This window comes from Hetaerina americana, unplaced genomic scaffold (genome assembly GCF_022747635.1).
Source record: "Hetaerina americana unplaced genomic scaffold, ioHetAmer1.1.p SCAF_7, whole genome shotgun sequence".
Taxonomy (NCBI): domain Eukaryota; kingdom Metazoa; phylum Arthropoda; class Insecta; order Odonata; family Calopterygidae; genus Hetaerina; species Hetaerina americana.
This window is the reverse complement of record NW_027287316.1, coordinates 71,005,818-71,117,399: the sequence shown is the minus strand read 5'-3', so window position 1 is coordinate 71,117,399 and position 111,582 is coordinate 71,005,818. Positions and strand designations below refer to the sequence as shown.

Genomic DNA, 111,582 nt, shown 5'->3' with positions numbered 1-111,582 from the left:
AAGTCCTATGTCATTATTTGTTTGCTAGTGGGTGGGGGGTGAGGCTCTTAAAATATCTCCTTAGTACTAATCCTGCATGTGTAAATACTTTCCAATAACAGTGAATTCTTAGCCTTTTTGGTTATTATGCTCATCAAAAGTTATGCAAAAGGACCTAAATAATACTGCTAAAAAATCTGCTTTTTGTAAGTAATTTAAAGGAAGTTAGTACCTACTTAATTATGATCTAGATTAATCAAGTGTTGGTCCCAAAGACTTGGTTAATCTAGAATTTCTCAATTGGCAAATGTTCCTTATCAGTACTTATTATTATTTGTAAATAGTTATTTTAATTGCCTTTAGTTATTGATTATTAATTTTTTAAAGCATTTCAGTGAATATCAACTCAATTTTATGATTGTGGATCAATATTAACTTTTGTTGATCCATCACAATGGTTGAAATGGCAATATGTGCCAAAAAAGTATATTTTTGTTGATTGAACTGGGCCTTAGAAATGAATTAAAATCATCTGCCTCTAAATTCATCAGTGTAAAAATTACTTAAAAATTTATTTAGACAAAAATGATTTATGATAAAATGTTTTATTGATGCGTGCAAAAATACAAATGATGAGAAAAAATGTAAATTGTACAAAATCAGGAGAAATGACAGCATGTTATAAGATTGAAGACCGATAGTCTGAACATAAGCAAATGAGTAACAAGAGTAATAGTTGTAATGTCCAATGAGGACTGCACTTTTGTAAGCTAGAAGAGGAGGATAAACTCTTCCTTTCAGGTACCATGTCAGGTTCTTTTGACAAATTTTTCAGTTTTTCAGCATACTTTGTGGTTGCATGATGCTTCTCATGAATAGGAAATACTTCTACTTCACTGGGTTCCCAGTTTCCACATTTGGGGAAATTTGGAGGAACCGGAACGAAATCACTGTGCTCACCAACTTTAAAGATTAAAGCCATTCCGAGCTCCACATGGAAACCAAGGTGACAGTGAAACAGCCAGTAACCTGAAATGGTCAAATGACATTGTCAGTGTGTCCTTTTTTTGTAATTGGTTTAGTTATATTGAGTGTTGAAAGATATGACAAGGGATCATTGAGCATCTTCCTGAATTTCTTACACAAATTTCCAATCAGGGAGCATAAATTGTGCTGCTGTTGTTAGTTTATATTACTGTATTTGGTGAGGGGTATGTCACAAGTGCATAATAATCATTTGTAAAATTATATATAAGTAATCATCACAGTGGCTCTATTAAACAAAAAAATTAAAAATCATGTCACAATGCATCAGAAGCAGTTGGGGTAGGTTTTGGTTGGACAGACTACTAACCCCTGCTACACCTATAAGACACATATAAAAAAAACAATGCATTACCCTAACCTAAAGTTAACCCTTTGTCGATTCCAGATTACATCCTGCCTCCCTTTATTCCATGGAACCATCATAGTCATCTTTTTTACATCTTAATATCCCTGCTTAACATTCTTCATTGTCTTACAGTCTTCAACAATGCATCATTTGCCAATCAAAATGCCCTGCATCCACTTTTCTTGCCACCTTTGAATTTCTCCCAGCAGAGCTCCCTCCTCCTCCATACCTAGGACTGGATTATTTGTTTTCCTTTCTGTCCATTTTAATTTTCCTTCTCCACACTCACATCTCAAAAGCCTCCAATGTATATCCACATCCTTCCATGAATAAGTTTTCATGCCATAAAAAACTACTCTACAAGTGTATCAAAGTGTTCTTTTCCTTTCTTCCTCAATCAAAGTTCCTGTCATTAATGTCCTCCTATATAAAAGCCTTTCAAAATCTTTCATTTAAGTTTGCTATTGCTGTGACCATACTCAACCAAAACACTTCATAAATAGATACTTTTCTAGATGATCTATTTATACCCTTCAATTTTAATGCTTTGATGTAGCTTCCTATTTCTTGAGAACCTCATCAACCGTTTTGTTCATGTGGATCATTTTGCAGGCTTTCACAGCCACTTTTAAACTCTGCCCTTGTCAGAGTATTCAGTATTTTTTTATTACTCTCTGGCACTACTTCCTTTTCATCACAGTTGAAGAGCTTCTACATTCCATTTTCTCGTCCTGCTTCACTTAGTATTTATACATTACACTTCTATGAGCAATATATAATGATCTGAAACTACATCTGCTCCCAGAAAACCCCAAATTTATTTCACTGTTCCAAAGCATACTAAATTGCTATATATAATTTAACAAGCACCTAAATGACAAATTCCAAAGAAACTGCGGGAGATGCCGCAACAGTAACTTTAACGGAGTCATCCGCTAATGTGCATTTCAATGCAACAATTTCAGAGCGTAAAAATCATTCGCCTTGACTGGGACTCGAACCCAGATCCCTCAATATCCGGTCGCAAAACACCATAAGTGTTTAAAGTTGGCTTTAACCTCGTGGACTGTGGTGCATCGCGCACGACTACGAATGCATGTGACATTGTATGTACGGTATTTCGTCATAACATCTAGTTCCTTTAAAAGCCCCAAAATTTCAGAGTTTAAGAGGACGCCTCGGTAGCTTAAGTGGCTAAAGCACTCGACCGGATATTGAGGGATCTGGGTTCGAGTCCCAGTCAAGGCGAATGATTTTTACGCTCTGAAATTGTTGCATTGAAGTACCTAAATGTAAAAAAATATCTATATTTTGACATTTCACGTAATCGGGGATTAGAATGATGTGGCTAATGTATTGGCTTCCCACCTCAAAGGTCTGGTTCAAATCCTGTTGGGGGCAGGATTTTTCAGTTGTTCCTAACTTCAGGTGCTGTGTGTAGAGCACTCTGTCAGATGTGATATTAAACTGTTGACCCCTTCACACCTATCATTATGAGTATTCTAATGCTGACAATGGTTTCTCTCCACCCTTCTTCCATTCCATGAATATCGTATCATCCCCAAATTACCCACCTAACCTAATTGGCACAAATGGCCGCAGCTGTCGGTCACCTTACCTATTAACTAACTTCATATTGTCTGAAGTGAAAGGTCTAGTGGGACTCTAACAGAGGAATATTAATAGGATGGTACTGCTCCCTCTAATTTGGCTTGTACAAAATGTATAAAATAAATTTTCTTCTATGAAGTTACATTATTTCTAGCTTACTGCTTTGTTTTTTAGAATGAAAAATTGTAGATTTAAAACCAAGCTCTTTGCTGGGACATAGTTTAGATTCCAAATGATAGCATGATGAATTAAAGACACTCTTAAACTCTGCTGGATATATAATCACTAGCGAAAATTCTTCTAGAAAGATGGGGAAAAGTTTCAGAACTTGTCTTGTACCAACTCATCAGCAGGTTGTGCTGAATGATTGTATTTCAGCAATTTAACCATTGAAATTGCTGTGAACCCTCAACTTACTAATTTACCATTTAAAATAATGTAAAAAATCTTCATTCTGTTTGCTCACATTCATATTGAATATTAAATTCTAAATTGTTGAAATAAAAAACAAAGCCATAGATTTTATTTAATGTGTGATAAATAGGTATTCTGACAAGTTCCATCTAATCATTGACAACCTATAATGATTTATGAAAGGCTATTAGCGGGTCAGATTTCTTTTTCAAAGTGTGGTTGAAGAAAACTGATGACACTGCAGCAATTAACACATTTTCACAATTGTTGTTAAATTAATTGAAATAACTTGGCCATAAATTCCATGGTATATAGTGTCTTACTATCAGTCAGGAAACATAGTTCTGCTTATGTACCTAATTCCACAAAACACGACACTCCAGAATGTTAATACATTTTAAACATGTGATGATGAGTAAAAAGTAAAAGAAAAATTCTGGGGCCCTCTTTTCAGTGGGCAAAAGTTCAACTTGTGTAACAAAATTTCATAATTACCTAAATAACAATAATTATTTATTTAGCTGGCTGCTTGCTGATATCAGACGTGCATGAACTCTTGTGTCCTGCTATAGATCGTTAAGGTCTAAGAAAACTCCCCACTCAAAATCATTTATACATTGCCAACAAACCATTATCTTTTCCCGCTAGCTTTTCTCAGAGTGATGAGAAATAGAAGGGTGGTGAGTCAGAGTTGGGGGATTTGGTAACAACATAGATGCCAAAATGAGCACATTAAGCAGAAAGTTTTATGTAAATTTTCAAGATATGAAAGAAAATGGGGAAAAAGATATTCGTAAAAATTGACATAATTTCACCACATTCAACATTTTTTTGTAACAGTTTCAGTGCTCTCCTTGCGAAAGTGGATTTCAGGCAAATTTTTTTAGTCAGATTTTTAAATTAAAAATGAACTTTCACATGTTGATTTTATTTTTTGCACAAACTGTGAAGGTATGAGAGGTGAAGTCTTCAGTTGCAGCTAAGAATATTTACTATGGAACTTCATGGTCTTCGGAGTTCTTTTTGTGTTTCAAATAATTGTTTATTGTTGTTATGGCTAAATTTTTGGCAAGCCTTTTCTCCAAAACATTTGTCCTTCATGAACATTTGTTTCATGGGCTAAACTGTTCTAATGATAATATGCTTAGCATATACTCACCTGGGTTTGTTGCATGAAAACGGACAACAGTGTACCCACCATCAGGCACTGTCACAGTATCTTTCAGTGCTGGCTTAGAGGGCATTGTGCGACGTGAAATATAACCCAAAGAGTCGAGGGCCTTGATGGTTTCAATAGTGACAGCTTGGCTAACTCTCCCCATTCCAAGTACCCTGAAAGCATGTCCATGGAGGTGGAAGGGGTGGTTTGCATCATATGCAACACCTGAAAAGTTAAAATTCAGAACTTTGATTATTGATGGATCCATAGGAGCTGAATCTACTTCAAATTGAATATTCAGTAAATTGAACACATTATTCAATTATCAATGTCATTCTATATTTCTTAGTGCCATTGATCAGGGCAAAAACCACTAGGTACCCCAGCCTGGCATCACAAAAGCCAGTTGTGACTCTATCTTAAATTGGGACTTGCTGTGCAGCAGGGTCACTCGAAAGGGTGCTGCTATCACAGAATCGGTTCCATTTTTTAAATATGGGAATAAACCAGAATAGACTTTTTATCTCCATTTCCAGTCTAATCTTCCACCTTTTGACAAGTGTAATGTTAATAATGCCCATATATGCATAATAATAGCACGCATATACCAAGTATGAAGCACTTTTGTCAGCTTTGATTTAATTCGGGGTACACAATTTTAGATACTGTATGGGCTGATGGAAACTGGTCATTGATTGATCCAGGACAACATCCATCTAATAGAGCTTATGATAATAGTGATCTTGTCAGCTGAAAAGAAAAAATGTGTAATAGCCATATTTTTCTTCAATGCCCTTCTTATTTTGAAATGGTTCCATATTCTTCCTGTGGTTACTCAAGGGTGCTACTTTAATAATATTGTACTATTCTGCCTCATGTGTTTCTGAGCTTTATCCGCTCATTTCTTACTGCATTGCTCCTGGACTCCAATAGATTCTAATATAGCTCTGTCAGGTATTCCAGCAGAAAAATGTACTCAAAAGAATAGTAGTGGGAATTACCTTCATCAATGAGAATAAGCTCCACAACTGCTCCAAGTGGTACTCTCAGTAGGTGAGTGCAGTGGCAGAAATCCTTAGAAGAACAAAGTTTTCCTTCAGCAGCTAATGATGTCTGATTGCAGAATTCTGGATAATCTATCCCATCGACTTCTAGGAGATTTCTTTGAGTCAAAATTGGGAAATTAGGAATCTTCAATGATATATGATTCAATTGGGGTGTTTGTAGACGCTGCCTGTCATCTAAAACTGTTGATTAAAGAGAATGCATGTGATGGTACACAATTAAGAACAAATGGTAATTTGAACTAATGTAATGTGATAGCCTATTGTTAATATTTTGGCCTTTGCTGTTTTTGACTTTTAATCCAATGATTTCCTCCAAAGACTCCAAAAACATGATCAACTAAACTGCATAGCTCTTTAAACATTGTTTTTTCTTTACAAATTCATATTACTGGAGAATAGGCAATTAAAAAGTGGTATTTGTGAATCTAAGCCTTTTAAGTCCTGATGGTTTTAAGTAAAAGGCAGAAAAGGAATATACTCATTATAGCTGGCAATTATAAAAATAATATATGCATAAGCTAAGTTTTAGGGCCAATATATATTTATTGTCTTATATACTACCTTGATCAAAAAGTTCCCGGAATAACCACCGTGTGGCGCTCCCATCGTTCCGATTTGAGTTCTGTTTTTTTTGTTAAATTGGTACATCTGTTGTTGATATTCCCTTTAAATCTTAGTGTCATAACTTGACATTTGCAAAAGTTACGTAGCCAAGAGTACATCTATCTCTGTGTGTGTTGGCGATTTTTTACAATTGCAGAAATGGATTTAAATTTGCAACAACGAACTTGTATTAAATTTTGCGTAAAAAACGGATTTAGTGGCGCACGGACGTTGGAAATGTTGGAAAAGTGTTTCGGCAACGATTCTCTAAAAAAAACGGTCGTTTACCAGTGGCACGAGCGGTTCAGAAGTGGTCGTGAGTCAATCGAAGATGATGAACGCAGTGGCAGACCATCGACATCGAAAGTCGGTGAAAAAATTGATAAAGTAAAAGAAATGTTGGTCAATAACCGCAAATTAACCATCAGAGAAATAGCGGAGGACTTGAACATTGCCTATGGATCCGCCCAAGACATTGTGGTTAATGATTTGGGTTTCCGTCGTGTAGCAGCAAAGTTGGTGCCAAAAGACCTCAATTTCATGCAAAAAAGAGACCGTGTTGACGTCGCAAAAGACATGATTTGCGAGGCTGAATCCGATCCCACATTCATCAAAAGGATCATTACTGGAGACGAGACGTGGGTTTATGAGTACGACACGCAATCCAGACATCAGGCAAGTGAATGGCGTTCACCAAATGAGCCGAGACCAAAAAAACCACGTCGTTTTCAGTCAAAAAAGAAGGCAATGCTGACGGTTTTCATGGATTACAACGGTGTAGTGCATCATGAATTTTTGCCAGAAGGCCAGACAGTAAACAAAGAGTATTATTTGGGCGTTATGAGACGTTTGCGTGAAGCAATTCGCCGAAAGAGACCAGAAATGTGGGCAGAAAACTCGTGGATTTTGCACCATGATAACGCACCGTCGCACAGTGCTATCATTATTCGTAATTTTTTGACGAAAAATGCAACAAATACCATCCAACAGCCACCGAATTCACCTGATTTGGCTCCCTGTGACTTCTTTCTGTTCAATCGAGTTAAAAAACCATTACGGGGAACGCGTTTTAGCAGCCGAGAGGAAGTAATGGAAAAATCGCAGGAAGCACTGATGGACATACCGAAAACCGAATATAAAAAATGTTTCGAGGATTGGATCAAGCGCTGGCATAAGTGTGTTGCAGTCGATGGGGATTACTTTGAAGGGGACAATATAGATTTAGATGAATAAACTTGTATTTTTAATTTTCTGAATAAATTCCGGGAAATTTTTGATCAAGGTAGTAGCTTCAAGTAAATTTATCACACTTGGCTGTTGATTACAGTTAATAATTAATTCCAAAGAAACTGCGGGAGATGCCGCAACAGTAACTTTTAACGGAGTCAACCGCTAATGTGCATTTCAATGCCACAATTTCAGAGTGTAAAAATCATTCTCCTTGACTGGGAATGTGAGCTGGCCTCTTTTACTATTAAGAGAAAAATTCTGCTGCAAATACCATTCGTGGTATAATTAACTGGAAATTGTAGCCATAGCATTTATGAGAGACCATGAAATGAATGTTGAAAGCCTTGAAGTCACATATCAATGTTAATTTTTACAACCTAATCAAATGATAGACGCCTGATGGATAGGAAAGAATTCATCATCCAAGTCTTCAATGTCCATTTATGACAAGTAATTATAGTTATTTTATTAAAATGATAAGATACTGTTGCATTATGAAAATTTAGAAGTTGTCTATCTGCTCTGAACATTTGAATCTGTGACATTGATTTGTTGGCTTTCCGGCAAGTGAGAATGTCATGGTGTAGTAGTTCAGGGGCTGGGACCTCTGACCCTCTGAAAGGATCTCAGAGTGGACACTTCACTAGCATCCGAAAGGGTAGTATGAGCTGAACTTAAAACTGTGGGTATGCTGGGGATAAACTTCCAGTTCAGTGGTACTGATTTTTTGATCTTCATTCAATAAGTACAAAAATTTGGGATAAATAATTCAAACTAATTCATGCCAGCCTTATCAAATAAAAGCCATTTATTCTGGATATTAGAGGCATGCAAACTGCAAATATGTAATTCATTAGTGGTAAATTTAAATTTATGACCATTTTTGGTTGAACTGATTGAATTGACTGGATTAAGAAAATGATTGAGAAGAAACAAATAATTTACTTGAAGACACCCACAGGAGACCTCTCTAAATGTCACTGATGATGACAAAATAGCTTAAAGCTTACATATAATTATCAGAATGTAGCATTTCTTGTGAATGTGTATGTTTGGATTGAGAATGAATATCTACATCAATTTACCCTATACTGTATAATGAAGGAATTCTGTCTAAGAAAGTGGGAAAAGTCTCCTTTACCTTCATTATAGCCATACATTTGTGAGATATGATAAATGGGGTTGTCTTTGGCATAAAAATCATATCCAAGGTAGAAAGTCATGTCAGCTTTTGGCTTTAACAATGGATCATCATTTTTTGGCTTGGCCATTCCAACAGCTTCCAGTTCTGCAACACTGACTGAATCATTTGCCCCTGCACCAACATTGAGAGCGTTTAGAGTCTGCAAAAGAAAAAAAACCATGATTTAAATAAAAAGTTTTGCTGTGGATTACTTAATCAGTAACACATAGAGGCACCATACCATTCCTTGTCGGTCAGCTGCTTCATAACTAAGTTCACCCATAGGGTCATCATTTTTCAGCAGTTTTATATCTACAAATTCATTCCTTTCTGGCTTTTCCTCATATTCAATGATGGCTACCTGAAAAAAAGTATTAATGAAACTTAAATTAATAGGACAGAAGTGAAATGAGAATATTAAGAATAAGACCAAAAAGATAAAGCATTTATTTTCAATTTTGATAGATTAAATATTGCATTGTTTTGAAAATGGACCTTTTATTCACATTTTAGTTTACAATGCTCTGCCATTTCTAATGGAGTTTTGGGAGTGACACTCCACGCAATGACTATTTAACAATTTTGTAATGAGAGCTGTAGGGAAACTTCTGTGAGCTTTTCACAAAATAATAGGGATCAAATTATTTGATAATGGAAGAACAAAATTCCTATAACCTCATTATTGGTCACTATAGGAGGTTAGCCTATACAACAGTGCAACAATACAACATTTACTTGCTTCAGCTAACATAACACAACCTGACACCAAACACTACAATAATCCTCTCTTCAGTACTGCATACTTCCTTCCTCCCTTCATTCCGTCCAACATGCCTAGCCTCCTTATACCCCTTCCTCACCTGCCTAATATTTTCTCCTCTATTACCAGCATTTATATAGAATTGGTTTGTCAAATATTCAACCACTTTTTTTAGTTTTATTCAGTCCAGTGGCTAGAGAACTGGGCTACTGACCAGATGATCCAGGTTTGAATCGAGGGGATGCCTCCAGGCACCCAAGTCATTTGATTTTTTGGGTACCAGATATTCTTTAGAAACCGCAGGCAGCTCAAGGAAAGGAACAGTTCCCCTAACCCTGATTTGTGACTCATATGCTGTTGGGTTTTGTTATAGTTGAGCTCTACCATCACCATCGAACCAACCTTTGGATTGCTTACTCTAGTTGGTGCTTTACTCTGTCACTTCTTTCATTTCATGAAATTTTGTTTTCTGCAGTAAACTGCATTATATGCTAGTTAAGCTGCTGCAACAGTAATATCTCTCTTTTGATTTTCTCAGATTTTTATAACTGAAAAAGTGTTTGGAAGAAGAGAGAAATGTATTTTAATTGTTTGCTTGCAAGAGGATGAATTGAAAGAATGCTAGTTTTAGGTTTTCTATTTGTACCTATCGTAATATCTTACATGAAACCATCAGAATGAGTGCAAGTCCTATCATGAAGAGAAAAAATGCTTTTATGGCATTATTTGTATCATGAATTCTCTGGTAAATCATGTAACTAACAGAGTTAAAAATTTTATTGAATGCTTTTGGCATTTGTAAATGAATGCAGTCAGATAGCTCTGCTTGGTATTACTGTTAAACACCTCCCATGAGTCTTTATTCTACAAAATCTTTTGCAGATATCCAAATATGAAAGAATATTACCTGATGGGCTTTGGTGAATCTTTCATCACAGTCCATTAGGCCACGGAAACGAGCCCAGAACCTTTTAGCACCTCTTTTCTTCTCTTTGATTCCCATTTCCTCACTCTCCCATTCTGGCACTAGGATGAAGTCAAATCTCTCTCCAGCATATGATACAAGAGAATCAACTGGAAAGATGAATGGGAGGACATAATTAACATTTGATAGTAAATTAAATCAACCAATCAATTTATTTTTCGTCCAAGGATTTGTTGCACAAATAGAGGACACATCAAAGAAAATATACAGCTGCAAATTATGATTGCTGATATTCATCGACAATGTAGAACATATGCTGTAACAGATATTGGCAAAGTTTTTTTATAATCTATTTCTATAATATTTGGTGTACACAAATTTAATACATTAATTATCATGTATGAAATTTTTGAAAATTAATATGGTAGGGTGAAATTGTAAATGGGAAATCCCCACCCCATTTCTGTGTCATTAATCATCACAGGTATAGGCAGAACATAGGTATACCACCAAGCAATCCCCTTTCAAGGTGAATTTCCAAGTGGTATGAGCAAATGCACATGCTTATAGTCTAATTATGCTGCACAAGTAAACTCGCCATGCTTGAAACAGTCATAATTTTAAGGATAGAGCTATTATTTTCTGCATTAGGAAAAATAAATTATTTAATACTATGATAATCTGCAACAGAATAATGATAACACACAGTAGTTAATGTGATAAATACACAAAATATCTCATGGTGAAAGTTAATATGTACTCAATTTTAATGATGAATTTCCAAATACTTGTGCATAAAATAATTTATGCAATTATTGATAACACACCCTTTCTACATTGAGCAAAATTGCTTCGGGAATGGACAGTTTTTGGCAAAAATGATAAAACTTTAAAATTGACATTCACATGAAAAAATAAAATTGATAACAATTTCAACTAAGATGAATTTCAACTAAAATGAATACTGCTGACTTTGGTGGATTAACTTTTGTTGGTTGAGCTATGCTCCAAATGCCAACAAAATGATGTTTGCTTCTCATCATTTTTACAATGGAAAACTCATTGTTTTACCTTAAGGAATGGTTGTTAGAAGAATCCTCAATAGTCACTTGTCTAAAGAGACACTGGATGGTTTTAAACTTCACTCAGTGGCCTGGATCAATATAATAGAAGAATAGTCTGTGCTTGTGTTGATAAAAAGGATTTTTTTCACTCCATAGGTACCACAACTTGTATTCATCATGCATTCCTTGATGTGCATGTGTCCATTTTGTTTAGGGTACCTACCATTTGACTGGGGCTATAGATTTAGTTTCATGAGGAGTTGAATTAAAATTAGTTGAACTGTACCATTCATTAAGATTGGAGTAATCCTGTACATATACCAGCTGAGTTATCCTAGATTAAAAAATGACCTCAATAACAGTGCCCCTGCCATCATTGTTACATAATACCAAAATAGTTATGGGAACAACTTACCCTTGACTGGTTTTACATCTCCACCATCACTGCTTATGACTAAAAGTGTGTGATTATCCACGGAAAGTTGCACTGGGCAATTTAGAAAACCAGCATTGATTAACCTGAAACGATGCCTGATTCCCTGAAAAGCAATGTCAAGAGTAAATTACCATGCAAATGTACTTTCAATATGACATAAAGAAATGCAGCTTTTAATGAAGTAACTGGTACTTAATGAGGAAAGAGTAATGTTAGATTTAGGACTCATCAAGCTAGTAAGAAAAAATAATAAAAAGTCAACATTACCTTCTTCAATAATGTGTAGTTAAAGAAACAATGTACTGATACTTTGGGAATAGTAATAATAATTATAAAAAATCATTAATGGGGCATGATTGAGACTAGATAGTACCGTGACCCTTCTCCACCTTCTCCCAGTCTTACTCCACCTAACCCCCTGCACTTATCAGAATTATGAGAGAAACTGTCTCATACTTCTATAAAAACAGCAACAAAAGCCTGATTAAAATGACAAAATTGTCATATAAGGTAAAAATAAATGTAATGCATACGTACTTAATAACTTGACATGAAAACATTTTCAGTTGTGATGACCGTTATATGTAAACTTGTGTTGCCTGAACTGGACAATTCAAAATGAGCAGCTGACAAACTGCCCATCCAAAGCAGAAAGGAAAGCAAACTTTAGGAGATTCATCAATACCACTACCTAATAGCAACTGGAAGGGTGAGGTTTTGAAATGGCTAACAATTTCCCCTCCCCCTCCAAAGGAAAGAACTCCATTCTACCAAGAGCAAGGTTCTAGTAGAGTAAGTCTAGAGAAAAGGTGTTACCACTTTGGAGTGGAAAATAAAATAATAACCAGATGAGGAATATGCTTCCTGAAACTAGAGATTGAACTTTTGGAAGAATAAAGGGAAGGAGAAACTAAAATGAAATTAAAATGAGGCAGCAATATAGCGATGAATAAGTAGTACTATCAGCATGTTTTGAGGTAATGGATGCCATTAAAAACCTTAAATAAAATAAGGGCCTTGACCAGACAGCTTGCTGGTGGACTTAGTAAAATAAGAATGAAAGACAATTGAACAATGTATGTATAAGCTTATCACAGCATGTGGGGGGAAGGAAGAGCTTTCTGAAGCCTGGAAATCTGAGATTAACTGCCATATGCACAAGAAAAATGTCTCATTAACGTGAAGAAACCATCCAGGGGTCACTCTGCTGTGTGTGGTATACAAATTATTCACTGAAATACTTGCTGGAAGACTGATATGCAGTGGAAGAGATCCAGGTTGACAGGGAGACTACTGTGATTTTAGGAGGAATGTGAACAATTGGCTGTAATGGCCCTTAGTATTGTCAAAGTGTAGCGGTAAGGTAGGAGAAATATATATAATCATGTGGCATGTAAGTTCATGCAATTTTACCAACTGTGAGCTGAATTACTTAAAATCATATAAATTGTGAAGCCACATATGCAACATGACAGTGGTGAGTACATATACATGTACAAACAGAGTTCATTAATTATAAGACAGTAAAAAAATATGTATATTATCACTATACAGCCACAATCGTTTACTGTCATGTAATATCAGGTAAAGTCACTGGGGAGCTGAACTCCCATGGGACGAAAATTTTCAAACAAGGCATGCATTTGTAACTTGTTTTCAATCATAGAGTAAGTCAAGGACCTCCTCACAGAGGACATCATACTGTAAATTTATCGAAACATAAACCAGTCATAAAATGAGCACCCATTGTACATTTATAAATTATTTTTCTGTGTATAAGTATATAGATGGATAGCTACTTGTTTGACACATACCCTCTGAACCTTGAAGACTGACACTGGAGTGTAAGTGGTATTTGGCAGTTGGTTCCTCACCCCTGCATCAACAGGGTACGGTAGAAATGAAGGTCCACTTCTCCTCCCACTAGTGCGTCCGGAGACTGGAAATGGTCGAAAACGTCCTTTTCCATTCACTAATATGTTGGGTGGTTTATTGTCTCCATCACCGTGGTGATGTGACACAAAGGTAACCAACCCTAATTGGTGCCCCCAATCAGTTACCTGAAAAATATTTTTATTTAAAATGTGCACAGAGGAATTTAATTTAGATTTTAGCATATAAAGAAGCTTTAACTATTTATGCAATTTTTACTTGACATGACAATGACCTAATGTGTATTTGAATTTGTTGGCCACAATTCGATATGGACAAACTCTATAATTGCATGAAAATTGCATTAGCTAAATTATAGAATTTAAATGCTAACATTAGAAAGTAGAGGTGATGACACCCATGAAAGAAAACTGGTACCAAATAGGGTGAAACTCGATTTCGAAGGCACCATTACTTGATGCATAATAGAGGCAAGTGTAAAAATGGGTTAAACATTTAGAAAAAATAACATTGGATATATGTATTTGCTAAAAAATAAAAGCTTATAGCAAATGAATGTTTTAGTATAATAATATAAAGATACAAATTGATAAATAAAAAAGTGTTTTAGGTCAATAATTAAAAACAGACTTGACTTTTCTTTTTTTTCGGTAACTTTCAATACATTTCCTTTGTTCCCTATTGTTTTAAAAATTGCATGAATAAAAAAACGTTTTTTTCATAAAATCATTTTGTATCATTGCTGAGGAATATGATTGGTTTTTCAAACTCAGTTATCCAATAGGTTGGTAGGTTCTGTTTGAAATGACTTTCTCTGAGATTATTAGGTATTTTAACAGATTCTGGAGTATAAATTCTGGTTGACATATTGAGGGTTAGTAATGCTTAACAGGATAGAAATAATTATGAAATTATAGGATGATCAACTGATCACGAAAGGTTTTGAATTGAAGATCATAGCCAGAATGATGCTTAGTCAGAACTCATATGATCATATGAAATACATGTGTTAAGCAAGACCAAAAAAGTAATTCTTAATATGAAGTGAATTTATGTAGCTACCAACCCACATATTAGTTTTAAGTATATTCTGATGAAAGTAGCGGATCTCCTTGATAGTAAAATACTTTATGTTAAACTGAACTGAATTCACAAATGGGTAAGAAAACGAAGAAGGGCTGATTTACATTTAACTTGTGAAGTAGAAATATTTTTATAACCTGCATGATTAAAGAAAAATATGAAGAAAGGAAGAAAGTTATGAGTCACCTGTATAATGTGTTCCTCCAAATCAGTGTCATATAGCTCAGCATGGGGATCATACTCTTTCGGGGTGCGAATAATGAGGGCACCATAACTGCCATCTCCTCTCTGTAGCCCTGGGAATTGAATTGACAGCAAATGAAAACAATGAGTCATGCAAAGCAACCTTATCTTACAAATAACATTCTGTTTGATACAGTGTTTTAGAAACAGGTGATGGTACAGATGGATTAAATTTGCCTGCATCTCCTTGGCAGATGCTGGGATGGGGTCAAGACAGTAAAACAGTAAAGCCGTTCAAGATTACAATGACATTAATTGACATTTCTAGTGGGCATTTAAAAATGTGAAATTTCAAAAATGTATCATATTGAATTTTACTACAAGAATATATGTATCAAAAGCCTGAAAAATGAAATATATTATTTAATTCATTAGCCATTTTTATGAAAACAGTTACTGGAATAATCAATCAAGCTTAATTTCTTTTTTATCTAGTGACACCTCTTTTAATCTATGTATTTCTTGCTCTCTGGGAGCTGAAGTGCTTAATTTCTCATAGAATTCATGCCCAAGGAAGGGTATAGAACCTTTGAGTGACCTCTGGTCACCCAACTTTCTATTGCAATCAGTGTTTCTTGTACAGATATCAAAATGACAGGTCCAAAAAACAAATGTAATAGCCAATTTTACTTGTTTTCCACTTTCCTGTGCCCTTTTACCACTTTGGGCCATGACTGGTGGAGAGGGGTCAGACATTTCTTCCACTTCACTATTTATTACAAGATATGGAGTCATTGCCTTGTATGCATCTCCAGGTCACATTCAGAATACCAATGCAATGGATGCAAGTTTTTGGCCATTAGGAATCCCACTTAACAAAAATTTAATCTAATATTTTTTGGACAACTGTCGCAAGGGGCGTTCCTTATGGTGCGACACAAAGGGTATCGGGGAAAGTCAGAATAACTACACCGAGTCTTACCCAAACAATCGTTTATTATACAACATACAGTTATAATGCACCAATCACAAAGGTATACGCAACTTATGGATGGCTAGACCCTCAGTAAACCAACGCGCGTCCGTCGGGAAGGAAGGGAGTATGGCAGGGCGGACGCGGTCATGACAAGCATAACCTAGGCAGAGCCCTCGTCCGAAGTTGAGTCAGAAATAGGACACGCTGTCGCAACAAGTGCAACATAGCCGAAGCATCGTGCTCTACCGGTCACCGCCAGATAACCAACTGACTGCTTTTCGCCCCGCGATCAGGGCTTTTATACCCAATTTAGGAGCATTGTCGTTGGTCACGTGGGAGTTTCGGGGGAACCAGGGGAGGAATACCATTGTTGTTGATCGCTTGGAAACATTGTCGTTGGTCACGTGGGAGTTTTGGGGAAAACCAGGGAGGGAATACCATGCTGCACACCTGCAACACTGCATCGTTGATTGCTTGGGGTGGGTATTCGGAGGAGCCAGGAAGGGAGAACCATGTCGCATACTTGTGACACAACTAAGTGATTCATTTATATCATTTATATTGAAAGTAAAAAAAATGGTACTAGAGAATACCTAAAATAGACTCCCTCTTATGCAGTCTCACTTTAATAGGCCAATGTTATAATCAGTCTAGGTTCCTCCAGAGAGGAATCATACATATTCTATGTCATTCATAAAAATAATGAGATTTAGATAATTTTCAATGAACAGCGTAATTAATTATCCTTCCTATTATAGTGATGAATATTACCGGATGATTTATCAGTTTATTCAATATGTAGTCCTGAAAAGGTATTTTGAATGTGTTTTCCAATTAACCAGTCATTCATTTATTGATCCAGTGGTCCAGGCCTGCAGTTGCTGGATATGAAAGTGTCTGCCCTTAATTTTTGCCAAAATCTATTCTGATTTAGCATAGGTTTTCAGTGCATCAAAAAATATGATTCTATGTTTGGCCACTCAGGAACTTTTTGTGGTTTTTATTATGGCCAGAGAGGCATGACTAGAAACCTTAATCACTTGAATAAATTCTCAATTCCTTCAAACATCAGTGGATCCTCATTTTGTGTGGATTATGAGTAGAAATCTGTATTAGTTTTCAAAGAAAAGGTTTTTTATTAAAGAATTATATCAAATCATTTAACTTTGTAAAGATGTGAAGAAAGTATTATAGAGGACCTTAATGTGGAACTAAATGCCCTATGGGCTGAAGCCTGAACTTTGAGCCAAGAAGATGAGTATAGAGTTGTGACTTCTGAATTGTGAGCATGGAGATGAATTGAAAAAAATACGTTAGAAGGAGGATGAGGAAGATCTAAAGTGTTTTTGAAATGGTGGGAGAAGATACCAAGTTCCTTGGTAAAATCCAGAGAAGTTGATGTAGAATGTGTCAGTGGGCTATCAAGGTCATAAAGAAGGCCAAATATTTGGTGTTTGGGAAATAGAATAGGCTATTTGGATAATATACAGGCAAGTGGAAGGTACGAAGAACAGAATAAGTTCCAAAGAAACTGCGGGAGATGCCGCAACAGTAACTTTTAACGGAGTCATCCGCTAATGTGCATTTCAATGCAACAATTTCAAAGTGTAAAAATCATTCGCCTTGACTGGGATTCGAACCCAGATCCCTCAATATCCGGTCGAGTGCTTTAGCCACTGTTGCTTTAGGACGCCTCGGTAGCTTAAGTGGCTAAAGCACTCGACCGGATATTGAGGGATCTGGGTTCGAATCCCAGTCAAGGCAAATGATTTTTACACTCTGAAATTGTTGCATTCAACAGAATAAGTAAATAATAGAGAGAAAAAAGAATGAAGTTCAGACATTATTTATTATATAATAACTGCTAAGGCTCAAGTTTAAGCTAATACTCATAAACTAAAGCATTTTTGGTTTTGCTCTCTTTAATACATAAAGTTATCTAATACAAGCAAAAGTGGTATTAATTCTGAGACAGTATTATAAGTTTTCATGTTTCCCACCAGTATGCAGGCAACTAAGCAAGGTGCCTACCCCAATGACAGAAAATATTTCTACACGGCTGGTTCATGTAGTAAAAGTATTAAAATTATAAAATTTCAGAGTTTCCAAAGGAAATTGCCACTGGATTGACAATACATAACACTAATGTATTAAAAATTAATAGTTTTGGTTATAGCTTCACAAGAGTACCATGTCCCAACTGGCAGAGGCTTTTACACCACATCCCAACATTGGATGGCCTTCATTGTGTTCAGAATTTGCACTTTCCTCGAGAGCATGTAATCCCAAATACCTAATCGTATGCTGAAATCATACCTTTAGCCACATTTTCTCAATGATTTGGTACAGTTCATCTCAACTTTTAAAGACAAGCTCACACTTTCATATCTGTTCTAATCTTGTGACACACCCCTCCTCATTAATAAATAGACAGGTGTCTTCAATTTGCATATGAGCTTCTTTTCACTACACATCACAGACTCCCTAGGGTCACAGATGTGCAATGATACAACGGTCAATGGGCCAGATCTGGCACACTTACCTGAATGAGAGTGCCAAAAGTGAGTACCGGGTGAAGATGCATTGAAATGGTACACAAAGGTTGACCCAGGTGTGATGGGACACTGTGTTATGAATGGGACGCCATCTAAGTGGGGCGTTCCCTTCTGGTGCAAGCCATGCCAATGGAGGCTTGCACCCTCTTCTGGCATTGCATTCTCAAAGGCCACCTCTATTTCATCACCCAAGCAAACCTATCATGGTAGGAAAAAAGAAATTAATAATACTGAGTTACTGTAAAGATATTGGCATGATACATGTATTTTAAAATATAAAAAAAACACAGTAATCAACCTGAGGGTCGGATTGGTAGGTGATGGTAAAGCTCACTCAATACTAAGCCTAACTGCATGAGAAAGGCTAAGTTAAATAACAAAATACGAGTTCATAAACTAGGGCAGGTGGAACAGTTTGCCAATCTAGGTAGTGTTTTGGACCAAAATTGTCGAAGTAGTAGGGACATAAGGAGAAGAATTGCATTATGTAAAGAAGCTTTCACCAGGGGGAGAAAATTGATGTCAGGGACGTTGAGTAAGAGTTTTAAGAAAAGGCTTGTTAAAACGTTGACATGGAGTGTAGTTATGTACTGCGTGGTAACATGATCATTAAAGCAGGATGATATGCATAGATTTGGAGGCTTTTGAAATGTGGGTTTAAAGTAGATGAAGTGAACAGAAAGGAAAACAAATGAGGAAACGCTAGATATGGTGTGGAAGGAGAGGGGATTGTTGGGAGAAATCCAAGGGATACGGGAAAGATGAATGAAAAGCATATAATTGGCAGCGCGATGTTTAAGACTGTGATAGAGGGGAGCCAGAAGATTTCATCAGATCATTGCTACTTCATATTCTAAAAAAGGAAAAGGCAGCCATGTGTGAGGACTACCAAAAAATAAGTTTCATTCCACACCCAGCTAAGGCTCACCAATAGGACGGCGGAGAGCAGAGAGATCATCCCCTGAGTTGTTATACTCAGGGGATGATCAATTTGGGTTCAGGTTGGGGGGAGGCACGTGTGTTGCCATGGCCGTAATGAGGTCACAAATTGAGATAAATATTGAATGAATTAATCAGGATGCATTTTCTGTCTCTTAAACTTCCAAAATGTGTTTGATAGAGTAAATTGGGTAGAATTGAGGAGGAGGAAATAGGGGTAGATAGGAGGGATAGGAGACTCATCCGCAACCTGTACATGTCTCAAACTGCTCGGGTGCTAGTGGTGAATGGAGAGTCAGGATGGGCAGTGTTAAGAAGAGAAGTAAGTCAGGGATATCCATTATCACCTGAGCTGTTCAACACATATCTGGATGAAATGGTTAAAGAGGAATAGGAAGAACTGGAGATTTGAATGAAAGTCAGTGGGGACGTCATAAAATCAGTAAGGTATGCGGATGACCAAACTTGAGTCTATCAGTCACCCAAGAGGTTGCAACCTCTGCTGAGTTAATTGGAAAGTCAGTGCTAAAGGTAAACAAAATAGGAGTTCACAAACTAGAGCAGGTGGAACAGTTTACCTATCTAGGTAATATTTTGGACCAAAATGGTCCAAATGGTTAGGACATTAGGAGAAGAATTACATTAGGCAAAGAGGCTTTCACGAGAAGGAAGGCATTGATGACAGGGATGTTGGGTAAGAATGTTTAGAAAAGGCTCGTTAAAATTTTGATATGGAGCATAGTTATGTATGACACAGAAACATGGTAATTGAAGTAGAATGACCACAATTTCACATGGCAATGGGCTGTTGAAGACTGTGATAGAGAGGAGAATGTTGGAAAAACGAGGAAGGGGCAGGAATAGGACAGGGATGTTGGACAGAATGAAGGTAGGGAGGAAGTGCAGAGAGCTGAAGAGGGGCTTGTTGTAGAGAAGGCTATTGTGTTGTGTTTTCTTGGGGAGACAAGATATTTTTTTGGTAGTTGTGTTAATCCAAAACCCACGCTAGCCGGTAGATTACCTATAATAATAGTTTTGATGGGTCCTCTTTATTTTAATATGTGTACATGTACCTTAGCGGTTTAATCATCTCGATACAAAAAAAACTTTTATTACATTAACATGTGAGCCGCCATAGGGATCATGGGGTAGGGCAATGTGGCGATGGACAAAACGCACCTGAATTGTCGGTCCTGGCATCGTCCTATTGACCACGACTATCGTCCTCTGCATGCCGTCGGCGGCGACGCAGTGGTCGAGGTAGCATTGAGAGATGTTGAGCGGGCACGCGAAGCACGCCTTGCTCATTGTCTCGTACCACTCCTGTACGAAGAAGTACCGACAGACCATCGGAGGCTCGCCGGCCACGCACTCCCGGTGACAGGGGTGGCGATGGAGCTCCGCCGAAGGGTCCCTCTCGGTGGTGGCCTCCGGGTGTGAGGGGGGGGCGCGGGTGCTGGCGGTTGACTCGGGGCGGGGCGGGATGCTGTAGAGGAGGTCATCCTTCGGTGGGTAATCCGTCGTCTTTCTGGAGACCTCTCCGTCGTCCTCGGTGTTAATTGAGTTGTCTGGCTGACGTGTGGGGTCCCGTCCGCCCTGGGGGTGGTGTATCGTATGGTACACGGAGGACAAGGGATCCGGGGCGTGTCCCAAGGAGAGGGAGAAGTTGAGGTAGAGAGAGGGATCGAGCAAGTTTCCCTGGCGACGTCTCGGCCTCCCATCGGGTCCCTGGTCCTCCCCAGCGTTGGCGAACTGCGGCGGCGACACTGCGTAGGGGAGGGAAGAAGAAGAGGCGGCGGGAGGTGAGGTTCTCGTGTGGGGAGGTGAGGTGGGTAAAGGGTTGTCCGATGTCCTCAGCGGGGGAGGAAGGGTGCCCAGAGTCGTCTCGATCACGGCAGTCGGGTCGACGTCCTCGATTAGAATGGACTCTTCGCTGCCTGAAAGAAATTTCATTGAGCCACATTAAAAAACCATTCTCTTAGAAAAATTCAAAGAACTATGAGAAATATTGTGACAGTTGCTTCAGCGGAGTCTTCCGCTGATGTATGCCAAAATGCGAGCATTTCACAGGGCACAAAAATATTCTCCTTTCCCGGGAACAGAGATATTTGAACCAGTTCATTTTCACCTTATCAGCAGGGTCTAGATTAAAATAAATCAGTGAAGGGAAGAGGAGCAGTCATGTCAGAAATCACCAATTTCTTACACTAAGCTGATAGGCGCTGGTTTAACAAACCTAGGCTAAATGTTTAGAATTCTGTCAGGGGCATGGATGATGCGTCTTTTTTTAATGAAATAGCCTAATTAAATATGGAATTTTTCAGCTACTGTAAGAATATGTGATTTGATGTGGAGGGCAAGGAGAAAGAATATAAGGCATATAATGCATGGAAGGTAATGTAAGGAAGACAAAAGGGAGTATTAGGTGTTTGGTAGGGGTATTTCGAAAAAACAGTAAATATAAATGGTGGGAAAATGGGGTTAACGGTAGGTGAAAAATGTACGCAGAAGGTAAATGTTGATTAGCAGTGCGAAGGAATAGTATGGCGGATGAAATGTTTGATGGATAGTGTGAGGAACTAAAGCCGTAAATATTGTCAGGTAAAGATTTGTAATACTATGCCAAAATATTGATCGTGTCTTTTACGATGTGAGGTAATTTTTAGGAATCATCCAACCTCCCTTTAATGGGTATTTATTTTTGGTGGTTTGAATTATAATCGAGGGAGAATTAATTACTCCCTCTAGATTGCTTTTACCCATGCCATAAACATTTCAATGCTATATCACAAACTGCCCTTTTGTTTTTAGCAGCCGTTCCAATGTCCAATGTTGCATTATTCCTCAGCTTGCAACAATTCCCTTTATGGAGGGGTTCTTATAATTCACAAACATTACTCAATTTTTCTCTTTACTGTCAAAATAATAATTACCAGCGATCTGCCTCCTGTTTCTCTAGATGAGTGCTAGTGATGCTACCCGAGAAATCCTCACTCATGCCCCGCTTACCATTCCAATATGATGGTTGTTCCGTTGGGATAGGGTCCACGACCAAAATCGCCTCCCCGAAAGTTTGCGCCCTCAGGCCAACAGCACAGCTGAGCAGGAGCACCAACGCCGTCCTCATAGGTGGCAACCGCACGCCACCGCTGGTGATTCGGAAGTGTTGGAGCCGGCAGACCATTGCACTGCGGGGACATGAGATAATAAAGTCGGAGAATGAATCACATGACACTGTCATCGTAAACAAAAAAAAAACATTTTATTGGCCCACATAAAATGCTCTGGTTTTAAGGCTTATGTATTTCAGCAATTGCCGTTGGAGGCTACCGTTTTTGAGATGTTTTGCAAAGCTTTCGATAGGTGGATGACTGAACTAGGCATGAAAGAACCACATACGAAAATGGCGCCAGTAATCCTATCGGAAAAATAGAAAATTATGACAACTGAACAGATGAAATTATCGAGATAAGAGACATTTTTTCCTCACTTCTGTGTGCGGAGACGTGTGTGCGAGATGGTTCATTTCACTATGCTGCTAATGGATTCGCGTGACGAGCAATAACTAAAAAAAAGGCAAAGAGGAATTATGCATCATAAAGCTTCCAAGAATGTCAATATCACGGTAATCCTCTTTCCTCAAAATCTCGCATTTCAAGTTTCTTAACGTTGTTGTCTAGGGGATAAAATTCCCGTTCGATTTCCGCTTATTCCACAATATTAGTCGTAATTTTCCTGGAATATTTAATACTTCTTTACGATACACATGATGCACAAAGTTCCTTGCTATGAATCTTATTCTCCCTGTATTCTGATTGCATTCGTGGATTTCGACCTGACATCGATTAAAATTAATCAGCTCTGTACACGTAAGCTTCCAATTTTCGTGTGAATTCCAAGTTTATACCAAGTCTGGACCCTTGAAGAGCTGGGGATGCATTACTCTCCACATTTCCCTGGAAACCTATTCCGCAAATAAAACCTTAAATTTTAAAATAAAACGCACATAGGTTCTTCTCCTTAACGTGTGTCATGTCACTCCCATTGTACTCGTACTAAAATTAATAGACACTAGGCACTTGGGGAAAAATCGTCTACGTGTAGTTCAGCGCTTTCCTTTCCTGCTCCGTACGCATAGAGAATATTTATTGGAATAGGGTTCTAAATCCATTTATAAGTTACAGAATATCTACAAATGCTAATGACCGCATACCATGATAATATGAGGGATATCCCTATGATACTCATAATAATAACTGGAGGAAAAGGAACACCCAAAGCATTCCGAAAAAATAGAAAAGTAAAAATCTGGACGAAAAATCAATAGATAAAGAAAATGTGAGCAGTATCTGATAACGGTAATTTCCTACACTTCAAGCAGCCCATAAATTTGATACTAGCTCATATTTTAGCGATTCTTAGATAATAGGCCGTGACGTAAGGTGTTTTGAAGACGTGAGGTTGTACGTTACATCTCTCAGCAGGAAATAAAACTGCGCACATTTTTTTCAATTATTTATCAATTTTTTTACCTGTTATAATTCATAAGTAACATAATACTGAATTCATAGTTCGCTAAAAAATAATTTTCCCAGGAATTTGATTCACTCTGTGATAATGAATTCTTAAACCTAGTTGAGCTTTGATATCGTCTAATCCCTTTTCTCAGCGTCTGAAAACAATGAGAAGAGTCGGAAATGATAATTTTATAATTGGAAAGAGAGCAACCGCTTGCAAAACTTGTCGTAATTATTCTTGCGCAATGAACGCGACTCGTTCTAAAGATGCATGTAGAGGTTGCGTCACTTTCTTTACAGTGCATACAGCCGGTGTGGTTGAAAAATACCCGGCAAAAACTCCATTGCTAACCAGCAAAGGGTTCCATTTTAGCCTTCGTTCAGTCCTTAACATTTTTTTTGCAAAATTTCGAGTGCTTTTTTTGTTTTCGAGAGCTGAAGCTTACAGGGATATAAGTGCTACATAAATAATTTTCAACTTTAATTTGAAAGATATTAAACAGTCCAAAAAAATCATCGAGTTCATTCTATACCGAAAAACTAACGGAAATCGTTTTGAGTGCTCATTAGGGAAATTTTGCATTTAACGGCAACTTTTTGGCATTTACCTCATAAAAAAGAAGTGAGAGATATATGGATTTGATTAATTTAAACGAAAAATCTGAAGCTATAGTTTATTATAATAATAATAATACTTTATTCATTTTAAAAATGGTACAACCATATTAAATGTCGTCAATCGTAATATTACTTAATATATAAACATAAGTTCTTAAATGTGATGAAGATTGTCACAAAAGAATTCATCCAATGAGTAAAGTGGGTGAGCAAGTAACCAGGTATACTATATACCCTATTCTTGAAACTCTGGATACCATCTGATTTCAACTGTTGACTGTTATAGTTTTTAAGTGTCAAAAACCAACTAGGGGTACTTGATAGTATTTGAATAGTAAACTAAGGCGTACATATAAAACTATAATTCATTTTTAATGAGTGAACAAATGCAGCGGTAACAAAAGTAAGTTGACTTGACGACAGGCAAAGCTTTAAGTTGGCATCTGCATAACGTATTTTTCTCAATTATGAGACTTATTAAAGAAATATCTTTATAAAATGCACTGAATGTACCGTTGGACTCATTTTGGCATGAGTTATTTGAGATTTAGGGATTTGACATAAAGTACAAACCAAATCATAATGATGTAAAACTGGTACATGTGAGCATCTTCGTTCCGTGGGTATCCATCGCAAGAAGTTACGGGTATGGTTTTCCAAAGATCGTCAATTTCAGTTCATTCGTTTGGAAATCTATGGGTGCGATTTTGAACTTAAGAGATCCGCTATCGTCAGCGATAATTTTCAGAGTCAATTCAGAATCTACCATCAGTTCGCAGACTACCCATAATACTACCTCAAAGTCTTGAATTCACTCATTTAATGGCACATACCAAGGATGTTAGCGATTTTATGAGACCCGCTGCTTATCGCATGTGGGAAGGGTTCATCACATTATTTCATATATTTGATACATTTATAACTGAAAAATAGCATTAGAGACGAACTTAATATCGGCCAGGCATTTATAAAGGGTAAAGTTTATGTAGGCCCTAGGCTGCTATACATTTTTTATGTAAAATTATATGTGAATAAATAGACATCAGGTCAATAGTGCAATGTTATATAAGTAAATTCAGTGATAAAATTAAGTTAAGAATCTTATTTTACTCGTAATGCATTTGGATGATAATTTGCAAATCACTTTTGTCACACTATTATTTTGTACCTAGTTAAAAGAGACATGATGGACCTTATTTTACAGAGATTTTCTGTCATCTTGCTTAATAACACAAATTCTTCTTCTACAAAAAATATTTGGAGCTATTCCAATATTTTTCGAAACAATACATTTTCTGTCACTGTGGGCTTTTACACTACAAGATTGACGTTTGCCCAGTTATTTGAAATAGAAAATATCCGTCAAATATATCGTAATCAACTCTGTCATTCTCTTGGTTTTGGGTCAAGTTTTTCCGTATTACAGAGTATTTCCGTATTCAAGTATTTCTGTTTTTCTGTATCACTCGCAGGAATATTAAAATTTCTTTGGCTTCTGAAATCATACTGATCATTAAAATTTAAAATTCTCTTTGGTCCATCCCTCTCCACTTCAGTAACCCATTTGAAACCCAGCTCCTCAATCTCGGTGTAAATTTCTTGAAAATGTAAGCGACGAATTAATCCAAAGAGAATTTGATGTCATGGAACGCCCATTTTCCATAGGTGTATTTAGTGGACACATTGTGATTCTCCTTTCATCAGCCGCAACTCTAGTGCATGATTTCACCAATACCCTGACCCAAGCTAGAGGAAGGACGACGGTATTAATTTTCATCGACCAAGCGTTCACCAATCTCGAACTCGGAGCTGGGCTCAGTGCAACTCACCCTTCTCATTGCATCCGTTCTGAGCGTCTTGTGGAAAATTACGCCACTGCATAGCCATAAAGGGCTATAACTAATCTCCTTTCACTTTTTCCACCCAAGAAAGCGGAGTTCCATTATATTCACCCATCATCTCGCGTCGAAATAGTTACATCTCGTGCGAGCGAGCCTTGGCTTGATTAGAGCGCCTTTTAACCAGTCCTTCGAGTGCATGACGAAGAGCCTTGGCTATCTACCCATCACCTCTTGAGAAGAATTGGGAATAATGATATGAGGTTAGATGACTTGTTTCACAATGAATCGACTCGATTCGAAGTGATTCTTACAAAGCACGAATGAAATTCACACTTGGAAGACTTCATGGTGGCAGTTCGCAGATCATATAAGCATCTTCATGTTTCCATCCTTATACTCTTTATTTAAAAGTACGCAAGTCAAGCAGTAATCCGCTGACTCACATATACACCTATCTAATCACACATTTCCCTATGAATTGAAAATGGAGGTCTCTTTGTTTCTTTTAAATTTTAATTACGATTGCCAAGATCTCAAGGCTGGGCCACGTAACCTTTTCTTTCTTAACACTCTTAATGCACCAGAAATTTAATTGAAAGTCGACCAGCAGCTAGGTGACCTCAGAATTATTGTTCTTGCGTGAAAGCCTGCATACATTTTGAATAGTGATTCGCCGAATAGCTAAGGGTAATTGGGCATTTAAGGTGCTTTAGATGAGGTCATGTTGTTCCATAAACTTCGATGATGGGAATTAATTGTATGATAGCACGGCAGTCTAGAAAGGACGTTCGACTTGAGTTTTTCGTAAAATGTATTGAACATCCCCGCTGTATTATTTTATTAAAACTCCCTGCCACACCGTCACCTAATCCAACATATGTAACACACTGTATAATATATCGTGGCGCATCCTGTCTTTTGGAACAACTTAAAAAAATCTACTAGGAAGTTCCATGTGTGCGATTTAATGCCCATCCCAACAGTCACTTAAAAAATCAGGACCATTTCATTTTTCGAAAATGTAACACACCGTAAAATTTGCCGTGGTGACAAATAGCTCGTTGATATCTCGCGTAAGATTCAAACATTTGTCCTAATTATCAGAAATGAGGCACATGAGCAATGACAAACCTCTCTACAATTATTAGGTTCACTCAAGGCACGTAGCATTTCATTAAAAAATAATTTAGCGCAGTAAATTCATGTAGTAGTGAATGGTACGCCATTTACATTCTGATTGGAATAAAAAATTTATAAAGCCAGAGTTAATAATGCATTTTTTTACGTTCATTAAAACCAAATATTCTGCAATACAAAGAACACTTGAATGATATCGATGATAATATTTGTTTGAATAATGTAGAAGGCATTTAAGATTTGCAACGTCATACCCTTCAAAGTTAAAATTGACAGAGATTCGAAAGATGGGGAGAATTGCAGTATTCTGCGAAAATTGTGCAAGGGTGATTAATATTATTATAAGAGACAATGGGATTTCATTAGACCAGTCCCTCTAATTCCTAAATGGCTGCAGGGAAATCAAAAATTCTTTCTCCCCGATTAGTTATTCACAGATTCTGCCGAGCAAAGTATTTATTTTCTTTTATTTAGCTTCCGTGGCAAATCAGATCAATTGACTGTTTTAGCCGTTACTCTGTGGAATTTTTCCATCATATAGAAAGAAAGAAAACACAGCAATTCCACATTTACACGTAAATGTGGAATTGCTGTGTTTTCTTTCTTTCTATATAAATCAGATCAACTTATATTCTCTTATCTAATATCCAATGACGACAAGACGTAAGGATAGTAAAAGATAGAAGCCCAAAGGCTTATCCTGTTACTTAGTTGAGGCAGTCTAAGAACAAATGAGTAGGGATTGCATCAATATTGTCCAAAAGATCACTTCCCTGCCGTAATTAACTGCATTAATTAACCGCCATCGCTCGAAAGAAAGTTTCTGACAACCAATCCGGGCCAACCTCCTTGTCGGAGGAGATGATTTTTTCCCGTTCACTTTACCCTACATGAAAGCTCTTTGATTTCCCAACTTTGCTGTGGTAGACGTCTTGATTTAGCAATCAAATAATGACAGTTGGACTACAAGTTGACTTACTAACTGACTAACGGTTTGTTACCACTGGTGTAAGTCCTGCGATTAAAAGTTTCCGAAATCTATACAAATCCACATTTTACAATAATCTAAAGTATCACAATTAGTCTTAGCGTACCCATTTTGGTTTTATTTCGTAAACTTTCTTTCATTTTTTATATCAAAATCACGTATTTCGTATCCCGGGATCCAAATTTTAAGCCCATAAACTGTAAAATGTGAATACATTTATACGCACGAAGACGCATGAGATCTAGTTCTAAAGTCAAAAGTGGGTAAAAATTAGCGACCTAAAACTCTTCAGCACTGAAAATATATCCTCCTCATTCTATATCAACGATCAACTTTCCTCTTCTAGGGCTCGAGGGACTATTGCACATACTGTGTTATTCCTAATTTGTTTGTTTAGAATTCTTTTCGATCCTTATTTTCAGATAAGATACTATCGAAGACACGAGCAAACGGCCGCAAATTCTGCTGAGCAGAGTACAGTCTCCAGTTTCCTTAGGCTTATACTACCTCCAATACTTCTCAATGAAATGATAAACTTTGCCTTGCTCTCCCTGACTCAATCAACGCAAATTGCATTCATGGATCAGTGAAGAATATAAGATCACGACTGAAGTTTTTCCTTTGTTTTCACTTCAACTCGGGTGGAAAATGTTAGGTAGATTGATATAAAGAACTCAAAATTGGTTGTGCGCGAGTAACATGAGGTGACGTTCTTCAATTCTGGGATCGAGCGGGTCCAATCAATCAATACGACCAAGATTCTAGAGGTTGAAGTACGTATGAATGGCATTTTCTGATATGATATGCTCTGAATTATTTTTTCAAGTCGGATTTTATGATTTCTCTTTCTCTTATTTGCTGTCAGACTCCGAGAGAGATCATGGCACGCTTTCATGGCAAGTAAAAGCTTGAATGTTTCGCCATAAAGTTCACCGGCGCAACTAACTGTTGCTCTCTACCTAAAATAAATAAATGACGTAAACCCAAAACTTTTTTCACTCTAAAAGACTGATTATCTTATTGTCCGATAACTAGAACATTAGCCGTCGGGATCAACCACAGAATAGTAACGGTAACGGTAGCCTTTATAACCTAAGAAACAGCCGTACCACTGAAAACATAACTTTTAGTAATCTGCAGTTTGAGCCTACCTCTTACTCGACTCTTAGGCGACTGTAAAAGCGGGGAGATATCAAATGAGTGGAGAGACGACTCAAGTAGGTACTCTCAATCCTGTGAATGTATGAGCGGCACCTCAACCATCTGTGTGAGATCACATCGGAATTTCCCAGGCGACAGAAAATAAAATAATCGAGTCGAAGCAATGGTAACCAATGGAGTTACAGATCGAAGGGAGCGCACGGGATGCACCGATAAAACACGTGAACCTTCACCGGGAAGGACAGAGAAGTCGCGGACAAGAGAACAAATGAGAGCCTTGTTTCTTGGCACCAGCATCGGCCGCCTTGTCGTGGACATGGGCTGGAATGCGGATCAGATGGGCAATTGCGAGGGTGAGAGGCTGGAGGCGGTAACACGTAATCTCCTGGAGGTGTAAAAAGAGAGTGGGCGTCCATTGTAGAGCGGGAAAACGTGCGACTTACAAAAGCGGCGCGGAGCGTGAAGGCGTCTATAAACACGCCCCGAGGGATCGAGCATTCGTGAGGGGAAGCATTTAAAGCAGAAGAAGGATGCTACGAACCCAAGAGAATACCGGGAATTTTTCCACTACCCTGAGTTAAAAAAAAGTCAAAGAAGGGGTGAATCTTAAATGGTTGTCGGAAACGTTTTCAAAGGCTCAGAAGTTTTTCTTTAAGGAAATGACCCTTGGTATTTTCGAAGTATTGTCCAGTTAATCAGGCAGGTAACGCGGCCACCTTTAAACTTTTGAAATTTGGTCACGCCTCGGAGATTGTATAAACTCTTGGTAAAAATCACTAGAAAGCGCAGAGCCATAATGGACACTAGGGGGAATCGAGATGGTGCGGGTGCTAGCGTACTGGCTTCCCACCCAGAGAGCCCGGGTTCAAATCTCGGTGGTGTTGAATATTTGTCAGTGGTATCTCGATCCCTGCTTGAGGTGCTTTGTGGCGGGCACTTATAAGAGTGAGTACGCCGTCCGTCGGATGGGACGTTAAGCTGCGGACCCCTTGGCGCCTTTCGTAAAGAGTAGGCTAATGCCGACGCCGGGTATCTCTCCACCCTTCATCCTTTCCTGTCCATCTCCAATGGCGAAAATGACCTCAGATACAAGAAATCGCAATAAAGAGGAGTTATGATGTGTTGTCATGGATTTTGGAAATTCTCGTGTTAGAAGAGAAAATTATGGAGAGTTGAATTTACGTCTTTGGATTGAAAGTCTTATGAGGACATCGAGGTTTATTTTACAGCAATATTTAGTCCAATATTGATTGAGTGGCCAAATAAGTATTTTTCTCAGTGTCGACGAAGGACGTAGATGCCATATAAGCAGGACGGGCGTCTTCTAGACTTTAACTTTAAAGGAACAGCTCTTTCGGTATTATGACTCTCCTTCTCTTTTTCCGACCCACATTCTTCGTTTTAAATGTTCTCATGACAATAGATGTCTCAACGGTATAAAGATAAAGCATTCTTGTTATTAAGGCATGAACTAATGATTCATGAGTTTTGAAATCATGATTTCTCCTATTGTGCAGTTGTTATTATTTTTAATTTCCCAGATTCATCTTGAAAGTTATATACAATAATTAACGATTAATATGATTCATAAAATAGCCCCTTAGTCTGCAAACTGGGATATTTTTTCCATCGTCGCATATTTTGAGCCAAGTCCCCATTTCACATTTGCCAATAATGAACCCCAATTTATTATCATAACTTGCTCTTTCCGCTCCTTTTGATGCAGGCTCGTAACGGGGCTAAAAATAGTAATTGGAGGAAAAAATGATAAGTTTTATTCTTATGTTCTTATGAATTGTGTGTCAAACATTACCACATATATATAAATAACTCTGTGTGTTTCACTACGCTTATTGTAGATTTAGTTCCCATTGTTAATGATGTACTAGTAGTAGTAGTATTTGGGCGAGGCGACCGACAGCTGAGGTCATTTGTGCCATAGGGGATGGGTAGGACAGGATGAAGGGTGGAGAGAAACCCAGCGTCAGTATTAGCCTACTCTTAAAGAAAGGCGCCAAGGGGTCCGCAGCTTAACGTCCCATCCGACGGACGGCGTACTCACTCAAAGTGCCCTCCACAAAGCACCTTAAGTAGGGATCGAGATACCTCTGAAAATATTTCGACACCGCCTGGATTTGAACTCAGGCCCTCTGGGTGGGAAGCCAGTACAATAGCCACCTCATCATCTCGATCCTCATGATGGACTAGTGTTACAAATATCCTAGGCAAAACTGCAATAATAATTATTTTGAAACAAATTCTATTAATATGTTTCGTCAAAAATAAAACAATTGTTCACTAAATAAATGTATTTGCAAGGTATTGAAAAACCGTTCAACACCAACTGTTAGCCTGCACCTCCTTTGGGGGAATTTACTCCTCCAAATCTGCCACTTCGAGCAATACATAATGTTGTCCAGTTTATCTTCGAGTCGAACTGGAAAATCGTTGAAAGCGCCTTTTTTATCACAAGTTGAAATTTAAATTCTTCCTTTATCTCAAAGCTGCTCAGATGCGTAGGGCGATTAAGGGAGTGGTTGATATTGATAATTGAGAGCCTGGTGAATACATGCTCGTATTCCACCATGCTCTTCCACTCGTAAACAATTTTCTTTACTTTAGTGACAGCATCAGGTTTTCTCAAGGACTTCTCTGGGGCCCTTAAGCGAGATTGCCATACTGAAGTGTAAGAAATAAGGTTATTTGAGATGCATAGTGGATGCCTTCACTTTGACAGAGCTCTCGATAACTGATGCACCTTTAAATGGTATTTCAAGACCGATTCACATCTACTAGAGAACCACACAGGAAAAGGTGAAAGCGACGAGTATCGGGTATTTCAGCGGAGAAATAAATATACGAGTGCTTACATGTACTTAAGCGTGCAGGCCCTGAACACTAATTTTAGTGGTTTCAATGGCCTATCTAGCAGGAAAAAAGTAATTTTGGTCACTTTGCAAACACGAAATTACAATTTAAAACTGTAAATATATTGCAAACAGATTGCAAAACATACCAATTTCGCACAACTGCCAACTTGTGTGTCGATATCGTTAACTTTCAGTCCAGGGTCAGACGGCTTAGGTTTATGGGTAGGGGCACCTACACGTGAAAAAAATGTGAGGTAAAGAGACATTGATTCTAATGGCGGGTTTTAGTTAAAGGTGATTGGCATCTTTTGGCATAAAATTTCATATAAGGCATCGCAAGGCCATCAAATAATATCATTTAAGTATGAATACTTCTTTTGTCTTTCCTTTCAAATCTTCTTCTATATATATATATATATATATATATATATATATATATATATATATATATATATATATATATATATATATATATATATATATATATATATGTATGTATGTGTGTGTGTGTGATTGTATATCTTCTAAATCTTCAGTGTTAGCTAAATGAATTGCCTTATAGAGTTTTCAAGAAGAGCTATTGCCAACTGCCGCCTTTGTCATATATTTATATATTTGCTTTTCTTTGCATGGTGGCTAATAACGAAATACCTGTCTGAGGGGCTCACCCGTGTGCTGGGAGGATCCGTAGGAACGAAAACCGCTAACATCGCCAAAAAAAATAGTTTTGTTATGCCTAATACGCATAAAAATAATTTTAAAGCTGAGGAATTTCATCTTGAACAGGAAGAGCGGCCTTATTTTGGCCTTGCCTGCAGGCCTGCGCAATGGAAAGTTGAAAATAATTATCACTTAGGCTGACAGTTTTTCCTCGTTCGTTAGTCATAGCCCACCATTTAAAAGTTTATTTCCTCATTATGAAAGGACATTTTTTTACAGCCCAGTAATGTTTTCGATCAGGCAGGTTGATAGCCACAGAGAATCTTCTAGCCGGGGCTTATATATATACATGTATTTTAAAACTATTTATCCCTGAGATTTCCCATGCTCTAAAGGAAAATAAATACCCGCAGGTACGGTCTGCTTTAACAAAACACTAGCATTTGAACTAGTTTTCAAATTTAAATCCTATGGTCGAATAAAGTTAGAAAGTGACTCCTAAATTTATTTCAAAAGGCGTAATCGCTTCTGCATATAGTAAATAAGGCTTTAATGGCTTGTTATCTTAGTTTCATCAAGTGGAACATCGGGGGACATTGATTATGGGGCGTATAAAATGTCCGAAGTTCACTGGTAAACCTCCGGGATGTATCACTCTCGAAGTTTGACACTTTAAATATATCCTGCTGCTAAATTTTACTAATTATAATTCGTAAGTAGAAACGGTAGATGGGTTTATGCTACCAAAGAAAAACTTAAAACATTCAAAAATATCTCGCATGCACTCCTAGGTAAGAGCGGTTGAGTAAGTGAATGCGAATTCCGCATTTCTGCAGGCAAAGAAGTAGGTGTTGTATAGGCAAATGCGTGTTATTGATTTTTCAAAATTTCGTCATTTACGGATAATTTATGTATAATGTAGAAAATAATCGAAGTATTCTTTATACGTGTGCCTTCATGTTTGGAGGGAGCGGATTGTAGTGTCTAAACAATTTTTTCTTTACATGATATTTTTGCATGTCCTCCTACTTGACAGATGCGTGAGATATGGACCAAAAATTTATATCTATAGGTATATCAGTGCATATTTTACATTCAGGTTCTGCAAAAAATGGTCTGATCTAAACTTTTGACAGAACACTTCCATTCACTAAACTGAGAAATAAACCTACGTGGAATCAAATCAAATGTTCATGTTGTATATCCTTCATCGTCGAAAATTTTGGAAGGTAAAGTTTATTTATTTATTCATAATACATCTAAACTAAGGAATGCACATAATAATGTCATTTGTCGAGCATTTTCAACTTAGTAATTGACGAGATATTAATGTTTATGATACAATATACGAGTAATTTAATTTGTTTGCACGGTACTGCATTGGTGTTGACGAATTTTGTTACCATTAGAATTCACTTTTTAATTCTAATATTGTAGCAATTTAAAACTCATCCCCTCACTTATTATTCTATCGCTGAAAATATTTCTCTACTACCTTTCGATATGAATTACGCGCGGTCGGAGAAAGAATGTGAAAGTGTGAAAGCAGGCAATCCTACTCGCCCTTCAACTTTTCGTCTTAATCTCCCAGCTTCCTGAATTCTGTGGAATAGCCTCCTCTTCCAGGAATACTTCTGCTTTTATGAAAGTAAATCGCTCTCACCCAATACATATATAATACGTTATTGGACAAGTTTTCCTTTAACGGATTACGAGTTTCTCCTGTGTTTTGAGGAAGCATCCTGCCTGCTTTAGCATCCTCGATTCTGCTCATGCGAGTTCCAAGAATCACCCAGGGTAAAAATGCAGACTGAAACATAGGAGAGAGGGAAAATTCCGCATGAATTACGTAATATGTTTGAAAATATAACATCTGCGCGAGCCTTTCCTATCCCATGCTGTTTCCGTAAAACGAAGTTTTGGTCTGCGGCAGAAAACAATGCGTCAACATTATACGACTACTAAAGATATGAATCAGCTAAAAACGAGGAAAAGTATTGTATCAAGTGAATCTGAGTGTGAAAATTGTTGTTAGAAGAAGCAAAAATAATGTAATGAGCGAAACATGTTCTGTAAATGCGTCAATCTAACGAATAAAAATTCCACTCGAATTTGACAAGAAAGTCTGATATTGAGGAAATACTTCTTCATTATCCCCCCATGCAGTTGACCCTGTTTCGGATTGAATTCATTTCAAATGAAGACTAATTATAACTGTCGGCAAAAAAACCTTCAATTATGCATTCGACCTATGTGACGTGGGACGTGATCCCTTCCCTATTTCACACAGAATTTTTGAAGTATGCAGAAGGTGGGTATCTAACTTTGAGAATATGGGTGACTAACTAGTGGAGAAAATACGAGTAGGTCCGCACGTAGGCTCCTCTTTTATAAACATTTTAATACTAATTTTCTGGTGTGTTTTTTCCACTCGATTATATTCATGCTATTCAACAATTATTTCAATTAGTACATGTAACAAATAATAGGTAACCTTGAGTGCAATTGACGTTGGCGTAATAACAGTCCATTAAAATTAAAAAACAAATTATAGCACTCTCATTGAGTGAAAGGTGAAAATGTATCGACCATCTTTCTAGCAAAGGTGTCAAAGTAACAAGGAGCAACTAATAGAAGACCGCATTTTTTTATCTTTGGAACGGAAATAGTTGTACAGTATATCCCTTCTACATCACGAAAATGAAATCGAGAACCGTAAGGTGAGTATTTTCAGGTAGGATATCAACGGTCTGGGACACCTCCATGGTCTTAAGCCACTATGTGACTTCAGGAGTTCAGGACAGCACTCTTTTGGTTGGGAACTTACGTGAGTATATTCCTAAGATCCTGAACTCCTGTGACATGAAAAATAGATGCCAAGTAGCTTAAATAGGGTGCAACCGAAATCCTTTCTCCATCCTCACAAAGTAGGTGGTCTCCATTTTGTGGATTAGTGAAATAACTGTGTATCGCAAACAAATGGATGCCTGTAAAACCTTTACAGTAATAAGAAAGCTTATGGGAATCTTTGAGCATGGTGAGTTTAAATATCTTGTGGATACCCTAAGAACACATCATGAAGATGATCATGGGAGCTATATTTATCAAAATATACATCCATAATCTCTTATTGGTTTACATAGAAATAAAAGAACAGGGAATGGACGTAAATAAAAACTGAACAAACAGTTGGTGACAAACGGAAAAGAACCATAAATAGTCTAAAATCGAAAAAAATACGAAAATTGATGAATGAATATTAATGTTGATTCATCGATCACAGGAATTTGCGATGAGGAGTGGCGTCTCTGTAACTTTGCCTCACGGGAGTAATTTTTCAGGTGGGAGATAAAAACATAACGGCGAGCATGAATATCATGTCTAAGCTCTCTCCAACGTGAGGTTAATTACTAGACGATGTTGCGACATATTTGCTGGGACATGTTGCACATTTATTTGTGCGTTAGGCGTTGAAAATAAATGAGACACTGAAGAATATTACGTCCTCATTTTTCTTGAGCGTGCCTCGCTGATATTCTGTTACTTATCTTATACTTAATTGCTGTCGTGATAACACAATATCACTACGATCCTGGATTTAGGAATTTTTCTGACATTTTTTAGGTTTCTTAACGCAGAAATAAAATTTTTCAGATGGAACTTTCAGAAAAAAGCGACCTACCACCGTGGAAATTTGACACTGTCATAATTTAATTATCCGTGAATTTCTTCAGGGCCTTTATACAGGAGAAACGATAGAATTTCGGGAGTATGGAGTGTGGCCCCCAGCGTATCAGTGATATCTAGTTATAAGGCAGCACAGGTGTAGTGTCGTCACGTGAGTGCGTGCGATGTTCCGTTCCGGTGAACGAAATCCACCACAACAAGTCAATTCACAGAGAAGGCGAAGCCTTGGCGGGATATTTGTGGTCGTGTAATTGTTGTTTGCGTGAATATGAAACTTACTTTCTATTATTTTCTTTGGTACCCCCTTCACTTGCGTGTTTTTTCAAACACCGCAGTGTGGTAGGATCCAGTACTTGTATATCTTAGCATTCTCACGAATACGTGTAGATTAGCATATATTTTGCTGCAGCCACATCATTTAATAATAATATCACATAGCAATGGAGTGATTACTGGCACAGAAAATGGTTAAATTACCTGAAGACCAAGGAGACCCTTTAGGGCTCGGGGATATGTACTGGTTTCCCACCCCGAGGGCCTGAGTTCGAATTCCGGCGGAGGCAGGATTTTTTAGAGGTAACCCGATCCCGACCTGAGTTGCTAAGTGAAGAGTACTTCAAGAGGAATGCACCGCCTGTCGAATGGGACGATAAATACTTAATATCCTTACCCTACCCATAAAATTTCCGATTCCTTACAGGGCAAATGACCTCAGCTGTCAATCACCTCCATTTTTACGGGGAATATGGACAAGCTAACAAAAAATTTGGATTTATTACAGGAGTACTAAGTAAATGTGATGTAAAGGTGAAAGAGAAACGTTATTTGCCGTTAGTTGGGCCTCATTTAGAATACGCTGCAAGTATATGGGATCCTCATGAAACTGGATTAATTGCTGAATTGAATCATCTGCAGCGTAGAAGAGCTAGATTTTTCCAAACGTGGTTATGATAAACTTCGTAGCGTATCCAAAATTGTAGAGCGGCTAGGCTGGGAATCACTCACGGAGCGAAGGTTAGATTACAGATTGAAGCTCTTGCATAAATTGAAAGGATATCTCTTTAGTAGTGATGTTAAAATGTATTATTACCCCCATCGCACTACGGCAGGAGAGATCATGTTAATAAAATTAGAGAGATTAAGGGTAGAACAGATAGATTTAATATGCCATTTTTTCCACGAACGATAGGAGATCGTAATAACATTGTTCGGCCGCGGTAGGGTCATGTTCGGGTAAAATTATTCTGGTGTGTATTCACCCCCTACCACACATCCTAGCGGTGGTTTGCAGGGGATATAAATAAATAAATTAGTGGTTGCAACCCAGAGATGAGTGATTTCCATAGGTAGTAGATATGTGATAGGGCACTTTTAATAGTCGGCTAGGAGGGATGTAGCTAATCGCTGATCGTCCGAGAGTGACGTAACCATGACAGTACTGTTATAATCGACGAAGCATACCATAATATTAAAAATTCTCAAGTTTTCCATAGTTTCCAGACTTTGGGCAACGCCGCGATCAAGGATTGATGATTTTCTCTCGATCCAAGGGCAAGCGGATCGTGTCCCCACGCGCTCGCACATAAATGGGTATCTACGTTCGACGCCATTCACCAGTTAAGTTCCCGGCGCGCGAGGTGGGACAGGGTGAGTTGGCGGTTGGAGAGGCGGAGGGGAAACGCACGTGGCGCACGCCGCTTCGTTGGAATTGGGCGCGTGCTCGCGGCGAAACGTGTCGCGTCGCGCGAGTGCGCGGGCGAGAGCACGCCTTTCCTCCCCGCGAGTTCAAGTTCAAGGCGGCAGCGGGTTGGGGGAGGGGGGGAGCAGGGCGGGGTCGGGATGGTTCGTGTGTCGGGCGGCGTGGGGTGGGAAGGAACGGAGACACGCGGAAGAAATCAATCCAGCGAGAAGGCTCCATTGTTCCCTCAGGTGACATCCATGTTTCCGCGCAGATCATTAAAAGTCGGCGTTTAATCTTTAAATGGAGAATTCATTGGACGTGGATTCGGTTAGTCATTCTACGGGAATATGGCAATTATATGCTTGAAAAAATAGGATGCAACATCACCTGGGTATTCTTCACTCTGTTTACTTTCGGGGTAGGCGGATTAAAAAAAAACGATTTTAGGTTATGGCAAGAAACTTACTCTTTCACCAATTACTCCCACACTACTGCACCCTTTTTGCTCGGCCCCTGCTCATAAACTCATTGTGTCGTTCATGGTCTTATATTTACGAGAATTCTGAAAAAAATCCCACAGCAGTTAAAATTTGGGGTTCGTGCAACAGCTGGGAGCATCATTCCCGCTTACAAAATGTTTATTACTGATTTCAAAGTAAAAATTCTGTTTGGCAACGAGACCTTTACACGCCTTAACCATGTAGATAACTCATACTATATTTCCTCTTCTCTTGATATGGTACAGCGATAGCAAACAAAAGTCCGCAAATTTACATATAATAATTGTTTTTCACGAAACATCTAAGAGGATTATTACAAAACCAATTTAAAAACCAAGTAAGAGTCAGCGAAATCTATTAAACTGTACGTAGGAATGCGGTAAAATCCCTCCGAATAAGATTAAAGTTACCGCAAACAACCCAACTGAAACATGTTTTCCATAAAAGAGTTTAAAAACTGAAGCGCGCACAGTTCCATATACTCGAATAATAAAAAAAATAATCGTATAATGGATAGATATAATTGCTGTTCGACATAATTGTACAAATAAATGGATAATTTTTAGAGGTAACATATTTCTTAAGTAGAGAATATGGTGGTTAAGAAACAAGACAGATAGAAATAATTACCGATACCCATATATTGCGGCTAAGAAGTTAGCAAAGAGGAAAAATTCCTATTGTACCCATTTAAAAATATTTCCAGTAATTATATTAGTAAGTATTTCTGTCGATATAAATACGCCATCATTAGGATTTGCTCACTCATTAATTTAGTATTCAATCGATTCGTTAGTAACGCTTGGGGAAAACCATTGCCGCCACTGAAATTGAATTATGCGTACAATAGGTATTCATTCTTAAAATTATCTGTGCACAAAGTCATAATGATTTAAAAAAAATCATTAATATCTAATCTGGATGTCTAGAAATTTGTTATTTTATCAATGCAGAGTTCTGTTAAATTTATTAAAACACTTATTTAAACTCTTTTTTGCACTTCAGCGATGAAATAATATCTACCGGACAATACTCAATTCCGTATGAACTTGGATGAACTGCTCGTAGGAAGCACACCGCATGAAATCCTAGCCATTAAGATTGGAAATATATAGCGTCATTCTGTGAGCTACAATAATAAAATACACATTTTTTTCAATTTCGAAACTATAGGATCTTTATTTCCATACTTCCGCGATTCCGTTCCGCAAACGCTTCCGATTAATCCGTATTTCCGATGGCACTTCCGTGCTATTATGCTTCCCTTTGTTCTGCCATCCTTATTTTCGGCGCGTGACCTTGTGTTTTTCAGCAAATCATCATCCTAGCGGTCAAGGCAAGATGAGATATAGTAGGACTAAGGGAAGTCCTGCGGCTTTCCAACTCGAAGCTGAGCAAGAGATATAGCCGTACGGGCATTGCGGTGAAGGCCGTGCTAATGTATTCTGTGATGAGAGATGTTATATGAATTTTATGCTGCATAAAAAATTTTAAACGCTAATTCCTTGGGTTAAATTATCTTAAGGGATCAAAAAGGCTGCATTTAAGGAGTGCATCCACATCTACATCAATACCCTGCGAGCCACCAAAAAGGTGTGTGGCAGGGGGTGCAGCACCAGGAGGAACGGGTAAGGGATTAGGGGGTTAGGGCATCCTTAGGTTACGAGGCTGGTTCAATAATTAACGGCAAATAGATTTATTCGGAAAGTATTTCATTTATTCGTCTGTATCAATGTTATCCATTTTTAAGTAGTCCCCATTATATATTATACAAGTACCACTAATACCAGCGTTATTTCCAATCCTTGAAAAACTGTTTCGGGGGAACTGAACTCTTCTGGGATTCGATCTTTGGTATAGCTTCTAGCTCTCTCAGCGATGTGTTTTTAATCTCATCTATGCTTGTAAAACGACGGCCCTTTAAGGTTCTCTTTATTTTCGGGAACAGAAGAAAGTCACACGGGGCCATACCTGGCAAATTTGGAGGGTAGAACATCCTTAGAGTGCTGTTTTTGGCCAAAAATTCACGCCAACAAGCAGTGAGCAGTCTGAGCAGGTGAATTATCCTGGTGGCGCAAAGGCTATGAATTGTTCCGCCACAAATACGGGAGTATTTTGCGTATTGTTTCACGGAAACGGCGTTGAACTTGTAAGTAGAACTCGTAATTGATCGTTTGACCTTGTGGCAAGAGCTCATAGTGCACTATGTGAAAGTAAAATAATCCCGTTACTTTTTTAGCAAAACTGTTCATGAGGGCGCTTTTGGCTTTATTTGTCCCCCCAACCTACTACTAACTACTACCTACCTCCTAATTATCTTGAATACACCAATCTTCTGCCTTTTTTATAATAAGGAAAAAGGTGAATTTTGGATTGATTAAAGTGTTTTTCCCTACGATTATTTACAGATCAATTCATGCACAGAGGGCATGCACTGAAATTCTAGACAATCCCAATCCCAAAAATTCTTCTTTAATTTGAGGAAAGATCCTAAAATTAGGCGGAGAGAAGATTGCCAGCCTTGGAATCGATGAAAGACCCTGCGATCAATGCATATTATGCGGTCATTAGCATACTAAATAACGTATTCAGTCAAATAATTAGTATGGGTGAAAGCTATCTTTAGATATCCGTTAGCGAATTGCTTAGAAAACCTGTGATGTTAGTTTCTTAAAGGCTAGGGTGCGTGATTATATCCTTAATATAGGAATGTCCTCCATACTTTTTACGTAACTGGCATGTTTATTGAGTTTTTATGCCCCATCAAATGCTAAAGCTCCAGAAGGAGACGCTGTATAATCGCACTTAAGTTTTGATCATCATCTACCATCGGAATATTAGGGTATGACAAGAAGTATTCTCCTCAGTTTCACGTAATGACATTTTACACATCTCCGAGAGGAAATAAGTATTGCAGTTTACAGACTCGTGATCACCATCCTATGATCCTTCCACGCCCTCATGTTTGCAACGGAATATTCCCGCAAGGGAGTGCGAATTTCTGTGGATGCATTCCAGAGAGAGGAGAGGGAACGGTCGCGATGGAGATCCTTGCTGGGGCTTCGGCCATTCAACTATTTTCTCCCCCTGAAGCTCCTCTCGACTCGATCGCAATCCCATTACGGCGAAGGGAAAGAGTTCGCGTCAGGTCTTGAGAGAAGAGTTGAGAGGATACCCATAAATGGCGTCACCATGTTTTTTAAAAATCTCTTCTCTCCATCTCTTCCCTATCTGGGTCAGCAACACTCAATTTTTTCAGAGAACTTCCCCAAACGGGGAGGCTATTTTTTCCCTGATAGCAGTTCTTCTTCGAATGAAAATTTACTAACGATAGTCATCATTAAGTCTATCTTTAAACCCAAAGAAAATAATATGTTTACTAATTAGCATACCGACAAACTACAAATTCGACCGCAGATAAAATACCCAAATCACTGAAATAAGATCCGTGGTTTTCTTTATTGTAATGAAACTGAAGCACGAATAGAAAATCAGAATAATTGTTAAATTAAAACTTTTTCGGATTCATAAAAAGTTACGAGGGCATGGTAGCCCAGTGCATAGAGCGCTAGGTTACTTATCCGAGGGACCGGGCGTCGATTCTGGGTGACGCCTATGTGTATCCTCAGTTTTACTCAAGATCTGTGATTTTTCTGGCGCCGGATCTTCCTGAGAAACCTTAGGGGGCACAGGGAAAAGAATTAGCCCTCATACCCTGATGTGCGAATTCCACAAGATGATGGGCCTAGGATTACGTGAGATCTACCATAACCTATCAAATTAGCCTTCACGATGATTACTGTGTTGTTAAAATGTCACCGTTTTTAGTTTTCTTTTTAATGGAAAAGGGGTCTGTGAGATCGGGTAAAATTGGACAATGGATGTATGAAAAGGCAAAACGCGTTCTCGAACTGTTGTGATTTTCTCTTCAAAATTTGAGTTAGACATCTCTTTCAACTCCTTTACCTACCATTTAAGCAATGGCCTTTCGGGAATTCAAAAATGAATACCGGTGGGTCAACTTGACCCTGTCTCCAATCTGCATGAAATCGTTTATGGAAATCCTTTATGGAAATACTCCTGCTGAGCAGGAGTCAAAACTGACCAGAGGTCCTAGATGTAAGGACACATCGATTGGCAAAACTGCCAGATCTGGATCAGACATTAAGGAGCTAAGAGACAATGGAGGAGGAGGAGTACCGAGCTAAGTCACCTTGGGGATCATTTATTTTTTCGTAACAACTATTGACTACTGCTGTGCGTCTATAAAAGTATATAAATCTAATGGGCACACAAAAAATCATCTGTTACAGTTTGTTAATTGTTTTCCTACTGTTGTACACTGGGGAGACGCATGAAGTTTTTTATGACTAAATCCGTAAATGAAAAGTAGAGGCTGGAAATTTGAAGGCGTAAACATTGGTTAGTTGACATATTTTGGCAGCATTGGTAACTCTAGAAAAATAAAAGGGGAGCTTAAAGTTGGAAGAGATATCTCTAGCAATAATTGAGACACTTGTAGAATGGGAGAGTTTTTAAATGATATTAATGAAATATTACTGGAGTGATTTCGTTTTGACGTCTTATCAGCCATTTCTTAGGTGATTTAAGAATGCTGTTAAATGTTTTACAACATGCACAAGAAGTCTATCTATATCAGGAGATATTGTCGGGTTTCAGGTCTCTATTTCAGTATGAATTTCCCGGCGAGCATTCGATGCAGCTAGGGTTGTGTCCACGTAAAGATTTGAATTGACTATTCAAGTTGGTTGGTCGATAAATCCCCAGACTATGACTCGTCAAGTACATTAGAACTGGTTTAAATAGCTCAGCTAATGTAGGCAAGGAGATTTTCTACTTACCCGACTCAAAGTTTTTCTTTAAATATCAATGAAGAATCTTTATATAACCACTTATTTATTTAATAATACTTAATCAAGGTACGGCCGAATCTTAATTCATGTAATTACTAATTTTTGAATAAATCCGGAAATTGTATGCAAAATGGAGATTTTTGGGAACAAAATAAAACACTACATTACATTAAAATTCAATATTCTATAAATGTATCATCATATATGTTAATAGGATAATACAGAAGAATAATATCGTACTTAAAATTCTATTTGACTCGAAAAATTCTATTCGGTAGATCCTAAGCATTACGAACACTTTTAGAAAAGGAAAAGAAAAACATCCTTTACATTTCACCTCAAAGCAGTTTTAGCTGAATTCAGTTTATTGCCCTCTGGCGAGATCAATTCGCCACGTTCGCGGAACGGAGATGAACTGCGAGAAAGGGGAAGCCCCCGATCCTTGGAGCCTCATCCACATCCAATGGCCCAGACCTTAGTGATGATGACATACACATTCCTTACAACCCCGTGTCAACTCAGAGGACAAGGGAACAATTGGAAAGATACGGGTCTCCCTTTGCTAATGGCTGATTGCTAAAAAAATCCCCGGTAGACTGCGTTGCTGAAACGGTTGAGAAAATGGTCTCGACAGGTAGTGATAACGCAGTTATAGTGTACGCTCTTCCAGAATAGGAGTATCCGCTCTTCTTCTTCTTTCTGTTCCGTTCTTTGTGGGACTAAGGAGTCTGCGGCTGTATTCTAAATAAATCCGGAACGCTGTAATGGGGCCATGACATGACGGCATTAATTCCAAGGTTTCCGGGAAGACAGTAGTTTAAATACTCTTACGTTGATATTTGCTGGGCGGGGCAATAAGATGAATTTTAAATAAAGGCTAGCATAGTCAGGAGTTAATATGTCAAGTGGCGATTAATTCAGGAACTTTTTATTTTTTTACGGAGCCATCAAATCCACTCGGCTTAAAAGGCTGTCACGAAATCCAACCTCACAAGCATGATACTATACGTACATGAAAAAACGAAATATCAATGGCTAAATAGGAATAAGAAGTATTATTTTCCTTGTAATGTTTAAATACGCTTTCAAATACTTTAAGAGTTTGGCTGGTAAATTTACATGACGCATTGGAATCATACGTGGAAGACCCAGGTTTACCTTCTCCTGGTGCCATCCTTCCCCTACTAGCGCGTTGGTTGGAGGTCAAATGAAGTGCCTTTTCCGTCGCCTGGGTTGTTAAATCGTCTTTTTTCTCCACTTTTCATAAAGGTCACCTGGGACGATATTCTTTTCGCCGTAAGCAGGGGAAGTCCTTACGTGGCACGGGACGATTTCCTTGAGCTGTCAAAATTCTTCTCGTTCGTATTCTCTCACGCGTCTTAGGCTATGGGAATAAGGAAGTTTTGCTATCGAGCTCTCTATAATTGAGGGAAGACCATGAGGTCCTCATGACTTCACCCTTAAACAATAATGAACAGAGTGTACATAATCGACGCCTGGTTTTACACCATCCCTTCTCTTCCGCCATTATCCTGGGTCGTCTTCAACCCTCCAAACGCCACTATTGTAAACATTGCTTGGCGAACTCCAGACATTACAAGTACTTTTCATAATTAATTAAAAGGACCCTACAAGCCACCGACAGGGTGTGTGGCGGGGGGTGATCACACACCATACCACTCTTGACCCAAAACACCTACTCTCCTAGAGCGGTCGGATAACGTTATTCTGATCCCTTTCCGTTCGTGCGAAAAATGACATCTTGAATCCATCTCTTCTACACTAAATCTCTCCAATTTTGTTGATATGATCTCTTCCACCGTAATGCGATGAGGTCAATAACACCATTTCAATATCATTGCTAAAGAGGCATCCTTACAATTTATGCAAGAGATTTAATCTGTAATTTAACCTTCGCTTCGTCAGTAATTCCTAACATAGCACCTTTAATAATTTTGATACGCTATTTAGTTTGTCATAACAACGTTTTACAAATCTAGTTCCTCTACGCTGCCTGCGATCCAATTTCGCAATTAATCAAACTTTATCAGAATCCCATATGCCAAAATTGTATTCTAAATGAGGCCTAACGAGCGAAATATTTCGTTCAAAGATTTTGCTTTCGTTCAAAGACTAGCAAGCGGCTTATAGCTTTCTAATAAAAAAAAACTAAAGAGTCTTAGCAATATTCTGAGGAAAACTTAAAATATCGGGCCACATGGACGTCAGGAAATCTTAAATTCGTGGCAATCAATTAATGATGGCATAGGAGTCCAGAAACTCACAAATATCTAATTATAAACACGCACGTCAGGACATGCACACGCCCTAGCAGATGATCCATTTAAAAAGAATCAAGTGGTACATCATCAGTCAAGGCTGTAGGCCAAGGAAGCTCATCATAAGAGAGAATGCACGCACAAAAATTAATAAATCTTCACGGACAATCTAATAGAAAAAGGAAAATCTTTGTAGATAAGGGCCACTGCAATCATATTATAGTATTGGTTAATGTGTTGAGGATTAAGGAAACAAAACCATGGACTGACTGCGCTTACCTTTTGAAACGCATCATGCTCGTGTTAATAGTTGTTATGATTGCATGACTTAATAACCAAATTCGACATGTATTTTTCTGAAATAATACCTATGTAGTAGCCAATACTATGGTTGAAACTCGGCATCTTGCAGAGGAATAAGGCTACAGTTGCGAATTTAATTTATCATTTTAATGGAAGCAAAGGTAGTATTTTTTCTTGGAAAAATTATGAACCCTGCCGAATGGCCAAAGCACGTACAGGTAACACTAGATAAATCGTTATATTGATAGATATTTACTGTAAATTTTGGCGATGTGCTATTCTAGTGAGAAAAAATAACCGTAGGAAATAGGTGTCAAATAGATAATTTCACAAAACATACACATTTCACACACTATAATAAGACAACTTCTACATCCAATTATCAACATTAATCGATGGTTACTGTAGTGGATCTATCGATTTTTAGCTCTTTGCTTCTCTTCATTGTAAATATCTTCTTAACATAGTCCTCTCATATCACCAGTAACTCTCCATTTTACGATAATATATTCAATAGCCCCGAAAAGTTCGTTCTAGAGTACCCATTTAACCCAAATCGCCTGTTGTATTCTCTGGTAACATACTGTATTATCCTGAAATCCGCTTCCCAGGGCACAACTACGAACTATCACAAATCATCTAACTAAACGCTCGTTATTTCACACTGCTACAACGGTCGATATCAATGAGTACCACGAGTGACAGTTAAGGTTATATTGCCATTCTCCACGTGGACATAAAACATACGCGAAATTAAATCATGCAATATATGTTATGCTTGCAAAAATGTTTCCCAATGTTTTAAGTATCAAAGAGCTTTAATAGTAGCCACTAAATTGGTTGAATTAAATTTTAAGTATGAAAACTAATGAATTCATCCGCTTCAACCTGACCTGATGCAAAGCTGAAATAAACAATTTGGTATTCAAGCATGCATTAAATCTAAGAATCGTCAGTCTTATCAAAGTAATATTGTTCTTAATTATAAATGAAATATGAGTATTGTTTTAATCGCTATTTGTGAAGCATGATTCCAACAAGTACCATATTAACAATTTAAAATCCGAGTTACAGGCGTTAGCGCAAGTGTATTGCTTACTAAAGGTACTTACCTGTAGGTACCTTGAGTGAAATAGTAAAAAGTTTATGGTTTAGCGTATGTGCTGCAACCTTTCCATGGAAGAACTCAGTATTTGCTCTTTCACGGCAAAAGATCCCAAATCCATTCTCGGTTTCATGAAAATCGATGTTTATAATAGAACTTTGGACTAAACTCATTCGGAATCAGGCTCGACACTTGTGATTCAGCATTTGTGACTAATGAGGGATACCATTGGATTGCTCTCAACAACCGGCAAACACTAAAACATGGCATAGAACTTGCAAACGTTGGATGTGGGATTGGTACACGAGGTGTTTAGGTTATCTAGCGAGTGCACTACCAGGATAGTTAAAGAGACGGGAAAAAATTGGGATTTGGTCTGAGTTAAATGTGCATAAGGGACATTATTTTCATCGTCAAAGAGAAATTGTAACCCCAAACGTGTTTATAAGAGTCAAACAAATTCTTTTAGTCAGAATTACTAATGATTTCTAAACGCATGGAAACGGTCTTGATTCACAAGAATTTGAGCCTACTTTTCCATCACGCTCCCCAGCGGCATTCCCCGACACCTTGAGAGCGTGCGGTTGCAGGGAAATTCGAGAGAAAGCCCTGCTGCTGGTCCTCAGGTAAGTCTGCTAAACGACAGAGCGCAATCTGAGTGGCGCAATGGTTGTTAACCGACCAGGCCTTGCCGCAATGCTCCCCTTCTTGGAATACAAAAGAGCCTCCTCTCTTCGGAGGAGATAACGGAAAGATTTATCTCAACACCTCTAATTAATGGAAATAAAATGCGGCAGCAACGGTTCTTATCAAGGTTTATTTGCTCTATTGACGTGATGAAGGAGGCCGTTGCTCTCTCCATCCCCCTCGGTCACCTAGAGTGTTTCAAATGATTTAAAATTTGAGGAAAACTTCGATAATTGCAATTGAATTTCGTCTTGATCATGTGAAACTTTTAGTTTTTGCCAAAGTAAGGAGTTCAGAGGTACATTGGCGATTTGAATATTAGTATCAACAATTGCTCCTCATCCCTACTCTTCCTGACTAATTCATGACAACATCCTGCGCTAATTTCGATGATTCTCTGAATGGTCACTGAAGTGTGGAAAAATGTGTAGAAAACAGGTACTCGGCGATGGGTCACCATCAATCTTAGTCGCAAATGATCCAAGAATCATTACATAATGTTTAAAAATCTCTAGGAAAGATATATTTTCCGAATCTTCAGCTTCTACTCGTCTGATAGTGACTGATAAAGACTAATGCTTGAAGATGTGATATACCAAAATAATTAGACATATCGTTTATGGTGGTTAATGTACCGAGCTCATACATTGATCGGCCCATAAGTCAATCTTACTTATCTCAAGAGCTCGTATGGCGATCGTTGCAGCCGAACGTTTGACATTTTCCTGAATCAAATTTTGAAAAGAATATTACCATTGCATTTGAAATTTTACCGAAAAAATTTACTCTTACATTTAACCGTACACATTTTACATATCGTAAGCTTGACGACGATTATTTTGCCCTCAGTCTTTCCAGGACTTCAAAATCGTCGCACAAAACATTTTCGGGGTCGCTGCTCATGTGTTCAACACCAAACTCCGACAATATCTCGAAATCTATCGTCATAAATTGCGCCACCGCGGGCAGAGTTGTTATCGCATTCCTAAAGGTGAAATGAAAAATGCACCCAACGCATTACTTGCACCCCACCGTGGCCTCTTTCCACATCGACATTCGTATTTCCGCGTGCTTTCTCAAGCATGAGATTTAGCCATCTAGCTCCACGCAGAAAATATCATCTATAATCGTTAACTAAGTTTCTTAAATGGTTATACCTTAGAGCTCACGAGCTGGATGGCAACCCCACAGTATTTTTCAGGATTAATTGAAAACAGCTTCACGTTAATAAAGAATGCTGTGTAAGCTTTCCTTTAAAAGCAATGATACTGATACGGATGTGTGAGATACACGTAATTAACACATGACTAAGGATCCAGGGGTTCAGCCAGGATTCAATTGAGAGAGAAGGTGACCAAGTGCAGATCTTTTAACGTCTATTAAACGAGGTACAGAGTAACCCCATGAATATGAACAGTAGTTCCAAATGATAAAACAATTCAGTTAGGAGTATAACTAGTTTAATATCCTGATACCATCAGAGGAGTTATTTTACTCTCTATATCTCTTAAGTTATTATAGTTAACATATTCTGGACGACCATCGGGGATCTCAGGAAACTTGAAGATCACCCCAGATCATGCTAATGCAACCTAATAGGGTTTAAAAATTAATTATTTCGGTGACCCGACCTTACCGCGAAGGTATTAAATTAGGTAAAACTGAATAAATCATCCGTGCGGACATTGGTACTTACTGAAGTAAACGCAAGTATTTACATAGCAATATTGTAAGTATTCCTTTAAATCACAATCCAAACATGAATAGATTTGAAATTAAAACTGATTGGGAGTTATATTTCAATAGTGGACAACCTCAACTACGTCATGCTTGATTTCGCGGAAGCTATGAACTATTATATTGGAATAAGAAATCTGGAGTTAGCACTTTTATAAAAATAAAAAAATACCATATGCCACAATAATCAACTCAAGATCGGTTTGATAGGAGAGATTAGAGCTCAACTAATACTACGAATACGAAACCCTATTCGGTGCGTAGAATTCACACATCAGAGTATTGGGAGGGGGGTGCAGTTTATTTACCTTTGCCCCTCGTGGTTTCCAAAGAAGATTTGGTGCCCGCAAAATTACATGACGAAGCTGAATGTGTTCAGAGGTACCAACCGGAATTCGGTCCCACCGGTCAACATTCTACCCACTGGACTACCAAGTCCATGACAAACTGCCATCTTATCAGTAGTAATTATCGAGTACCGTCAACACTATGAAAATAAGTTGAGAAAGAATACTGATTATTTTCATTTATGAATGGATAATATTTTGTATGGGATGTCAGTCATGATATCTATCTCCTCTGTGTTTCAGATAGAACGAAGATAATAAGATATTTTCATTTTCTACGTCCCTCAGGCTATTGGTAATGACTTCAAGCAATATTTCATTCTTGTATGGCTCCATTGGGGAGTATATGTTGTTGATTCAGAGTAGTGTTACTAGATGCCTGGTGGTGTTTTGCTTTTATTTTCACCAAGTCAAAAAATTAAATTGTTTTGTCCGTAATTAAAAGTCAACGGAACGAACTTTCTAATGTTTGTTGCGAAACTACAAAAACGATGGCTGCCGACTTTCTATTAAAATATCACCGACAGTAATTCACGCATCCAAAAAGTGCCATCTCATGGGGTAGTTTGTCGTTATGGCTTTCATTATTTTGGGTCATCAGATTATATCACATGTGGCGTAAACCATAGCGTAATTTGACATGAATGTTTCCTAACATTTCGATAGCCTTAACGCGACTGATTCGATCTCTTATTGGACACCAAATTGGGTTGTGCACACCCTTCCGAGCTAAAAGTTAATGATTAGTCTGAGTATTTGCACTAGCAAGTAGAGGTGTGGGCATCGTAAAAATCAACTGATCAAAGTACGCTCATCACTCAGCAAGATATCATCCGCCCTCAAGATGAGATTTGTACCCTTGACCTTCGAATATTCTGACTAGTACGCTATTCACAGCAGTACTGGGGTCGGCTTTAGGTACGATATTAATTATTTCGCTCTTACATATTGGTTCATGATATTCGAAAGACGTCATAAATTGAAGCAGGAGCCATTTTTTGAACGAATTCATGGTTAATCTTTCTTGCATGGAGCAAGATTGCACCAATGTAATTAAAACAGTTCATTCTTTCCTAAGTCACAAGACTCGAGGTTAATCGAGGTTCTTAAATACTCGTAGTTGATTGCTCAAAGATTACCTTAGTTGAATGCAGATAGAGATTGCCTGAAAGCGATGCATTTGATAAAATGGAAGATGAGGCGTGGTCTTCCAGTGTTTAGAACGATGAGCTACCGACCGAATAACCTTGGTCGATTCCGGTCGACACTTGTGGGCACCCTCAGCTGCATCAAAGCTGGGTTATTTCTCGGATACCAGATTTTCCTGGGAACACAGAGGGGTAGAGGGAAAGGAACAGGTCCCCCTTCCCTGATTTGTGAATTTGACATGCCATATGGGGCTAAGAATTAGGTGAGCTATACCCTCACCTATTAAACCTACCGTCAGGGTCATTGCTGTGGTCATATAAAATAAAACAAAATACCGATAACACCCTCTAGGTTTCAAAAACAATTTTTCTGTCTCAAATATCTTAAAAATTAATTAATATGCATTTGCCTATTGCACTCTTGATGAGAGAAAAAATTCGTTCCCACGCCCAGATGCCAGAACCATACTAAATGGATTCACTCCTAGATGTATCCTTTTTTGCTTTAGCCAAAGCAACCTGTCAAGACCCATTTTCTCTTTATTCAAAGGTAAAATTTTGAAATATCCAGTAATTAATTAAAAATACTTTCCATAATTTCTGGCGCTATGTCGAAATTATCCTAATTGCAAATGTTTGGGTGGTTTTGGTTACTCTTGTCGATTATATTTTGACCAGAAAGGTCTTCCACAAAAATCATATTGATTTAGCTGAGTTTTGAAACTAATTATCAACCAGAATAATGATTTTTTCAGAATTTATCGCAATATCAAAAATAAATGAAATTGTTTTTCAATACAAGCAAAATTGTTGCACCCCATAATGTATTTAATGAATCATTCGAAGTTAAGATTATTGTATCCCTACAATTATTGTGGAGCGATCACATTCACATAAAATGACATAATTAAAACATTTAAATGCCTATAATTTACGCCACTAATGGAAAACATTTGGCATAGACAGTTTTTTTAAAACTCAAATCCACCTTCAAATATACAAAAGCTTCAAAATGAAACTTCGATGAGCGACCGGAAGCTTGGTTAGATAAGCAAAAGGAAGGATTTCACATCACTCGAAGCTTACCGCGTACACTTCATGAGTTCTGTGAGTAAGTGTAAGACACATAGGCATCAGCAAGAGTTTTTCATTGTAGGGTAAGGGAATAACATCTAAAATATGGTCTTTTATCCCGAACGTGTTAGATTTCGGATCATCCCTAATCTAGTTGAGACCACAGTCAACCGCGTTGATAGTTCATTTGGGTAAAATAATCAATTTACTTCAAAGCATAGGGTAAAAAAAACAATTTTTTTGTAGAAGAGAGTATTCGTCTTTCGTTCTTTTATATGCATAGTTGGTGTTCAGAAACTTATATTTGATTTAAACTGGTGAGGGATAGACATTGCATTGGACTTATGTTTGATTGATCTTAAATATAGGGCGAAATATACTATCGCATATGACCCACAATTGGTTGAAAAGGAAAAATAGTAACTTTTTGATTCCTAAGAAAATTTTCTGTTGAATCACAAATTTACTGTTTTTATTTCCAACATGAATCGATTCCATTAAGTTACGCCGGAAACCATCAATTACCCCAATTGGTTGACATATTTGAGGGTCATTACTCGGGTTTTCAATCTGGCACCTATATTTGTCAGTCGAAGTAAAATATGCTGATGAATCTTCCCATTACTCAAAGTTTTACGATTACTCAATAAAATCAAAACCTCATTCGATACGAGATTGAATCTAAATCTAACGCTGAGGGAAAAAGTGCTCGAAATAAAATCGAAAGCGTTCGATTTCATGAGACGATAGGAGTTTGGTCCACCGTATCTGAGAGTGAGTCCGTCTACCACCGCATCTGAGAGAGGTTCCAGATCAAGTGAAACTATGTCAATTTTGAAATCATTGCTATTTTTTTTAACGATTTGAAAAGTTGGAATTTACGGTGGGTAAGATAGGTAAGGTCAGAGGCCATGAGGGTCAACGAACCGGGAGGATTATTCTTTTTTTTGTCTTCGCTTCGTATAGGCGGCAATATCGATCGATATCGGCATAACAGAGTGGATAATTCAAAAAAACAAGAAAAATAAAAAGGCTTGACTGAAAATTTTTCCCATTATTTTCAATCATAAAAAAACGAGTTTTCTGGAAGAAGTTAACAGTATCCGTGATAATTACCGAGGAAGATCAACTTTGAACTATAATAACGATAAGCCAGGCAGAAATGCTCATTTAGAGTACCGGAGCAGATTCAATTCATTTACCGAAGTAAAGGACTGTAACACCGTTGGTGACAAAATATGTAAAACATTTGGAAGATATCTTCTTGCAACCTATATTCAGGTCATTAGTTAGGGAAACGAGACACATTAAAATTGTTACTACGCAAAAAAACAAGAGTGATCAAACACCTCGTGTAGTGAGCGGAATTTGGTGGCGAATTATAAAACGATGATGGTGTTACACCAGAATAATTGCCAAGTACAGCTCCGTACGGAAACTTAAAATTACGAAATATTTTTGGCATTGGAAAGTTGCCCCAGGGAACCTGCCGGTTAACTCCCTTGAAATTCGGTTTTAAATCAAGACGCGGGCTAATATTCTCCCATTTATAGCTACATCCGGCAAATTTTTTTTTTCAAAAATCACCACCCTGGGCGGTCGTCGGTCGTCCAGGTTGACTGGGGAATCCCCCCCTTGCCGCTCTACCGGTGGTCACACGTTCGTTTCCACTACAGCGAGGGAGGAGGGGCAAGACGGGCGAGACGGAAGAGGGGAAGTGAGGACGAGAGGAGAGAGGAGATGAGGGGAAGAGGAGTGGTCCGACCGGTTGGGTTCACGGCGCCGGCACCGACTTTGTTGCTAAGGGTGGGAAAGATTCTTTAATGATCCGAAAGGGATGATTAGGCAGGGCTGATGAAAATGGCCGAGGACCATACCCTACTAAAAATAGTTTTTATTTGGATTGAGGTCCCCATATCATAATTGTCGAAGAGAAAAAATTTGCAATTTTTGAAGAATTTTTCAGTTCCACTCACGAGACATGGGAGTAGACAACTGCAGTTGCATGATTTACATTCGATCAATTACTCCGGCATGGCTTTTTGGCATCGAGCAAATATTTTTTTAACGAGACCAAGGTCCCGTAAACATCCACTCGGTCTACCATATGGCACTAATCGGGGGAGGGGGAAGATATATACTCTTTTGAGTATTCTTTTTGTGATATTAATAAATGAGGTGAAATTTTCATCCCTTTCTCCGTAAAACATTCATTTAAGGGTACGGCCGTTAACTACTCTAGCGTATGTCCAAGGGCTTTTCAATAAAAGTGTTCATAATTTTTTGAACTCTCATAAGTTATTGGGCAAAAATTTAATTTTATGTTATATTGCTAGCGTAATGTGTAATACACGTGTGGTATAAGTTTTACAGACTGTAAACACTAAGTTTTTACCCTTTAGAAAGTATTTATCGATTTAATTCCTTCATTACTGTAGGCAAACTGAACATATTTCTCCTTTCAATGAGTTCCACCGGCACAATACTGAGTTAAAATGCATTAAAAGCGTGTCACATATGGATTCCATATTAAGCTAGGGTATAACATAAAATTGAGTTCATGTACAAATAATTATACGAAAAAATTAATGTCAATCTTTATAGAACAGTTCTCATGTGTTCGTGTGTATGTATTCATGCATGAATATATATATACTTATATGTAGAAATGTATGTGTATGTATATATGTATGTATAATGGGATCCGAGTTAAAAAGGCCTTATTCGGGAAATTGAGAAGGTTCAACGCCGGGCAGTCCGTTTTGTAAAACATTCTTACGATAAAACGCAAAGCGTCACCGAACTGCTCATGGATTTGGGGTGGGAATCATTGGAAGAGAGACGATTCAATGCAAGATTGAAATTATGAAATAAATTCAGATCCGCATGTTTCAGCACCGAGGTCTCGCAAATTATTCGTACTCCTACATACATTGTTCGCTTGGCTCATGCAAATAAAATTCGGGAAATAGATGCCAGAACTAGCCGACTCAAGGACTCCTTCTTCCCACGGACAATTAGGGGATAGCAACTGCAGGGTTATAGATAGCAAAAATTCCACTTGCCACCCTCAGCGTCTAGGGAATACTTAGTTCTACTCAATTGCATGCTCTTTCACTAACCTCGTGTGTTTTGTTATCATAACCCATTCTTTCCGAATGACCTCATTAGTGTTCTGTTCATCCGTTTGTAAGTCTCCCTTTCAAGCCCTCATCCCTCTCCGCGGGGGGAAATTCCTGCTACCTGCAACGTTGGGTCGCATTCCCTGCCTTTTACAGTCTCCTCGGGGGGTAGAGTGTTTTGTGGTGCATGTTCATGTGGTAGTGGTGTTTCACATTCTTGCTTGTTGTGTCCTGGCTAGCGTGTTGTTGGATGGCTTTCGTGCTGCATCCTGGGGTGCAGTTTTTTGTTGGTTTGCGGTATGTGTTTGCATGAGTGTTGGATGAAGGGATTTTTGCATGTGTGTGTGCGCTGCTGTGGGTGTAATTTTACATGTTGTAGTTTTACATGTGGTATTGTTCCTTTTCACGGTTGGTGACCTACCACCCCCCTGCTCTTGCACCGGCTTGAGGGAAATTATGTAGGTGTAGATATGGATATAATAATATAATATTATATATATATATATATAATATTATATATACGAGGGTCATCCGGAAAGTAGTACCCGTTCGTGCCGCATGAAGTGCTGACGACGCGAGTAGCCGCTGGACGAGGTCAGATAGCTTCAGTGGCTTGTCTGCCTTCTCTGAGCCAAGTTGCGTGACGCTAGCATTGCCTGTGTTGTTTCTGTGATTGTTTACAATGTTTAAAAAAATTGAGAACGCCGCCAGTTGTGAAGTGAGGGCAGTGATTAAATTCCTCAATGCAAGAAACGTTCGCCCATGTGATATTCATCGCCAATTAAAGGAGGTGTATGGAGACAATGTAATGGACGAGTCGTCTGTTCGGCGGTGGTGTCGCAACTTCAACATGGGGAGGGGGAACACACACGACGATGAGCGTTCGGGGAGACCGTCTGTCATTACAGACCAACTGGTGAGCTCAGTTGACGAATTCGTGAGGAACGATCGGCGCGTCACAATTGATGACATCTGTGAGCATTTTCCCAATGTTTCTCGAACAATTGTTCATGAAATTGTTAAACACCATCTGCATTATGCAAAAATTTGTGCAAGATGGGTCCCTCGCGTATCTCAATGAGCTGGCGGCGAAGGACTATGCAGCAGGAATACAGAAACTTGTCACACGTTATGACAAATGCCTTAATTTGCTTGGAGATTATGTTGAGAAGTAGTTTAAAGTATCCTCTTTCAAATAAAATTTTTTATGTTTGTTAATATTTACTTTTGTGTCTTTATTTCACGAACGGGTACTACTTTCCGGATGACCCTCGTGTATATATATATATAATATTATATATATATATATATAATATAATATTATATATATATATATATATATATATATATATATATATATATACATTCAAACACGAAATCCCGCCAAACGGCGAACAAATACTCATTTACATAGAAATAGATGGAAAAGGGAAAGGAACACACATAAAGGACGAACACAGGCGAGGTGGGGAAGGCGGAATCAGGCAGATCACGAGTGTAAAAATATTTCCATTGAAAAATATTCAATAATGCCGGGGTTTGAACTCGGGCCCTCTGGGTGAGAAGTCAGCATGGTAGCCATCGCAACATCTCGAACCCCCCGCAAGAATTAACTACTGTTAAGTTGATACACTAATAAAATAATATGAAAATTTGGACTTGGTGACATTAATACCTAGGAAAATACACTCAAGTCTTCCTATCAATTAGTAGGTACTTCTCTGTTTTTAACCTAATTTTTATAAGAATAAACAGTATAGAATAATACTTTTGACGGAAAAAAATGTAAAGGTGTACGAGAATTCTGTTTCAAACAAGCTTAATATTAGACATGCCAACACTTTTGGGGAAACTATTTTAACTGACAGTGAGTTCAACAAAAATATTCTTATCCAGTGAGCTTTTTAAATAAACAACATAGATTTAATGGATATTAAAAGCGACAGCCTTCTTTAGATTTCATTATTAGAGCTACTTAAACTTTGTAAAATATTCGTAACTTTTTATATGCATGGGAAAATATCGAAATCAGTTTTAAATACTTGGACATTATGAATGCGGTATGCCAAGGTTATTTCTGACGTCCACCAATGCGCTGGGCCCTTGCTGAGAAAGAAACAAAAGTTTCGCGATTCTAGCATACCTGAATGCGTAACCCTCATCCAGACTCTACCAGAGCCACAATAATAGAAACTTATAGTTGAATACGAGATAAGTAGATTAAAATCCAGTGTAAAGAAATCACATAAAATGGTTGAAAACAACCCAAATGTGAATGAACTTAAAGAAAAGAGCAGAAAAGCATGGACGGGTAAATTTTATGAGTCCAAATGACAAAGAACAGAATGAGATTTAATAAATTATACCCACAGACAGGTTTATCTTGAACAATGAAAATATTTGATGGAATGATTTTGATACAAGGAAAAATTTGTTTCTCGCCAAAAAAGATTTTGCGAATTCATAAACTTGTCAAACCTGTTTCTATAAGTGAAGGTTGCTCCAAGAAAAGACAAGTAGGAATTAAGTTTCGTGTAACTTAAGAAAAATGCCTTTTTTTGGTCTCGTGTCGGAGGTAATGGGGAATATGGAGTGTGAAAGCAGGAAAAAAATTGTCAGGAGCACGATATTTCGTTATGATATGGAACCTATCGAAGAATATATTATGAAAATGAAAAATTCAGGATCATATGTAAAGGTCAAAATTTGTAAAATGTCAACAAATACGATTAAAATATGAGCGGTGGATTTTCATCTGAAATTATATTAAATGTGCAATGTGAGAGCAAGCAAACTGATTACTCACTAAAATATACTCTTATAATTCAGACATTAAAATTATGAATTTTTAAGCATTATTATGGACATTTCTCATTAAGCTAAAATACAATAACCTCAGTTTGACATCTATGCTGTTCCTCAACTCAAGCTGCTGTGTGACTTCACATATATAATGGATTGCAAAATGCTCTTAAATCCTACAGTTAGTATCAAATCAGCACTAGCGTGAAAATTACACTACATCATTAAAAGATATAATGCGATAAATTGTTTTTAGGGTAACAACGGATGCGCTGTAATCCGTGAACGATAAGAAACGAATCATGAGTCAATGCCGAGACGTCAATCATCTTTCTATTAGAATCCATATTAATTCTAAGTAAAACGCGTTAACCCCACGTACTCCATCTGCAGAATAATCCATATCTGTGTGCAATAAACCAGCACGAAGCGTATTATTACTGCAGGTATCACAACCATTGAATGCTCAATAAACCCATCATAATTAAGATACAGGACTTATTATATCCGACTTCAAAACACGAGTAACTGTGTAAATGGATGGAACCGGACTCGCAGGGATTTATAAAATCTTACCTACGAATATACAAGTGAATAAAGTTCTGCGATACATTTTGCAACTTTATTACTAAAAAATCTCATGGCCACCGTCTTAAAAACATTTTGAATTTTTATCCCATTTCAGTAAACAATACACACTTTATTTTCTTATTCGGAACTCCAGCAGGATAATTTAGGAAGTAATTAAACCATCCGCCAATCTGTCTACATTTTCGCGCAGGGATGATACGCACAGGAATTATAATCCTCTATAATTTTACAATGATTGACAAACAGTGAACAAAAAAGAAGACTTGGGAGTCGGTTGAAACTAATACTACCCTGCTATAACATCGTTGATAATTGTTGACCGTGAATAAATCATTTTTTTGGCAAATCAGATTGTTATAGATTGCATCCATTAGGTTGGATTGACGAACAGAGCTTTGAGTCGCCGACTGCCACTCCACGTCAAGGCGACACCATAGCTAATTTACCGCATTCCAAAAGTAGGTATCAAATTTCCCTTCGGACGCCTGTCAACGATTCCGGTAGGACCAGTTCTTCCATCGGCTACCCATATTTATTGCATCATTCCACAACGTAATCCTCACTCCCCCGGGGAAAAAGAAACTCGAACGGGTCCGATGGGACGACAAAAATACTTTGACCAACGTCGATAACTCGGACGCCTTCCGCAACAAAGCGATTATTGATACCCTCTCTCGAATTCGATGAATGCATGGATGAGGGCAATGACTGATTGGATTCGATGGGATCGAATTCTACACGCCACGGCGATGTACCCTACAGCAAAATTATCCATCCCTCTAATTTTTTGCTGAAAACACGCCTAGTCTAGGGATGCTATTCTTCTAGGACATTTCAATGGAATAAAAATGTATGTACTAATCCGTTTCTTACATTTATCCAATGATGCATTGTCAGGATACAATTTACGTGATGTAAAGCTCTAAATGAGAACGAAACCCCAGGGTGTATACCCTTCTAAAACATCATCTGAGAACAGGAGAAAACATGCGACAATGAAGCTTGAGGATTTATGACCATAACTAACTCGTGGCTCCTGTTATGTTTTTAAATACATTAACCGTTCCCTTTATGTCACTTGGTATTTAAAAGGAATCATTGTTTCAACTTCGTTTCAGAAATCACCTGACAAACTCCTAGTAATAGATGAATGGCTTATGGTGCAACATGGCCTCCATATCGACACACCCTATTAAATCCAATACTGCTAATACGAGATGAAGAAGCTGCTTTTTTACCAAGTCGAAATTTTCTCTATTAACAAATGACGTAATTGAACTAACGTATGAATTAAATTTTACATTTTAATTGTAATAATACAATCGGTTAAGATAGTGAAAATCCCGTTAGCACTTGACGTGCGGCTTGCATAATGGAGGAGGAAAAGAGCGCAGAATAAAGTCCTGGCTTTTTTCCTCCTCCATTACCGCATCAGTGTGCCCTGAATGGGATTCTCTTCTCAGTAAAAACACAAATAGCCTCCCCAGAGCAACGGCCCAAACCCCATATATTCATTGAATTCATTTTTAGTTCAATCCTTTATAATTGATGTTAAAATTCATTCATTTATTGCTAATTAAATATAAAAAATATTCGTTGTACTGCCGAATTAAAAAAGATCAAGAGTATTGATAATTTTACATAGTAATCAATGAAGACGTCTACATGGGAAGAGTTCTGGCTAGTGCAACTTCCCAAAGACTTTCTATGAAGTGTATCAAGCTTCACTTGGCGGAATTTCTGCAAGATAAAGTGAGGATATAGCAATTCCATAAGAGAATAGATTATAATGATACCGTGGGTCACCTGATGATGATTTACTGAATTGAAAACATAAACATGCGTGTTAATGAACTATATCGGGGAATTGTCGTGTGTCGTGTTCCTTTACCCTCAAATTCTCGCCGCCGACCAATTTTAAATAAAGGGTGACATAGTCGTATTGGTTCATTGAGTAGTAATTTTCAGTACTCCGTGATTTTACTACTGCTACTGGTGTTAGGAATAGATATAAAACCGCAAAGATAGTAATTATATTTTAAGAGGGGTGGTTAAATATTCTGATTACTGTACATGTTTTGATGCTATCGTTTAGTTTATAACTACGATGCTACAATAACTAACGTTGCTATAACTAACTGAGTTCCAATTTAATGAAAATCACGTCCAGAGGGCAATAATGATTTGCAGAATATGACATAAGCTTTGGCAGACTTAATGGTGACGGAGGTATTTCGGCAAATAAGAAAAAAAAGTGTAAGGGCACCGTTCTAGCCAAAGCGGTACTTCATAAACGAGATTTCGCTTTCATTCATTGGAGTGAGCAATAAGAGGGTAAGTGAATGTCATCTTGTTTGATTGTTTGGAACGACCAGTGGTGTGGTTAGGTCGACCAATTCATGAAGAATTTTGTTCGCAATTTTCCTTCATGATGAGAAACTCGTTTGTTCCTTTCTAAGGAGATACGATCACCTCGTGACTGTTCCACATTTTCACTAGATGATGATGCCGCATTGCCGCGAAAGAAATTCGCTCCGAAAATATAATTGGAATAATGCACGGAAATATGCGGTGTTGGCCTAACTCAAGAGGGACCCGGCCCTTCGTATTGATACCTTTCATCATTCCTGTGAAACAAATTACGTACACCGCGCATAAAATCCATACGTCACACCGTAAAATTAAATGGAGGAAAATGAGCGCAGCGAAACGATAGTCCTAAAATTGCTTACGAAACGGTTTTATTAATTGAAATAAACTGAACAAGTCGATGGGAATTTATCTTTCACAATCTTATCTAATTTAGTAAACCATGTGTTCCCTCATAACTATCCTGAATTATTTCATTGCTTATGTCTATTTGGAATTATGGAATTCGGATAGATAGAAAAAGGAAAACTAAGAGAGGAAAATGCGTGGGAGATGAATTGTAGTAAATGATTGTTGCCTGACATTGATGAAGATTTGAGGTGGGTAAATATTCACTTAAAGACATCAAATGGCTCACGTTATATCGTATTATCCTTATCTAATAAAGCTATCGCTGCCAAAGATTCGAATTCGTCCTTTGGGTCGCCAGATCATCTTACAGCTATCGGGTCGGGCTTAATCATTAGTATAAGTGATAACGCAAGAACAGCATGTAGTTTTATTTTTACAAAATAATCCTTTGAATCTGTCCATGTTATCCCAGGGACATGCTTTACCGAGAGCAATATATTCACCTCAGAAACAAAGAAAACGTTAACATTCAGAATGAAAATGAATTTTACGTCAAGATCTTTACAAAGTGTGGAAATTTATTGAGGGAAATGAACATTTTTTAGTTCTGATTCAAAAATTATTTCCAATCTGATCTGATAAAATACAGGGGGAAGAGGTTAAAACAGCGATAGAACTTTCGGGAAAATTATTCATAAAATCCTTACTAAGATTACATGCCAATTAAGACGAGCCACTTGGATTTGGAAAAATACCATACTCGATAAATCTAGAAGTGGGATAAACGCAGGTGATTTGAGAAATGACTCCGTTGTGAAATATCTAGGCCACGGTTGAATAAGATTTTCATCCCTGCACACCGGAATGGAAAGACTGAAGTATGCAGAAAGCTATTCCTGGGCAGGCGGCTACCAAAAACGTTGTCAGCGTACAAAAAAGTGTAATTTGCAAGACATTTAGTCCAAATGGCACCTAAATCCCAGAAATTATCATATCAAATTTGGGTGGAAAATATTACGTCATTGTACCAATGTCTCGTGGGGTAAATAAATAACAGAATTGTGGCATGCTCAGAGTGACTCCTCTTTATCCCCGCAGGTTTTTCAACCCTCACCAAGCCAAATAATAGTCTAATTTATACAATTGGGCATTTATTCATGACATGGCTCCATACCCTTTAATTGCCATAATTTTAAGTAAGAAAACATTCTTTAATGTTATACAGTAACGCCAAAAAATGTTAACATTACTGAGAGTCACTTTTTTCTCTTAAATTCTACATTACACCTTAAAAAATGAATGTTTTTTCTGACGTTTCTGAATGTCAAACTGACATTTGTTTCACATATGAAAGGATTTTATGTAATAAAGTTAAATGTTATTTATATGAACCTGATAACAAGTACATACTGCTTGAAATTAATTTCTTTTCTCCGAAATATGAATACAATCATAGGAAATTGTAGGTTCCCTTAAATAAAAAATATTGCTTTTGTTTGCACTTACTGTTCTCATAAACAAATTTTTATCATGCCTGTTTTATGATTTTACATATTTTCAGTAGCAATAAATTAAACCTCTAAATAAATGAATGCTATACCCCAGGATGCACGACATCAATCAGAAAAGAATTCTCGGTTTACAATGTTAGGAATAACACTCTTCGGCCAAGCACTCAGATCCGTCATTCCGAGTCAATACGACAGCCGGTCATTTCATCGAACGTCTGCGTGGGAAAGGCGCGGCACTAAACAGGGACGTCAACAGAAATGCTGGCCGGGGGCCAATTAGCATTTCTGCAGCCCTGGCCTATTTCACCTCGGTCGCCGAAACCACCCGCTCATCAAAGGGTCCTTCGCCGTGCCACAATCTCACAAGGAGATTCAAACAAAGGACTCGCAACGGCAGAGGGGATGCTCGTTCGCGATACTTCGCTTAATGAGATACCAATCTCAACGTTTCTCACCCAACTGCTCCTCCCGGCCAACGATTTCGAAATGAGGAAGAAGGACGAACTCAAACGCCGAAGGCTGAGAGTCGGCCCGTGATATACTGCGGTCGGCCATATGGTTTTATTCATCCAGTGAGTCGATAAGGATCGTTTAGAAGCACGCATCGCTATGGTGAAATTGACCAGAAGAAATTAATACGTGTGAAGTTATACGTAGAAGCTACGTCCTATTGATTCTTTTTCATTTCACACTAATTCAAAAACGGCAGTTGTCTTAAGCTTTTTGCAAATAGAATTTTTGAGCAAGAAATTACGACCAGAACATTCACAAACGCCCAAGCCCTTGGAGGAGGAAAATCCTATTAGACAGGAATTGAGCCCACGACCTCTGGCTCAGCAGACGAGGACTTCAACCCACCGCTAACGAGGTCGACGAATTCGATGAATTGTATTTGGAACTGACTTCCAGAAGGTACCTATTTAAAAGCATGTTTTTTACTCGAAAGTTCTTTATAGCCTTAACAGTGGAATGGCAAATGTGAATTGGGAATCATTCTATGCTAAACGAGTATCATCTATCTTCACGAAAAGTTTTGAGTTTCTTTTATTTTCAAGTCCCACCTATTGTTTTCGCGGTTTTGTAAAAGAGCACTCATTTCCGAAGCTATAATCCAATTTTAGCCCATAGAAAATGACCCACGAGCGCTTTGAAACCTTGACCAGGCACATAGGAGGACAATACTCTGTTACGAGAAAAGAGAAACTTAGCTGTTCCACAGAATGAACATTTATTTTTGACCGGTTTTGATACCGAGTATCATCTTCTGCAGGTATAGTGTGTCATCTTTTGTCCATAATATGATATTCTCTATCGAAACCGGTCGCAAACGAAGTTTTATTCATTTGGGACGGGAAAATTTCTTTTTTTCTTCTGTCCTCATGAATATATTAGTTCCACCAAGCGTCACATTCTTATAGGGTAGTTATATTTTTGTACTCGCCAAAACTGAATGAAAGTTTGGTAGAAAAGATTAAAGAGTTTGCAGAATTTTCCTGTATTCTTAAACTGTAATTTTCCCTGCAATATTCCACTATCAGTAGTATTGCAAACCTAAATCGGTCGTAGGAGCAATGCATTAGGGAAGGATTGGTAGAAGACGATGGTGTGTAAATCACCCCCTGCCTCAGACCCTAGCGGTGGCTTGCTGACTACCATATACGAGTATATGGAGTGGTGTTTTACCAACTTAATGAAAAGATTGTGGATAGTGGCGGGAATCAAGTCCGGCACAGTATGAGTGGGAACAAATTGGGGTAAACATTTCATCACTCCACGAGAGACACGACAGGAGGACAGAATTCGGCGACACGCGAGGAAACCAGTCGAACATGCCCACCCGAGCATTGAGAAGACGAAAAGGTTTCGATGATCCATTTTCCTCGAATGTATGCACACAGTTCACGAATTCTACTTCTTGAATTCGTATTCCAGCGAATGGATTTATATTTTTCACCGGTCGCTACCACCTTGAAGCAATAGTAAATACTTTCAGCACAATTTAATCACTGCGACAAAAATCAAAACGACATTATTGATTAATGCCAATGAATAATATTTAGAAGAATCAGTAACGTCTACAAAATAAATTTCCATGAAATTGTTTGCTTTCATCAGTCCATGAATCGCTCTTAGGTTAAATTACCCGCAAGGGAATTCGCTAAAAAAATTTTGGTTTCGTGAATAGTACTCATAACTTCCGATTCATCATGAAGAGCGTAATTGTAGTTACGAGTGCTTGATGAGTACATTTATTTGTGCGTTGCATTTATATATAGCGCATTAATGCCAACGAACGTGAACGGGGTCATGGATGCGATGAAGCGCAAATGCTGAAAACCATCATACTCTGCAAAAGTAGTAAGAATTAAGGAAGAACTTTATGAAAATGTGAAATTAGCTGAATTCCTGAGATAAATACATGGATTCAAGGTCTTCCTTTTAATGGAAAATCAAATAACATTTTTTTAGAAATTTAATGGATAATAATAACCCAACTCGAGAAATTCTTCAGACTAAATTATGATGAGACATTTGCTTCCATTTTTCATTTATGATAGTTTTTACCTATTCAAGGTGTCAAGTCCACATCAACACACTCCTTAGACCCATAAATATTGTCCACGCCGTCGAAGGATCACTGGAAGATAAATACTGCCCTCATTTTAGATTATATCTAAGAGACTTGAAGGACTGACTGCCAGGAGACAACGAACTAGCGCCGCAGTGAACATCTTATGACTTCCTTCGTGAAAAGGTAAAGGTCTCCGAGTCATTTACTTGGCGTGCATAGCTACAGGGAAACAAAAATGCATCAATCCTCTTGAGTTGCGGGAAAAAGAAGGTTTGTTGACCCATAATGAATTATCCCCGTCATCGTGTAGCGTAAGTGGCACGATTGATAAAGGACAAGGAATTTAAGCTCATCGCAGGCAGCAAAATGGGCCGTCGCCGGCGACTTGAAGGGGGAAAGGATAGAGAATCCCGCGTCCGCCGAATGGAATTGCACAAATCGAAGGGAACACGATCCGTCACGACGGGTGAGCGTGACTTTTCACACGAGAGATGAGGGTCCTTCGGCATTTTCCACGTAATGTTCCCGGCGGCAACCTCTGATAACCTGAGAATAGCACGAGCGCACCGCTTTCGATACCCCAACGTTTGCGGGCAGAGGTTAACGAATCGGCGCCTTCCATCGCCGGTAAACGAACCGGCGAATTCTTCTAACACTGAATAAGAAATGACAAAAGCGACTGCGCAACGTCGGCCTTCCTCGGGGTGAGTCATCTATTTCGCAATTCGATGATATCTCCCAGTCTCTCTCGGTGCGAAGTGCTTCCACGGGTTCTTCGACAAAACTGAAGTGTCCATTTATTATATCGTGGCGGGGAACGTGACCCCAGCTCGCCTGATTTTCGGAAACAGCTGGAAGAATCTCTAAACAAGTAGGTCGAAAAGAATCGTGTCCAAACAGTCTTGAGTATTCTCCAGGTATCAAGGATGTATTTCTAAACAAAGAACGAATATGACTGTGGCACTGTAGTTTGTGATTCAATGGAAACGATGGAAGAAAATTGTTTCTTCTGTACGACAGGACAAAGTAAAAATGAGTATCTAATGTAACGGTATCGATACGATGATAAAGCAGATATCTGTGACAGTTAATCCAAGATTTAATTTTGGTCAAGCGATAATTAGAAACGTACTTCAAAGTATGGTATAGCTACCCGTGGTAATCAATTCGTCACTTTATAATGCACCATTTCTCTGCAGACCTTACATCTCTTTGCAGATCATAACACTTATTGGTAATTATTTGCCATATTTTCATTTTATTTTTCCGTCTGTGGAGCCATTAATAATCGCAAAAATTAACCTCGGGATGATTAAGCTAAATGAAAAAAATATATATTTTATGAAGCTTAAAATATTTTAACATGGAACGAACATGATGGAACGATTTGAGAATTAGGGAATATCAGCGAAGATTTGGACATAAAAAAATCTGGGTGGATGTTTGAACTCTAAAAGAATACAGAAAATTGAAATGCCGATATGAAATGAAAACTTCTCGAGATAAATCTCAGGAAACCCTTTCTTAATGAATTCTATCTATCTAGCGGAATTGATTCTTTGCATCGTGAACGCCTACTTTTGTGCAGACGTCTGTAGTTGGAGGAATTATTGATGGAAAAAAGGTTAACAGTTTTGCAAAGAGAATACAAATAAGTCCAGCTCCTAGTTTCTGTGATACATATTCGAACTTTGGAGTGCCGATTTCATCATACGTGAGGACCAAACCGTAGCGAGACTTTGGGCGGCCGTCTGGACCGCTTAAATTCTTAAATCAGCCGCCGTCGATGAGGACAACAAAAGCTGATGCCAATCAATCCCCATGACGCCAGCACGCCTTTTTTGTATGTTCATCCTCGTCGTTCAATCACTATACATTCTGAGGACATTAACCTTTCATCGGACTAAGGACGGAGGAAGAGCGATTGGCACATCCGGGTAGGTGTACTTTCCGCACCGAACGTGAACCGATTTGTAAATAAAATGTTTCAGAGTTGCAATGGCCTCAGGTGCACAACATTTTGGGAATATATGGTCGAGTTCACTTCCGACAATATTAAAACTTCTCATTGCCTCCAATTAATGCATCGGGGACGAAAGAATAAAAATAGAATGCCGGACCAAGATCGAACTAACCGTATCCTTGTTTTTTTTTCCTCTCAAAAAGTTTACGAACATAATTTAAGCGTCCAACGCGTTCATGTAGGTTTAACTTCATTGCAAGTAAAACATGTGCAGCAGTATTTTGATTCGACCAGTCCTTTTTCTTTTCGATAATTTCAAAGTGTAAAAAAAATCATTCGCCTTAGACGGGATTGATTTTTGCCCAATGAAATTATGGCATTTATTCACACACTTGGTGGTGACATCACCCAAACTAATATTAAGGCACTTCCCGAAATTTCTTTTATTTTGCATCGAACTTAGTAAAAAGTATACCATTTGCAATGAATAAATAGTTTAATGAAGAGAAGAAAACCCTACACCATAAGCAGAATAAAGGCGAAGAAACGATAAAATATTGTATGGAATGGTTACTGATCAAAAACAAAATGAAAAATGTTTATTTGTTCAAATACTCAGGCATTTGCAATTTTTTTCAAGACTTACCGCTGATTTGTTTTACCATAAGAAAAATTCCTCCGGAAGCAAACTGACATGCTGGCTAACAAACGAATGTTTGAAATCGTCATCTTGTTTAATTTAAGTGTGCCTTTTATTTCATCATTATGTACGTGAAAACAAATTATAGCGTATGTCAGAGGCAAACTAAGCTTACTGAAAGATCTGCAATGATTTGGCAAGAAACGTTTCTCAAAGTTAAACTCCGTTAAAATGGAGTCTTGCGCAAAGGCATTCAAAGCCTAAATTTTATCGTGACTGCTGTTCAAGGCACGGCTCAACTGAGCGGAGGCAAATATTATTATTATTTTAATGGACGTCAATGACCTCTAAAATGAATCACACGGCTCCAGTCCTTACTAAATCACATATGCTACGTTGCCCGTTATTGCTTAATCGGCATGTTGGAACCATAAAAAAGAGGATTTTTCAAAAAATGTCACGAGCTTACTTTCATTTATGGGACATTTGTATCTCCCTTGGAAAGCAGAATAGGAGCACGCTACGTGCGGGAACAGTGGGTGATGTCACTGACTCCGCGAGATGATTTTCGCCGCAGTAAAGCATGCACATGGATCTTCCCAAAACCCAAGCCTAAGAGGGAGGGGAATTTCAAAATCAAAGAGGAGAACAGGACCAAAAACGAAGGATCACCTCTCCGCAATAGGCATCATTTACTGCCGTGTTACTCAATTTTTGGAATCAGAGCCCTTGGGGAAAAGCGTAAACGTGGTGGCGTGGGTGGTTCGCGGCAATTTATGAAGCCACTCTGAAGAAATGTTAAACCAATAGCTCTTTCCATAAATTAATACATCCCGACTATTATGCAAACGTCGAAGATCTGTGTGTCCACTCTGTGGGGGGTTTGCAAACAATCGATGGCAGGGGTGATGAAACTCTCTCCCACGGCAAAAAATACGCATTATCACAGCCGGGTGTATTCATGACGAAATAGAGGATGAACTTGAGAAAATTCACCCCAATGACGGTCAACTTTGGAGTTTACCTAACTCTCAACCAGCTGCCCGCATCGTTTCAATGCCATTTCTTTGGCCGTCGTCAACGAACGAGTAAGGGTATTTTATCCTACTGAAAAAGTTAATATGTCATGCACTGATTGGGAAATCCAATGATCAAAGCGGATGCTTATTTAAGGTATATTTTTTTAAGCGCGATGAGCATTTCCGTGGTCTTTAGTTTTTCCTCAATCGAGAAATACAACATTGCAGATGATAACTTGCTCTTTTTTCTCCTCGAAATGTTGGACATGGCAATCAACACTTGAATTAATGAATGAGCCAAAAGTATTATTAGTTGTTCAGTAGAACTTTCAAGAAGCGGTCTTAACGTGATGAAAACTTGCTGAGGGTACCACAGAATGCGGAGAATAACTGTAAATTAAAGGAAACCTAATCAGCGTACGAAGAGCTTTCAGAGCCAAGAGATTTTCAGAGAAGATGTGCTCCATGAATTTCAAAGTTACAATCGTTCTATTATTCATTATCTCGTAAACGAAAGCCTGTGGGGTCCCTAGACGGAATATTCTTGGAAATTTCCAACTACGTCTTTGAACTTGTCAAACTACAATCCGTGATCTTGCTGTTGGTGAGTTGGATCAACAAGCATCAGGTCGGGCGCCAGTGCTTATCTAATTGTAAGGCATTAGACACGTAAAAGGGTTCAAAATGTAAGTAATTAATGAACACTGAACACTTGAATGAACTCCTATCAATTCGAAATATTGTTGCGAATGAGTGAGCGAAATGAGCAGGATGACTCTCGATAAGAGTTTTTAATTAATGCTTCCGTTACGTCACGCACTTTCCCTTTAATTCCCAGTAGAGTAGAAAAAGAGCGAAGTTATTCATAAATATTATCATCCACGCTGATGGATTGAAAATACGTACGTAATACAATGTAATACAAGGCTCAAAATTTCATCTTGCACGTAAGAAACAGAAACAGAAAACACACTGGAAGCGGGGTCCCTCGTTTCATTCAAACAGTGAATGCAACATGCCAATGGTTGATGGAATGAGGTGCGTCCCTTTTTGCTGAGAAGGCACTTTCAAATGTGATGCGAGAGCAAACACATTTATGGCGGTACAGTGGCCGTGGCATGTTTTTAAGGATTGGGATTATAAAAGCCGCGTATGAACCTTGTGGGCCCTGTCTGATCGCGGAACCTTGCGCACATGCCCTTTTCAAGAGTGCGCCATTGGCTACGTGACAATTATTTTGGGTCAACTCGCGCTGAAGCCTGACTGAACAGTCATAGATATTAATACACTTGGGAATTCCGTTTTCATGGAAAATATCGCTCATTCATGCGATGAAGAAGGGGTCGCTTTTAGCTGATGTGGCCGGAGGACCTAATTTCCAATGAAGCGGACTAATTGATCAAATGAGCTGGTTGAATGGTCCATTCCCCTTTCTCCCACCCCATCCTCCCGCATCCAGCATGGTCTCCCAACTGCTGCCTCCCTGCATTTCATTTTACTGTATGATCAATATTTGGTCTAAAATAAAAAAAAATCAATCAGCGAAGAAAGGTATAAGAAAGAGTGCAGATCACATTTCGTGAATAAGCTTTTCCCAACCATCGCCCAAGTGTGCTGAGTTTCAAATTTCATTCGTCACGCCATTGATTTATTATATGAATGAGGTGTCTGGACAACTGACCATTGAAAACTTATAGCTTTGGGATCTGTAGTCTAAAGAGTGAACGAATGGATAATTGATGAATTGAAAAGGGTGAAATTTGCTTGCATCTCAGGATATTTCAGGTACTTTCTGTGTCACCATTTCTCCTTTGCATCACTGATAAACCAGGTATGGGAGGCAGCAGACTGACATTTTGATGCTGGCGTAGTATGTATGACACAGCCTCTACCATTGATTATAGTGGCGATTTGCTAACTTGGTTGGAATTTTAGTCAATTGATCAACAGGATGAGGTAGCCTAACATGCATGTTATGTGGCCTCAACTATTAGCATTCAGCGTAGGCCTTGGTGTTGATGCACCCCCTACCACACACCTGGTTTCCAGGATTTCATATAAATAGAGATGAAGGTTTTAAGATGTCACTTAATTATTTTTTTATATCAAGATATAAATCCCTAGAAATCCCACGTTGTATAATGATTTATTAAATAATAAAACCTTAAAAACAATAAAATCTATTGGAGCATGGGATTTAGCATTTAACTGATATTTTAGTTCAAGATATATATAAGGGGGGAAAATTCCAATGTATCTGAAATTTTCTTCTTTCCCATGAAAAATGCGTCTAAGCTGCTCTAAGATTTAAAGAAGCATCGAACTTCATCGTAGTACATCGCGTAGTGGAATATTATCGAATATGGAATCTGAATTAATATTATATCAGTGAACTAAAACTAACCCTGGAAAGGGTTAACGTGTACATTTCAAGTTAATTTGGGATGTTGGGAGGAGCTAAAGGCTCTAGTATGAGAGGTGACTCCAGTTTTTTCCTTAAAATAGCAATCACCTCGTTTAAAGCAAGAGCTATCGGTGACCGAAACAGTGTTATATTTAACATATTTCGAGCTTTTCCTTGTGATTAAAGTTTTCAAAAACAGGAATTTTTCCAAATGCAAAGACAAAATTTAAATATCAAATAATCATCTATGATGTAATGTATGATGCAATTCAACTGCTTTTCTGCATACCGACTGAGTTAATTTCTATGCAGCTATCCTTCGGTAATGATGAACAAAAATGCTATATCTGATTATGTAGGCAATTAACAAACATGATCTGGTAGATTTTATGTATGGTTATTTAGTAAATTAAAATGTTTGCATGTTTTGGTGATGCCCAGGTTACAAATCAATGTCCTCTTCCATCAGAAACATGTGAAAATTCAAATAAAAATTTCAATTAACCGGAATCCAAAGCCAATAGAATCGATTATCGGCGAAGAGAGCTTCTCCGGAGAGTTTGTGTCATGGTAAATTATCAGCCGACTACCATGTAATTGAAGATCTTGGTATTAATTCACGCCTATAATCAGGAAAAAACCGATGAAAGTCATTTAATCACTTTTTCTTTGTTTAGTAAGGGCGAAAAAAAACTTTCCGGAGTCAGTCAACCATGAGGATTGAAGGTTAAACTTTCAATTTTGAATCCCGGCGCATGAACAACGGACCAAACCAAACCTCACCGAAAAGGAATTAGGAAACATCCGTGAGTTTCAATATCTTGGTGTCCTTTAGCTTCTTCGACCTTTTAGAGAAATTTGTACAGGTATTTCACCTTCGTAACAGGCATCCTTTGTGCTTATTCATTACACCTACTTCAAGTAACTTCTGAAGGACACGTGATATGCCGTGAGAAACACTTCCTCCCCGCGCTAACCTTTTGGCAAGGAAGAAGAGCTATGCTTTGAAAATGCACTGTCCGTCAGGATTGATTAATTATTGGGTTCAGCGCGTCACGTCAATCTAACTTAATTTCCTCCAACATTCAAATTCGAAAAGTCAGTATAGTAATTTTCCGCAGTGATTAGTTTTTGCCAAAATTTGTAAAAATATGCAATTGAAAATTTACTCTTGCCTTGGAAATTTAGAAAAAATATTATTACCTTGGAAAAATTATAATTTTTTTCAGGAAAGTCATGTGAAACTATTTTTCAAACTTGACGTTCCAATTGATATATTTGTTTCAAGAATGATTCAATAAGTCTGCAAAGAATGATATACCATGGCAGTGGTATGACATTACATTTTATACGCAGTATTTTCAGCAAAGGGATCAGAGCCTAGCTTAACCACAACTACATCATGCAAAATGTATTTATATATCATATATCACACTCTTTAGAAAATATGACTTTCCTACCCTATTAGCTTCCCTTTTGGAGCTTACAGGCAACGCATATTTGCGTACGTTTTGAGCCTGGATACTGCTCGGGATTCTATGTGATATTGATAAGCTGGAAAAAAGAATTACGTCAATGATTCGATTCGAAATTGCATCGATTTTACGGGTATCTAAAAAGATAAGGCAATGCCACCCAACCATTTTTTGTAGCAACTTTACAATACAGTCACCTTAACTATCAAGGTAATAACAATACGGACTAATTTGCAAGCCTGAACGTTCCAGAAGAACAACGCGCCCATTAGCATAAGGGCTTACTTGAAGTGAACAGTGACTCTTTCTCTCATTTTGTTGGTTGGTTGGTGTTGACAAACAAATGAATTCAATCCCAGAGAAATTTCGCTAGCACCTAGAAACTGTTTGAGAATCCCTCACTTGATATAAATCACGAAACAATATTTGCTTCAAAAATGCCTTTGTTCAACTAGGATTAAAGGAATCATTTGAAGGAAGTTCTACCATTCCATATATGTGCAACACCTTGTAAGTGGTTATTTTGGTGTATTTGGAAAAAAGGTGGGTTCAATCCCGGGATACTACGGAAGAATTCTTGATCCACATTTAAAAGCTGAGTAATTAGTACTATATCTCTATTAATAAATGTATGTTTATTTTAGTGAGTAATTAATTTTTTCTACTTTGAAACAGGATTTTTTAGTCACTAGAACTTCGTGGGCGACCGAGATTTCAGGGTAAGGAACTGCTTCTAACACCGAGTGCGAGAGTTATATATTTTTCAAGGATTAGTTCGGATTGAGATCAACCCTCAACTATCAAAACCATCTTTCGAATCGACCAACGGAGATATTAAAGCGACAGTGGGGGTGGATGACAATAACCCTTAAGACTAAAATTAGTGAAAAAAACAATCCGAACTAGTCGTTATGTAGTGGATATTATACGTTGAGAATAATAAAATAAAAGCTAGAGCTAATACAGCTATTATACTAATTATAACGATATAATATGAAATGGATATATAATATGAATGAATGGTAGTTACAATAGTAGAAGGTTACAATCTGTGGAAAAGTACAAATTTTGTTTTTCTCATAACGACGAACTTCCACTACATCTCGCCTGAATCTGTTGAATAAAATGGTAGTTATGCTACACAAATTTACATGCTATATTTGGATCACCCTGATTGCACCTTCGGATATTCCGAGATATTAACCTTTACGGAAAATATTGTCTCATTGTCGGGTGAGATATTCCCTCTGCCTGCGACGTTTCCAGAAGATATGTTAAACCAATCTAGTTCTCCGTACAATATGTTTACTCGCTAAGGAAATATTAGTTGAGAGGAAACTTTAGTCAAGAAAAGACATGAGCTGATCGATCAGTGGACCGCGAAGATGGCTGGCTTGATTTCCAATTAGAGCAAATGTTGAGTAATGGTTCATCATGAAAACCAGTCACTGGCTTTAATAGCACAATGAGTGTATGAATGAATCAAAAGAAAAACAAAGAGCAACTCTTTTTTTCCCCATTTTATGTTATCTATCCTGTATTTTCACCCCAAAACGTTTGTTTGTATTATAATTTTGTTTTTCAATGATTTACCGATATTCAAATACAATTTCTTCCACTAATTTGATTCCTTGTACTCATCGTGAAAACCAAAGAATTATAACTAGTCACAGGAACTAACTTCGAATTTCTATGCCCTCGTATTTTCAGAAATGCGTCATTTCAGTTTTATTTGATAGACATCCTGTTTGTAGGATAACTCGCACTGTACCTTCTTAGTGTGTTTTAGCATTTGTAGTGACCTGTAAGCCACTACTAGGGTGTGTGGCAGTTGGTGAATACACAGACTAATTTTGACCCGAATATTTTTCCCCTTACCGCGGTCGGATAACGTTATTCTGCCTTATAAATGTATCGAGATTCATTCGGGGGTTTGATTAAAGAACACCTTAAATATTAATTCGTTCGCGCCGGGAATTTCGAACTTACTCAGGAACCATGTAGCAGGGCGTCGCTCCCACAGATCGTCGCGAATTGCGCTGGTTTCCCGGCAGTAAGCTCACTTCCAATGTTTCTGGATCGTGATGGGCGTTCAGCAACAGCTCCGCTGAGCACACTCGCATATATGCCCGCTCTGCGGCAGGAAGCATTCGTAGAGTCGTCCGCGTTCCTCGTGAACGGTGAGCTAATGTGAACGTTTGGTTACACATGGGGAGCAGGGAAGGAGGTTGGATAGCCGCTAACTTTCGTTTTCTTTTGAAAACGAGTGGAAGATGTCTTGGAGGGAGCTCAGCTGCTTTCCTTTCTCCCCTGTTACCTGGCGCGTCAATTCTTCTCACTTCTCTCTCTTCTTCACTTTGTCAGATTTGATCAGCGGTCAAAAGTGCGTTGGTTGTGCGATGGTCAATATTCCGTTTGTGTGGAGCCACCTGTCTCCCTACACCTCCTTCCATTCCCCTCGGCTTGCGGCTTCACTCTCGGCATGCGAGTGATAAAACCTATGAGTACTCCTTTAACTACGGACGATGAAAAGCAACATAACACTGAGACGTTTGTACCAAGCTCCCCTTTATAAAGTATAATAATCGACCTTAAGCATCCAAAACGGACTGGTTCACGAGGCACCCTTGAATGGGTGCCAAATACTCGCACTGTCGTGGATCTACAGAGGTTATGGCCAAGTGTGTTCCAGATTTTAACTTGCTTCCTGCATTATAATTTGCTGCAGGGAACATCAGGGCCAAGTAGAGAGAAAGGACAAGAACGTGAACGGATTGTAAAATAAATGCCATTGGAAAAATTCATATGAATAATTTAACCCGTAGAAATATTCTCTCGAGCCTAAAACGACCTGTTTTCTAAACTGAAAATTGTGGGTAGTCATTTTATGCAGCGGATCCCAAATGGCTCTAAAATCAACGATGAGTTGTGATGAACAAATCTTACACCCAGCTTGAACAAAAAAAGCAGTTGTTTTCGAGTTCTCCAGGATTAGAATTTTATGTTATGAGGTTTTTGTTTTTTATTCAAGGAAATCTTTACCATAAGTGTACAATAATTTTGCATTGTAGCCCATTTTATGTCAGCAAAAAATTCAATTCGAAATTTTCACCCTGCGAGCTCATGAGGATAAATTATAAATGAAATTTTCCTCGAAAATTTTCCGCGATACGTTTCCGGATTGGGCAATTAGTTGAGCATTATTGATATAAAATGTGTAGAAAAGAGTCACCAGTCCCTGCCTTAGCCAGTCCGAGTCGACTTGTTTGTAGAAAGCCCAGAATTCGCAGCTTGGCGTCTTACATTGGCCACGATAGGCATTCCGACCACCAATCTATATTCTAGTAGCTCTTAAGTTGCTTCAAAGATACTTGGCACAGCTGAGTCCTGTCATTGAGAAATAATTCCAGAGGCGTACAAAATCTACATTTCGCGCCACCTGCCAACGTAATACCGCGCGACGATTCCGCTATCGGAGATATTTGAATAACGTATGAGATAATAGCGGTATGTTCAATGAAATGGATAAAAAAACAAATGCACGCAGATAAGATAGATTTGGCGCCGCGGTCATGGTAAACATATTGTTGTATACTTACAAGAGTGCTTTTTAAATACCGTCTTGTACAGGTCTGTTTTCAATTTTACACTGAGTCAGAGTTTAAAAAAACGCTGAAACTGAAACCATCCCCATGAATATTAATTATCAGGTTCATATGGCAGACTTTCAACTTAAAAATAGATTACATTTTATGAAACTGGACTGCTCATAACAATAGCTTTTAGATTGGATTATCTCCGTTTACTCTGATGCGGGAACTGGAATTGCTGTTACGCGTTCCTCACATTCATAACGTAACTTCTCTGGAAGTTAACCATTTTCACATTTATTGAAACTTAAAAACTCCCGAAAAATAAATCAATGGAAAGATATGGTAATTAAAATTAATTTTAAAATGACGTGCACATGACAACGTTGAAATAGAAGAAAGAAAAATGTACTGTGAAAATAATATTCACTTAATTATAAATAATTATTAACAGATTTAATTCAAGAAGTGAAATGGTTGGTTGGCTTCTCAAAGTTCAACTAATATTAATGAAGTTCCTAGAGTGCAAGGAGAAGGAAACCAGATGAGAGAGGCAGCACAAGGCTCTACCACTTGAGTGAGAAACGCAAATAACCGCCGTATTATTAAAAATAATTCTGGACAATTTATCACCACGCTTATATATAGACTCACCGACAGCTAAGAGTAGCAACATAATGCATTTACTAATGCGAATAAAATATCAGAATCAGGGTTTCCTTTGCGGATTCATTTATCAGGAATTACTCGGAGAGAGTGCTGTATGAGCATTTGATTAACGAGAGAGACCTTGCAGTAATGTGACCGAATACCGTTCGGGAAAATTCCAACCATGAGATTTAACCGATGAACTATTAACTTAGGTTTTAAAAAAATTGGCAACAGTGAATAAAATAATTTGGAAAAGTAAAAATTTTACAATGATTGAAGGTGCTGGATACAGCTGGACACAGCTGGCGCTGAAACCAAGATAGACGTGGCTCCAACAACATGTAAAAAGCACAGCATTAATGGTAATAGGTGTGAAGTGAAAAAAATATTTTACTAAACTGAATTTGAGTTGACAGTATTGAGCTAGTAGCCAAAATCAACCCTGGGAATTAGGCTACAAGAAGATTCAAATGGTGCGAACATACCGTTAGTATTTGCCTAATGGCACGGCATAAGCATTTACGATTTCACATTTACTAATATTTATGACAGGTAAATTGCACCCTCAGAGTCACTATGATAGCTTAAAGAGTACACCTCTAGATAAAGGCACACAAGTAGGCAATTAGAGGTCTTTCAAGAAAGAAGAGCGAGAACATCATTCAAAACAAAGAATTCTCACGTTTTTATACTTACCACCCGCGTATATAGGCTGATAACATGAACTTTGATAACTTTCTATTTTAACCTTCCGTTTTCGTTCCCATTTTCGATGCCATGGAAATCGTAGTGGCAGCGCGACCTCTAAATAAGCTCAACAGAACATCCTTTAGCTTTTGTAAAGCTAAAAACAAACAAATGGCTTCCTACACTCCAAGACATGATCTTTCTCAGTAATTAGTTCACCCTAGAGAACCAGATATTGCCGCTCTTTTACTCTCTCTATTTGAAGACGTTTAGTGAATCATTCATTTTATTGCTTCCCACTTCGTACTGTTTGAGTTCATTTTCTTACACGGTTGGATTCTATATAGATGATATTTTGACTTTCTACTTTCAACTCAAGGGCGAAATATACCCGGCAATTTTTTTTTTAATTTTCTGCAAGTTTAGGATATTTAACTCCTATGAGATAAACGCAGAAGAGATGCTTCGGGATGAAATATTTTTCAACTTAGGCCATAAAATAATTAATAAAATCATAATATATAATGGAAAACCAACCCTCAGCAATGAGGATGTCTACCATCGATAAGATTGTACAGGTATCACTAAAAATTCTGAATAGTAATTTTATATGATGATACGTCAATATTAGGAGAAGGGAGGAATATGCTGGGTGAAATTCGAAGAGGGTAGGAAAAGGGAGCGGTGGAAGTATTGAGGGGTAGTGTGACACAAAAGGCCGTGAAAGAAGATAGAATGTTAAGAGTAAGGGGTAGAGGAATGGAGAGAATAGAATGCATGGATCTATGTAGAAGGTTAAAAAAAACATAAGAGGGAATTGATGCAGGAGGGAGCACAAGAGGAGCAAATACCACAAAAGGAAGCCCAAGCGAAACGCAATAGTTGTTAGGGACTGTCAAAAACTCAAATAAAAATTACAATTAGATTACAAATGATGATGGTCAAAGCAAAGACACGAAAAAGAGCGTGTAGAGCAAGGGTGTTTCAGGAGCCAAGGCTAAACAAATTTCAGTGGGACATTTATTTGGCTCAGGTTATAAACTCCATTTTCAGCCCGCAAGACCGAATCTCCACTCACCAATGCACCCTTAAGCGTCACTATTTTCGAGGCAAGATTGTGTTTACTCAGGCGCTAGGAAAGGAAGACCGAGGGGCCAAGTATATCTGACTCTGCCACGGAATTTAACGTGATACGGGACCTTCCGCACGGAAAAGCTTCAAGGCCTCCGTAACGCAAACCTCAAACGGTGTTTTGAAAGTGTCTCAGGAGGTTATCTCTTCGCATCTCCCGAGACTGAGGGAAAGAGTGATGGGGGTTGAAGATGGGGAGAAGAGGGTATGAGAGAATGGAAGGGGGGAGGAGGAGGAGAGGTAGGTTATAGTCGTTTCTCATTCCGCACCACGAAGCGACGCAACGTCAGTATTTCCACGGTTGGTGGGGCGTGCAGTGGACCCTGGTCTCGTTGAGTGTGACCCAAAGTGAAGCGCTATTCGGTCGGAAGAAGGGTAGTTTTATCTCCAATGACGAAGGGTACGAGCATGGTCAAGAACTACGTCGATGCCTCGATTTTCTGTCTTTGGCCTGGATCTCTGTCTGTCCACCAGAAGCACGACCAGAGTTATTTGGGGCGAAAATTAAATGACCTGTATTAATTAACCAAATTTTCTATCGCGCACGCTCATGTGAAATAAGCATACGAACTCACGAGACATTGGTGATAGAGTAAAAAAGCTTTGTAAACAATATTTTCATTGTCTTATGACATTTCCACTTCTGGGTCAATTCCCTTTGGAGAGTCAACCTAAACTTAGAACACACTTTATTCTGATGCATGGAATTTGTTAAAGAACCAAATGAACCATGAAACTTTCAGTTTTCTGCCCTAATCATGACGAAGATAATCCGAACGAGAATAAGGTCATCAGAAGCTCAATATTAATTAAGGCGTAAATAGAAATTACTCGTACCAATACGGCTATTGCGGCGATTTCATTCGTACTCGTGAAGTACCAAATTTGCATCCATGAACTCTAAGGTAGTTTTCTTCAAGTCATTCCGCAGATTGGATAAGATGGCTCTTTCAGGATCCTAGAGGATGATGTGAGTCTATCTAATTACTACGTTTCAGTCATATCCCCATTAGTGATTCAGGAAGCAATTGTGGGATACGAGTTGATCTTGTCGAATCATACATGCATGACAGGGAATTTCTAATTTAAACCATGAGTGTAATGAAGCTAAATCGTCCAACTTTTGACAAATGGCGAATGAATTTAATGTTTTTATGACAAGGCGCGCTGAGATACTGACATTTTTTGTTCATGAGCACTCATCAAGTAGCAATGAGAGTAGAATCACCCCCCAGCACAGAGGCAATTGACGCACTTGGTCCACCGGCCATGAAGCTGCAGAAGTTGAATGCTATTCGAACCGAATGATGCAATTATGTAGATCTTCCCATCTGCATCTACACAAATACCCCGCGATCCACCAAAACGGTGTATGGGAGAAGGTACAAGCACTAGGTAGAGAGAGAGAGAGAGTAGAGGATAAAGGAGAAGGATGATGTCAATAGGGCAAACTGTTAGCGTTTGGATCAATGGGAAGCAAGTGTTATTCATGGGGTAGTCAGCGGTTTGTTCGGCCGAATTCCAAATAGAGGGCTTTGATCATCAAGTAAAAGGATAGCCTTTATCGGTTCGATTTTAGCCAAAGGCGAGTCCTATGCCCTGCCTCTTGCCTGGAAAGGTTATGAAGTAAGGAACATGTGCACGCACTCATCGGAGTAATGATCTCTAAGAGAGCAGTGAGAGCTGATAACTCCTCGTTCTTTTGTCAAGCTAGAGGACGGTGGCAGACGGCGGGTCCCTTTCGATGCGTAGGCGTGCACTTCACGAGAGATGGGAGCTGTACGATAGGTCAGCTACCTGCACACGTAAAAAGAGAAACCTCGTTGAAAGACGGAGGGAGAGGATTAGCGTGCGCTACGACCTTGACTCCCGATGGGCAGAGGAGAGAGAGAGAGAGTTCCCGATTGCAAAACGCCGCGCTCATTATTTTTGAAATGAACAACATAAATAAGGAAAGAAACGGGATTAAAACGTGCTCACCGTACAGTGTACTTTTGAACGATGCACAATCTGAGCAAGTGATAAGGAGTTGGGGTTGGTCGTGAAGACAAAATTACGGGATGGCGAGAGGGGGGGGGGAAAGAAAGGATATCGAGGAGGAATGACGCAAAACTTCAAGAAATCCAGTATAAAACTCATGACCTGATGGAAGAGATTAACCATTGCAGAAATCGACGAGCGAAGGTGGAGAAATGGAGTTCGGAACGCAGGAACATACGTACATTCGTACATACCTTAACGGACGTGTGACCTGAAATTTTGAGAAATTATGAAAGTTAATTGGAGATGAATGCATGGTGGGTACATATGTATTGCATAACCTGTAGAAGATAATCAAATCCATTACTGCTCCACAGGAATTCTTTGGCATCGAGTATATTCATTTTAGCATCAAATTGCATCTCGGAACCCATAACTAAGAGTCTTAGAGGGAAACGAAGAAGTTAGATCGACCTTAATGAGACAAAGAAAAATTCACACAAATAAAAAAAACGGTTAAAAAAGTAATGATGCAGGTGAACTCGTATAATTACCGAGAAAAGACAAAAAAATTATTCGTAAAGCTCTATGTGCATTTGAAAGCAAAATGTTATGTAAATATTTAGAGATTAACCTATAATTAATTTGGTTTTACGTCAGGTAATACAAGGGAAATGTCCAACTGTACATTCTTTAAAGGCAGAAAATAGCAACATTGTTACCGACAGCGTAAAAAAGGCATTATTCTGAATAATTGCTTTCTGAACATATTCACCAAAATATCAGTTCACAAAACGTAATCCCCCACACAAGTGAAGATCTCATGAGCGACATAATATGAGTATTATTCCAGGAAGAATAGAAAAACATCTCCTAACTATAAAAACAAGCAATCCAGGAGAAATCTACGCAAAGATACTGACCTTCTGGAAGACTTCGCACCTTATTTGAAAAGTTTTATACTGGTGGATAGAAGAAGTATCAATCCCTCGTAACTAGAAGATAGGTCACAATAACCCCCTCTATGAAAGCGGCGATAGGGAGGGCCCCAGTCATTACATACCGATTTATTTAACATCGATATCAGAGATCAGGGAAGACAAATTTTTAGGTAGGTACAGTGACGTGAGGTGTGCTTTCTAGAGAAACAGAAGAATAAATATGGTACCAATTAGTAATACAGGAAGATTATACCACCAGGATAAAATAAGAGAGATAAGCACAGTCACAGGTGGAATGTTGTCCTAATTCCTCACTCGCAAGATACGCAATCATAAGAAAGCCTACCCAAACGCCGAAATATATTAGATTGGAATCTGAAATTTAATGATTTAATCAAACACACCAATTATTACATAATTTATATACGAATGTATGTATGCATATATATATATATATATATATATATACGAGGGTCATCCGGAAAGTAGTACCCGTTCGTGAAATAAAGACACAAAAGTAAATATTAACAAACATAAAAAATTTTATTTGAAAGAGGATACTTTAAACTACTTCTCAACATAATCTCCAAGCAAATTAAGGCATTTGTCATAACGTGTGACAAGTTTCTGTATTCCTGCTGCATAGTCCTTCGCCGCCAGCTCATTGAGATACGCGAGGGACCCATCTTGCACAAATTTTTGCATAATGCAGATGGTGTTTAACAATTTCATGAACAATTGTTCGAGAAACATTGGGAAAATGCTCACAGATGTCATCAATTGTGACGCGCCGATCGTTCCTCACGAATTCGTCAACTGAGCTCACCAGTTGGTCTGTAATGACAGACGGTCTCTCCGAACGCTCATCGTCGTGTGTGTTCCCCCTCCCCATGTTGAAGTTGCGACACCACCGCCGAACAGACGACTCGTCCATTACATTGTCTCCATACACCTCCTTTAATTGGCGATGAATATCACATGGGCGAACGTTTCTTGCATTGAGGAATTTAATCACTGCCCTCACTTCACAACTGGCGGCGTTCTCAATTTTTTTAAACATTGTAAACAATCACAGAAACAACACAGGCAATGCTAGCGTCACGCAACTTGGCTCAGAGAAGGCAGACAAGCCACTGAAGCTATCTGACCTCGTCCAGCGGCTACTCGCGTCGTCAGCACTTCATGCGGCACGAACGGGTACTACTTTCCGGATGACCCTCGTGTGTATGTGTATATATATATATATATATATATATATATATATATATATATATATATATATATATATATATATATATATATATATATATGAATACTCAAATTCATGCATACACTAATATTTCTCCATGCATGGTTGGTGCCCTAACATTGAAATATAAGTCAATTTATCTCAACATTCAACCTGTAGTGTTGGATTCACAGCTAAGGGCTTCTCAAACAAACCACACCGACACGGCTGTAGTGATGAAGTAAAACCTCCACTATGATTGGCCACGCGAAGGAAAACCGCAGAGTATATTGTCCTGCAATGAAATGGTCAATTATCTGTTACTAATAGGTCACCTTGAAGCAACCGCCAATAAGGAAATGTCTGTTGATGCTAGTACAGGAATAACGCTGACGCCAACAAAGGGTTTGATGACTAATGAACATGATAATAGGCAAAGATCATCTTTGGAATAGTGGTGAATGATTATAGCAGCTGGACATCACCTTTTATCCATCGCCCACGTTAAGCGATGAGCACCATTGAAACACCTAGATTTTGGCTAGGAATTATGTAAATTAGTTTTCACTTTAATAAAAGATGCGTATACCTTATTTGATCGCCAATATTTTCCCTGATACCATTCACCTTTTCTAAAGCGAGCATTTTTAACAATTCATTAAACATAACGTACTTACTTTCTCCTTATAATCCAGCCCTAGCTCAATAGAAATGGGAAAAATTCTTCGAGTAAATAAGATTAATATTTTGGTTTTACAGAATAAAGCCTCAAATACTCATACTATTACATAGAGAATATAATAACAAAAGGGCTATTAATTAACAATAGCTAATAAAACTTAGCCTAAATCGTTTTTGCGGGAAAAGATCACCAATACACAAACCAAACTATAATTTTCGAAAACTTTCCCATGAAACTATACCAGCATCGACAACCGGTTCCACCAGTATTAAGTATTATCAAGTGTTACATATATGTGTATATCAAAATAATTTCAAACAGCCGTTATATATGCGTGTGTGATGCCTCAAAGATTGAAACTGATGGTTTAAAATTTATTACAATTCTATGTGGAATGATTGCGAAACCATTTATATTTTCACGACTGAAAAGATTTCTTGAAATACCCCGGTATATAAAAGCTCTCAAAGTGTCACCTACCCATTTCAATTAAACAATTAAAAGGTAGGAGTCGAGAGGGGTTTTTAAATAGGCCGTTCAATATTGATAAATAAAAACAATGGAGCTGATCCGGTTGGCCCAGTGGGTGACGCGCCTCTCTGCTTTTCCGAGGCCCTCTGGTTACGATCTTTCCTAGGGTATAGTCTTCGAGCTGCCGAGATAAGATTTTTTGTACTAACAGTGTGAAATGAACTTAGTTCGGAGTAATTTAAACGCTTCAAGTAGTGGCATAGCTTGACAGAATCATTTGGATAAAGGAGGTCCCATTTGAATAAAATGGGTGACTAAGTAGGAGCTAGGGAAACATAAATGCAATTAATTCAATAATTCTCAGTTAAAATAACGCCATTCAACTTCATACGTTATCATCTTCTGCCATATTTTGGTTTCCATGTATTTATGATTCAATCTTGAGGTGAATGTGCACTCGTAAGAACGAATATTTTTGACGGAGCGTGAGAATTATGTTTCGTAGTATTCAACTAGATAAAACCTATGCCATTTGCTTGCTGGGATGCTTTGATATAGCAATGATTTACAACAAATAACCTGGAGATGACCCAGCACCACAAGGAAGTCAAGAACATCGCCGACTATTTGCTAGGCCTGGCATTGATAGTGTTTGTGCCGCCCGCGGTTTTCCTTGAGCTTAATTTCCTCAAAAAAAACCACCACAACATTTGCAAAAAGTAATTACCGTTTGTTAAACCCTTCACCTTCGGTATCATTTATTATCAAATTAAGCCTAGAAGATGTGTTTTCACTTGAGATTCTGTATTGTTTTTGCCCCGACATTAAAGATTCACTCACATACGAACAGTACACCTAGGATGGCGTCGAAGGGTTAAACAAACAAGTAAAAATGAAGTATTGAAAACTGTATTCAGAGTGAAACTCTAAAGTGAAAACATTCTGCAAGGTTACTTTTCGGAACTTTCTCTTCGCAAAATCGCCCATGACACTATCGATGTCTATTTTTTATCCGTTGTGCTGAACCAAAAGTGCCACCAGGGGGCGGTACCCCCCTTTAAGTCTTATTTCCGTCGCTAGATACTATATTCATGCTTCCCTCTCGTATTATTTAAACCAAACATAATATGTTACAAGGAAAGACGGTGATTTTAACGGTAAAGCGAACGTTGGCTACTGACACAAGAAGTGTTCAAGATCATTTTATTACGATTGAGAGAAAAAATGTGGCCCTGTTTTGCATCGCCTGTCTTGGGAATCTCTGATCTTAACGCTCCGCTGGCGTTTAAGTCGATAAATTATGCAGACTTTTCGCATAAAATATTTTATACCAAGGTTGTTTGTTGAATGGTTGACCGGAGAAAAGGAATTTTCGGAAGAGCTCTGAAAGGGTCATCTCCAGTCGGTGGCCGCAGTGCTGAGCTGACCTATCGTCATTAACCTGCGCAACTGTCTGAAAGCTCAGCGCCGCCTCGAAGCTCCAATAAAGAAAGTAAACGGGAGTGCGAGAGGCGAACGAGGAAATTATTCCGCAAGAAAGGCCGCTGCTTGAGCTCAATCCGAAAGGATGATAACCGCGAGCGTAATTGTTACGTGTACCCGGTGAAAGTCAGTGAAAACAAATGCTCAGGCGGAATTCTAGTGCCGCACCGAAAGGATTCCACTTCACAGTGAAGTGAATTGTGGCACCGGATCGTCGGACACTATATCCCTACCTAGATCTCTTAAAACTTGAGAAGCGGCGATATAAGAATTTAGTATTTGATGCCTGATATGTTTGATGTATGTTGATAAATTATAAGGAAATAATCGTGAGCCGACGAAGTAAGCTCGCAACCTTGTGAACATGAAACTAATTCCTGAAGCTTCCTTTAAATAACACAATTTAAGCATGACTTTCAGGATCTTATTGATCGATATTAAACCCAACACTATAAGTTCCGCTTTCCATTTAAGAAAATACCATCTATACACGTAGCTACATCTACTTCTACCTGAAGCTCACATGCATCATTCCATGTGCAAAGAGTAAATGTACCAATGAAAGCCTCTGAAAACGAAACATACACTGACGAATGATCGGATTGGTAGGGCGATTTTATGCTGCTTCCAGTTGACTCCGCCATTAATCTGTGAGTTAACAATTAACATTTCGATGTTATATTTTTATCGAAACACCGAAATTATATTGTTATATTGTTCGATAACATTCGAATGTTAACATACCGATGATGGCGAGGAAGAGGAAGTACCTTTTAAAAGTATTGGGTCGAGGGGCAAGGAATTTCAGTTGAAAAAATCAGATTTCTGCCTGTGAGTGGAACACAGCCCTATTGGCCCTTCCTTCGACCTTCGTCCTGATTTTAACAATCTGGCATGAATTTAATATGGATATCTGAAGAAAGAGTGAAAAAAAAGAAGTCATGCAATGCATTTAATGTGGGATGAAAAGATCATCAATTATAAAAAAAAACTTTGCCTGCGAAAACAAATTTTGTCAAGTAATCTTCATTTAAATAAATAAACTACGTGTAGTGTCAATATTGCCAACAAGATATTTTCCAAGGGTCAAATCATGTTTTCCTTTTAAGTTAGTTATGCTCCAAAACGAAGGAATCTGCGTATGTTCTCGTATGGCAGTAGTGAAAAAAGGACGAGATTGACATGACAAAGGATGACAAAAAAAGATGATTCTACATGATGAAAAAAGTGATGCTTTTCTCGCTCTCTTCACGCGAAAGTAAAAGGTTAACAATAGAATGGCTAGAACAATAGATATTCTTCAGGGTTACATTTTTGGATAAATGGTGCGTATTTAAATGGATTTAAAACGGAAGACAATAAGTCCGCTGCAATATTTATTTTGAGTGTCTTTTTTTCCACAGCAAATTCACTTCCGCAAATTTATCTCATTTTTGCACTCACATATATGGGAGAAAAGACCCTGAGAATAAACTGATAAAGCGCAGCAGAAGTACCTACCATAGCCTTTGAAGAAACCACATTGTGGCCTTACTTGAAAAGGATTTTAGCGAAGACTGAACATAGTTCACTTCCTGTTTTGTCAATCATATTCTTCCATACTCTCGCAGCAGTAAAGGCAACAGTTAAATGAACAATAAGTCGCTGTATACCGTTAACACTCTCGTCTCTAACAATCAGCGCTGTAATGCCGCGCGCTCATCGAACCATGAGAGGACACGAGTTGAATGAAGGTTACCAATCGCCACTCACTTCGACTATAGTGGCAGTTCCTTCAGCAGACACGTTTTACCTAGTCACTCACTCCAAGATCTTTCTATACGGGTAAGAAGAACTTTTTATTAGAACGTAACTCAAATGCAAATGAGACACTGTAAATAATGAATCAGTGCAATGAAAATTAGATATACTAGTATCTTAAAATGACCATATAAGCATACCATTAATGTTTGATATGATGGTTTTTATATAGATCGCTTTTTAATAGTTTCCTTCTCTCCCTCTCTTATCTTAGGCGTAAATGCCATAATTTAAAAATAAAGATGGCGGCAACCATCTAAATCCAGCTAGCAACAGGAAACACAAAAGTAAAAAGAAACCGTAAAACGTATATATAACTAGCACAGACCACAACCTCCCAAACAAGCAATGCGAGCTACAAAATTATATTTCTGATGCTTAAATATATTATAAGTGGAAGTATATCATTAATGTAGGTTTTGAATAGACACAGCCTGATTCCTGCTTATTTCTAAGCCTCAGCTAACATGGCACAACGTGACACTCTACATAACATAAAATTCCGCATACTCTCTTTCTTCCTTCACTCAATACAGCATACATATTCTCTTCATCCTCGTACTTCCCTTTCCTTACATTTTCCGATCTATCAAATTTTTTAAGACTGTGCTAATCAATAGGCCCTGCGTACTCTTTTCCCGCTTCTTTTGATCGTATACCCTATCATGCCCAGGACTTCCTTGTTTGTTTTCCTTACCGTGCATTTCCTTTTTTTCCATCCTTCTTCACACCCGAATATAAAAAGCTTCCAATATTAGTACGCCCTATTCTTGCCTCAGCAAATAAGTTTCCTCGCTGAACATAACTATCCTCCATTAATAAGTAATCTTTCCATAATTAACAATTTAAGAAATGTTTCTGAGGCTTCAAATTTGTCAATTTGAAAACCTATGAGGAAAGTATTTTTCCGATTCATAACCGACTGACTCTGACCAACTTTAAATTAGATCGGTCACTATTCATGCCGAAGTTTGGCTCAAAATCCGATGGAAGGAACTTTACGATAAATTAGACCGGGAATTTAAAGGCACAAAAATCTGGTATTTTACGTTATTTATAAAATTGGGTATTTTTCAAGTTTTTATCTTTAAATTGCCCTATCTCTCGATGAAGCAGATTTTTTGGAATTGTCTACCTGAGCGTAACAATGAAGTAATGATATTAAGACAGGAAGTTGCCTCACATCAGGTGATATTTAGGTTCTCATTAGCATCCTCGAAACATTCTGTTTTGATTTGGTAGAGCAACTGATTATACTGCCTGTATTTACGAAAAACAAAAGAGTTTTCTATTATGCCTTGTGCCGTTGATCTAACTTCTGATGGCAAAGATCAACACTTCTTAATATAGAAGAAAATTATATCATGCAACGATTTATATATATTCAAAAGGACAAAATGATTCTGTTACTCAATGCAACAAGTCTATTTCCTCCCAATTCATCATGTTTTGTAGCAATCAGAGCCGAGATTACATATTTTCTTTCCATATTGCGAAAAAAAATAATGAAATGACTGCATATAATGAAAGAAACATGTAAAAAGTAGAATATGGCGCCTGCAAGGTCGAATCGAAAAGGGCTTCTCCCAGGAACGTTTACCACAGGATAAGACGAATAGGAAATCACAAAATAAGACGTAATCGGGAATAGAGAGACTAGGCTCCTAAAAGCTAAGCTCTGATATGATCAGTATGTTGATGAAATATGAATCTTAAGTTCTTCGTACGATTTGGAATAAAACTTTTAAAATTTTAAACGTCAGTACTGGAGAGTGCACATGTTGACTCAGGGGTTTTCTTCTCTATTATATAATTAACCTGTGAACCCTGGAATTTAAAACTTTCACTGCTGAAAAATTTTTGATATTTTTTCTGTTGCAATTTTTATGGCATTTATGATTACCGTTATCACCGTTTTGAACTTTTTATTAGGAGAAGGGTTTGCGAAACCGGCAGAAAACGCAAAAGAAGTGTGGCAGGCCAGAAAATGACTTGAAACTGCATACTATACTTGTTCCGTGGACTTGTGACCATAATTTTTTTTTAAACATGAAGAACAGATAATATACCGAAATAAAATGTACTTCTGAAAGACTAAGGTACACAGCTGTACTATAATCTAGAAAGATTGATTATAACGCATACATTTGTAACATTACAGGGCTTAGCTATTGCAAACAAGATTATAGAGGTTCTAGAATAAATCTTACAATTAAAAATTATTTTGGAACAAAAGAATGATTGTAATTGATACTTACACAGAATAACACATAGTGAAACTTCACAACAGGAGAAGAAATAACTATAACCATAACAACAATAAAACACAAATCTAACTGCAGCTTTCGCTCCCATGTCTCGGGTGTACTTCCGTAGTTAAAATACCGTTCTGCATCATCAGGATATGCCGACGTGTACCAATCACAATAAATTGTGTTCTATAGATGAAATAATGACAAAAATGCAGCACATAAACGGAAGACACATGCGGTACATCATGATAATGCTTAAAAATGCGTTGATATTTTCTTTTCTTAACTTTGAGGCCCTACTATTCTTATATATTTTTATCGTTGCGATTTTATTTCCCTCTATTCATCGCACCAAATGAATATGTTCTTTGTCGCCGAACATGTTCTGATACTGAGCTTCGTTTACGTCAAATGCAGATCTAGCTCGTTTCTTCTTTTCTCTGCCAGATATAGGAAGACTTCGTTTCGAAAGACGGGGCTCTTCGCGCGGTCACACATGTCGGTCATCATAGCAACCAGAAGTCTCACTCACCGACCGGTCTCTCTCCTTTCCTGGCCGCAGCGTCCAATCTTCGTGCGCGGGGAGTCTCCGGTGAGTTCGACGCCCGAACGGGCGACCAGCTTGTACCCTTCCGTGAGAGACGGGCGGCCCTCCTCCGGTCGGAGCGAGAAGGTGAAAGCGGCCAACCAGACGGACTTCACCGGGATCGTCGATCCACCTTTCTCGGACCCAGCGACGGGGAGGAGGAGGAAGAAGGCGGCGCCAAGTTCTCCGGACGCCTCCTGAATCGCACTGTGGCGAATCCCGCGCCTGTCGCACAGAGGTGGGTCGCCGGAGAGGACGTCGTAACCAGAGGGTCCTCCGAAGGAGAGTGGTGTCCATTCATATCTCACTCTCCGTGTCGGGACACCCCTCCCCACCCCCAAACTCCTCGCCCCACCACGTTCCACTCGGGAAAGGTTTGAGAGGATAGGCATAATAGCTGTCGGGAGAGGTGGGGCGGAGGGCGAAGGAGGGGGAGTCCCCTGCCGCCACCCCACCTGTTGCCACGCTCCTTCTCTCCCCGACCTAGCCCTTGTCGGTCGCCGATGACGCTGGTCCGTGATGTTATTGGGGAAAACCTTTCGCCGAACACGGGGGCGGTTGCTCGTGCGTGCATCGAGTCCCACCTGAGGGAAGAGGAAGGAATTATCCCCTGCGGTCGGTGGCTCCGTAGTGGGCAAAGGGTTTTCCTGGTTTTGAACAACTCGAGGATTCGGAGAAGTGACGAAAGTGACCAATAATACCCATGGGAAGGTATTTCCTTTTATTTTCAACGTCAAGGTTTGTGTACCGTCTTCCTGGAGGCTACATCCAACGAAAAACATTTCACCTGTTCAGAACCAAACACGACTTTTCACCCTCGACTACCATCCAGTGGGATTCAAAACGGATGCTTATCTTCAGTTGTATTTGATAGAAAAATTTTTACGGGACATTTCAAATGTAAACCCAATTATACTGCTCGAATTTAAATGCAAGTACTTGTAGAAATATCAACATTAATATATACTTTATAATGTTGATATGAGACACAATATCTGTAGCAAATCACATTTGCGGGTAGCATTTTCCCCTGGCTTTCCGGAATCTCACCATGGGAACGGATGTCATATATAACTTTACGACGACTGCAGCCGCTAGATCGCCTAAATATTCGATTGCTACTGCTACTTGCTATAATAAGTTCATACTCAATGACTGAACGCCGTTAACGCGCAAAGTAAGCGTCAACGACACTCGCAGATGAAAATAAATATAGATTTATTCGCAAGAATGAACCACGGTCTCCGCATACGGAAAACGAGTTTATGTTGACGAGAAGTATAATTATAGGCTTGTGGGTAATGGATAAAAACTTTTTACTCAATGGAAACCCGTTAGGAGGCCCCAAGCATATAACCTTCATTAGGTTGAGTGAGCCCTTTCCTAAGACTCTAGGCTTTCGTCTCGGGCTTAAGACGTTAGGCTTCGATCGTTAATGGTGCCATTTTGCGACAAAGTTTTGTATATTTTCAAATAAACATGAACCGCATAGTAAGGCAGTCTTTGTATTAGTTTTAGCGTGCCGAAGACATCTCTCGAAAGTAAATATGCGACAAATATTAACAATGACGTTTTTCCCATGTTTATCAATATGTTGTCGTAAAAAATATTTATTTTTATGTTTATTATAGAGACACAAATTCAAGTCTTAACTCAGTATTGGAGTTGAAAGCAATAATCATAGTTTGCCACTCGGTTGATATTTTAATCTTCCCTTGGTAGATTCGAGAATATGCGTACAACTTTAAAGCAGGCGAAACACGGACACAGCCACTCGCTCTTCAATGATTTGCATCGCTCAGAACTCCCTGCAGGAATTAGTGACAATGCCAATAGGGAAAATTTAATGTTTGCCTATTATCAACAAACGTACTAGCACTACCATAGATTTTAATATTAATATACTTCAGGGAATTAGTCATCACAAAGATGGGAATGCTAATTTTTATTTAATGCAAAGGAGAATGCTACCAAAAGAAAGTGAAAATCCACTTTTTCAAAAGGGATGATGACTGCGGCAGCGTAAGCCAATGGTAAGAGTAAATGCAAAGATCTTCGAAATAAAACGTCCAACTGTGCATTACTTAAAAGGCAGAAAACGTTCTCTACAAAAATAATACTTGCAGAGAGTTTAAACGAGGCCAACATCCTAAAACCACGTGTTAAAGAACGCTTTATTACTTTTATTGTTCTCGGGAAAAACGATATCTCAAACCTGTTTAGCACTCTATCTCTCTGATTTTTTAATGAATGGACTTATTTTTCACAATAAAAATGGAAATTCCATATTTTGGACGAAACTCATAAGCCAAATTAAACGTTTTCATGAGTACGGACAGTTTCATATACCAAGGCCAAAACTCTATTTCTGCTTCTTCATCAATATGAAATGAATCCTTATCGTGAAATATAATCACGAAACCACAATCTTGAACGAGGAAGTAAATAATAAGGCTAGAATTTTCGTGGATGACACGGTGATTTACGGGAGATATCTGGGGAGGAGAATCGATCAACACTAACATATGATCTCGATAGTATTTCGAAAACAGGCAAAACATGAGGATTAGATTCATAACAAACGCTCGGTAGTATACAATTTTGCTTTTAAAAGAGTCATGGGTTTCGTGTTTAAACTTTATGGGGCTGATCTAGAAGGGTTGATACGGAAATACAAAGGTGTAATTATAACTGATGACTTATCATGGGGACCCCACAAAAAGTCATGAGACCCCTCGTCAAATCGGCAGGGAAGCAAATAAAAAAATTTGGATTCATCAGACGTATCGTTAGCAGTAGTGAATATTAGGAAAATGAACTTTGCCACTAGTCTCTTGTAGCAACCCCATTTAGAATATGCATGTTAAGTGTGGAAACCGAAAGGAAAAAGGTCTTCTCATAAGGGAAATTGAGAAAGTTCAAATTAGGGTGGTACAGGGTTCGTCCGGGAAATAAGTGTACTGAGCTCAGGAAAAAAAATTATTACACTTTTACATATCTTAAGCTAATATTCCTCAAAATAGGACCCTTGTGAGTCGATACACTTGTTCCAGCGGCGTTCCCATTCCTGGAACGCTCCCGCGAAGGCATCATCGGGAACCTCTCGAAGACACGTCGTCACGGCCTCTTTGAAGGCGTCCAAAGTCCCGTATCGCGTTCCTTTCAAACTCCTCTTTATCTTCGGGAACAGAAAGAAGTCCGGTGGTGCCAAGTCCAGGCTGTAGGGCGGGTGCGGCAGCGTTGCCACGCCGTGCTTGGCCAAGAAGTCCGACACGACAAGCGCGGTGTGAGACGGCGCATTGTCGTGATGCAGCCGCCAGATGTTTTTGATCGCTCGCCAGATGTTTTTAATCTCGTGCACTATTGTTTTTGGCACATTACACTGCTCTGCTATCATCCGAACACTAAGACGACGGTCAGAGTTCAGTACATCGCGAACTTTTCGCACATTTTCGTCGGTGAGTGTCGTTGATGGGCGTCCAGGCCGTGGTTCGTCGTCGACCTCTTCTCTGCCCTCCACGAACATCTTGTGCCACCGAAAGATCATGTTTCTGGACATGGCTGACTCCCCGTAAGCCTGGTTAATCATACCGACAGTTTCGGTGGACGATTTCCCAAGCTTTACCGCAAATTTGATGGAATAACGCTGCTCCAAAAACTTCGGCATCGCGTTCCGTGACGTGGGTCGAGCGTGGAGGTTCGCGTTAACAGAGCTCCTCACTACACCACAGCTCAGAGCCGACTGCCTTTTTCAGCGTCGCTTGCCAACATACCCCCCTCCAGTCGCAGCCCGTCAGAGCGGTGCTGGGCGCGCCTGGAGCGGCGGGAAAAAATCAGTACACTTATTTTCCGGACGAACCCTGTATTCATTAAAAATTGTTACGACAAAACAAAAAGGGCCACAGAAATGCTTCTGGAGTTGGGTTGAAAGTTATTAGAACAAAGAAGACTTAACGCTGGGTTGAACTTATTAAATAAATTCAGAACCGCTTTTTTCTGTACAGAGGTCTCTTCAATTAGTCGTAATCCAACATTGATTGGTCGTTTGAATCATGAATATAAATTTCGATAAATAGACACGGTTCGCTGCAAACAGCAGGGCACCACATTTTATACCTGCGGCATCAGGGGTGGATACCTTAAGTTGTATGGCCGTGGGTTAATAAAATTTTGTTCTTCTTGCTTTCCAGTTTTTCAGGCTCTGTCTTAGAATGGTGGTTTGTTTGGAACTAAGTTTGCTACTAAAATACACGAATATACATGTGTATGTGTGTGTGTGCATTCCCATGTCTTTTCAGGAATTTTAACTGGATGTGTTTTCTTTTTCCCTTATAACTTAAACACCCTTCCCCTCCCTTATCCCTTACCCTTTTCACCTGGTACTTGCACCGCCTGCCACGCTCTTTGATGGATTTTGGATTATTTGTGTAAATGTAACTGAAAAGGGTGTTCACATCAATTAGTTTGCTTTTCATCTTCATCTACATAATCCGCAGTCCGCCTCAAGGGCATGTTGCGGAGGATGTTAGGTCAATAGCCATGCCTACACAATCACAATCATTACGCCTCTGCCCGAATATCTACCATCTACTGACTCCATGAGAAGCGGAGATAATGGAGTACGCATGGATAGTCACTAGATTTTCCGAAAAATGCCGTTATTTTTAAATGTATACACTTACACAAGATCGGTGTCCTCACACCTCACGTCGCACGTCCAAGCGGAGGCTATAGTGGAGTATTGTGTAGATGTGGATGAAGATTATGCAAATGGTCATGGGATTATCTCCAAAATTAAAATTACACTGGACATAAGAGGACATAAACAGGACATACAAGGTTAGTCCCAAAAGTAGTAGGATGTATTTTTTCCCGGATAGACGGACGGCGGGTGGCAGTTTCTCTGGTTGTGTTCGAGGAAGGGGAGTCTCAGAAAAGGGTGGGAGCCATGTTGGTAGGAGTTGGCTCCCAGCCTTTGCGGAGTGCTGATCGTTTGTTTGCAAAACCAATACAACGTGACCTCATTACGGTTCATCATGAACCAGGTAAAGGAACAGCGCTGCGGCGTCAAATTTTGCGTGAACCTGGGCAAATCCGGGAAAGAGACTCATGACATGCTCAAGGCAGCTTATAATGATAACGCCATGGAAAGATTGGGCGTTTTTGATTGGCACAAGTTGTTTCGGGAAGGTAGAGAAGATGTCGAAGACCCCGAACGTCCAGGACGCCCTTCGACCCCAAGGAATGACGAAAATCTCGCAAGAGATTGGGCTTTGTTGGACAAAGATCGCAGATTAGATGTTCACATGGTATCTGATGAACTTGGCATCCCTAAAAGTGATGTGCATCCACTTGTGACCTAAAACATGGGCATGAGTAAGGTGTGTGCGAAATTGGTGCTGCGAGTGTTCTAGGACGAACAAAAAGAAACTCGCACGTGGATCTGCCATGAGCTTCTCGACCATGATAGTGAGGATCCAAATTGTTTAGACAATGTCCCATCAGACGTCTTCGTCTTCCCCACTTCAAATCCGTGCTGAAAGAACGTCACCACGGCCCGTTGGAAGCATTACAACAGGGCGTGACGAGGGAGCTTAGTAGCATTCTGGGCGCCGCTTTCCAGGAGGCGTGGAAAACCCGCTGGCAGTGGTGTGTGGACGCACAAGGGTGTTACTTCGAAGACATTTGGTGAATGTATCAATTTTGAAAATGCAATTTTTTCAATGGACTCAGTCTTACTACTTTTGGGACATGCCACCCACATATTCTTGCAACGAGAATTTTTTTATATTTCCACTGTTTTTCAAAAGTATATCACCCCAAAAGAGTTTCAAAGGCAATAAAATGAATGGCTTACTGTCTATCACCCCCCGATGTCAGAGGGAAACTTTTGACTTCATCGTGCCGAGGGCTGAGTCGGCCAATTTAGACATCCCTTCTGAAATTGGTGAATAGCAGCGCCTACGACTGTAATATGGCATCGTCGGACGTTCTTTGAGTTCTTCTCGTCAACCCGCCTTTTATTGGTGACCTTGGCGGTTGAAGATGCTGGTGGTAGCAGTTTTTACTACCATTCTAATGCATTTTAACCATTTTTGTTTAATTTTTCTTTACTTGCGTGAAATTCAAGATTTTTACGGTCATGGCTATTTAGTTTTTCATATTTTCATCTACGTCATGTTCTCTTTCTATGTTCAATCTTGTTGGCCTAAGTTATTTACTATACAGGCCTTCTATATATTCCTTCAATCTGTCTTGGATCTTTTCTGTGTCAACTATTATCTTACCCGACTTATCCCTAACTGTTAGCACAGATCTTCCCTTCTAACTTCCCGATAGTGATTTAACCTTGCCGTATAGCGCACCGATTTCTCCTGTCCTCAGTCAACTTTCTATATCTTTGCACTGCGTCTTCCACCATGCTACTTTTTCTTTATTTTTAACCCGTCTCAATTTATAATTTAACTCTTTGTACTTCCTTCTGCCTAACTCTGTGTTTACATTCTTCCATTTCCGTCTCTTATCCATCTTTCTAATCATCTCATCCGTTATCCATGGTTTCCTTGCCCTTTTCCCATTAAAAGTTCATATAGTTTCTTTTGAGGCTTTCGATATCCCATTTTTGATTAATTTCCATTTTTCCTCGATAGTACTCAGCTCTTTAACCTCATCATGATTTTCTCAATAGCCTTCTGATACTCCTTCCTTGTCAATCCAGTTAATTCTACAACATTCCATTTCCTAACCCGCCACCCCTACCCTATCTTTTTGAGACAGACGCTACACTTCATGGCAACTAAATTGTGATCAGATTCCGCATCCGCTCCCGGGAAGCTATGCGCATTAATCACACTGTTCCTAAACCTGTGCCTTATCATAATATAATCTAACTGATACCTTTCTGAGTCACCTGGCATTTTCCATGTATACCTATTCCTTTCGTGGTGTCTAAACCAAGTGATGACAAGGGGGTTGATGACTAACCCCCGTCTCCTACAGCACTCAACTGCTTTCTCCCCGCGGTCATTCCTCGTGCCTAAACCGTAGTCCCCCACCTCATCACCATCTCTTCCTTCGCTTACCGTCGCATTTAAATCTCCCAAAACTATCAACTTTTTTTCTGCATGAAAGCATGCGATTTTATGCTCTAACTGATCATATAATCTATCTACTTCTTCCTCCTGCTTGGTTTTAGCCATTTCTAGCTCTATATTGACTACGCTTTTTCCTAACTTTTTATTCAATATTAAGGCTACCCCTTGTTGGCTCTCGTCTCCTCCGCTGTATATTACTCCATGACTATCACTCCAGTAATCCCCGCTATCCTTCCATCTCACCTCGCGTAAATCACAAATATCTTTATTTCCTCTCTCCATCTCTCGCTTTATATTCTATAATTTTCCTATCCTCAGCATTTTTCTTACATTTCAAGGTCCTATTATAACCAATTCTGTCTTCTTACGCATCTTCTGTCCTGCTGCTGTCGGTTGTCCTTTTCACGAAACATAGTTGTAAGCGGCATAAGAATATATTGTTTCCTAGCTCATTACTCCATTTCAGTAACTACACATCCTAAAACTTAAAACAGCAATGTCTTACAGTCATCTAATTTTTCTTTCGCGAACACCATATAATTAATTTATTTTGGTACAATTGCTCTGCCACGCTTCCGCCACGTGAATTTTAGGGTACGTTGAGATATATACACGGACGTAAAACACCCTTAGTGTAAAGTAAAATTCTCTCTTCAATGTTCGTTCCTTTTTTCCAGAGCCTCCTTTTATTCCTATCCGGAGCACATCAAAGACGTAGGAAGCTACCGTCGGATTCCATTTATTTATTCCTGGTTTGGTTCTGCATTTGAATCCCAAAAAGTAATTAACCGAAAAAGTTTCTGAATAACGAAAAAGCAATGAAGTGGACACAGTTTTTAAACATTATTATGTAGAATAGTATACAATCAGTGATATTGTAATGTCTTCCACGATAATGCAGGTTATACATAACGTGCTTTGGTGATCATACAGCCCTCCAGATTTAGTGGGCTGGAACTCAAAATTCAAACCGGAGGTCCATGTCTTTGAATATATCAGGGAATAGTAAAGTTACTGTACTAATGCATGAACAATGCTTACTGCATGTGCATTTATTATATACGTAAGAGCGATTTGAGAACGATTAAATAAGAATTGTTGAGTAGAGAGGAATTTCGTTGAGCAACGTAGAAAAATGAAACACTGTACCAATAGCTTCATGTCAATCAATGTGTGTCGCTAAAAAGATACTTCAAGTAAGCATTACCTTTCTTTAGATGATACATTTATAAATCAAAATAGTCCAATGCTTTAAAGTGCTAAGAATCACTAACTTTGACGCGCTATCTGAAAGAATAAATATCATTAGCTGAAACCTGAAGTTAAACTGGAACTATGATGACCCAGTTTATACGGCCACTCTTGAGGAATGTATGTACATGTTAAATATAAGCGATCTTTCAGTTGCTGGCATTAATATCAATTAGGTAATTATGGCTTTCATCTCTAAATATATCTATATACTACGAACTTGTTGCTCTCAAACGGGGCAAGTGTCAATCGCTGGAGACAGTCATTGAGAACTAGTTTTGATGGAACTTACCGCAGGCATGGGGCGTGAAGGGGCATAAAGTGAATTAAAATGGGGTGCAAATTTCATACTTATAATATTATATTGACTGATTTAACTCCGACAAATTCTAAAAGGAACAGAATTAGGGTGCTTTCATGGATATTCTTCATATTAAATCATGTTCTTGAAAATAAAGATATAAAATAGCAAAAAGGAATTGAAACTTGCCCTATAAAAATCTTTTCTGCACTTTTACTCTATAGTTTAATGCATTTATAGTTAATGGGATAACCATATCGCAGCTAGTCACAGAGGAGGCGGTCGAACAGTTCTCAAGAATATTTGTCTCTGGTGTATTTGGCATAGCAAGATCAATGTTGACGATGTGAAGCGTCGCAATGGTACTCGCCACACCATATATGACGTAGTTTTTTTATGTAACGATTGTTTCAGGTTTGATTTTGCTATGATCTTGTCTCTTCGAAAGTTTTGTGGTGGTGAGGTTCCAGAATATGCGACAGATCGTAGACCTGAACTCATTCGTGAAGGAGTGTATTAGAGTACTCCTATTGAAAAATATGGATCAATCAGGCAATATAATCGATCAAATGCGGGAAAAGGAGCAAATTAAAGGTACGGAAAAGTAACTATCAATCTCCAATAACCGAGCAAAAGCAGTCGGAACCTGGGCCCCAAATCAATGCCGAAGAGTCAAAATTTCTGGCAAAGACGAATCGCTACTTTTTCAGAATAATCATGGAAGTCGAGAAAAATGAAAAATACAAATTATTTCAACTGGGAATACGGATACAACCTCTCAACGTGAAAGAGGGTTTTTTAATCAACGACCGATCAGAGAGCTCCGATGGACTATGCTCGGGCAGTCAAATCTCGACGAATTTACTTCGACCTGAAGATGCCTCCAGGAACAGTGGCGAGACTGTTGTCAAGGATTACAACTTACGCGAAGAAACCCGTAAAAATAACAACAAATCCAAGTATTAATATCATAAACAGAATCATGAAACTCGAAGTATAATTCATTAGATGAGAACATGCAAATCACCTTGATTTACATGTATGGTGGATGAAAATGTTGTTAAATCTTATACCTATAATATCGTTCCCGATTTTCTCTAGGATTTAATATTATTATCATTATTTAAAATCTTAAACTCCCGTAAAAAGTTTTTTTAAATAAAAATAAATAATCTGCGGCTAACTTTACCACCCATTATTTTTCTAATACCAATTTTTCCGTGATAGAATTCACATACTGATAAGTTAACCATATAACGAGTATCAGGATAAAAATTAAATAAACAGTTACCGTGCTGTTTCTTTGCTCCTACTTTATGCGCCAATTTCCATTCATAAAAATAAGAGAACGAGGGTCAAATCAATAGTGATCAAGAGCCAAGCAGGGTTCACCCTTGCAACCCTTACGACAGGATATTATGCATACGAACTCACACTTATCAAAACAACTTCCACTGTGTATTGAGAGTGAAATGTTGCAACAAACGGATGTGATGAAATGAACTAGTTTGCCCGACGCCCATACGCATCATTATTCCCCGATGAAAAAAAAAGTTGTCTTCCGGAATAATAAGACTTCTTCCGCGTGAGCTCACCTCAAGGTGACTTGGGAGTGTGAAATCCGAATATTTACGACCTATCGTTTCCAGCTCCGCTTCATTTGCCTACGTAGCCTGCGAAAGCTAATCGAAGGTCTTGTGAGCAAGGTCAATTTTCGTTGATCCTACGAACTATACAACCCGGAGTGCATGGTGCGCTATTCATTCAAAGCTTGTTTTGCGACGGCCCCCGACGAATATTATATTTCACGTACAACGATAAATTTGTCTTTTTTCGCCCTATATAGCTTTCTTCTTCGTTTATTTGTACATTCTACCAGCCCTTAGATCAGCAAAAATGCCGACTCTCTTCCCTCTTCTACCCTGCTTACCCAACATTTTCCCCCAATTACGGCCTTCAACATCCAACTACCTGTCAATATTTCCGTCTCCCATTCTTTTCCTATATTTTTCGGATTTTTCCCAGCAAAGTTCTCTCTTCACCCACCCCAATTGAAACCACAGCCTTTGTCTTCCTCTCAGTCGAACTAGAAAGGGCGAGGGAACTATAAAGGGATGTGGCATCAATGGCGGCCATTGTTATCTCCATGGTAATCCTGAAGTGCCAACTATGCCCTGCCTTATATATTGGATAGTGTGTTACGCTCCCAAATATTAGAATCAATAATTACCGGGCCACATGTAAGAATTCTTCCCTGATTGGGATGCTCCCAATCCCAAAACACGCCTCCGAACACAACACTCCCTTTGATAAATGCTCTAGTGTATCAAGTTTAGCATCCCTCCCACCCCCTGACCCTCCACTCAAACTCAAAACAATAGAGCAGGCGTTTATCTGGCTTATGGATTCCTGGAATGAATCAGGTATTAATATTAGACATTAATTACCCCAATCATTATATATATTCATCCTCCCTTTTTTGGCGAGGGATAAAGAGGCTTCAAGATGCGGAGAAAGCTTTCCAAACAAAACACTATTCGCCAAGTGTCCATTTAGATGTGTGCGGATTTCCAATTCTTCCCACGAACCTTATTCCCTTTTCCAGAGGGTGCAGTAGTACTGGGACGAAATTACTACTGTGTTTTTTCTCCCAAAGATGTTTTGCGAACGCTGTTTCCTGAAACAGCGTTCGCGAAACGTTCAGGAAACAGCGTTTGTCAAGTCTGTTAGTCAAGCCTGATACCATTGAGTTTATGAATTACATAATAATTACGCGACAAGGGATAACGCAGCAAATCCTCCACATTAATACACACAAATCTCCCGGACCACTAGACATTCCCGCAAGAGTACTGAAAGAGCTCGCCTCCGAAATTGCGCCGTTCTTAGAATACATATTTAACAAACTGATTTTGGAAGGCGTAGCTCATTTTAGCAGTAGGCATGAGGAACCTTCATTCCGCGAAATTCAGATATCATTTGACATCTCAGGGTATCCAGAGAGGAGTACCCAGGAATCGAATCCGGGACCTACGAGCAGTAGTCCAATGCGTACAATACATGATCACAACAAAACTAGACGAAACCATTTGTATTTTATAAAATCAAAACTAATCGAACACTCCCACTAGGTGAGGGTATATGGACATATATAGTATGAGTCAGTAAGTGTACATCTACTCAAACAAATACGGATGCCTTTCTAGCGTTCATAAAAAAGTTAACAATTCAAAAACTTTGGCTTGAATCCTGTGGTTCACCTCTGATTTTTGAGTTTCCTCATCTCATTGGACGCATATAATTTTTTAAACGTAAACTGTGTAAAAGTAGCACGCATAATTTAGTATTGAGAAACTTAAATCAAACGTTAATAATTATTATTTTGTCTAAATATTTTATCATGAAAAAATGTTTGTCTGAAAAGATAGCTTAAGGCATTCAAAAGAGTGGCACTACCATCGAAGAAAGTTGTCTTCACACATCAAGGAAATGCCACTATGGAATAGGGAAAATCGTCAATACATTAGGTAGTATACGAGATATTCGGGCAAATATTGCTCCTTTGTTAAGGCATTTGTTTCATACAGTTCAGTTTCTAGGTTAGGCCGATGACATAGCGCTTGTCTTTCTTCCTTGACATGGAAGAATATTTCAATTTATTACTTTTCCGCTTTATATTCTTTTTTCGTGCTGGAATTTCTTAATGGAGTACGGAATCACGAAAAAAACCGTCCAAGAGTAAGGGAAGCAAAGTTTGGAAGATGGAATGTCGAAAGTCGGTGACGAACGCATTTAGTCACTCCATCCATATTATTTGTCCTTGAGACAAAAACGGCGATTTAATGATTCGTTTATTACTGAAAATTGCCGACTACAGAGCTTAGTGATCGTAAATTACCATCTATTTTGATTCTGATTGATCATATTTGGTTTTTCTACATTTTGAAAAGTAGTAATAAAAAAAATCCATATCTTAATTTAATTCATAAGAGTAACAATTCCAAGAGGATGATTCATACAGCACTGGCTATATTTAACATCGAGAAGTTGTTATTGTTACGTGCACTGTTTATTTTGTGAGGAAGAATAAAGTTTCCAGCGTACATTGTTAACCTAGTTCTACCTGAGACGAAGACTACTACAACTAGTTTTACTTTTTTGTGATATTTTCTATTGGAAATGTGAAGGATCGATTGGAAAAGTGAAGGAAATCTGATTCACTACATCCGCTGCCGGTAAGAAACTAACTCAAATGGTGTATCGTTAAAATTCTAAGATGGAATTGACTTAATTTATTGCTGCTAATGAATCATTCAAACTTTGACGACCGGATGCGGATAACCTCGTAGTTCTGCGGACTGCAATACTATGTGATCCTCACTTTAGTAATAATGCACGCTCACTAGATGAGTCAATTTAATTTGTTTTTAAGCACACCATAACCCACAATCCGGTGCATAGCGGGGGGTGTTACGGCAGTAGCCTTTCACTCATGAATATGCAGTTATACAGGTGGTGCCAGTACATATAGATAGATATATATTTACACATTGACGAAAATATATGCACACAGATCTGCCATAGAGACGAAGAAAAAGGGAACGAGGAAGTGTGACTTTACGAGTGTAACTCAATCATTACTGAAGTAGCTTAATACGCAGAGATTAGCCAGTTTCCCCATTATTAACCCCATTTCAAAGGTACAGACAGATAAATTTGCAAAGCAATTATGGCATAAGAACTTCAAATGTAATAACGTTTGAAATGTTTTAATGAGAAATGCGTATCCTTAATCTTTTTAAAAATCAGCATACCATTGTTCTTGCTAAAGTCAGTGATGAGGTCGTGTCAGCGGATTCAAAAACAGCAAGTGAATGGGAGGAATGTGTGTTGGGAGTTGCGTCGAGGAGGTTGCAGAGGAAAAGACATCTAGAACGTCAACGAAACTGGGCTGTTTTATAACCATTTTTTGGGTGCAGTATTTAAAAACAGAGATGGCAAATGTTTGTGGGAAAAGACCTAAGAAGTCTTTCACGGTTTTATTGCGCGCAAGCATGAGTGAGACGGACAAAAAAACTTTGTTACTGTAACAAACGCTATGCTGTTTCAAATATGAGAATAAGCTTGAATACTTAGTTAATAAAAAGGTATGGAAGATTTCCAATATTTTAAAACAATATTTAAGTCACTGAAATGAGGAGTTTTGAGGAAAAACGGTAACTTTTTATTTCGATCTGACCACCTGGATGAAATAAAAGATCTACACCCCGTCGCTGGCAGGTTCAAGTCCTCACCCTTCCCTCGCTCTGTATCCAATCTAAATTATAACAAATTCCAACTCCCACTCCTGCACTGTTAATCCAGAAAGCGAATTATTAAAATTTAATGGAAAACATATAATTGCCTAATGTAAATAGGCCTGTATACTATGCACGTGTACATGTGTTTACGTGGTCTATCCAATAAATACACGAACTGGTGCTATCAGGCGGCCATGAGACGGAGTATAGCCCCGCCCACTAGCAACGCTAGTTGCCTGAGACCCAATGAGCCGTCTGTGCTTGGCGGATCGTCGAGCTGTGCGTACGGTGCCAGTTATGTTAGTTTCTGTTGTCCTTGTTTTTACTGTTTGTCGAAAATGGAAATTGACGAAATGACGGAGCAACGAATCAACATCAAGTTTTTGATGAAGTGCGGTAAAAGTGATCAAGAAATTACTGAAATGTTGACAGCAGTTTACGGCGATAATGCTCTGAAGAAAACATCCGTTTTCAAGTGGATTACGCGTTTTAAAGATGGCCGACGAGACGCCATGGAGGATGCAAGGCCGGGACGACCTTCAACCACCTGTGTTGACGACGACATTGATCGTGTGCCGTAACCTTACCGATCGTCGAAAGACTGTCCGATTGGTAGCTGATGAACTAAATTTAGGAAAAACAACAGTGCACACTACTTTAACCGAACATTTGGGCTTAAAAAATGTGTGCAAAAACCGTGCCTAAGTTGCTGACGCCAGATCAAAAATTGAAAAGAGTTGAATGTGTTATTGACTGGAAAAATTCACTAGAAAACGAGGCTGGATTTCTCAATAGGGTAATCAGTGGCGACAAATCGTGGTTTTACGAGTATGGCAATGAACTAAAATCGCAAATCAAAAGATGAACCTCGAACCAAAAAATCAAGGAAAAGCCGATAGAAAATCAAAGTCATGCTCCTGGTTTTATTTGATGTCGAAGGTGTTGTTCATCATGAATTTCTTCCTGAAGGGCCAACAGTAAATGTTGAGTTCCACCTTACGATTCTCAAGCGTTTGAGAGATTGCATACGTCGTGAGCGACCAAATTTGACTCAAGGTGATGGATGGATCCTTCATCATGACAAAGCACCTGCGCAATCAGCATTGATTGTTCGCGAGTTTCTGGTAACAAATTCATCACCATCCATGATCATACTCCTTATTCGGCAGATCTCGCCCACGGCGACTTTTTCCTATTCCCAAAATGCAAAAATGTGCAGAGGGGATATCACTGGGAAGATGTGGACTCAATAAAGCAAGAAATGACGAGAGAAAACTAAAAAGGCTAACTGCCGAAGACTTCCAAGGGTACTTTAAACAGTAGAAAAGAAGATGTAATAAGTGCATAGCACGCATTTTGTCCCCTTTAAAACACTCTCCACGAATGGAGAGTATTTTAAAGGGGACAAAATCGATTTAGACTAAATTTTGCAAAATAAAGTTTGTATGGCCTCAGTTCGTGTATTTATAGGGCAGACCTGGTATGGCATGTGCTAATATCTATTTATATTGAAATATTAGTGAACTAAAGGCTAGTGTCATAGGGCACCCTACATCGCGCCCTTGCGGCAGCTTGTGGGGTCTTTTGTAGTTGGGGATGAAGTTGAACAACTTCACCGAACAAGTCTAAACAGTCCCGTAGCCCTCGTTGTAACCGAGTTCGACTATACTTATCTGACGGATAAATGAATGTAATAGAAAGCATGTGATTCAGTACCGCTATGCATAGTATTTGGGTCAATTTCATACGTAAATTCAATATTTTTAGCGATCCTATTGATGCGAGAAAACTGATTAGTTTAGTAGATAGCAATCTCTCCTGCTAAGCCAAAGGTTTTGGCTACAAATTCCGCCGTGGGCATGAATATTGTGGATTTTTATAAGGTGGTTTTCCGATGCTATATGACCTCAAACGTCAGAGCACTGTGAATACGCAAACATTATAATTATTACTTCTAATAAACCTAAAAGTCTTTAACACGAGACAACTCCTGTCTTATCATGTGCCACCTATGCCGCAGGAATGCAAATGGAAAAAGTATTTATGGAAAAAGACATTACTTTTTATGAATTGTGTTGGCGACTCATTATTTTTAGTGCTGCAGCTTGAGAATGCAGCTTTGATGTCGCGGGAGAAAAAATAAATTTTCGCGTCATCTTTCACCTTTGAAAATAAAAATTTTTCCTCCGGTCTTTGAACTCCTGAAATTCTTTCCATGTGCCAATCTCGTCATTCGTGTCGCCGTAATTTTTATGGAGATTTTTTATTGCGCAAGTCATGAGTTTCATAAATATGGAGGTTTACTTGAGCTCACGTTCTCAACTCTTGGTTCTACTTCCACGGCCTTGATTATTTCTCCAGGCATGTCACTAAAGATCAGTCACGATAATACATGCAATTAACTCTACCTCAACCCTTTATTTCTCCTTTATAAATGGAAGTAAATTACCCTTTTTTCATGACCGATAAAAAATACAGTATGTTAGTATTGCCATGCACTGAAGTAAGTGATGCTTCCTTTACAATTATGTAAAAAAATCCAAAGGATCCAGAACAAAAAGAACATTGGCCAAGATTGAAAAGATGATGAACCTTTGCCATTCCTGGTATTCTGATAGACAACTCATCCACGGGGTATTTCTAATATCCCTAGTTCAAATTCTAGTTTAGTCATGCTTTTGGTGATCTATTGGTGTATTCTGAACCTCTATGTTGAATTATCGCGTGAAATGGTCTTATCCCAGACCGCATGAACAAACTAATGCCGTCTACCTTGACAGATAAACTTTTCAATGCAATTAGCACCAATCAAAATAAAATAATTACGCCTCAGAGAAGTGCCTTCGAATAATATTAACTTAAACATTTGATGCTATTACTCACTTTTAAACAATTTTCTCGGAGCCGAAATGATGAAAATAAAAGCCCTTCTATTCCATTGTTACAATACAGAAATACTGTTAATGCCTTGACGAATTGAACCTTTAGCCAATTTTATTTTCGTATTTCGATTTAATGTTTGAAAGACAAACTCAAAATTGCACTAAAAACAAACGAAAAATTTTAATGGAGCGCTACTTTAAAATCTGCCTGAAATAATTACCTACTCCTAACCAAAAATATTTAGGACGTAAGTAAAGGATTGCACATGCATTTGCCTATTACGATTTTACTATTATTATTAGTAACAGTGTACGGGGTTAGGGAAGTATTCCAATGTATACAGGAACTAAACATCGCTTTGAGTCTATGCCTCGATTAATAACACAAAATTTCTTTCATCCCAAACTACTTTTTATCCCGATCCTTATTTGGGTGCAAAGAGCCCTTCAAACAGAGTACTGTCTCAGAGTGTGCCGTCCGTCGGATGGGACGACAGGTTACTCTCCACCCTTTCCCCAATTCCCTGAAAATCCTAATACCACCAAATTACCCTCCTAATGGCGCAAATGACCTTCACTGTCGGTGGCCTTCCTTAGTTGCCACTATTCCAATTCCTACGTTAGAATAATGATATCCCTATATTGACATCTGCTCACACCTGTTCCCGGACACGAAGAATTTCCAGAACAAATGTCCATCATGCAGCTTTGAGGAATTGTAGTTACCGTTCGCACATTAATCGTAATGAGTCCGCAAACGATTTATTTCATTGAGTTACCTCACAGGTCACGTCCCGATTGATGCATTGCGGCTCATCCGCGTGCCTCGAAGGAATCATTTTTCGTCGTAAGGAATGTCGTCAGGCGATATAAAAGTTCAGACTTTCCGTGCCAGTTGCGGATTTACACGAGCGCGTACATCATTCGCCACCCGTCGAGCGCGGCACCCCATGCGGCATTATCATACCTCGATCCCTTCACCGGCATCTCCTTTCTCCCTCCTACGGTCCCCTCGCTGACTGGATATTTTTCCACTCGCCTCAGTATTCCGCTCTTAATAACTTCCGGAAATCCCCAAAGGCTGAGCAATACGTACCATGCCCTTTCTCGTGCAATGTCAACTCCCGCCGGCTACCTCCGGGTTCGAGTGGGAGACGGTCGCCCTCTGCCGACCGGCGAATGATCTAGTCGCAGAAATAACGTGGCGTGGGCACCTCTTTCAGCCACTCCCACCACACCCTCCCCCCACTCATCCATCCGCGGTGAATTCCCATTTGAGTCGTTCAATTAATGAATTCCCGTCAGTCTGAGATAACCTTCAAATGCCCCCCGCAAATATCACCTGCAGCGGTGTATGCAAGAGCAACGATTCTCGTTTCTATTGACCCAAATTAATTACGCTCTCATCCTAAGTGGGTTTCATAATTACCTTTTATTAATTTCCCCACATTCATGTGGTATTAGAATTGAAATTTTTACCTCTGTACACACAAATAAGATGCAATGACTTTTCTGAAGAGAACGCGATCACACCCTGACAATCGCAATGCATGTAAACCATATTAACGATGAACTGTCCCCTCAAAGGTTATTTCTTTATATTATCTCCCCCTTAGTCGAATTTGTTACTCCTGGAGCTCTCGAGTGTTTGAAGACATAATTGTTTTTTGGCAACGATTTGTAACTATGCGACTAATTGTTTAAGAATCTCGTAACGTGCGATTTAATTTACGCCCAATGTATCCCAGCAACCGCTACACCTTTAGACAGGTGTACGAACACTCCAATATAACAAAGGGTTTACTTCCGAAATTGCTTACTTCTTATTGGTTCAGCAAAGTTTACATCTCCTCCATGTTGCAGAGCAAATCATCCAATTCCGATGGAAAGTTGGTAGATAGATAGCAACATTCCAACAAGAATACGAAGTCCCGTCGTCTACAGCGTGAGAGGTGACTTCAAACACGAATTACGTGTTATTATTCCCATTTATATTTCGTTACAATGAGGCAAATGGCCTGGTGTCAATGGCTTAGTGATGCACCCAAATAATGAACAAAAGAAAAAATAAATGAAACCAAATACCTTTAAAAGCAATGACTTATGATTCTCGAAATTCCTGACCGTGCTTGTACCTTGCCCAGCTTCACACCATTCAAAACAACGCACCGTCAAACATCACAATCCGTCCAAAATCACGTACTCTTCTACAAACTTTTCCAATCCAACTTCTCACGCCACCCAAATCACGCACAGAACAATATTTTTAATAAATAAAATAATAATCACCGGCCAAATAAGTTTATCACCCAGTCCAGTGGCTTTTTTACACCTATCCTTTAAAGTCCTAAAATTTGATGGAAAGGGCTCAGAAAACCCTCCAGAGAGCTGGTTCCATTCAACAATTCTTCTATTGAAAAATCAATTCTCTTTCCTATTTGTTTTTAGTGTTCTGATTTTTATTTTAAAACTGTGGTCGTTTTTTCCCTTAAAACTTGGTTTTTCTATCTCTGTCCAAAATTCTTCCCACATTTTGTCATATTTCACTATTCTATACATCGCACCTAACCTACTCCTTTTTCTTCTATTTTTCAAACTCCCATTTCAGAATACCCAAAATTTCCGTTACACTATATGACCTTTTGTAATTTCTGAACACATATTTCGCTGCCTTTCGTTGTACTTCTTCTATCTTTTTAATTATGTCAGTATTGAATAATGCTGATTGGATTTCAGATTAGAAAGATAAGATCAGATTCGGTCAATAAAAAATGAGTTACTTTACATCGATCGCGTGGTATTAACTCCGCGCATGTATTACGTGATATTATTCCGCTAGTTACATTTTCACATTTTCCAACGTTTACGAAGGGCTCAATAAATTAACGCTTCTTCCACTTAACACTACTCTCTCCGGCTGCTCTTTATTTGAAATGCACCCCTTGCAACCACCGTTCACAAAGAGTTTATTTATGCAGAGAATATTGTGAAGGCGGCAGTTCTGCTTATTGGCTAATGGACATGGAAACCCAACGATCCAGCCAAATGTAGGTTCTGGGAGCAGTGCTTAAGGAAAATATCGACGATAGCGGTAAATGATGACCTTTTCCCTAGGTCGCTCATTATTTCAAGTTCCGTGGGGTAAATAATAGATTGAGAAATTTTTTTCGGAGAATTCGAGTGGACTTAATAGACTTGCAGCCAGTCCTTGCATCGTGTCGGGAGCCTCTCAATCTTTCGGGAGTATATTATATAGTCGAGGCATCGCAGAAGGTAGCGATTAAGATTCAGGAACACCATGAGGAGAGTTTGGCATATTTGGTAGGTTAGAGAGTATGTCAACTAGTAGGAATTTACTTAATGAGAATTACACGGGCCATTCACAAAACAATTGCGATAAGAATCACAGCATATTTAATGAAAGACTAGACTTAGCACACTAGAGTGAGCAGGCAAACATAACTCCAGAAGTAAGAAGTAATAAGAAGCATCAGAAAGGAAAATCACAAGGAATTGATCAAGAACGGACCTATCTCCGTAGTGGCAATCAACTGTCGAAGTTTGAAAAATAATTAGTCGAATTTTACCATATGATTAGAAGTTCCGAAGCCGATATAATTATACGAACTGAGAGCTGGTTATCTCAAGACATTACAGACAAGGAGATTTTTCATAGGGGCTTTAGAATTTAAAAAGAGAGTGAAAAAATAGGATTGGGGAGGAGTGTTTATAGCTGTTAAAGATGTTCACGAAAGCAGAAGTGAGTCTTTCCTTAACAGTAGCATA

General features: G+C 38.6%; 1 protein-coding gene across 1 annotated transcript; it reads right to left on the bottom strand.

Annotated features, from left to right (window-relative positions):
• Positions 1–591: 591 nt before the first annotated feature.
• LOC139696483 (uncharacterized) lies at positions 592–91,219 on the bottom strand. The gene is made up of 13 exons (XM_071595267.1): positions 90,915–91,219; positions 22,463–22,641; positions 20,633–21,390; positions 18,502–18,712; positions 14,987–15,096; positions 13,639–13,884; positions 11,804–11,927; positions 10,307–10,473; positions 8,881–9,000; positions 8,598–8,799; positions 5,558–5,803; positions 4,557–4,781; positions 592–1,008 (listed from the first exon to the last, which is right to left on the bottom strand). The coding sequence occupies exons 2-13, from the start codon at positions 22,635–22,637 to the stop codon at positions 659–661; spliced, it is 2,934 nt and encodes a 977-aa protein (XP_071451368.1). The 5' UTR covers positions 22,638–22,641; positions 90,915–91,219; the 3' UTR covers positions 592–658.
• Between the last annotated feature and the right edge of the window lie 20,363 nt (positions 91,220–111,582).

Bases quoted from the DNA above. Each gene is read 5' to 3' on its own strand.
- LOC139696483 (XM_071595267.1), bottom strand. From the start codon at position 22,637: ATGGTCTGCCGGCTCCAACACTTCCGAATCACCAGCGGTGGCGTGCGG. The intron at 11,928-13,638 runs GTATGTGTCAAA...ATTGCTTTTCAG, and splicing joins CAGTCTTCAAGGTTCAGAGG to GGAATCAGGCATCGTTTCAG. The intron at 1,009-4,556 runs GTGAGTATATGC...TGACCATTTCAG, and splicing joins TTTTCATGCAACAAACCCAG to GTTACTGGCTGTTTCACTGT.